The following is a 104,117-nucleotide window of genomic DNA, read 5'->3' as shown; positions in this document are numbered from 1 at the left end:
TCTCCAGCAGACCTCCTTTGACCCCATTACTGTGGACATCAGAGTATTTCATGTGCTTTTTTATCCTGTTAGTTACTCACCGGGCCATCAGGGCGCTCAGTGATGGGCTGCAGTGCTGTGACGTGTCACTGAAAGACATTTAAGGAGAGGACAAACAAATGCCTCTGGCCTTCAAGACATGATTTTCCAAAGGTTGAACTCACATTGACTCATAGCAGTGCAGCAGAGAGATGTGCTGCACACTCCTACTGCAGCCTACCAGAAGTGTTTCCTGCAAGAGAGAATTGTGGAGAGGAGCCAGGAATGAATAAGCAGCTTTATTTTATTGCTGGATTAAAGAAAGCCAATAACCCTCTTCCTATTAGATGGCTGAATAGAACTCATTAAAACTTTGATTAAGACAAAGAGCAAAGTTATGATGGAATAGACAGAGTAAAATTATAATCTACAGCTCCAGGGTAGGAATGAAGCGAGCAATAAAGGAATTTGTCTGTGTGGGAGGTGGCAGGTTTCTCAGGTCTTTTCCTGAAGTATCTTGCCCTGTCACTGTGCTACAGTTGACAAACTAAACTGGAGGGGATTCTGATGAATGCCCTTTCCATTGCCAATTCCATTTCCATTTTCCCTGTGACAACTCCTCCCAAGCTGCATGGGGTTCTTTCTGAGCATCAGTTGCTAACAATACTTCTACCATCACTGCTACCCACAAAACCCAAATTTACACTGCTCCCAGCAATACCTTATGGCCCAAAGACAAAGCACAGCAAGAAGGGTGTGGAGTGGACAGTGGTCTTTTTTTCTCATCTTTTTTTTTTCCTGCATTTCTCTGCAGTGGCCATCAAGGCGAGGAGCAGGAGAGATGCATTATCCTACAGTCAGGCTTAGAGCTTGCTTTTAGAGCCAGATCCTGCAGAGGCTGGGCTAGCAAAAAAGGATGCATTTCACACAAGTACTTCAAGGAGGGAACCAATTTTCTTCCATCTTTTCTCCCAGCCTGCACTTTCCAGCATGATTTTTGGTGTTCTCCATTACATCCTTAGTAGCACTGTCCCAAATCAGTGCCAAGAATGGATCCCCTAGGTTTTATAGAATCATAGAATGGTTTAGGTTGGAGGGCAACTTAAAGATCACCTAGTTCTAATCTTGCTGTCATGGGCAGGGTTGTCAGCTACTGGATCAGGCTGCCCAGAATCCCATCCAACCTGGCCTTGAATGACTCCAGGGATGGGGCATCCACAACCTCTCGGGGCAACATGTTCCAGTGCCTCAGCCCTCCTGAGTAAAGAATTTCCTCCAAACATTTAACCTAAATATCTGCTGTTTTAGTTCAAAGCCACTCCCCCCCATCCTATCTCTCCCTGCCCATGTAAAAAGTTGGTTCTCCTCCTGTTTGTGAGCTCCCCTCCAGTGCTGGTAGGCCGCAGTGAGGTCTCCCCGCAGCCTTCTCTTCCCCAGGCTGAACACCCCCAGCTCCTCAGCCCGTCTCCATAGCAGAGGTGCTGCAGCCCTCGCAGCATCTCCGTGCCCTCCTCTGCCCCGCTCCAGCAGCTCCGCACCCTTCCTGTGCTGGGGGCCCCAGGCCTGGACGCGGCACCGCAGGTGGGGCCTCACGAGGGCAGAGCAGAGGGGACAGTCCCCTCCCTGCCCGCCGCCACCCCTCTGTTGCTGCAGCCCAGGATGCCGTTGGCTTTCCGGGCCCCAGATGGACGCTGCTGCCTCGCGCGTGGCTTCTCATCCACCAGAGCCACCAAGTGCTTCTCCGCAGCGCTGCTCTCAAGGAATTCTTCTCCTGCCTGTGCTCATACCCAGGATTGCCCTGACCTAAGTGTATCACTCTCGCTTGGCCTTGTTTAACCTCATTAGATTCTCATATGCCCACTTTTTGAGCCTGTTCACTCTGGATGGCTTCCCTTCTTTTCATTGTGTCAGCTGCACCACCCAGATCAGTGTCATCAGCAAGCTGCTGAGGGTGCACACAATCCCACCATCTATATCACTGATAAAGATGAGGAAGAGCACTGGTCCCAAGAACCCCTCACCAAGTTCGACTTTATCCCACCTGATGTCCTCTTCCTGATGTCCCAGATGCGTCCACCCAGTAGGCAGCAGACATCTCTAGAGAGCTTATCTGGGTGGCAGATGGGCACCTCGGTGCCTCTCAGCACAGAGCCTCCAGTTACTAAGATCCTTCGCCTTTTTTTAGTGACACTGGTTTTGATTCTGGGTCTCGGTTGCCCCTTTCTGATTCCAAACCACTATCCTTACCTTCACCTTCCATCCCCAGAGTTCTTATCTATTGGCTGGGGGGACCTCGGGGGCAAGGGGGGTCTTCTCCTTCTGCTCCAATCAAAGACAAGGTTCCTATCTCTCTCACCCTGTGCATATTTGCCTCCATCAGGTTGGAAGCCTTCTTATCTTCCTCCCATGGCTAGGACTTAAGAGAGGACTGTCGGTCTGCCTGTGTCACCACACGATACCAGGTATCAATCTCGCTGACTGCTGAATACATCTCAGCCTGGCAACTACCTCTCATAGCCTGGTCAGCTGCTTACCTACTTACTACCATTTAACAAGCAAGAGACATTTCATTCAAGGTGTACAAAGGAGTTGATGGCACATGGGCATCCAAAATTCACTGCAGTTTGAACTTAGGGTGGGGTTGCTTCCTGGACCATAGAACTGAGTATATGGTTATAGCTGTCAACCGCCTTGCTTCTATTTGGGATTTTGCTCACCAGGTTGGGTCCACAGCATCTCTGTGGCTTAAGGTGAGGCCAGAGCCAAGGTAATCCCACCAGTGCTGGTGTGATGGGTGACTGCAGCTGGGAACCCCTGAGAACTCTGTGGGTCTCAGCAGACGTGGCAGGGAATCCAGAGGTTCTACTATGTCAGCAGCACAGGGAAATCATAGAATCATAAAATATCCTGAGATGGAAGGGACCAACAAGAATCACAGAGTCTAAAGATTATCGCAAAGAAGTTGTGTTAGAAATTAAATTTCAGGTTTTCTCTAATGAATGCAGGTGCCAATGAGACTCTTATGAAAGATGTATAGAAAGTGAAAAGATGAGAGTAACTCAGAAGCAGGGAGACTTGGGGGAACAATGTGGTGAATGATGTTATCAATTTAGCATGAATTTCAGTAGACAGGCTGATACTGCTGGGGGAAGTACAAACTCTTCTCTTGAGCTGTCTCTGCTTGTCCTGTGCCACCTTCAGCTGGGACCTTACCAGAAACACATTATGCAGATGCCACAGGTGTTGGAAAAAGAACTGTCCCCTGAAGCCTTCAAATGTCATCAAAGTGATCACCCAAACCAAAGGACAGCCTGTGAGCCCTGTTCATCCATCTCTGCAGCAATGGCCACGGTTGCCATATCATGCTGTGATCAGACTTCTCTGCGTGCATCCCACACTGTGACATTCTCCAGCATGGGAGGATTTGAATGGTCTCACTGAAATGAGGTGTGAAAACCAAAGCTACTGTGTGGATTTGCATTGCCAACATGCAGCAGAAATCCCCATCCACAGTCAGAGGTCTGTCCTCCCAAAGCAGCTGCTCTTGGTTGCCTTCGACTTCCCAGGCACAATCCTCCAGAGATATCAACAAAATAACTTTGACAGAGATAATTACAGCTTTTAGCAACAGGATTTACATCTCGTATCTCTGCTGAACCCCAGGGACGCACCCATTTCTCTGCCCAGACCCTTTGCTGAATGCCGTAGCATCCAACATGCACTGTCCAATTCTCTCCAACCTCTAACTCTGAAAGATACAGTCCTGGCTGTTCTGATGTGCCCCTCTGCTCTCCAGGAACCACCTCATATTCCTCTCAAAGTAGTCTGTTAACACACTTAAAACCATTGCTCGCAAAGTACCGTTCTCCCCCCCCACCAGTTGTATCATGGGAGCTATAGGATAATTTTTTAGGAAAAGATATGAATCCTCATCCAACTGCTCCCTAAAGCAGCCCTTAGGGTATCAGCACAATGTCCATCCCCTGCATCCAGTGGTGCAAAAAACACAGAATGACCTGAAGCATTTGCTGGTGTGGGCAGAGAAGGATATCTCTGCACTGGCCACATTTTTGCTTTTATCTTTTCCTCATCAAAAATGAACTTCCACAAGAGCATACAATGGCAGAAGACTGCAGCCAAACTGATTTCTGTGGCAATTTCTGTTGATTCCTCAAAGGATTTAGGATGGAGGACCCTCTGGAAGTCCCCATGCCAACCTCCTGCTCAAAGCACTGCAAGGTCTGTGACTCCAGCTGTCACAGGAGTACCAGTGCACAGAAACGCATCTATCAGCCCGTGCAGAAGTATGGGTTGGGGAAAACTCATCATTTCCTGATATTTCTGGGGCTAGAAATTATGGTCATTTATCTTGGTGCTCTGCTCTTCTCTGTTATCAGACCCTCAGGTCTCTGCTCCAGCAGAGACGCCTATGACAGCGCAGATCCATTTATCTTCCCCAGGAAGTTTCCCCCAAAAGGAACCCAAGGACCATGCAGGTGAGCACTTGGAAAGATGCAGACACCTCAGATTCCCAGAGATAAAAGCTGCCATTAAAAAGGCATAAACAAAGGGCATCATGAGCATTTTGCCACGTCTCCGAACTGGAGAGGAGGCAGAAATAACCTTTACACAATCCCATTAGCATTTTCAGTGAAAACAACAGCATTATAGGAGGGAGAACAATGTATTTTCTTATCATCCAGAAAGGCCAAAGGTATTTATCTGATTTAATATTTTATAATTGATTAAGCAACAGAAAGGATGCGACAGGCAGGCAGGAGACAGCTGCGGTGACGTGGCAGAAACTGCCCTCTGCTTTTCCAGCAGTGTGTTTCCCAGGTCAAAGCACAGCTGCTCTTCTCTGCAGAAATCCCCTCAGAAAAAAGGATTTCTCTCAAGCCCAGCTGCTGTAGGGACCCACTTCCAAAAGCAGGTTCCTCCGTGTTTACCATGCTGCTACTTAGTGCTGTTACAGTGCCACATCTCTGCAGGAGACAGTGCTCCAACCTCTGCAGTCCAAAGGGAGGAAACACCTTCAGCCTGCCTGTGGTCATCCATCCTCCCATTGGAGGGCAGGTGCTGATGGGCGCCAGCCTAACTTCCATGTCCTCTTCCGTGGTGGGAAGAGGTTTGACGAAATGGAATACTATGGAGAAGAGATGCTGCGGATAGGCATAGATGAGCAAGAAAAGAGGCAGGAAGCTCGAAATTAGGTGGTGACACCCAGTGGGAAACAGGGCAGCCAGCACACGTGTCAACATCCATTGGCACTCTGCTAGCATGGCATAGCACCCAGAGGAGCAGGAAGTCTGGACCAGAACACCTTCTCCTTGCCTATCAACACTCAGTCTCATGGTCGTGGTCAGGTTGGGATTGATGAGACTTGTAGCTGTGCCTGGCAGGACCCCCTTTGCTCCTCAGCTGAGCATTGGCCTTCCAGCAAAAGCACTGCAGGCATACTCATGTATGAGATCTACAACTACTTGCGTAAGTACCTCATGTTTTTTATCTCCATTAAAGAATAGAAATTAGGTCATTCTTTGCTGAAACATTCTGGAAAGTCATCACTGAAATCTCTCACTTGCTTCTTCCATCTGTTTATTTCTACCACTTAATAACACGTCTGTCTCATCAACCATTCCTGACACTGTGGCAAGAAAATCCAACTTGGCGAAGACAGCTTTATCAAAGAGACATTTGCTCATCGTGTGACAACGCATCAGTGCTTCTTGTGTATATGCAGTCTGGTCTGTAATTTCAAAGAGTGCCTTCCATTTCTTTCAGGAGGTGATATGACCAAGACATTTGAAGCTGTTGATTATTATGCAAAAGGTTATCCAAACTGTGAAGATAAGAAGCAACTTCAAGCATTTCAAGGAGGCTCATCTGTTTGGCGATGTGTTCTCTTCAATGTTACATGATGTCATGGGCCCAATTTCAAGTGATTAGTAACAACAGCAAAGCAGTCACTGAAATAATCTTTGATAGAAGAGAGAACTCTGCAACCATATGAAGAGGCTGTGCTATCAGCTTTTTTCTCAGCGTTAACAAAGTCTGAGCCTGCAGGCTTCACCACACCACCACACCTGCTCCTGTCTTTGCTTTCCAAAGAGCTACCCAGGCAGTCTGCAGAAGGGGAACTTGATGGAGTGTAGCTCAAGCCTTTTAATTTGAGCAATTTTATGTTTACTGCCTTCATAATGGATGACCTCACTTACTCTTTTTATTTAAATCCATTCTCCTGGCTTCATTACTGAACAATACGATTCTTGGGGAAGCGTGGAACAATTGAATCTGTACAAAAGAAGTTTAAAACCAGTTGAGTTGAAGCAGTGTCCTTGTTTTCTTTTTCTTTTATGTATTTTATGAGGGTTGCTCCAAAAGTAACGTCTCCTGTTTTGTGATGTTGGTCCATGATGTCAGAGGCGCACGTTGGTGCTACAGCAGTAGAGGCTGAACCTTTGCACCAGTATCCCGTAACACACTGTTGCTGCCGTGTGGCACAGGGCAGCAGAGGGGTGGGCCGTCAGATTGGTGTTTCAAACTGCTATGGTAGGAAAGGCCAGAAAGTAGCATGAGATTGGCAGGTGGCATGGAGAGTTTCAGCTTGTCGGCTTGACAGTTGTAAGTTAGTTAACAACTGAGACCAAATCTTGAAAAATCTACTGCCAATGAAAGTGTGCCAGGTTTAGATATATATGCCAGCCTACATATAGCACAATTCTTAGCTGCACACCGGGCCAGTGATTTTCCAGCCATTAATAAAACAGACACAGTGGCATTTCCCTTAACTTGCACTGCCAGTTTGGGTGAGTTTCCTTGCTTTGTCAGAAACTGCCCAGCAGCAGCCGAAGAGCAGAGCATTAGTCCCAGACACTGCAAAACAAGCTGAGCACATCGGGCTGCTGGGCATGGTCCTTCCTCTCAACGGTTTTCCATTAGCAGAGAGGAAATAAAAAAGTGAAGATTGAACCCCAAAATACCAAACATTTAAATATTACTGTTTTCATCAGATTAATGTTTAAAGTTTCAGTTAACTTGGTGCTTGTCAAAGACAGGGAATTTAACTGGAGCTGAGTTTTTGTAGCCCCACCTTGCCTGCAGCAGTGCAGCTAATGAAGAAGTCCCAGCCTTCAATGGGTTTTGTAGTCCTTCTGGAAGGACCAATCTATTGGGGTGGTTTTCTTAGTAGAAGTAGCAAAAAATAACACGAGCCTACCTGCACTGCCTAGCCATAGGATCTGTCCAGGCTTTGACTCCATGAAGAACTGCAGTGAGGTAACATCAAATTTCCAGGTTTCTAAGCTTGGAGACATCATCCACTACTCTGCCACAGCCACACCACGAGCAGTGTCTGAAATGTGGGTGCATTCATGGAGATGGGTGCTCCTTCCTTCCTCTCCCCTCCTGGGAGAGCCCAAGGACCATTGCTGAAGACCAGACACGCATAGTCATGTGAAGCATGGCTGTATTGGATAAGTTGTCCATTCTGTGCTGGGTGATAGAAACACCAATTCAAGGGGAAATTACCTGCACTTAACATTTATCCCACCACCTAAGTGAGGTAGGGCAATAAAGGCATAAACACCTTTATCCCTTCCTACAATGAATCCAGGCCCAAGCAGGAGTCACCATCAAGCTATCACCTTAGTATCTGGGCAAACAGATGCAGTACCTCTTTGAGGGCAAGTGCAAAGCGCTGCCAGACCTGAAGAAGAAGCCAACAAAATTCAGCTCCCACTGTAGACAAAAATAGGTAGACTGGAAGGATCTTCACATTGCAGAGGCTGACTTCTAGCAGAACTGGTGCCAGGGCAGCAGGCTTTTGCAATTCAGCTTTGCAAATGCTTGCCATCTCAGCAGAAACAGAAGGTCAACTGAGGTACATGGAAATGTGGTGGTAGGGCTGGGTTTGGGTCTCCGGGAAGATGCAGAAATGCTGCTGAGAGGACAGGTCCTATTTGGCGGTTGGGAACAGGAAGGAGACCTCCTAAGCCTGGCCCTGCCACCCCAGGGCCACCCTTTGCAAAGGAGACGGATAGTTCACAACGAATGCTGGCATTATTTTATCTATACATTTCATCAGACATTATTTCAGCCTAATTAACGTCATTTGATCCATCTTCTAAATCCACACTTCAGTATACGGTCTGTTAAAAGAAACAATCCTCAGACATAAAAGCCCAGAAGCTACAGTTCAAAGCATAAAGAGCATTAGAGCAATATTAAATCACACCCTGGCAATTAGGGGAAAAAACATAAACTATTAACTTAGAGCCACATGAAACTATGCATCCAAAAACACCAGTAGTGTTTTATTTAGAAAAAATACAGTCTTGCTATAAATTAGATTACTAATTACAGGAGATGACACTTACTGTAAGAGCCAGGGACATGTTTTGCCCCAGTAGTACAGAAGGATAGGTAAAATCCCTCCCAAATGCCTGCACAACAATTCCCACTGACCTGTCTTAAGTTTCTGCTGGTGTTGATTTAATCTTCGGTTCTCCCTTCAATTAGTTTATTATTTTCTGGTTTGGTTTCTCTATCAGTCCATCTAATTTAAACTACATCCTGTATTATTATTTTTTTGGAGCTTTACTTTTTTCTTTAGGAGACTTTCTCAGCTTCAGACAGATGGGGCCTCTCTTCTTTCTCCTGGCTCTACTCACTCTGAGAATAAAAGCCTCCTCTGTTCTCTTTGGACTGGCTTCCAGCATTTGTAGGATGGTTTATCTGGAAGGAGCATTTCATATTTTTCCATGCTGCAATAGACAGTCCCTGCTGTGGACAGACACACTGCTGAAGAAGAACCAAAACTTACAAAACATTCACTCCATCCCTCTTTTAGAACTCAGGAACTTTCCCCATCCCACCAACCTTGACTTCTCAAGGAGTCTTTGACCTTCAAGATGTAGGATAGAGATCCCACACCTCAATGGGGTCACTGGCCTCCTTTGCACTGTTGGACTGCCCTCCCCTGCAGAGCTCTGCCGAAACCACTACTCGGCAACAATCAGAGGGGCAGGCAGGGAGGGGACCGCAGCTGCTCAGGCTGGCCCTCCTCACCCACGGCTCTCCCAGGACGGCTGGTTCTCTACAGAAGGTAGTGCTTTGAGTTGCCTGCAGTGAATGCACATTGAGGCAGGCACTTTGGAAAAAACAGTTGCACTAATAATGATTTTTTTTTGATGTTTTTCCTCCTTCACCCTAGCCTTTTCCGTCCCCTACATATAGGGGATTCTATGTCAGAGGAACTCAAGACCACACAGGATCTAACTCCACCTTATGCCCTGTGTAACAGACTAGAAGGGGCATGCTTGCTTTTACGAGCAAGCAATTTTCTTACCCCAAGTATAAATACATTCAGTAGAAATACATAAACACATAATTTAAAACCTGCTTTGACACAGGCAGGACTTGCAAGGAGGGAAAACTCCCGTGCAACCCCAGGGGAAAGCTTACACACTGACCCAGTCTGATCTGGGTCCCTTGGTCACTCCTTACGTCCTTTGTACAAGTGGTAACAATCAGTAGTTGCACTGATTTTCAGACGGTGCCTGTGCTGTACTGCAGGACTGTAGTGTTTGTGGGTTTCTCAACACAGTTAATGCCGCAAATCCTGCTTTCAGGCACTTGCCTAGCAAACCCTGATTTACAGAAAGTATCAGCCTGTGCCCTTGATATAAGCACTGGTGGGTGCCACCTGCCAATATTATGACTTGTCGAGAGGCCAGGTCCTCTGCCAGACAACGCCTTGGTGATGTCTGCAGAAATTTCATTTGGACAGGGTGATCGCTAAGCCTGGAAAGCAGCTCAGTTCTGCTGCGTTAACATCTGAAGGCTGTGCATGCCAGCTCAAGGAGTCAGGGGTGCTCCTGCCCTGGGCCAGCCTGCAGCAGGGCTGAGCAGAGCTCGCTCATGCTGCGCTCATCATTCTCCTCCGGCTCACTGCTGGACTTGGAGGGGTTGCTGCTGGGCAAGCTGCGGCCAGTGCCTGTCCTCAGGGCCCCACCGGGGTCTGCCCAGGCTGGAGTGCTGTCATAGCTGGGCCGGGTGTAGTTCCTTTGGGTGAAAAACTGCCCCAGCAGCAATTTTGGGAGGATTTTCTGCAGGCTTTCACAAGTCCTCTGCTTTGTGCTCAGCTGGGTGTAATGCAAATCCAACTGCAGGACCACATCCATCTGGAAGGAAAGAATGAAGGACACAAAGTGAATTGGGCAGAAGAGCTGAAGCAGAGCTTTTTGCTCCATCAGAACACCCGACAGGCTCAGCTGCCATTCTGAAGGCTCACAGCCCCATGCTGTGGTATGCCAGGGCAGTGCTGCTGCCTCAGGAAGTGAGCTGCTATGTACATTTATGGCATCTACAGGCCTGAGCCACAGTTTCTGGATTTCAGGACTTGTCCTGATATCAGGCCACCTCACTGGAGACCTCACTGAATAGGTCACTGAGAGCACCGAGGCCTTGGGGCAGAGGGAATGCCATGACATCCACCCTGGTCATCACGTCCATCCTTGCCAAAGCACAGCACTGCACACACAAGAGGAAGGCATGCAAGGGCACGGATGCGAACCACTTAAAGCACATATGCCTCAGTACAAAAAAAATGACAGTTCCAAACAGCAGCACTCTGCAAGGATCCATTTGCAGTCTATCTTTATAATACATGGTGAAAGATTCGGAAAATAACAGGCTTGTGGTAGCCACCCCCCTGAATATGGAGCCTTAGCATGGGGCTGTGCCCAAGATGCCTGGCTGTACAAAGCAGGGAGATGGCTCATGCAACACAAAGGAGATTTTTCCTACATGCCTGGCAGGCAACAGGGTCCAGCTCTCATATCAGCATTTAAAAGCTTGGGAAGGGTTCAAGGAAAGAACTCCAGAAACAATCAAGTGCTGAAAGAGCTGTCATACGCTGAGGCATGTATCCTACCGGGCTAATGCTGCTTGCTGTAGGCAGATCCACACAGCAGCTTGAGAGCAATGTTCAGGGTGAGCCTGTGTGGAGCCCTGCAGATAAGCATCTGGCAAGACCCACTGTCTGGGTGCTAGAGGAGAAAAAACTAAGGGAGAAACAAGGTGCATGCTGCTATTTGCAGAGAAAGGACTTGCCGGAAGAACCAAGCCAGGGAACCAGTAATAATGCCTCTCACGTGGTCTTTAAATAGTCTTTTGAAAAGTGCCAAGGAGGCAGTCTGGCTCAAACTCAGTAGTACCACTCTGACAGCAGGAAATAATCCCTCCTGCCACTCAAGTTCAAGTCCATCTCTCAGGCAAGCAGAGTGCTTAGTGAGACATCCTTCATCCACAACATTTGGGCTACTCTGACCTCTCTGAGGCTGCCACAGGCAAGGAACAGTCTCTCTGGCCAGGCACTGGAAATGGAGAGCGAAACAAGAGAAAAGCAAGCTTTTGTGCCCACCAACAAGCTCTGCTAACATCAATCTGGGCATGACGCTGACACCCCAGATGCTGGGCATCTTCTGCATGGAGCCAAGAGTTATATGGTCAGAGGGGGACAGCCAGCAGCAGTGGGAAGTACTGCTTCTGTGAGGCTGCAGGAAACTGTACTGTATACTCTACCTGAATTTTCTGTAGTCCACAGAGTTGGAAGATGCAATCCAGTTCCTCCTGCTTGTAAACAGAGGTGAGCAGAGAATCCATTTGGTCTGGGTGGTTCTCTTCCAGATTGGCAACATCATCCACTTCCTAGATCAGGAAAACAAAGGAAATGTTAGGAAATCTCAGCATCTGCCTGGGCATGGAGACACAGCTGCCCATCAAACATGCTGCTTCTCTACACAGCAGTGCCTGGGGCTGGCCTGTGCTCTTGACACTTGGTCTGGTGGCAATGTGGTATACTCTAACTGAAATACTACAGAGCGCAAGCAGCAGGAATACAGATTTTACAAACTTATCTCAAGTAGATCAGTGGCAAAACCTAGCTGAACACCCTCTGAGGGCAGGAAATCTCTATTATGGGATTTCCAGTGATATAGATAGCAGCAAAAGCCAGTATCACAATGACCTGTAGTGTAAGAGGCCTGTGGAGGAGGGAGTAAAGAGCTTCCCAAGGGCACAGATGGAGGGAGATCTGAGTTGTGCTGGGTAATGAGTTAGCCCCTGCCATTTACAGAACTGTCATTTCCTGCCTAATTACTCAAATTTCTCCAGAACAGTTCCCTCTCTCTAAGATCCTCATCAGTAACATTTGTCTCCAGGAACATCCCCTGAACTGCTGCTTGCAGAAGGCCAAAGTAATCTGTTTCTGGCCAGAAGAATATTGGCAGTGGAAGCTAAAATGCTGGATCCTAAATGCTGGGATTTGCAGACATGAGAGTCACCTTTGCCTGCAAGGCTGGAAGAATGGGAGTAAAAGTCGGTTGTCCCACACTGCTGCTGATCCAGCAGGTCCATTGGTGGGAGGCAGGCTGAAGAAAAGCATTTATTACTGTATAAAGCAAAGTCAAATTCCATCTCCACAACTGGCAACTTGTTACTGGTAAGAAAAACTGGAAAGCATCTAGGATAGATCAGGGCAGAAAATGGACCTGGCAAAAAGGGAGGTGGATGTGCCAACAAAGGGCGGACACAGCTCATAGGGGGTGGAGCAGCTGTCCTGCAAAGGGAGCCTTTGGCCAGCCTGAACTGAAATGGGAGACAGACTGCAATGCAGAACACTTTCTGCAAACAAACACTGCCCTCTCCTGTCCTCTCCTTGCTTGACTCATTGCATCAGGTATCTGCTCCAAATCCCAAACGGACACTGCTATGCTGAGCCCAGCAGCTGGGTTAAACTAAACCTGCAGACAAAACAGAAGCACAAAGGATGTAATCCTGGATGCCACTGACGCAAAGCTTCAGCAGGAGGCCTGCAAAAGGGAGCAGAGTGCTCCTACAGCACCCAGCTAGCTCAATCTCACCCGATACTGCTGACCTTGCGCTGCAGTATGCACTTAGGTGAGGACAGGATAAGCATGCAGTCAGCCTCTGCAACAGGAAAATCACCAACTCTTTGAGTTAAAGGTGGTGCTTGTACTTTCAGTAGCATTAGGAAGGCCTGTTGAAGCTGGAGTGGGCTGTGTCCCCTTCTTTCTCCTTGCAGGCACTGATGTGCAGTTGACATTGATGTGTCAGGTGACTTCTAAGTGCCTCCTTTTGCAACTGCATTACCAGCCACTGTGAACCTTCAGAGATTAACATCACAGCTTGGTTCCAGCAGGGCAGGGATGCTCAGATCTGTTCTAGCACACTACACTCTTCTCCTGAGTGTCTGTTTATTGGTTTGCAATTGGACTGTGATGCCCTATTTTCATCCCAAGAAAAATTCAACATTATGGGTGTGACTAACATGAATATAGTAATACTCCATTACAACATAAAACATGGTGCATGGGAAGCCAGACAGCACCAGGAATCTGGATTGGGTTAACCACATAGTGTCCCTGAATGGTACCAATCCAGTCCCAAGAGCTGAATATCCCAAAGAGATGTGCTGCATCTCTCTGGCACAGACATGGGAAGGAAACAGTCCCAAACTCAGTGCTTCAGCCTCAGCAACACTGAGGAGAGCTCACACTCATCTGGGAGCTCTTGTTTGTAACCTCAGCAGAGTTTTCTGCCCTGCTTTGGTTGCACCAGTGGCTGTGGACTGACCACAATGACCCAGCTGTTTCCCCCATTATGCACAGCATAACTATTGCTTACTTCTGTCCATGTCCAGACATTGCATCTGTTAAGTAACAGCCTTGCCATTAGACTGCATCTTTCTAAAATCCAATCCTGTCTTTCAGCACCCTGTACTGCTGTGCCACTTTACAGGACCCTGCAGGCGTTTATGGACATAGATTAGATTCCCCTGAGCCTCCCCTTCTCCAGTCTGAAGTCAGCTCTCTCAGCCTCTCCTTGTAGAAGAGATGCTGCAAGCCCTTCGTTGGCCACTCTCAGGTCTCTCCTGCCCAAGTTCAGGTACCTGTCCTGGCTGCCATGACAGAAAGCAGTCTCACAGTGACATCTGCTGGCTTCTTCAGCACTTGAGGGTGCATCCTGTCAGGTCCCACAGACTTGTGTATGTCTGAGATCAATTAGAAGCTCCCAGAACACTCATGCAGGCCTCCCTCTGTCTTTGCCTGCTTTCCTGTTCACTGGGATATCTGAGCCAAGAGGGGGATCCTTGAAAACCCATCAGTTCTCCTGGACCTTTCATCTCTCCAGGGCTGACACTCACAAAAAAACAAACAAACAAACAAAAAAACAAAAAAAACCACCTCTTGAAATCAGTGACCTTCAAGACAGTTATCTGGGCAAGGACTGACCACATCTCGAGGAATCAATTAAAGTCTTGACACGTGTGATTCAAAGCTCCTTTGTTGACAGCAACTTGTTATCCACATGTATCTGCACAGGGATGTGGTGGAGTCACTGTCCCTAGAGGTGTTCAAGAACTGTGGATATGTGGCACTGAGGGACACAGTTTAGTGGCCATGGTGGGGATGGAGTTGATAGTTGGACTAGATGATCTTAGAGGTCTTTTCCAAACTCAGTGATTCTACAAAATGGAGGAATGTGACTGGGGAGGCCATTAGGTCAAACAGCTCCGGAGCAAGTGATTTGATTTCAGAATATGGAGATCCAACACAGAAAGTAGACATTCAGATAGTACAGATTAAAAAATGGGGATGCCTTAGATCTCCGCATAATTCATTTCAACTTATATAATAAAATAGTATTTCTCTCTGAGAACATTGTCTGTCAAATGAAAATTCAAGATGAGGGATGGGAGAGAACACCAGCACTACAAAATTAAAGAAAATGGACCAATGCTAGAAAACACCATTGTGATTATCTCTGACAAGCCTTACTGCAAGCCCAGGCTCTCCACTTTTGTAGGCAGAACATGGCAAATGCAAAAACTGCCATTTCCTCAACCAAATATTTCCCTGGGCTCATTCCATGGGGCTTAAAACATACAGGAGCCAGGTGCCCTCCTACAGACATCCTTGCATCTCTGGTTTGGTCCCGAAGATGGGTAAGGTAGCCTTGCTGTGGGTGTCTAATGGGGCAGACCAATTGCAACCCAGTCAGGATGTGCTGCCATGTCAGCACACACCACTGGAGGTCAGTGTGGGCTATCACTGCTGAGGAAAAGGAAAAGGACAAGGACGGGGGATCGATCCCACCTGCTCTCCCGGATCCCTTTCTGGTCTGCCCCGACTTTCTCCTGTGCCAGCCCTGGATGGAGAAGCGAGCATAGGGGTGTCCCCTTCCCACAAGCGCTGCTGTGAAGAAGATGTGCACACACATGCACACAATTTTCATGCATGTTAAGGGAGCTCACAAGGAGAAATGATGTTTTGGCTTGGTGGCAGGTAGGATCAGGCTCCAGACCTCTGCTGGACGCACAGTTCCACGCCAGTGACAGTAAGGTATCTGAGGGCAGCATCCCTCCACGAGCAACAAGGGCAAAAAGATCCAGTGACAGTCATGCTGTCCTTCAGCAAAGGGACTACAGAAAACAAGGAAGATTATTAGCAAAAAGGAGTAGCAAAGAGGATTAAATCCTTAGAGACAGTGCAGAGGCCACTAGAGCTCTTACAGGAAAGATTCACAGAAGTTGGTACGGCTCAACACAGAACAAATGCAAAGGATGTACTGTTGCATGGAGTTATTTTATAATAGTGGGTTAAAACAGCATCATTCAAAAAGCCAGATCTGCTTCCAAACACAGAAAACGGACAGGCTTTTCATCTCAATCAGATTAAATGCAATAATTCATCAGGCAGGTCAGAAAGCAGCCTGAGAAATAACTGGTTAAAGGCACTGAAACCAGTACTAAATCCTTTTCATAATGCATTAGAAGCAAGGCAGGCCACTGAGATGTGGAGGGAGCATTTATAAGGCACAGAGCACTTGCAGAAAGGCAGTGATAGCATTAAGAGTGAAGGGGATCCTTTTGCAAGTTCAGCCCTCAGGCTCACTATAATTCCCCTCCCTTTGCTGCTGCAGGGGGAATCGAGGGAACAGGCCCAGCATCCTCCCACAAAGGACTCACAGTGGGCTGGCGGAGCATGAGCTGTGCATCAGTGATGTGCACCGGGAGGTCCTGCAGCTTGGCGCAGACAGACAGCACGTTGGAGAAAAGCCGGTGGAAGCGAAGCTCTGCCTGCACCCCACAGGGGAACGTCACTGTTTCACTTGGGGGCTCTGCAAGGGAAAGCAGAGCAGGGTGAGAGGTCGGCTCCTGTGGGGGTCCCGCTGCCATCTCCCTGCAGGGTGGTGCCTGTGAGGGGCACGGGGTCCCCCTGCTCCCTCCTGCCTTGCCTGGCTGCTCCCCACACAGCTCACCGTGGCTGCATCCCCAGTGCTCTGCGGCTGCTCCCATGGGGCAGATGGGGTCCGTCAGGGAACGGGCTTCCTTCAGAGTGTGCTTGATCTCCATCACTTGCTTCCCAGTGACCACGGGATCCCGGCCAAGGTCTGGAGAAGACATTTCAGTGGCACAAGTGTCACCCCATGTTCCTTATTTACCACTTGCCTTTCAGACCCTACATCAACATACTGGTTCATGCTGCCAGGTCACTAAAACCTTGCATGGGGTACAGTCTGCAACTTCATTTCTGGGGAGGAAGAGTGGGGGTGCTGATCTTCCCTCTCTTCCTTGCTAGGATTTGGTTTCTGCTAATATTTTTTCTCATCCCTGCTAGGGAAATACATATCTAGCTCGGGTACAAACCACTCCTTTACCTTCTAATACATCCTCCAGCATGTGTGTGACTTTCTTCTCCTGCAAAATATGTTTCTTCAAATATTTCATGAAGATTCCAGAGCTGAACTCCCCATCCTGCAACTCATAGGCTTCTGCATCTTCGCTCCTGCAAGGGGAACAACTTGTCTTTACCTTTCTGAGATGGGAGGAAGTCCTGGGGGTGAGTCAGGGCTTGCTGACTTTATTCAGGCTGTGCCAGCTGAGCGTGAATTAGCCTCTTATGCAATGTTGCAAAGTGCTTGATATTAGCTCAGGAGAAGGTGGGAAGTGAATAGGATGGGAAAAAAGTAGAGAAAGGGGTCAGAGGAGGAGAGCATTGCCTCTTCTGCCAGCCTCAGTGGGTGACAGCAGCTGAACGGAATTAGAGTTGGAGCAGTAAGCTCATCCTCATCTCAGGAGGTTCCAGATGTCATGCTTGTGGCACACATACTTTGGGAATCAGGTTCAAGCCTGGGAAAGGAGATCACAGAAGCTGATGTCACCTTCACAAGTACCCTATAACTGATGAACAGCTGCCTCTGGCAATATTAGGAGGAAAAAAAGAAGTGTCTGAACAGGAAATACTAGAGATAAAAGGGTGAGAGATGGAGGAAAAATGGAGGAAACATGAGAAAGGCATTCTCAAGCCTTTAAAAGTCTCCAAGCATGAAGTTGTGCAAATAGCCAGTATTTTTTCCTGTGTCATAGTGTGGACACAGCAAAACACACTTACGTGGCATAGCCATAAACAGTATTTCCCCAAGGCTCCAGCGGCTGTACCTGGGAGAGGGCACACTCTGGGTTGTACCTGTAAAAGGAGATGAAGATACCAGTCAGTACTGAGAGCATTTATCAGAGCATGCCTGGAGTGCAGAGCCAGTGTGCTCCATGAAATTAACCTCCTGTGGATGGCAATAAGAACAGCCTTCATATAAAAAATAAATGCTGGTGTTAGTAGGGCAGCAACAGACTAAAGCTAGGAATCCCAAGAACACAAAACCAGGGAGAAATGAGCAGCTAGGGCCACCTCTGACCTATCTGCACCAGTGATCTGCTCTCTACGCAGCATACGAACCTAGAGCTGTGGGTGCAACCTTGCCTCCCCCTTCCTGAGGCTAATTTTTCACAAATTCAAGGGACTCGGAGGTGCGCACAGAAGCACAGCTTGTGGCTACAGCTTGACTGCCTGTCCCAAAGCTATGGGGTGCCCCACAGCTCTCTTTTAGCCCATGCATATACCTTGTGCTCCAGGAAATCAAAGCTGATACATGGCCACATGGATCACTATATGCAATCTCAGAGCTCAGTATTGGTTTTGACACCCTTGTCTAGATCTAGCTCAGTGAGCACCTAGATGATGACCTGTTATTTCCAAGGTTGGGTATATGAGAAGTGATAGTCCTGGTTTCCACAAAGCAGATATCATGGTAACACTCATGGCAAGCCTTGCCTAGAAGCAAATCTGACTCCAGACAGACTGGAGAACATGTTGGGACTGGTTGCCCCTGAGGTAGGAGACCTATACCAGTAATATGGATATGTTCCTGATCGCAAATAGAAAAGAGCACAGAGGTGGTCAGTGCTATTCAATGCCAGAATAGCTTGCTGGGGCTGATGTTGGCACACTAAGAAGAGCAGAAGGGATCACTGCATTGCCAGCACCCAGAAAGTTACCTACTACTGGTGCAACCATCTGGAGAAGATGTTTAACGGCAGCATTAATTTGGCTTGTGTAAATTTTCTAAAGATCATAAGAAGAGAAAATGTTGGAAAGGAAACATGCATCTAAATATAAATAGTGAACAGAGAGATTTATCTGCCCCTTAGATGTTCCTAAATGAATGTAGAAATCTGGAATTCCAGGTCCAAGAAGAAATAAGAGATCCAATCCCCAAATAAGCTGAGGTACTGTTGTCTGCATGCTGGAGACAGTGATCTGAGGCTGGACAGACAGAGGTTGGTGCAAACCTTTTGTGATGGCACCAGTAAAGCCATCTAGTGCGTGCAGTGGAAGTACTGTCCACAGTCCCCTGCCCTAGAAAAAGTTCAGCAGGGCGTTTCCAGACCATGACCAAAGGCAAGGAGATGTCTGATACCAGAGAGCATGGCAGAGCTCCAGTAAAGGTTCATTCAGACTGCATTCATGCAGTTCAGTTCTCATCTGCATCCCAGACAGAAGATGGTGTCCTTTTCCTGCCCTAAGCAGCACAACCAGAAGCCCTCATAAATCAGGGAATTCCTGGAAGAGGCAATCGCATCCTCCCAAAATCAGCACATGAATGCACTAGGTTATACATGATATAACCATGATATATACATGATACACCATGTCCCTGATTCCTCCTGTGCTGAAGCTGAACATCTGCTACCACTTGGCAAAGGAGCCAGGCCTTTCTCATCTCCTTGGTATTTCTGATGCTAACATATGGGGCGAAGAGATACTTGCTGTGAAATCCTCCTTAGCACACACACTGCTCCTCCTGGTCTATGCACGGCTGGGCAAGCCATGGAAAAGCAACAGCCATCTGCAATTCACAACAGCAATTTAACAAAATTGGCATTGGGAAAAGAGGCCCCAGGAGTCTTGTTTTACTGGGTGTTGTGTGAACACATATGACTATGAAATCCAAAGGCTTTGCTGAGTTGAAGCAGTGACTTCTTGAGAAAAACAAGCCCAAGCGGGGAGCCTCCACAGCTATCTGCTGTGTGCCTAATGATAACACCTACTGCACAAAGTGCTGTGCTTGCTGTGGGAAAGGGGATTGAAAAAGTGTGAGACTGGGGGAGGAAGAGAGAAAAACAGCCACATAACATCAGAGCAGTTCTCACATCACACCCTGCTCCCAAAGTGCAGTAAAATTCACCAAGCACATAAATGGCCAGCAACACCAAGGAAGGAGGATCAGCTCAGAACTATTTCGTAGATTGTCGCTGCTCATGTTAGAATTCCCAGGGCAGCCTCCACATAGCAAAGCTGCCTCTCCATCACATACTGCCCTGCTATTTTCAGGCGCAACATTTGACATCTGGACAAGTTCCTGGGCTAACCTCTGCCACCAGATCTGGTAGGAGCTGTGCTGATGATTCAGCAGCTCCGCTCAGCAAGGGCTCTCAGCAGCCTTGGGACAGGTAAGCAAAGCTCTCTCCTCCAGGCAGCAGCAGTGAGCTGCAGAGGGAGCACAGTGATGCTTCGCTATGAGGCATTTGGGGCAGGTATCAAAGGACAGCAAGCTCCGTCACTGTTTACAGTTCAGAGCTGCAGAAGGCAGGGTAACTCTCAGTGCAACTTAGAATAGCTTGTAAGCTATTCAAAGCTAGTGTTTCCACCTCTGCAGCTAAAAAATGCCAAAGAGTCTTTGATGGGCCTGGCAGCTCTTTCAAGGCAGTGGTATCAAAAGTTGTCCTTCCATTGCTCAGTGCAAAACCACAGAAAGAAGAGGGAGAATTTTCTTCCTTCAGCCTCCAGATTCTTCCTGTCCTGTAAGGAGAATAGGAAGCCCCTCTCAGGAGCCCCAAATAAATGAAACGATAACAACTTCTACTGGATAAGCCTAACTGCCTCTGTTGAAAATGGGCAACTAATAATTTTTTGCAGCTCACAAGCTTGCAGGATGGAAAACTGCAGGTCAAGGGATGATGATGGGCTTTCCACACTGAGAGAGGAAAAGCTGATCCCTACCCTCAACAGCAGCCTTGGTCCCACTTCACAGTGCAACTTCAGAAGCCTTTAGAAAAATAAAACCAAGTAGCATGGCTTGAAATATTTTTCCTGTCGTGTTGCACTCTTCTCACTGAGATGGTAACAAAAACACAGACAACACTCCAGGCGACCTGCTCAAATAGCTTGCATTTTGCAGGATTTTTCATCTCCCTTCTCCCTAGCACATCTCAGCCTGGATCTGATGCTTACAAAGCTGTATCTAACATGTGATCAACTGGGCTTCCCAGGAGATCCTACAAAACCTGACAGCCTTGCTGATTTCATGACACAGACGGATAACCTTTCACAGAGACCTTGCCAGTGCAACAGAGGACGTGCTCTTGAAAATCCATAAGAATGTCTCACATAGTTGTGCAGGAACCCATTGCTGAAGGGAGGATGAAGCTGGCAGCTGTTTCCCCAACCCCTTGAAATGCCATGCTCTGCCTGTCCCAGTGAGGAAGGGGGAAGAGCACCCTACCATTTCCTGCAGGTGTCCAGCAGGATCAGGTTCAAGGCTGTCTGCTGCTGCTGCATCTTCTGAAGTATCCTCTGCACGCTGATGCAGTTCTCAGGGGCGTACACTTGTGGAGCATCAACAGGGACCATGTAGTTCCTCCCCAGATGTTCATACCCATGCCCGGCATAGTAGAATATAGCTGGGAACATGGAGAGGAGAAGATGAGTCATAATGCAAGCCTGCAGGTCTGTAGCCAGCTCTCCACAACCATCTCCCACCTCCTGCCCTTTAGGGGTACTGGCTTGGGACAGTTACACTAGGAGCACTTCCAGGCAGACAACTTGAGCTACCCTGACCTCAAAGATATGGATTTTTTCAAATCCATGCCCTTTAGTGGAGCAGGCAGCAGCCCTGAGAGGCTCTCCTGTATTTGTGGTTTCCAGCAGCTCTTTAGGAGACATCAAAGTCACTGGGCTTATAGGTTTGCTAACCCATAATCATTTGTGCAACAACATCCAGGCTTGGCCAGGCTGAATACCACCTCTGAACAAATATTTGGCAAAAAAAAATGATCTCTTTGCAAGAATGTGACAATAGACAAAGCATTTCACCCTGACCAACAATACTTTAACAACCTTTTAAAGAAGAAGCTTCTCAGCTACCTAGTTCGGGACAGACTCACAGAGGCTCAGATGATGGGAAATATTCTTTGGTTTCCAAAGGTCTGCTAGTATTTATACATCTATGAGACAGTGAAAAATGAGACTGAAAAAAACAGAGAGATATGAGAGATGTGCAGAACATGTGGACTGTGTGCTCCAAAACCTCAAAACAGATACTAGCTCTGTAAGGTAGGAGAAGAGACAGACTCATCCAAATGTCGGTGGCAAGTCCAACATCCCATGTCAATTTTGTTTAGGAGCAGAAGAAACGTAACAGTGGTTTCTACCTTCACAAGAGACAGCAACATGGGAACATCCATGCTGGAAAGATCAGCAGAGATGAGCATGGCATGACCAAAGCTGGTGCTTCTCCAACTCCTACACATGCGTTCAGTGAAGGGCTTTCCTTCTGCACGAGAATCCCTAGGTGGCCAGTAGCTTCCCAAAAACAAGCTGTGTGTTGGTTTCCCAGCATTGATAGAACTGCTTGGGGGATGCTGCTGAAAGACAAGTCGGGGAACTGAAATCTGTTAAAAATAGTTCTGTGAGGTGATGCAAGCAGTTGCACTACCGCAATTGAGGTATAGAAAAGAATGAGAGGTCAGAAACGGGAACAAAAGGCTACAAGGCAGAAGTAGAAGAAATTCTTAAGCCAGATTCACTGCCAAAGCCCATGCTTCATTGAATAATCTCTCCTTTATTTTCTTCCACTCTCCCTGCCCCTGTAGTTTGCAAGAAACTCACTTTGATCTCTGCTGTGAATGGGACAGAAGCTGAAGGACTGAAAGCATGACCTCATCCCATGAAGTGAAACCATGACCTCATAGTAAATGAGGCCTAAAGTCATCTTGAGTTTCCGTTCTCAGGGGACAATGGAAAGTTACTCAAATGGCTGTTTTCACAGGCGCCCACGAGGTTTGGGCTCCTCTTCTTAGTGATCAACAGCCAGAAACAGAGGGCTCACATTTGCACAAGTTTTAAACTTTCATAACTAGCAAATCAAAGCCACAAACGCCTCCTCTGAGAATATAGAAGAGTATAAAATGGGAAGAACTATGGAAAAATCAGATACAGGTCTTTCAAGTTTGGACCTTAAAATAGTCAAGCGCATCTGGCTTTTGTCTCTCTGACCCCATTTCTGTACTTATAACAGAGGTGATGACATCCTATACCTAACAACATCACTGACACTTGGAAAGAACTGAAATATTACAGAAAAACCCACAAAGAATCATTAAATTATCAAATCTCTTAACTTTGGGGGCCTCGTTTTGTACCTCTGAATGCTCCCTGTGCTATTTAAGCCACAGTTCAAACAGAAAGACAGGAACTTCACATGAGCTGAACAACTCTGCTGCAAATCTCTTCTGGACTGAATTGCTCTTCCTGAACAGGATTGTCAACATTTTGCCCAGAGGGGAAAAGGCGTTTCGGTTTTTTTTCCCAAGTTACATTTCAACACTCTGCCCACATCTTGTGAGTCAAAAACTGCTGATCAGAGACAGGCTTCCAAGTACCAAATTAAAAAGGGGAAGCTCCAGGCACTGTTTATAATACAGGAAATGTCAACATGCAGCTTAATTAACGCATGACGGCATGTTCCTAGTATTTCCCTTGTAAGTTTTTGCTTTTGTTGCATTTCCGACATTTTTGACTCAGGACTTTTTAGGATGCCTGGAGTAACAGCTGGGGACATTTCTTGTTTGTCTGAGGACTGTATAATTAGATTATTCAGGGGATGTTTAGGTCCTTCAAAATGCACTGCACCTTTTGTAAGAGGAGAGCTGGAGAAAAAACAGCCAGATGAGCCACTGCAGTGAATCTCAGAAGGCCTTGGATCACCTCAAACATCCAGGCATGCAATACCATTCTGCCTGAAATTAATTCTTTTTTTTGCTCTGAGCTTGAGAAACCTGTGATGAGGTTGAATAACAAAAAGCGTAAAGTCCTGCACTCAGACGGGTTAACACCAGGCAACATTTTGGCTGGGAATGAGCACTGGCTGAACAGTAACGCTAGAGATAAGGAAAAGGAAACACAGCAGCCACCCTGCTAAAGATGAGCCAGCACCTGGGAACAGAGCTACCTTAGGAGACATGGGACTGGCAGAGCAAGGGAAGTTGCCAGCACCACCACTGACCCTAAAGAGACCCCACTTATGTCCTATGTCCAGTTTTAGGGACTGGACTCAGCTCAAGAAGACTCAGCTCAAGAAGCAAAAAAAAGTCCAGTAGAAACTATTCAGTTGTTGGGCTCCAGGGCCTGGAAAAAGGGGCTGGGCTGGTGATGTGGAGGTGAAAGGGGGATCTAATAACAGCCTACAGCTGCTGGAAGGGCAATTAGGCAATTAACGGGACAACAAAGCCCAATTCTCTTCATCAGTAAAGGCCATAAGACATGGAGCAACACGCTACTGTCTCACCACCATCTGTGTGAGCTATGTCAAAACTGACTCTCTCAGTCAGCTTTAGGTGTTTATCCTGGAGCTACTGCCTTGAAAAAAATGGACATACAGTGTTTAGAAGGAGTTGCTGGCTTCCTCTAAGCATGCATTTCTAATAAAAAGATAAGTTAATTTCAAGGATTTGTGCTTCACCTGGCTCTTTCAATCTCATGCAAAGAAAACAGGTGAAAAAATGCTAGAAGATGAATCAGTGAGAGGCAGCATCATTCAGAAGACCTGGGGCAATCAGCAAGCAGACAGACCCAACACTCCACCCTAAGTCTGGATGCCACCCAATTACAGCAAACATCTTCCACTTGATCACAGTGCTGGGACTGGCCCATGCCAAGGTTCACTGCCTCCAAATAACAGACTGCTCAGCTTAGAAAGCTGTAAAGAAAATCACTATTTAAGGCAGGCTATGCCAAGCAAACACTTGAGGCTTATCAGGGTTCAGTAGCTCAGCTGTTTATGTTTTCCTTGCCAGTGCACAAAATCAATTTTGCCAGGAAGGATCAATGGCCACAAAAGCAGAAAAGCACTGGAAGTTTAAATAAGGCATGACAGCATGAATGGTTTGCCATTTCCCAATCTTTTTTCTCTCCACTGCTTATGAAAACAGGGAAATTACCATGGGAAAAAAAACAACACCATTTGGTCTTCAGGCACTACACATACAAGGCAGGAACGGCAGCGCCTTACACAGACATGTAAAAAGCACAGCAGCTCCCCAGGGAATACTCTGGCTCAGGAGAGGAGACAAAACCTGAGATGCAAGGGGGTTTCAGAGAGCAACCAGAAAAGGAATCTGAAAGTGAAGTCACAGGAATATGCTGTTGTCAGATGACACAGGGCTGGAGCAGCAACCACTGCCTGCTGCCTTTCCCTGCCAACTCAGCCTCCCTGGGTGAGTCAGTGCCTCTGGGAATGAGGGAGCTTTGCAGTGTTTCACTCAGGGCCTCATCTCTATTCATTGCACAATTCCTAACCTCACAGCAAGCACTGAAATTGGCCCTGTGTTGACTTTTGCTGCCTCAATCCCTTGGTACACCACTCAGCTGAGAGGATGGTGAAGATAAGCACTGCTCAAAGCAGGCTGTGCCTCATGCTGATGTTTCAAAGCACAAAAAAAAACTACCAAAACTCAGCAAACATCTGCCAAGTGTTTTTGGAGTATCCATCATGCTGGAAGAATCTCAGAAATCTCAAGGAAGCTACTTTCACCACGAAAATCTGAACACCTGCTTTAAGACCCACAAGATCAGCTCTTTGGTTTTTTGTTTATGGAACACTTCCCCAAGAAGTTAAACCACAAAAGCCACCTGTCTGCAGCTGGGAATATGTGCTTCTGCAAAAAGCCTGTCAGAGGCTCAAATATCAGGAATGAGAAATAAGCAAATTCTGGCCAGCTGTAGCCAATCAGAGATCAAAAGGAGCTCCTGTCTGACAAAGGAGTGCATGGGGCAATCCACAACCAACCTCCTAAATTTTGTCATCTAAGGAAAAACGTAAACACCCTCTCCCATTCACTATCAGACGCACTGGCTTCCCAAAGCGCAAGCACAAAGCCATGCTAATCGAGTCAGGTTAGCCACATGATGGAGAAAAACCTATTTTGCCTGCATGTAACCTGGCCCAAATTGAATGGTGTTTACCTGGGATTTCTGCCAAGCCTGGCACCACTGCAGACTGTGCTGCAGGGATACCCTAACCCACATAAAGAAAAGTAGGTTAGCAGAGCTCCTAATTTATTTATTATATTTATTTTAATACAATAGCTGTTAGGGAAATTGCCAAATCTCCGCTCCTCCCTTTCTCTGACTGCTGCCACCTGTACATAAACTGCTGCCTTACCATAGACTCCTTTCTCCAGGAGCTGTAGGAACCGACTGACTGCTGCCACCATCTCAGCCTTGTTCAGGTCCAGGAGAGAGACAACTTGGAAGCCCAGCTGCTTCAGAAGAAGACTCAGCTCAAACACATCTGTGACGGGAGCCATCAGGTTTGGATGATGCTGGTAATGGTTGTTGCCCACTAAAAGTGCTAGCTTGCCTGTAGCTAACAAAAACAAGTGACAAAGTTGTAAATGCTCAGCAGGTAGCAAGGTCTAACTTCCTTTGGTTGGCATGAGGACAGGGGAATTCCTTTCTCACTTTTAGGAAGGAAGGTTAGACCTGTCACAAGCCTGCAGCACCCTCCAGAAAGCCCTCAGCTTTTTCAACACTTGAATAAAATACACAAAGCATCATTTTGAAAGAAAGATCTGAAAAGTTTCCACTTGGAAAGCAAAACTCCAGGAGCAGCGGACAATCAGCGCTACTGACAATTTCTGGCACAAGTCCTGTCATGTTTATCTCACGTACTGGTGGTGCCTGGTAGGGGAAAGCTCCGAGCTATCTTCAGAAGTACCTTTCCCCAAGGGAGAAAGGAAAGAAACTCCATCTCCTGCTTTCATTTTAACCGCCAGCTACCTGTGTGGGAAAATCAGATTTCATGGGTTTCAGCAGCTTTGGGGGCAAGGAGCTCTGCTCTGGTCCAAGAAGGTATTTCAAAGAAGGAAAAGGTGTTGTGCAAAGCAGACTTCATTGTCATTTGGCAGGCGTGGAGGCTGAGGCTGGGTTACTCATTAGGAATAATCTTACTCCACACGGTGAGACAGATGAGGTCTTGGCAGGGTACAAGACTCATCCTGTGCCTTACAGATCTGCTCCAGAAAGCAAAGAGCCTGTGGCAGCATTATCATAAAAGCTTGAAATGGCCTGGGCAGGAAAAACGCATCAATGCCCTCCCCTCCTATCTATTATGGAGCTTGACTTTTAATTAAGGGAATAATTTCTCAAGAAAAGACAGTACTCACCAAAAAACTTCTCAGAGCAACAGGTGCCTGGAAAAGAACGAGGGGAATGATAAGTCTGTGCCCAGCATGCAGCATCCCTGTGCCAGCTCCCATGGCAGGTCTGGAACCTGGTCCCATGGCCCCTGGCAATGCAAAGCTGGATCACACAGTGCATCTGCATCCCTTCTGCAACTGCAAAAGTAAAACAGGCTGTTCCTCAAGCATGTTTTTTGCCGCTTCCTTGTTAACCCTACAGTCTGCTCATTTGAGGAGCCTACCTGCGTGGGCCTTTGGGATTTATCTGAAATCCCATTTTGGCAGCTAAGGGGGACAGCAAGTGGTTGGGGATGAAGGCCAGGGCATGCTGGAGAGAAGAGTGACTATGTGCAAGAGGCTAAGAAACAGAGCTGGGAGAAAGGGCAGGCAGGGGAAACAGAATGATTCCACAAAGAAACTCAGTCAACATAAGCTTCAAAATAGAGAGCTACTCCCTATGAGCAGGAAGGAAACCTACTGTTTGTTCTTGGTGGTGATAATATTCCTAGCACCTTCAACACCCTAGTTTGCCTTCTCCTGAATTTCAGCTGTTCCAGCTCAGAAAGGCCACTCCAAACATGGAGTTCACATCTGTGAACTCCATTAGTTGCCCTGCTGAAGAGCAGCAGGGCATCCATGCAGGAATCCCACCTCTGAGCGTTCCCAGCATGAAGCCTCTGAAAATCATAATTACCATGATAGATACAGATTTTCCTATTATAAAAATAACTCCAGCTCAGTGAAAAGCCTGAAACTTATATAAAAAAAAAAAGTAAGGGCATATTTTAATTGTGTAAATCTTACAGGTCGGAAGACCTTTAGTATCTGAATACACAGTAATGACTGTACTGCTAATTGAAGAATCACAGAATCTTTAAGGTTGGAAAAGACCTCTGAGATCATCTAGTCTAACTGTGGAGCCATTTCCACCATGGCCACTAAACCAAGTCCCTCAGTGCCACATGTCCACAGTTCCTGAAAACCTCCAGGGATGGTGACTCCACCACTTCCCTGGGCAGCATGTTCAGAGAAGAAATTTTTCTTAATATCTAACATGAGCCTTCCCTGGTGTCATTTAAGGCTATTACCTCTCATCCTATCACTGTTACCCAGGAAAAGAGGCTGATCTCCACCTTGCCACAAGCTTCTCTCAGGGTGTTGTAGGGAGTGATAAGGTCTCCCCTGAGCTTCCTCCCCTCCAGACACCTCACTGCTCCATTGCCCTTCTCTGGACATGCTTCAGGACCTCAATGTCTTTCTGGCAGTGAAGTGCCCAAATACAAACACTGGAGATGCAGCCTCACCGGTGCCAAACAGAGGGACAATCACCTCCCTGTTCCTGCTGGCTGTGCTATTTCTGATACAAGCCAAGATGCCATTTGCCTTCTTGCCCAGCTGGGCACTCCACTTGCACATGTTCACATGGCTCTTGACTAACACCTCCAGATCCTTTTTCTCTGCACAGCTTGCCAGCCTGTACCGATGCATGGGCTTGTGACCAAAGTGCAGGATCTGGTATGTAGTTTTGTTCAAATTCATCCCATTGGCCTCAGCCCCTTGATGCAGTTTGTCCATTTCCCTCTGTAGGGCCTTCCTGCCCTCACACCCATCAACACTCTCCCAACTTGGATTACCACACTTGCATTCAGTCCCGCACATGCTGAGTGATCACATTCAATATGATCTGCTCCATGACCTTCCCCATACTGAGGTCAGACTGACAGATCTGCAATTTCCCAAATCTTCTTTCCAACCCATCTAGTAGATGGGAGTCACACTGGCAGTCTCCTGTGTCCTGGAAGCTCCCCCGTTGACCAGGATTGCTGATAGACATTCCAAAGCAGCTTTATGAGCACTTCCAATAGCTCCCTCAGCACCCTCAAGTGGATCCCATCTGGCCCCATGGGTTTGTGACAGTCTAGGTGCTGCAGTTCCAGGAATGCCTGGAAAGCCACCAGAACAAACCTGTTTGTCTTTTTTCTATCTCTGAAAGAGCTGCTTGTCTCATTTTAAAGCTATCCAATCATAACATCTGGAAACCAACCCAACCTGTTCATGCTGTCTGTTACTCCTGGGCACTGCTTTGCAAGTTGCAAAGAGGCAAGGAGAGTACATAGGGCTCTCAGATTATAGAGAACCAATTTGCACTCTGGAGAGATTTTAATGCCAGTGAAAAACATTAGATGAAAAGCTTATGACATAGAAAATTCTCTAGGTGGAGTAAAGAGCCCACAAAGCTACACTCGTCTCATAGCACCGCAAAGGCACACAGCCAAAGTAGCTGTCACATCGGAGGCAGAGCATGCCCAAGGCTCCCGGGATCCATCTTCTCCCCAGGATCCATCAGGTTGCACAGCACACGCAGTATCAGCCCTGGGCTGCCAGCCCAATGGACCTGAACTTTCCCAAAATAAACACCATCCTCTCCAGCACGATGCAACTGAGCACATCACTTCAACTCAGTGAGGCTGTAAATTCACCTTAATGAAGGACCCTGCTACACCTTGTTGGGGAATCTATTAAATCAGTAACTTGACATGGCAAGAAAAGCTGCAATGAGCATCTGAGAGCACAGCCTCTCAGCTGCACTGCAGTCTGGTGGACAGACTGCTGGGGTTTTTTTTCTTTTGCACATGCTGCTTCCCTCACTATTTCTGAACTCTGTTATCAAGGAATCACATTTATCATGGTGCTGACTGATGCCTGTGTCCCCAACTCAGGGGTACACGTGCAGCTCTGCTGAGATCATCCAGTATATCCAGGGTGTGAATTTGTGCTCTGAAAGCTGCTCCCATGACAGCTGCTGCAGGACTGCCAGGACACTCCTGCATCTCTGAGAGCCCCACTCCACTCTCACATTTGCCTCCCTGCAAAAGCGGTCTTTAAAACCAGTGGTTTTCTTTTTTTCTTGTTACTAAGTCTGTTCAAGCTGGGGAGGGCAATGTGTTCTAGCTCTTCTAATCCCACAACCCTGAGCCCAGTTTCCCCTGCACAAACTGAGCCCTAGGATAACATCTCAGCACTTCATCTACCAGCTTGGTATCTCCATGCAAGTTCACTAAAATTGTCTAATTCTCTTTCACTCCAAAAGATGATTTGCTGCAAAGCAGACATGGTTTAGCTCTGCTCACCTATGCGAATGTCCACTGCGTTGGTCCAGTGCTCTCCATGGCTGTTGGAGGCACAGCAGAGATACGTGCCAGAGTCACTGACTTTGGTGTGGGTGATCTAGACAGATCAAAAGTTAAATTACATTATTTATGGTGACAGTTTTCTTCTAAAGAGCAAAAGTGCTCTGCCCAAATGCTCTCCTTTCTTTATCCACCAGCCCTGAAACTGTGTCACAGCCATATTCTGCCCCTGCAGACACAAGCAGGACAGCATGTGGCCAACACCAGAAGGTTCCCAATTTTCCTCCTGGGTGACATTTTCTAGATTTCTATCATGTAGTATGTTTCCCATCTGTATCCAACCCTCCTGAAGGAGCTCAAGAACCCCAGCAGTGCTGGCCTGCAAAGACTTCCGTGCTTCTCCAGCCCAGCCTTCTACTCAGAGAGGAACTAAAGCCACAGCTGTGTTAAGCGAGCTGCAGCTTTGTCAAGACAGGTCTTGAAAATCTCTGATGACAGAGATCTCACTGCCTTTCTGGGTACATACTCCACTGCTGCACCATCCACCCCCAAAGGAAGAATCTTTTCCTAGTCATCAGGCTGAGCTTCCCTGGGAAAAGTGCTGTTTGAGACCATGGTCCCTCATAACACCATCTGAGAAGAGCTTGGCTCTCTTGCCTTTATTGCCCTTCAAGTAACATCCCAGAAAGAAAACTGCCTTTCTTGCAACAAGAAGACAGTGCTGACTTGCACTCAGCCAATGAACCACCATAAAATCAGACCTTTTGCTAACTCCATGACTCTCTCCTGCTGTGAATAACTGTTTTTCCTTCTAGCTTTCCTGCAGGCGCACACCATTCGCAGCTTCATCACTTCACACCCACACCACCTTGCATATGCATACAATAGCTCTTGTGCTGCTACAAGAAGGTATGAGAGGCCTGCTGAGAGCCCTTAATGCTGGCACATCTGTGAATCTCTTATTTCCTAGAGAAACATCCACAGCTTTTAAAGCAGCCCATAAAATGTATTCCCTCTTCAACCCCAGTCCTTCAGTCAGGGCTATCAAAGCAACAGGGGGGATCTATGCAGTGCAGGGAAATGGCTGAGCACAAGGCTCTTTCTCCAGGGCTGAAGAGAGCAGGAAGACAGACAAGGAGAGACAGCTTTCTGCTGGCATTCACCTGATCACGCAGATCAAAGCATTCCTGAGCCTCTGCACACAGATAAGAGCTAGACTGAAGGACTGTGTCATCCTAATATTGAGGACAACAACAGCATAAAATTTTCAGCAGTCTCTCCAAGGCTTCTGAAGCTCTCTCATGCACACCATCCCATTGGGCTTCTCCCATCACCCACCTCAGTAGCCAAAGTTTCTGAACCATCCCGAGGTAATGTTACCCAGAGTTTTTTTTTCTTCTGGTGTTCCAGCAGGTTCCCGTTTCGGTACCACTGGTAGCTGGGGGCTGGGACCCCAACGGCAGCACACTGCAGCTGTAGTGGTTTTCCAGCTTCCACCTTCTGCTCAGTGGGGTTGAGAATGATGACTGGTTCTCCTTGCCAGAGCTGAGGGAGCAGTCCTGTGAAGCAGAGGCAAGGAATTAGCACTCCCTTCATGAGGACAGAAAACAATAATTCTTTTTTTCTGTGCAGGTTCATGTGCTTTGACTGAGAAGTAAACTTTTTCCACCCACACAGGAGATGCCATTCCAAAGGATGGCTGTGCTCACAGTGTAACCAATATACCTTTCTGCCTCAGGAGCAGGGAATCCTTGAGAGCAATATATGACAGTATATGACACAACAAAGCACTGCCTCTTGCTTCCCAGTCCTAAAGGTGCCTTGACTTTTGTCGATGCTAACTCTTTCTTGCTAAGGGTGCAGCCAACATGCCGAGGTCAGGCACACCCTAAGTTACTTTGCCCAGCTTTGAAATAGCCGGACTGCCTCATCCAGTCTCTCTGCCCTATGAAAACACCTAGCAGCAAACACCCAGTATAACTTCCCTCTGGTAAACCCACGGTGAGTGGTCAATAGGGCAAGAGGGTAAATACAAGCTGGGGTCACCAGGATCATGACAGGGACCTGAAATACCTGGAGCACAGACACAGTGGTTTTGCTTAGATCCACATCACTGGAGCAGTTCTCCCATATAATGACTTGAGCTTGGAGGACACAATGCCCCAGAAACCACAAAGGACCACTGGTGTGATATCCAGCAATGTCTGTGCAAAGCAGAGAACAGAGCAAAACTAGAAGACATGTTTGTACCTCTGGCAATGCATGGATGAACCTCCACCTTCACCCAGTCAGAGAAGATCACATTTCTGTAGAGGTCATTAATTCTGCAAGTGTAGAGTTGGGTCTGCTGTGCAGTGATGGGCAAGTCTTGCTTGGTGGCACCAGGAATCTGGTAGCGGACAGACTACAGGGAAAACACAGGTGGTAGGCAGCAAGTCCCCCCATCACTGCTGGTAGCAGAAGGCACCAGCAAGCTCCTTTAAAGGCAGGAAAAGCTGGTTGTGTCACATCCTCACAACGATATGGGGAGAAGGAACCAGTGGAAACCCTTGGCAAGCACATCTGTACTACCACATCTCCTCTATTCTCTTCCAGCCTCCCACTGCCCACCTGCACTGCTCACTGAGGGCCAGCTCATCTCACTGTAGGGCATAGAGCTGGCCCAATGCAATGAGGAAAGTCACCCCTGCTCACAACATTACCTGGCACTGACAAAACCACTGGTACTGCAGTGAGGTGTGGGCCTCAGCTCTGCAGTGCAGAGTGAAGGAGTATCCAACAGGAACGGAGACAGAGACCGGCTGCTCGGTGATCACAATGGCTGTTGGGAAACAGGTGTGGGTTTGCAACACAAGCAAGAGATGGACACCGCTCGGGTGGCACTGAACAGGTCACAAAATCATAGAATCATTAAGGTTTGGAAAGACCTCGAAGATCATCTGGTCCAACCATCCACCTACCATCAATATCTCCCACTAAACCACATCTCTAAGTACTACATCTCCACAGTTCCTGAACCTCCAGGGATGGTGACTCCACCACCTCCCTGGGCGGCCTGTTCCAACGCACCACTGCTCTTTCAGAGAATACATTTTTCCTAATATCCAACCTGAACTCCCCCTGGTGCAACCTATGGCCATCACCTCTCATCCTCTCACTTGGGAGCAGAGGCCAACCCCCATCTCTCCGAAACCTCCCTTCAGGGAGTTACAGAGAGCGATGAGGTCTCCCGTGAGCCTCCTCCACACTGACCCATCCCAGCTCCCCATAACACTTGTGCTCCAGACCCCTCACAGCTTCGTTGCTCTTCTCTGGACGCTCTGCAGGCCCTCGATGTCCTTCTGGCAGTGAGGTGAGCAACACTGATCACAGCACGGGAGATACGGCCTCACCAGCGCCGAGTACGCCGGGACGAGCACGTACGTCCCCAGTCGGGTCGGGTCGCTCTTGCTCCTTCCGCGCACCGCCGCTGCCGACACGCCAGGCTCGCCCTCCCGCACGGCTCACCGAGAGCCGCCGAGCAGCGAGAGCCGGACGAGCACCACGAGAACCAATAGCCCGCCCCGGCTCACCTGTCTGCATCGCTCTACCGGCGCTCCGGCCGCCGTGCCTCGCTCGCCCCGGCCGCCCTCAGCCGGCGGCTCCCGGCCCCGCCGAGCACCTGCGGAGGAGAAAGCGGCGGCCGGGAATCGTGAGGAGCCCCCGGCCCGCCCGGGCCCCGGGCAGCGTGGCGGAGCCCGAGCGGCCCGCTCTCCCCGCTCCCTCGGCGGCCGCCCCGGGCCGGGCCGCGCCGCGGGGCTCTCACCTGGCGGCGGCGGAGGCGGCTGCGGGCCGCCATGGTCGCCTGCGGGGAGCCGCCGTCCTCGGGGGGCAGCGCCGGGCTCCGGCTCCCCGGGAGCCCGCGGCCCCTGCGGAGAGGCGGAGGCGCTCACCGGGGCTCGCCCGGCCGCGGGCCCCGAGCTCTTCCGGCTCGTCCCCGGGGCCGCTCGGACGTCTCCCCCTCGGGCCCGGGGACGGCGCCCGGACTCACCTGCCGTCGGCCCTGCCGCCCGGGGAAGGCCCCGCGGGCGCTCAGCACCGCACTTCCGTGCCGCCGGGCCCGCCCCGTCGCCCCGCTCCGAAAGCGAAACGGCGCGGCGCCTCCGCCCGGGGCCGGGGCCGCCCGTGCGGCCGAGCAGGGCCTGCTCCGCGGAGCGCCGGCGTGCCCGCCCCTGCCGCTGCCCTGAGCGTCCTCGGCCCCGTGCCTGCGGGTGTCCGTAACGCGGCCCGATGGCAGCCTCGCCCCTGTAGCCCCGCGGCTGTTCCGGGCGCTGTCCCAATGCTGTCCCTACCTCATTCCCTCAAGGGTCATCGCTCCGTCCCCACAGCTGTCCTCACGGTCGCCTCTGTGGCTGTCCTCACCTCATCCCCACGGCCGTCCTCACCCCCATGCTCATAAGCATCCTCACCGCTATCCCTGTGGGTGTCCTCATTCTCATACCCACAGGAGTCCTGACCGGTGTCCCTGTGGGTGCCCCCACCCATCCCCATGACTACCTTTGCTCCCATGCCCATCCCCACAGCCACCTTCCTCCCCATCCCTTCCCTTCATCCCTCACCTTCAGCCTTATCGCTCACCTCTGTCCGTGGGGCTGAAGCTCCAAGGCTCATGGTGGAGCCCCAGCTGTGTTGTCCCCTTTCCCTTAGCTGGGAGAAGTGAGGTGAGCCCCAGGCCGAGGTGGTGACAACCTGTCAGGCTGCTTCCGCAGAGAAATCCCCTGCCAGCTGGGCTGGGCATCACGAGGGCTGCAGGGGAAGTGGCTCAGGGCCAGCCCGCCCCAAGGTTGCACAAGCCCCTTTGGGATGGCAGAAGGGTGACAGCTGGGGACAGCCTGCTCAGGCAGCCCAGCTGCTGGAGCAGCACCATAAGCTCTGGAGCAGGCCTTAACTGCATGCTCCGAGTCATTTGATTTTCTACTCAAAGCCCAAACTTAACCTTTGTGGTATGAAGGAGAAGTGTGAAATCACTCCCCTGGTTCCTGAAATCTCCCTCACCGGATGCGGAAATGGGTCTGAGGATTCATTAGTAAGGCAGCCAACTGATTTAGGAGTTAATTTCAGAGAGGTCTTCTGGGAGCAGAACACTTGTGCTGTCAGATTTCTATCACAAACAGTCCTTTATGCCAGGATGAGAGATCCTTTGAGCCCTTCTGGAGCTACAGCTTAATGAAATGAATTACGCTCACGCGCAGGGTGTGATTTTAGAAACAACACAGCAGCGAATGTAAGGATTCATTATCACTGCTCTGTGACTTCCATCTGCAGAGCACAAAAGGCAAAGTATCCTCTGCCACCAGCATCTCAAATGAGGCCGTAAGTGTGTCTGGAGCAATGAAATGATAAGAGTTCTCCAGCATTACATTTAATTTTGCTATGTGGCTCTATGGCACATCCACATCAGGGCTAGCTGCCCTTTCTTGTAGAAGGAAGGATGGTGTTGGAGTAGGTACGCAATGGACGAGGAAGATGATGTGAGATCTGCAGTGGCCTATATAAGAACAGACTCACTGAACCCATACTTATGACCTTTCAAAAGACCAGGCCAAGCGGAAAGGAGCCAGAGGTCACAGCTGGTGGTCCACATAGTTGGGAATGGAGAGAGCACAAGATGAAGAAGGAGTGTGGTTGGAGACCTGTAACCAGCGGTGTTCCCCAGGGGTCGGTGCTGGGACCGGTCCTGTTCAACATCTTCATCAATGACCTTGATGAGGGGGTAGTGGCCACCCTCAGCAAGTTTGCTGATGATACGAAGTTGAGAGGATTGGCTGACACGCCTGAAGGCTGTGCTGCCATTCAGCGAGACCTGGACAAGCTGGAGAGCTGGGCAGTAAGGAACCAGATGAGGTTTAACAAAAGCAAGTGTAGAGTCTTGCACCTAGGGAGGAATAATTGCATGCACCGGTACAGGTTGGGGGATGACCTGCTGGAGAGGAGCTCTGCGGAGAGGGACCTGGGTGTCCTGGTGGACGACAGGTTGGCCATGAGCCAGCAGTGTGCCCTTGTGGCCAAAAAGGCCAATGGCATTCTGGGGTGCATTAAAAGGAGCGTGGCCAGCAGGTTGAGGGAGGTGATCCTCCCCCTCTACTCTGCCCTGGTAAGGCCTCATCTGGAGTACTGTGTCCAGTTCTGGGCTCCCCAGTACAAAAAAGACAGGGATCTCTTGGAAAGAGTCCAGCGGAGAGCCACAAAGATGGTGAAGGGCCTGGAGCATCTCCCCTATGAAGAAAGGCTGAGTGAGCTGGGTCTGTTTAGCCTTGAGAAGACTGAGAGGGGACCTGATCCAGGTCTATAAATATCTAAGGTGTGGGGGGCAAAGTGGCGAGGCCAGACTCTTCTCAGCAGTGTGCGGAGACAGGACAAGGGGAAATGGCCAGAAGCTGGAGCATAGGAAGTTCCGCACCAATGTGTGCAAGAACTTCTTTACGGTGAGGGTGACGGAGCACTGGAACAGGCTGCCCAGGGAGGTTGTGGAGTCTCCTTCTCTGGAGATATTCAAGACCCGCCTGGACGCCTACCTGTGCGACCTGGTGTAGGGATCCTGCTTTGGCAGGGGGGTTGGACTCGATGATCTCTGGAGGTCCCTTCCAACCCCTACGATTCTGTGATTCTGTGATTCTGTGAGTGACCGAAATTCCCAAAGGACCTTACATTACTCTCTGATGTGAGCAGGCAGGGAATGTGACACAAAACTGATGGGGCTGAAGTAAGTCTGGGCTTAGGACCAGTGGGGACAAATTTCCACTACTGTCTCTCCCTCCACACATATGGCAATTACCTTCAGCATTGGCATGGAAGGATGTAGACACCTCCAGATGGCAGAGAGAAGCAGTTACAGCTGAGAGAAAAGGAATGGACAGGAGGTATGCAATGGTGCAAGGGGAACCACCTCCACATGCTTCCCCAGGCAAGGGACACTGCTGAGTCATGCCACAGGGCTGGCAGAACTCAGCAGTGCTTAGTCCCCCACTCCCCAGTGCTTTTCTCTTAAAAGTGATGAGGGTGCAGACTGTAGAAAAAGCAGAAACCAGCACAGTTGATGGAGGATGGAGGAAGGATCATTTGCTCTGTGCAGAATGGGATAGTCATGGTCTGCTCCTGCAAGGATGGCAATCTTTCACATGGCATTTGTGAGCAGAGGGGATTTGGGAAGAGGATGCTCAGCACAGTCACAGGTGCTTTGCTTCTGCTCACCTCCCCAGCTGTCTCTAACAACACACAGACCTAGCACAGAATTCAGAGAGGGTCCAGCCAAGCATTTTGAAATATACTCCTACATCCATAAATAAACATATTAATAGATTGCAAATGAAGGTTCTGTCTGAATGTTTTCCAGTAGTTCTGTCACATCTCTGATGTTGAGTAGATATAAATGCAGTGCGGGCAGCTAATAATAATGATCATTAAATTAACCCCAACACTTTCCAGCAGCTAAAGATGACACTTCCGCATGATGCAGCATCTTTTCAATCAGCTAGAGTCTGCTGCATTTCCATTATGTACCTTGTCAAAGTGCACCGTGTTTGTCCTTAAATCAATACAAGCCATTCTACATGAACGTGTGGCCAAGAGTATGTTTTGTTTTGTTTTCTCCAGTGGTGCCAGTGGTGTTTACTTGTTGACATTGCATTGGAGAGCAGGCAGAAGCTTGTTATTTAGAAAGGGAGGGACTTGCATGTATGTGTGCAGGATGGGAAAAGGAAGGGTTGTGTGAGAGGAGTGAGAAAACATCTGTCACTTGCTGTGAATCAGTGCTGGATTTGCAGGCAGAGGACGAAAGCTTTGCTAACAAGGATTGAAGCCTCATGGCTGACTGGCTTAGACTTCAAAAACGAAATGGTGAGAGAGCAAGTTTCCAAATGGAGACAGAAGCAGAAGTCACTGTCACTCTGCAAACAGACATGCTGTAAAAGAAAGCTCTGTCTCAGCAGGATAACTAGGCACAAGAACCAACTAAGAGCCTGAAAGGTCAGAAAAAAAGACATTCACCATGTGTCTGAGGGAAGGCTCAAACACTACATCAGGATTCACCCAATTACGCTCAAGCTGGTAGGTGCTACGCTTGCTCTTGCCATCCAGTTTTCCCTACAGTAGTGGGAAGAGGAGCAGAACCACAGTGTGAATGGGGTGCGAAAGGAACCTCTGGAAATCTCTAATCCAGACATCAGTCCAGGCAGGATCCAAACCACTTGATCAGCTGCTTGTCCCATCCACATGTAACCATCTCCACAGACAGAGATTGCCTACCTCCTGGTCCCTGTTGCGCTGTTTGATCCCCCTGACAGGACATTTTTTTCTCTTCTGACATCTGATCTGAATTTTCCTCACTGCAGCTTGTCTTTGTTGCCTGTTACTCTGTGTTTCTGGGACATGGCTGGCTCTGTCTTGCTTGCACCCAGTGAGGTATTGAACACAGCAAGAAGGTCTCTATTTAGTACTGTTATAAAGATTAAAGGTAGTTCTCCCAGTGTCTCCTTTTATGTCAGGTATGCCACAATGGGTCCTCCCAGCATCCTGCCTCTCACATAGGGCAATAGCACAAGGCGTGAGATTGGAGCATGCACACAGTGGGTATCCTTTTGTAGCTTGGAGGCTTCTTAAAGCAAAGCTAATATATTTGTCCTGAGGAAGCCTCGACAAATTTTTCTTCCACTGATTTCTCCTGTTTTTTTTTTTTTTTTTTTCCAACTTCTGCTGACATACAATGAGTGGAAGCAGCTTAATGCCAAGAGGCATGAGCAAGCACCTCTGTTTTACTGATTGTACCATCTTCTAACTTCACTCAAGGACCCTGGTATTATTTTGAAAGACACTCTTTCCCTGTCCCTCAAAACTGTGTATACCTCTGTTCCTTCCAGGCTGACGAGTCCCAGTTATTCTTCATGTGGCAGCTGTCCTGGCCTCTGATCATTCTTGCTGCTCTCCTGTGACTCTGCTGCTGTATATGGAAAAGGAGTGTTGTTGTTTCCCCTATTGTCATTTGGGATCTTCAGTCTCCGAGACGGTCCTCCCCATATTTCCTAGTAGCAAATCCAGAGGCTCTATGAGTTCCATCTCTGCATTTGCCAAGACCAAGTATCCTCTCTGATGTCACAGTTTCAATTATTTGTATGCTTGACAGTACAATCATCTGTGATAGTGATCTGCAAAAAGCAAATAAACTCCAATACCTACATGTGAAATGATGTAGGACCCCTTCCAAAACACTGTTCTGAGATCGGAGCTAAGATAAGCATTTCACTGGGACTTGAGTGGAAGAGCAGCAGGTCTGATCAGGACACTGTTAAGCAACTGGATACATCCAAAGCTGGATTGCTTTGGACTAGTATAACTTCTGCAGGCATGAAAACCTAAGTTGTCAATCTGTTATACACTGACTCTGACAGGCCAGCAGGATACAAGAAGCTTTATATGAAAGTAGAACATACTTGGGGTCCTGGCTTTCAATTTAGTGCTGTCTACAAAGCCCCACTCTGTTGGACTGCATTCTGGATTCCCCACAGCCACTGTGTCTCTTTGCAACCTTCTCCCCAGCCCCATGCTCCACAGATCTCACTGACTTCCCCTCTACATGGGCTTGGGAATTGCTCAGTTTGACAGCTTTCTTGGTGGCTATCAGGTTCTCCTCACAGAAATCTTCCCTTCCACTTGGTTTCCAAGGTTTGGTATACCAGTGACAACAAGTAGCTGAGGTCAGGGCCGAGTTGCATCAGTTTGTATCTGCACGTCTGTGTTGTGGCCTTGTGCCCTGGTGTCTCCCAGCACTTTTGTTGTTTTCTAGGTCCTTTCTGGGGCTCATGGCTGATTTAGGCCTGTTTACTTCTCTCTTTCACATGCCACGCATACCAGTATTGTGTTTCTATCACAGACCTCTGGAGCAGTAAGTCATCCACGGCATTCCAGCACAGGGCTACAGAGCAGGATCTTTTCAGCCCCAATCAACCAGTCAGGAGCCCCTGACCTGGGGCTGTCACAGGGCAGCCACCTATATCATGGACTGGAGGTGGCAGCAAGTAAGCAGAGAGGTAGGAGACTCCTTATGGGATGCAAGGGAGAAATATATGGGCTCTGTGCAAAACTTTGTATGGGATGCCTAAGTGAGGAACCAAAGGCTGGGGAAGGGAGATATCAGGATGGTCCGAAAAGGGACAAGTGTAGGAAAACACAGGGTAGTAAGAGGATTAAAGGGGGTGGCTGCACCTACACCAGTGTGGTCATGCCACAGCGGTGCAGTGTAGCCTAGGTTGTAGTTAAACACCATTTCTAACCATGTGGTTTGGTAAGAAGCCCTCTGTTCTGTGTGGATGTGTGCAGCCACACCTGCCTTGCTGCATGCTGTCACAGTCATTCTCTCTTCTCCTCAGGCAAGGATCAGCACAAAGCCCCGTTGTTTGCCCGCTTGGGAGCTCTCTAGCACAGTCTCATCTCTTTTGCAGTAACACCTGCTGTTGTTTTCTTCTTGCAGACTGCAGGCATACAGCCGTGGGCAGGCAACCAATCCAGTGAGGCTGCTCAATCCATCAGTCCTGCGCGGAGCAATGCGGTGTCTCTGGCAATGTGCCTGCAGCATGCGATACAACAGCTTGACAGCAAGATGAAGGTGGAACATGAGGAAATTCGATTCTATTATGGGTTATGTTTTCATCTGGTATTAAATCACTCTCAGTAATCTTTTGTGACGTGTGCCCACCTCTCACAGCCCTGTTCTGTGCTGTTCTCTTCAGGGAGAATGAGTAACTGCCAGCACAGGGCTTTTCCTTGGGAATCCCAGAGAAAAACAGCTGCCAAGGGGGGAAACTGTTTGGGCTGTTCAGCCTGGAGAAGGCTCTAAGGAAACCCGAGAGCAGCCTGTTGCTAAAGTATCTAAAGGGGCTGCAAGAAAGGAGGAGACAGACTGTTTATCAGGGTATACCGTGATAGAATGAGTGCCCAGAGAGGCGGTGGTGCCCCGTCCGTGCAGACACCCAGAGCAATGCTGGGGGCTCTGAGCTCCTGATGTGCTGCGGGTGCCCGTGCGCACTGCAGGGAGTTGGACCAGGTCCCTTCCAACTCAAACGATCCCGTGGTCCTGAGAAATGCTCCTGGGGCCGACACTGGGACGTGCCTGCTGCAATGGCACTGACAATGCTGCAGGCAAAGCACTGGACTCTGTGGCAGCAGCGAATGTTACAGCCCATCTCGAGAGAACTTCAAGGAGCCCCGAATCCCCGACGTGCCCCCGGAGGACATCACGAAGCAAACCTGCTTCGGCGTCGTTACGTTCTGACAGCCGCCGAGCGGGCAGGGCCGGGCCGGGCCGGGCCGGGCCGGGCCGACCCCACCTCCCCGCTGCCCCCGGGGCTCCGTGCCGTGGGGAGGAGGCCCCGAGGCCCGGGCCGCGTCACGGCCCCGCCGAGTGACAGCGGCATGTGCGGGGCGGCTATAAATGCCGGCGGTGATTGACAGGGCCGGCAGCGGCGCGGCGGGCAGGGGCAGCCGCAGCCCGGCCGCCGCCATGGGCTCGCCGCGCCGGGCCCTCAGCGACTCGTACGCGGGCAACGGGCGGACGTCGCCGCCCCAGCGGCGGGGCAGCGTGGAGGGGGCGGAGGAGGCGGAAAGCGCGGCCTGGGCCTCGCGGCCCGACCGGCGCAGCTATCTGCTCAGCATCCGGCCCCGGAACAGGTGAGGCGGGGCGGCGGGCCGGGGGGTGGCGGTACGAGCCGGCGGCGACGAGGACGGGGCGGGCGTCGGAGGGCGGTGGGGAATCCCGAGTGGGGCGCGGCGGCCGCCCAGCCGTCTGGCGGCGGGGCTCCGTCCTTGCCGAAGGCTAGGTAGCGGTGACGCGTCCGCTGGCCGTCAGGCGCCTTTCCGGGCCCTAAAGGCGAGCCGGATCGGGGGGACGTGCTCGGGCTCTCGAGGCAGCCCGGCGCTCGGCAGGAGGGCCGGCTCCTTCTTCCCTGAGGAAGGACGGTATTTCTGTGGCTGTTGCCGGGGCAGAGGCTGTCAGCGTCGTTCATCTTTTTATAAAAGGGCTAAGCTGACTGTCTTGCTGTGAAATCCTGACAGACACGAGCTTCTGTCTTTTTTTCTTTTTTTTTTTTTTTATCCTCGGTATCCTCGAGTTAAACTTGCCTGCAGGATACTGCCCTGCCCTTTCTGCCCTTTCCCTACAATGAAGCCGCCTGTGTTATCTACACCATACTCTGAGCAAGGGGCCCGCTGTGCGAGTGCCTTATCTTATTGCCAAAAAGGTATTTCTACAATGTAGATATGGGCTGAGCAGTGATGAGAACTACATTCCTGGGTTAGAAATGGCCTGAGGCAGGAGGTCTGGGGTAGGATTGAGGCTTTGTTCTCTGGGGAAGGTATGATAAACATGCTGTCAACTCAGAGTGGTTGAGGTTAGTGAACACAAGGCAACATGCCAGGGAAGGCAAAGGTGTTGGTTATAGCGTTAGTTGTTCAAAAGAAAGCTTTTAAATTACTTTGAATTCTCTAGGAGTGCTCTTCAACCTGTAAGCCCTTGAAAGGAGCGTGCCTCTTTCCTTATTGATGAGTTATAAATAATCCATTTCCAGCATGTCAAGGGTTGAGGCCTGAAAGAAGCTGAGATCTGTGAAAATAAGTACGGCACCAAAAAAGAGAGAAATGTGCTGCCTGGTGGTCAGATGTTAAAGCTGTGTAGTGCCAAAGTTAAGTTGCCTTGGTTCAGTTGCTTTGTGCTTCTATCGTAGTGTGTGATCTAACTGTAGTCTGGCCGCATACCATAGCATCATCAGTACCAAGAATGCAGATACAGCACTCACAGCCAATCTATGACCTCAGACTGTGCTTAGTGGTGCAAAGGAAAACTGTAATTGAGTCCAATACTTCTGTTCTAGAGATCACAGATAGAGAATCCTTAATAAATAAGATGCTGAGGCTTTTTGGTTGCCTAGAGCTTGACTTCCTATTTCCCCCACTCCCAAATACGTTCAGATCACAGCTGTAATCTGTTTAACCACGAAAGGGGCTCCATCAGTCCTCAAGTAGTGCTTCCAGTGTTCTCAGCTGACCTTCCCACGTTGCGGAAGTTTTACTCGAGGCCATTGCAAAAGATGCACAGTGATGTGATGCAGTGAGCCTGGCATTCTCTGGATAAGTGACTTCTGCATCTCAAGCACAGTGACTCCAGTCCACGTCTGCTAAGCTCCAAGCTCTATACACCTTGAACTTGCCACACTAGCACTGTGTGTTGTCTGCACTCCTGTTTCATATGTAGGAGTCTTACGCCTTTGCAGACAAAGTGATGCTGTACTGAAACGCTTAAATTGGCGGTGAATTCATTTTCCACAAATCCTACAACGCCCTTTTCAACCCATTCGAATGCTTAGTTATCAGCGTATGACAAGGTGATTTCATCCTGCTGTTTAACTTCAGTGGCTGACCCTTCTGTTGTAAGAGAGATTTGCTAAATAGCGAAACTCCCCTTTCCCTGTATTCAGGGCATCTTTCAGGTTCTCTAAGGAATAAGTGAGATAAAAATCCTGTTCCCTGCACTGCCTTGAGTGCAGATTTGAGAGAAGATATGTGGAAACGAACAGTTGCATTGCTGTCTGTGATGCAGGGCAATGGTTTGAATGAAGTGGGGCTTTTTGTTCTGTAATTAAATAATGTATCATAACACTTCTGGAAAGTGGATGAGTGGAATGGTGTAGCAAGGAGACTTTTAGAAAGCAATTAAGAGTTTAATTAAATCCAGAAACATCTGGAGAGCTTGCCTGGGAGAACTGGAAAAGCGAGATGAGTGATGTGTGTACAGGCAGATAACATTCAGCAGTTTTCTTTAATACAGAGGTACTTGAATTCAGTGGCTTTGAAGCTGGCAAGTATGGGGCAGGTGTTACAGACACAGAACTGCAGAGGGAGGCTGTTGTGGTGGTTGAAAAACAAAAATGGATCTTCTAATCCATAGAAAATGTGGTGGTTTTTTCTCAGGTTTATCTGTTGCAGTGTTTCTGTATGTATTTGTAGCGTGTTTAGCTGATTACTTGCCTGCTCTCTTCTCTTTCTCAAGGGAAAGGACTAGAAGGAGTAGTGACATGACAAATATCTTCATGAGGGGATATCCTCATGGAAAGAATCTGAGGTTAGGAACACTTCTGGTACAACTCATGGAGGAATTTCAACTGTATGCATGCATTAATGAACGGTGCAGAGAACATGGATGGTCTTTCTTGATTTTCCTGAGCCTACAGCAGGAAAGGGATGTTGTGCAAACTGAAGGATACTAATTTGGTAACTGGGATGTGCTTTTTCCATTTCTTACATTAGAGAAATTGTTGAGGGTAGTGCTACAAAGGCCAGAAGATCAGGAATATTGAAAATGGCTGTATATTCATAAAGTCATAGAATATCCTGAGTTGGAAAGGACCCGCAAGGAGCGTCAGCTCCACTTCCTGTCTCCACACAGCACCACCCAAACCCTATGGCTGAAAGCAGTGTTCCAAGGCTCCCTGAGCTCAGCAGTTTGGGGCAGAGCCTTTCTCTACCCCCACCTGATTGTCCTGCTACTCCTTGTGTGTTTTGCTCTCTAGAGCCTTCACCATCTTTGTAGCTTTGGATCCTCTCTAATAGCTTTATGTTGTTATACTGCAATGCCCAAAAGAGCACGCAGTTCTGGAGGTGAGGCCAAACCAGAGCAGAGCGGGCCAAAACCTTCTACTGACCTCATGCACAACAGGGTAAAGAACATCATCTCTTTATCAGACAGAGTATTTGGGATATTTACTTTCTATGAACTTGGGAACTGTTCTTTAGGAAGAGGCTTTCCCTTTCTGTAAGACCAAGCTGACTTTGGAGAATGTCTTATACCTTAGGATACAATTTTTTGTAAAAACAAATGGAAGGTGTTTCATCTGAGTTTGAGGCCTTCTCTTCTGTTGGAAGCGATCAGTACCTCTCATCTAATGTGGATGTCTGCATCTAGGTCTTGTTAATGCATTGCCTCCTTGCTTAAATATCTCTCCACTGTCATAGCTTCTTCATATGCAGATATTTATAGCGCATCTTTTCTTGGACGGCTTTTTCTGGTTGTGGTGGCAGCTGAGCTCAGGAGAGTGCCTTGCCATGATTTTTCTGTGCATCTGGCTTTTCTGGCTGGGAACAGTTCCCAGTCTTGTATCACTTGCTTTGCACTTTATATCAAATGAAGGTGAAAAGGTCTGTTGCTGTAGTAATGAGCTGTAAACTCAGGGATGCTTAGTTCCCGAAAAGCATAGCTAGTTTTCTTATTTCAGAGGAGTTCTCTCCTCAGCACTTGAGCAGCTGTAACTTCTTGTAGCACCTTGCTTTTGGCAGTAACCAGTGTAAATCCCCAGTGAGATACCAGCTGTGGCATCTGAGGGAATTCAGTGCATCTATCTTGTCTGACAGATTTTGAAAGGAGGCACATCCAGTGCTTACTTTAAAGACAAAAGCAAAGGCATTGATGGGCTGATCTCTGGTCTGTAGGCTCTCTAGGGTAAAGGTGTTTTTTTTTTTTGGTTTGTTTTTCCTGTAGGTATACCTATATGAGCAACAGTGCCCTGTTTGAGTAGGTCTCCTAGTCAGTAGTACACTATGAATAATAATCTCAAGCTGCATTTTTTTCAACCCTTTCTACAGTGTCCAGTTGATATCTGCTAAAGCAACCAATGGCCCAGGAGTGGAAGATCAGGACAAACAGTGCCCTTCAAGAGCAATGTTAAATATCATGTTTCATTGTGTAATGGGGAATAGTGTGGTTTCCTTGAGAACAGAGGCAGTTTCCAGGAGTTAGAATTAAGATGTGCTCCATCCTCCTCCTGCCTCAGCTAGGCAAGGAGGCTCTTGAATGAATAAGCTGTTCTCTCCCACTGACTATGCCTCACATCCAATAGCATCAGCTGGTCCCAAAGAGGGAAGTTAGAAGAGCAGTTACAAAAAACCTCTACTTTCATGTTGCTTCTTTTCCAACCCACAGTCACAGAAATCTACAGACAGTGAGTTATCAGAGAGATGTCTGCTTAGCTTGGTGTCTCGTTGTCCAATACTCGTTGTCCAATACTCGTTCTACTCTTTGTCCTTCCACATTCCTCATTGTCTTTCAACTAGTGACTAGTTAATGTGGACGATAGAGGGAATTATATTTGGGAGTTAAAGTGCAAGATCTGAATCATTCTCTGAGTGTTACTGTGGTTGATGGAGGAGCACGCAACATAGTTTGTTTTTCACTTTCTGTTGTGTTGGCATCTAGCTCTGAATTGTGGCATGCAAGTTCTTCTTCATTTAAGCTCGGCATGAATTACCTTCAGAAAAATACCATACTTCTTTAGCCTAGCAGCAATTTACTCTGTGACCTTGACAAGTAGAAACTCAATAGATCTATTTTCCAGTCAGTAAAATAACAATGTGTCTTGTGCAGCTCCATAGCACTCACAGCTACTTTATCGCCAGGTTGCTGATAATTACTGCTGCAGTACATGAAACACAAACTGTTTCCGTTTGTGCACGAAATGTTTGATAAGAAGCGGGACATGTGGCAGGAAAGAGACTTTAAGCATAACCACATGGACATGAAGGCTTCATTGCTGGCTTTGAAAAATGTGAAATGAGTGGCTACCAACAGCTAAGGAAGTGCTCTGAGTGGCTTGTGTTTTTCTCAGGCAGTATTAACCTTAGAGGCAGAGAAGTTCAGATGGAATGTAACACTTAGAAGCCTGCATGTGCAAAACAAGCCCGATAATAGCATGGGGCAGAGTGGCAGCAGAAGGGAGTGTCTGCACGGGACTGTTGGAGCAGTCCTTCTGTCCTGGGGATGTTGTGCTCTCTCTTCTTGGGTTCTTCTGGGGAGTTTTTCTGTGCTGCTATTTCCATCACGGCATAACTTGGAGGTCTCAGACTTGGTGTCATTAATGCATTTCTCTGTTTACTTGCTGCACTGGACAGCTAGTGCAGCTCAATTTTCGTGCTGTGGAAAAGCACTGAAATATATTAATGACTGTTGCAGCTCAAGTTGATCAAGTCCATGCACTCAGACATGTGAGGAAGAAGCCAATGCAAAGCATATTTCATCTTCTAAGCTCCTGTCAACTTCCATGTGGAGCCCTGAGCTGGAAGGAGAATGATTTCTCTATCTGGGAGTGAAGGAATAAAGGAGAATTTCGAGCAGAGACTGCATGAAAGCGATTAGAAATGCAGGACTTAAAATCTATGTTTTTAAAGCAATTAACTTCTCAGTCCCGGTGGGGTGATGTACCAGCCTAGGCCATCAGCTTGAGTGATATTTTTAGTGATTAAGAAGTGAATGGTGTTGACAGTTCTGCTCCTGCCCTTGCAGCAATACTGAAATTTAGCAAGTGCATGAAAAATGGGGAAGACCGTCTTCATTTCCAATGGAAATTACAAGTAGTTGAAGGGCTAAAACCTTTAAGAGGATGAAAAATGTTGAAAGCATCTGATGAAATGGAATTTAAAGAAGAGCTGAGGCAGGTAGAAGCCACATGGAAGAACAATAGAGGGGTGTAATTCTCATGGGCCAGTGCAACAGTGGTTAATAACCAGACCTGTATTTTCAGGGCTAGCTTTCAACAAGCTGTCCCTCACTTTGTAGATGAGCTGCCTGTGGAGGATTTCCTCCCACTGGGGTTGGATGCGTGTGGAGCAGACCTCTCCAACCTAAGCATGCAGAATCCCCTTTCTCCTGTACATTTAGCCCTTGATTTGCCTGCTTTAGATGTGCAAGGATAAAGTAAGCTGCTGCCTACATCCATCAGCCCCTGAGCTTGCTCAGAGGATACACATCCGCTGTAGATGCTGCATTTAATTAGCAGAATCCCATACTGTGTACACTAACAAGTCTCTGGAGAGCTGAGGATATGGACGGTCCAATCCCAAGGCGTATCAGACTAGGCGTGCTGGGGCATCTGTCGTGCCTTGTGCAGGAGTTCCACATTTCCAAGCTAATAGGTTTGGTTTAGAGACTGATGTAGTTATGCTGGTGCAGCTCTGTGTGGGTATGCTGTAAACTTAATTAAAATGAAGTGAAATGCCAGCTGCCTGCAGGCAGGGCTGTTGTAGCTGCGGCTTTCAGAATTTGATCTTACTCTCTCTGGGCTTAAATCTCTAGTTTGTTTAAAAAAAAAAAAACTTCCTTAGCATATTGAGGTTAAACTTTAGTTAATACATGCTTTTTTTCTTTTGATATTACAAAGGCTCCTCAAGAGATCAGCAGTCCAATGTTCAGCGAAATGTTTTGAGACATGCAGTGAATAAAGCCTGGGCTGCATGCTCAGCACTGGGAATTAAAAGTGCTAACTGTGTTCACCACTTGATCATATATATGAGCACAGGGGGTTGGGGCGCAGATACCCTTCATTCTGGCTCTAGTCTTTTGTGTGATTAAGAGACAAGACATGTCTCCATTTGTCTCAGGCAAATAAAGCATGTTTAAAACATTGTTCTGCCTATGCTCACACTCTCCAGTGGGCATTTTAGGATCTTCCCTTCTGGCTCCTCAAGTGATGCCTGTGTCCTTTATATTCGTGGAGGTCACAAGGAGACGGTTTCCCTTGTAATGAGATGAAACACTCTCTTTTATTGTTGAAGAAGATGGGAAGTGAGCCTATGTATGCCCATGAATTGGAGACAGTGTGGGGTTGTGGTGTGAGGTGACCTGGGACTGGTAGGATGGCTGTGGGTGGTAGGATGCTTGATCCCTCTGGCAGCAAGCAGCTCAAGTGGAATTGCAGCTCCCCTAAGCTGTCGGGATGTCTGGGGGCAATGAGGGTGTGCTGGTCAGTAAAGCAGGTAATATAAGGGCAGGTCTGGCTTGGGGCTTAAAGGAATATCTCAGATGCTGGGGTTCAACTGGAAAGCCAAAAGTGCTGTTCCTTGGACTTCCCCCATGGACCAGCTCGGTGCTTGCAAAATGGATTGGGTAGCTGACCGTCAGCCTTTTTTGGTTGCTATGTGATCCTTTTCCGGCTGGGTAGCTCCCGATCCGCTGCGCGAGCAGCAGTGTTGGCACTGGGGAGAGATCAAAATCATGCGGCTGGGGGTGGAGAGAGTGAAGCTGCTGCCAAAAGAGTAAGTGCCACCCCATGTTTTTGGGCAGCTGTCTCAGACTGCTACCTAATCTGCCTTTGCCAAACTACTTCTTCAGTTCTTATCTCTGTGGGTGCGGAGGAGAAGTGCTACAGGGCTGGCAGCAGCAGTTTTCAGAGACCCTCTATAGTCACTTGTAGGATGAGATTCTGTGTCATGCTGACGTCTGTGTGACTGGGACTTGCACAGAGCCAGGAGGAGGTCATTTGGGTAGAAGACCTGAAGACTTATGCCTTTCTCTCCTCCTGCAGCAGCATCATAAAGCACTGAAATTTGATTGTTCAGTAGTGGTCCTCAGGCTGAGAAGGTTTGATCCATCTGCACTTACCAGTATTGAAGTGTGACTTCTTACATCCCAAAGGACGACTTGCCTGTGCTGCAGTCACCTCTGAGGCTGTATGGTGAGGTTGCAGTGTACATAACAATCCTATTGGGTCACACTGAGCTTGTGTGCTGCTGGCTAGCTGGTAGCTACTTAGTTGGACTTCTGATTCCCATGTTGATGAGTTCAGGGCAGGCTGATGAACCCCTCCTGACTGCTAAGGGTCCTACAGCCCCCAGGAGCTGCTGTCACAAAATGGCAGTGTGGGTCCCTGAAGATGCTTCTCTGGGGCTCCTGCTGGTAAGTAGCTCATCCAGGTTTCTCATGTGGGATTTGTATTTGATTTTTATTCCCTGAAATGGTTAATGCTACATCAGAGCATTTCTGCAGAGAAAATAAACTGTAGATGCCTGCAAGTTCCAGGGTTTTTGTTTGTTTGTTTGTTTTTTTTTTGCCTAATCCCAGTGATTTGGCTGGCAAACTGTAAAGCAGCATATAATAGCATATACCATAGCATTTTCAGTTTCTCAAAAAAGCTGGTATCTTTGTCCTGAGGAAAAAAAGAGGTGACAAACTGGGGCCGCCTCCTTGCCAGCGGAGACGTGGGCATGCAGCGAGCTGTACTCTCAAGTACCATTTAACCGAGTAGCTTCCCAGTGGAGTTGTCTGCTTTTAGCACAACGCTGTGGACGGTGCATGGAAGGCTCAAGTGCTGCTTCTTGGAAACCTACTTGTATAAATGTCCTTACACTTATTCTCTGTAGTTAACGACTGTTTCATTTTTACAGCCTTTGACTTCAATTTACAATGTAACTTGCTCATCCTGGCAGTCAGCCTGAGTAAGGCAGCTGTACCTTCTTTTAATAGGACCTATGACCTGCGCAAAACAACTCACATTAATATCTCTCTATAACAATTTATTTCAGCTCCTTTTCATGCTTCTTTATCTAATGTCTTTTATGCTGTTTTTTGCTTAGCTTATCAAGCAGCAGATTCTCTCTCTCCAGTTTAGGAAGGTAAAACTACATTGCATTAAACTTCTCTGACCAAACACTTTGCTGAATCTGACTGCATCTGATTAATCTGTAATGCTTAGGTACTAATTAAAGAGAGCCCTGGGGTGATCTAACAAACTTATTCTGCATGGTTGCATTCCTAACACTTGCCTGCACTGTAGGCAGTAAAGTGAATGTTCATTGTAATTCCTGTGTTAAGGTGCAAGAAATATTCACCTTTTGTGGCCAAAGGACGGGTGTACAGTTTGTTCAGCTACTAAGTGATATTAAAGTGAGACTTCCATACAGAGACATTAAAAATTAGATGTGCCTGCCCTGACACTTTCAAAGAAGGAATTTTCTCCTTTCCCATCCTTTGCTTTACCATAAGGATCCTCCTTCATTTGGACTCTGCCACAAAGTGCACTTGTATGGTTGGACCTTGCCTTCAGCAAAAGAGCACATCCTGAAGTCAGTGGGCATTAGTGGTTTGCTGCAGAAGCATGTAGAGAATTGGTGGTGGAAGGAGAAGCCTCTCCTGAACACTTCGGTTGCTGTGGGATTGTTAACCAAAATGTCAGGAAAAGCAAATCACGATGAAGAAAAAGCAAATCACTTCTCAAATCTCCTTTTCCTGCACACTGCTTTTGTATGGAAATCCCTCTTTAATTTTAAAAGGCTACTGAATTGCTGGTGTCCTCTTCCTGGTCTGTAGGGCTTTTTGTGCAACAAAGATGCACCTTCAGGAAGGCCCAGAGGAAGAGCGGCTGCTGCCTTGCATCAGATTTCTTGAATGCTCTGAATTACTGGTTTAGAAACCAATTTGAATTGGACAAGTCTCATTGCAGCTGGAATGAGTCAGCTGGGAGCCCCACAGTGCTGCAGTCTCTAAAACCTGCCTGTGACTAATACAATGGTTTCTTTGAAAGATTAAAGAGACTTTCCAGGGCTTACTGCCAAGTGTGCATTGAGCAAGTCCCGTCATATTCATCTGCCGTGCCTGTGGAGTCCTCAGCTTCTGGTGCCGCTGCTTTCCTGGAGCATTCAGTAGCCTTTGTGGTATTTCTCCTGGCTCTGGGATTTGCACTGAAAGGACCAGGCTTACTCCCAGCACTGCAGTGACGTGGTGCTGGGAGTCACATTAAACTTGGTCCTGAGTGTCACTGTGTGTGTGCACATCACTTTTTATTTTTGAAGATGCTGAACTTGTTGCTGTCTTGCTGGGTTATGAATGGTCATTGATGCTTGGAGAGTTGTGATTTCACTGTGTGGATCTGTAAGGCATTTACTGGTCTAGGACGGGGAAACCTTAACGAAAGGTCCATCAGAACCTCACCAGCAACTGCCTCAGCACTGGATTTTCTGCCTTGCTCTTTGGAAATGGGAGTTTTTTTTGTCTCCTGGGTTTGGCGTATGGAAAGGTTTCTCTGCTTTGGCAGCTATTGGTATCCACAGCCGTGTGGCTGGGGGGAGGAGTGCTTTGCCAGGACCAGTCTCCTGGGAACAGAAAGGAGCCCAAGCCATGCCATCTACTTTTTACCTTCTGTCCCTCAGCTGCTTGGCTATAGCTCATAACCCTTGTTCAATAGATAAGTCGAGTTTGCAACAGCCCCATCTTCCATCCTCTTCCCTTCTCTGATGCCAAGTGCCCAGGAGCTGGGTGAGGCTCACGCTGTCCCCCAGCTCTTTGTCACTCAGGGATCCATCTCCCTGCATCTCTCATAAGCTGAGGCTGATGGGAAGCTGGAGTGAAAACTGTAGCACTGCAACCCCCAGGTAAGTTTTTTTTGGATGGATGAAACAAGCAGTTGCTGTGGCTGGAGCTCTTCTGGTGCCTTCAGCCATGTGTGCAGTTCAGTCCTTGCTGCAGTGCCTAACTTTGCTGGGTTCATGCTGAGTGCGTGGATTTTGGTATTTCCTGAACTGGAGTGCTTCCTCAGCAGGTAGAGCATGAGTAGCAGCAGTGCCAGCATCCTGCCTGTGAGCCGGGGGCTGCTTGTGAGGCTGGCGTCGTCCTCACAGCCATCACCACACGCTGAGAGCCCTTCTGCTCGTAGTTGCACTATCTCAGGAGTGGTCTGGGGATTTGCTCCACCTCTTGCATGTCTAAGGAATGTGTCTTCCACTGTTGAAAGTGTTTTAAGCAGAGCTGCTAGCTACCAGTTCCAATGCAATACCTGCTGTTTCTCCTAAAGTACTAAGGCACTTGAGACCTTGGGATCCTCTCTCCCATTGTAAACATGTAGTGTTTTAATTGCAGAGGAGAAAATGAAAGAAGAAATTCTTCCCTTTCAAGAGCGCCAGAGCACTATCCAAATGAAGACTGAAGTTGGAATTAAAGACTTTCCCTTTTTCTTTTTTCTTAAAAAAAAAAACAAAAACAAAAACAAAAACAAAACAAAACAAAACCTGATCTACCTGATCTTCTGGGGCCTGTTTTGGTGATATTCCAACAGGGTTGGCAGTACTGTGCTGATTTAGTGCTATCCTCAAATAGTATCTACCTGGAGACTCTAAGATCAGTTTTTGAGATTCATAAGTGGCACTGGCTATTTGGATGGTCCTGGCTGTTTGGATCTTGCAGCCTGAACTTGGGGGTCAGTGCATGGACACATGGAGTGTGTACTGTGAGTGCCTACTCGCAGCAGTGAGAGGTAAAGCAGTCATCATGTAATTCCTGAGCACAGAAAGGACCAAGTCAGGCTCAAGGGCCAAATGCTTACGAGCCGTATCCGATTCACACTTGGCCTGGAACTGCAATGTGAAATATTCACAAATAAAATAAAATCTCAGCGAAGAGAATAACTGATGGTACAGCACCAGGAGAGTGAAGCTACTTTGTTAGTGTCATGGTTTGAGCCTGCTGGCTGATCAAAGACATGTTCGGATGTGATACAGAACTAAAATTATTCTTGACATTCGTTACCCTAATAGCTTCATAGACAAAGGAGATGTGTCCCAAATGACACTTCAAATTGACAGAATCATCTCAGGAATGAAAAAATAGTCAAATACCATGACTCTTGACTTGTGAAAAACCTGTTGTAGGGATGATGGGTGGTAAGGAGGGCATGTCTAACAAGAACACAGCACGGACAGGCATCTGAGATGAGATAGGAAGGGAACCCTTTGATTTCTTTCTAGTGCTTTGATCTCTAAGAAATGCTTCTTGAATCTTCCAGGAGCACCTTCTGCGCAATCATTTCCCAGCTGACGGAGGAAACCCAGCCACTATTTGAAACCACTATCAAATCTCGTTCTGTGTCCGAAGACTCTGATGCTAAATTCACGTGCATAGTGACAGGTAACAGTGTCTTCAGTGAATAACCTGGTCCGGTCTCACTTGCTAGACTTGTGCTAGTTAGAGTCTAGAGTAAGCAATAACAAGGCATCACGTAAGTCCAGTGTTGTCATACTGACAAGTAAAGATTCAGCAATTGCATGACAATTTCAGCTTTAATTTGATGGGAGAATCAGGGGAAAACATTTGACGCTGTAAAGAAGCAAAGGCTTACCCAAACATCTCAAGCAGAGCAGATTAAAGACCAAGAAATGGACTATGCTGATTACTGCTTGGGCAAGTGATACTTTATTGTCCTAGTCTGTGCTTTGCTAATCCTGGATTCCACACTTCAGGAATGTGTAGTTTTGAAGACTGTTACACTGGAACCAATTTTAGCTCTCATTGCTGGCTATACATTTGCATTAGTGATAAACATGTGTATCTGTCAGTATCTGAAATAAAGACCAGTTTTTACCCAGTGAGCTAAAATCTAACCCTGAGCAGGAAGGCTTTAGGTCAAGGGATTTAGAGGGAGATGGAGGAGGCTGAAAGATAGAGTTAGTGCTGAGGTGTTGTGGTGAAGGGGAATGGCAAAGCATTGATATAAAGGCAAGCAGCTGATGAGCTTTTGCTTCTTAAATGTCAGGGTGCTAAGACTTTGCTCTCTTCTTTTTCTTTCTTTTTTTTTTTTTTCATAGTAGTCATCTGTTTACAGATAACTGCTGATCCTTCTTGGTATTGTGTACGTTTCTTATACTGACAAGTTACTCAGTGAGACTAACTGAAAAACCTTGTTACCTCTCTAATGAGGAGAGTACCTCCAATAAGCCTCATAATCTCAAGTACCAAGACTTTCCTAAGATTGAGGGAATCCAGTTTGCTGTTATAAAGATGCTGTAAATAAGCTGTATGCAAAGAAGAACATACTGAACCTCTTTTCTGAAATCCTCCTACTTTGAATTCATGGCTCTTCTCATATGATTCACTTGTTTTACAGATCTGGTTTTCTGAACTTGCAAGGCTACAGGTGTACATTGGCTTCATTGATGCTTAACTTTAGCAGGTGACTTCCTGCTCCTGTGGTAAAACTGGTCTGCTAGAGTTGCCTCCAAGCCATGCCCTTCATTAGGGCCTTCCTGATTGAATTTATTAAAAAGGAAAAGCTTTACATATTGTGCAGTGGCATGTAACTCATCATTTTGCAAGCCAAGAGTGTCAGAGGTCAAAAAATGAGTGATGTTTGAATATGTTATGAGATCTTGAGTTACAGCAGATGCCCTTCTCTCCTCCTCACCTGAAAGTGTCATGGTGGTGAGAGCCCAGAGCGTGAATACTTTGTGTGGAGGCATACAAAAGCACTGCTTTCTTTCAAAATTTCTTTTACAGTGCCTAGTTCTGGCTTAAGTCTTCCCCAGATGCACCTTGGGGTGATAATTCCTTTGAAAAGACCTCTTCTCTTCCAAAGTCCAGATGATACCATCAGCTCTACATAAGAGGGCCAAGATACTTCAGTCAGCCTTATAAAGGCCACATCCATGTCCTTTCCAGCATCTCTCCTGGAAAAAAATGAGAAACTATTCACTGTCCAGGAGACATGCTGCCAAGGAATGCCTCTGCTACATATCAAAGTATATCTAAAGACAGATATGGATAGATGTTCTCTATCCAGTTTGTAGCCATTCCTGGCTGTAGGCAGAAGGCTGCCTTCCAGCTTTGGATGACTTGTTGGTGCTGGGTAGCACGACGTGATATCTCATACCAAGTTGGAAAACTGATGCTGGTGTCATTTCTGATAAAGTGAAAGAAAACATCAAATGATCATCTTCAGCAAGCAGCCATTTTCACACTTAATGAGCTAGACTGGAGGATATCTCTATGCACTTAAATCAATAGACTTGTCCCAAAATTAGGAATCTTCATAGAAAAGACCTTAAACAACCCAGACCTCCTGTGCCACGTAGTCAGTCTGAATGCCTTGTATGTGATCCTGTGGCCTGCTCTAGCAGCTGAGGATTTCTTTGGGACACGGGTCACGAAGTGCAGAGAAAAGTCCACTTGTAAAGTCTAATCTGGTGTTCAGATATCTTCCCCCTTGTTATGATGTTCATATTCAAGAGGGAGATAGTGCAGGGAGAAGGGAAGTGACAGTTGCATCCCTGGCCAGTGGCTGGTGTGGTACCAGCTTTGTCCTGCTGCTGTGATTGGAGTCCAGGGACACTTTGGATCATAGCCTTACAGGAGGCAAAGGGCTGACTGTCAGTTACTTCTGCTGTTGCTCTCAAGCCCCATATGCGTTTACATGACCTACAATGACATTTTCTTGCTGCTTCTTAACTGATAATGAATTCCAGTGCAGACCCTTATCTGTGAATACCAGAGACTTACTGGTCTTGTCCTAGAAAGGCAGCAGAATGCAAATATTTAAAGAGCCAGCCTCTGAAATGTTCTGGGAGCAGCAGGAAAGAAAGTAAGTCTAAGTCAGGCTTCCTGATGCTCTTGAGTGGCTGCACAATCCCTGCTTTTCTCCTGTTTTCTGGTTCTCCGGCTGCCTAGCACATCTTATTTGATTGTTTTGGGTCAAATTGTGCATCAGTGATGACATGTTTTCATTTTTAGGCAAAACTAGTTCAGCCTTTATTCTCTGAGAATGAAGAAAACAGTGAGATGTGATTTTGTTGTGTGATTTCTCAGAGGAGAGGAGCACACTCAGCTTCTTTGCACCAAGTTGTTTCCTTGGTGGGTCTGACTGGATTTCAAGACCTCAGGGGTCTCATCCTTCAGAGCCTCTCCTGTGAGGAGTTATAGGGATCTTTATAGAGAGTATCCCTTATTGAAGGTGCTATAAGGATTTCACAACTTTTCAGCGGTCTCTGTATAGTGTTGGCTGGGGAGGGAAGATGCAGGCCGATGAATCACAGGGGCTTGGATGAGGGGGCATGGGTCTATGATTGCTTGCTATGATTTTCAAGGAGTGAGGCCTGTTCTGGTGACTTTATCTAGCTGGGACTACTACATCAGTACCAGGTATTACCAGTTTACAGGCAGTTTTGTTCAGCACTATTTTCACCCTCTTTAGGAAGGGACCAACAAGGATCACTGAGTGACTCCTGACTCCACACAGGACCACCAGCAATTCAAACAATATCTCTGAGAATACTTGAATCGAGAGAGTGAGTTGCTTGGATGGAGAATGTATGGGGAGACACAGAGGCTGTGGTTTTGGGGATGGGGCAGGTGATGAGCAGGGACGTAGAAGATGGCAAGGTTTGGGGCAGCCAGGGAGAGACGAATGAGGAGTGAGTGCCACTTTCAGGCTGGTGGCATGGAGAGATGCTGCCTTGGTGAGTGTCTGGCCCTTCTGTCAGCATTACTGAGTCCATGGGCAGATGGGATCAGATGTTGCTGTGACTTTTCCTCCCAAAATTGCCTAAAGCCCCAAGACAGCTTGTGTAAAGGAGAAATAGAAAATCAAAGAGATTATATAAAGATGTTTCCAAACTCTTCTCACCTTACCAAGCTTCAGAAGCTCAACTTCCCCATTTTCTGCCCCAAATTAGCTGAAATTGCTATAATTTGCTATATGTTGGGTGATTTTGAGCACCTAATGCAAATGTTTTTGAATGAGTTCACAAAAGCTTCTTAGGCTTTAATAGCTTCAGGAACAACAACAACAAAAAGAGTATTTGATCTAAACTCAGCAATTTTTCTATGAAAAACCTGGGCTTAGAAAGTCTCCTGCACCGTACAGTGCTTGGCTGTCATGGTAGAACAATGCTGCTGGAAGATGTACTTCCCAAAAGCTTTTGCTGATCCTGCAGATGCTTGGCAGGAGCCTCTCCTCCTCCACAGGAATGTGTGTCTGTAAAAGTGAGGTGCTCGCTGGTTAAATACAGGAGACCAGCTGCCAGCAAATCCCTCTCTGCACCAGCTGCAAGGGGGCTGCAGGAGGAACAGGCTTAGGAAAGGTGAGTGCTTGGTTTTATGAACGGCTGCTCTGTTCTGAAATGCGCTATTTGCAGCCACCACCACTTGTCTGATGGGGAGCAGGTATATAAATGCAACAAGCCAGAGAGATTTCAGGCTTAATAAGAAAAAAAGCCTTTTGTCAAGGCACTGAGCAGCTGTAGGAATTACAGCTCTTTCCAGCAGATGTCAGCTGGGCATTGGCATCAGATGCAGAGGCCACGGGGGGACATTGCAGGGTTTCTTGGAAATGGTATGCATGCATTTCCCAGAATGAAGTACTATGATGGCTCACAGAATGTTCACAGAATATTAGGAAAATCTACCTGCCAGCTAGCTGTACTAATAGCTGTGGGCGCTTTGAAGATCTCGTGTACAGACAGCCCTGAGGAAGGGTAGGACTGCTCTGAATGAAGTGTGAGCTGTACTTGAAAACTATTTTGTTCCTTGTCCCTGGAGCAGTAGAAAATCATTGCGTGCTCATTTGGTTCAGGGTCCTGCTGCCAAGTGTAGTAAGTAGCTGATATGTATGGAAAATACAAGCAGCAGGGTCACTCTGTGGTGATCCCCTTGCTGGAGTGCTCTTTTATCTCCCTTTTGTTAGGGAGGAGGTTCAGCATGTGCTGCTTTAGCTCTTTCTGGTCAAAGGCATTACATATCAGCCAACACCAGGGATGATTCCTATTGATGAGTCTTTACTCCTGCTGTTTTACTCCTACTGTGGGATCTTCTTTACAGAGACAGATGTATGCTGCCTTGGGCATTACTGTAGGCTCCTGGCACTTCAGACTGATGCAAGCAGGTGGCTCCTGGAGATTTTTGATTAAAAATGTTGATTGCCAGCCCTGGAATCAGTGGGCTAGCAACTGGGAAGTATCTTGGGTAGGCTGTTGGTGTCCTGTCCCTGCCCACACCATACATCGTAGCCATTGGGGCTGGGCATTTTGGGTGCTCCTGCATAGCCTGGGTCCTGGCCAGTGCTGTTTGTGGGAAGAGATTGATGTGCAGACCACATTTGGAGATGCTGGTGGAGATGAGCGTACTGGCCTCTTTTGCAACAGTAGCGCAGGGCTGTTGGCAGGGGATAAGCTTTAGATACCCATCCTGAGGCTTGGAGCAACTGCTGAATGCACTTACTTAAGCTGGGGCATGACATGATCATCAAAACTTTTATCCCATGCCCTTAGGGTCAGCTGGGCTGTGCCAAGAGGCCATGTGTAAAGCAGAGAGATGAATGGTGACCACTTTCTTAGGCAGTTTTCCCCTGAAAAATGGGCTGCTCTTATTCTGAGCTGGAACTGCTGTGGGTGAGAGATGAGGGCTCTGATCCCTGTATGCCCCTCCTGCTGATCCACCACCAAGTGTGGTGGGCAGCATGTGGCCACGTGCCCAGCTCGCTGGCCAGCCAGTCACACGTATCATGATGTCATTCTGCTGAAAAGGCAGGTGACATCTGTTGTCAAGTGACATTTGTAGGACATCAAGCTGGCTGTGATGCAATCCAGACCGCTTCTGTTCACTGGAAACTTTGGGATCAGTTTACAGGCTGTGACACTTAGCAAAATGTTGTGAACTCCATGGAGGGACGAATGCCTGTTTTCTAACCTAAGCCTTAATCTCAGCAAAACATGACTCTTCACGTAGAAGTGACAGTGTGCTCACCTTCCTCTCCCAGCCAGCGTTACAGGAGATGGCCATGTGATTTACTCTCCTCTGTTCAGGAATGAAGTGCTGGGATTTTTTTCTCAAGAATAGCTTTCTTCCTAGGAGCAATAAAAACTTTGGATAAGTCCCTCTGGTTTCCACTCACAGTACTTTCTCTGCTGTATGATGTAAAGAATGTGATGAGCCCAGAATAACATGTATTCTGCCAGAGTGTTTTGTTTTGCTGCTGATTCCTTGTCCCTTGCTGTTCTCCTTGGTCTAGCATTCCTCATGCTGCTGTCTGTCCTTCTCCCCAGGTTACCCGCAGCCGGAGGTGACGTGGTATAAGGATAATGAGGAGATGGACCGCTACTGTGGCTTACCCAAGTACCAGATTTTCCATCATGGAAATCGTCACACCCTGCAGCTGTACAAGTGAGTAGGGAAGCTGGAGAGTAGTTGGATTTGTTGTTGGGAGTGCATTTTATTACTTGGAGAAACTGACTGTCAGTAGTGATCCCCCCAGTGCCAGTGTTTCCTGGTGCAGTGTTCCTGACTGTCTCTTCCTGCTAGCTTTTCTCTCCAGATCACATAAGGATGAGACTTGCACACAGGGATAGCAGTCATGCTGGAGGCAAGAGGAAGGTCAGGAGAAATTCCTCTCCCTGGAGTCTTCCAGTGCTGTAACAGTGTGTGCTATCACAGTGAAAGTCTCGAGCAGAGCGATAAGACTGACTGAAAGTGAGCAAAGGGAAAGCACTGGCTGCATTCAGGATGATGGTTCAGGAATCAGGCAGGATAAGGACAGAAGCAGTCTATAGGAATGTCCTGAGCGAGGACAAAAGAGGGGAAAAGACCGCAGCCTTTCCTCTTTCATAGCTTCCACTGTGAGGTTAGGGAAGGGAAGGGATGCCCAGTCTGCCAGTTTCCTTTTTCTTTAAATGAGGGTTGTGTTTCTGGAGAGTCAGGCACACCTTGTCCCCAGTGAGCAGAGACCTGCTGCATCTTGTGTCTTGGATTTGGGATGTCAGACAGACACCAGTGTTGCTTGCAGTCCTGTGATCCTTGTGATTCCAGTGAGGACTTTTCTGCTGCTCCAGGTTTTCATGGGGGATTGACAGCTCTTGCAGGGAGCTCTGTGGGCTGGGAGTCCAGGGGTGAAAGCAGAAATGGGGTCCATGTGTTTTGTGCCTTTGAAGCGAGATGGAGAGGCTTTGGTAAGGCAGTAGGGTGGAGGTAGAATAGGAATGTAAGAAGCAAAGTTAGGCTATGACAAACTGAGAGGAGAAGATCCCATGAAGGAATGTGGTTGAGAACAGTCAGAAAGCCTAGTGCTGTCTGTAACTCATTCATCATAATGCTACAGTCCAGAGGGAACCAGGCACTGATTTACATGTGAATTGCTTATCTGGTAGTGCAGAGAGCAGGCAGAGCCCAGGGATGGAGGCCAGCATCTTTGTCTTCTGGCCCGTCAGAGCAAGAAGTGGGAAAGGGCATGTGTATGTAGAGAGCTACAGGGGCTGGGGAGGATGTGCAGGTCTCATGCAGAGCTTTTGGTTTCCAGGTGCCGGGAAGAAGATGCAGGCATTTACCAGGCGTCTGCTAGAAATACCAAAGGCATCGTGTCCTGCTCTGGCGTGCTGGAAGTAGGAACCATGACAGAGTTCAAAATTCATCAGAAATGGTTTGCCAAAATTAAGAGAAAGGCTGAAGAAAAACTGCGAGAGATAGAACAGAGCAAGAAGCGAGGGAAAGAGAACGTGGAGGTGGAGAGTTTGCAGAGAATGAGCCCAGATCGGCTCCAGAGAAAGCGGAGGCTGGCCAGGGATCTGAATCTCCGGCCAGGAGCCTCTCTGTGGGAGAAAGAGGATGCAGCGAAAGTCCATGTCACTGATTCTAAATCCAGATTACGAGAGGATGTGGCTGACTCAAGGGAACAGTCAGTAAACACGATGACAGGCTTACCAAGCAAACTGATAACACCTTTGAAAGCAGAGGTGACCACCAATGGAGATGCCTCTTTGGAGAGCGTAGAAGAGAATGGGAATGGCTTTCTTGCCTACATCTATGAGACAGTAGAGGATCTAGTGTCTAAGCCATTGGCCAAAGACTCTGCAGCTAAAAAGAAAAAGAAAGTGGTGGATGCTCCAGCAGCAAAGCAGGAAGTTTTGAAGCGAGAAGAAAGTGGACGAGACAGGGTGAAGCCCTCAACAAATCCAAGGTTTGCCCCCCCTGTCCCCTTACGCAGGAGCGCGCATCTGAGGCTGGCAAGCGATCAAGAAGAGGAAAATATTCCAAAGACGAAAGAGCCTGTGAAAGCTGTGAATCAGGACACTAAAGTTAATGGTGACATGCACTTCTCTTTGAAAGAATTGTATTTTGATAATCAAGTGAAAGAGACGGCGGGGAAAGGTGAGGTGGGAACCAAGGAAGAGGCTGTGAGTGAGGCTGCCCCACGGCCTGTGGGTGTCAGCAGGCAGGCAGAGGATGCTTCATCATCCTCAAATGCAGCACCTGCACCGTCCAAAGGACAGAAAGACCAGCGCACAGCAAAGAAGTCTGAGGGGCACAACGTCATTGGTGCAGAGGTAATTAGAACAGATCACAGCATTGCATCACTGTGTGTACCGCAAGGAAGCTGCTGCTGTGGCTTCTCAGGTCTCCTCCAGCAAAAGCACCTGGAAAACAGCCTGCCTGGGCTTGGTCTGCCCAAAGAGCTGAGCTTCCATCTCTGAATAAATGTCAGATGAGGTGGTGAGGAGAGATGTACGTCAGGCCGTGCAGCCGGACAGCTGGGCCGTGAGTGGCCCGAGGTGTGCTATGAGCCCTCTGGTTTAATCGGCAGGCTGACCTCATACAGAATGTTTCCAAATCAGTTCAGCAGGGAGCAGTGAATGGTTATTTGTAGCTGGGGGTGGATGCCTTGTGTGTACACGAGACTGATGACATCTGTCCAGTTTAGCAATTGAGCCTGGGCTTCAGCTGGCATTTAATGAGCCCTCCCCATGTAAATGAGCGCAGCGTGCCAGGTACTCCACGTGAGCCGCACTGGGCAGGGCACTGAATTTTGTTTACAGTGCAACGTGTATACAGTAGACCTGGGCTATTTTTTGGCTCTCCCCTCTTGGAAAAACTCTTACAAGTCTCTGCAGTGGCAGCGCAAAGCCAAAGTGCTGCACCTGCTCCTGACCCTCACTGCATCTTTTAGTCAACTTCTATTTTTGTCACTTAACCTGAGGCATTTTTCCATGAAAATATTAGACTGGAAGCTACCAGTATTTTTTTTTTTCTTCCCTTTAATGACACCTTCTCAGACAAAAGGTTCTCTGAGTTCAATTTGCTGTTGCCATCAGGATCTATTGTTTGAGCAAGGGTAGTTGTCATACTGTCAGTATGAGAGGAGGCACCTGTGCATTTGGCAATAGCCACGATACGGAAAGTGGGACTGCTGGCTGCTCCAGGGGAGGAATATCTTTTCTTCCTCTTCTAGGTTGCATTAGCCATAGCTAGGAACACCCTTCACTGGTAAGAAACCTGCTGTGTTACACAGTCTGAGACATGGGCTCAAAGCAGTGCAGCCCACCGAACCCATCTTTAACACATCACATCAACAGCACATACAGGAGCGTAAATTATCACTGTGATGCACACCCATGGAAAAGCCATTCTTTTTGTCTCTCTCCTGTGTTATTCTGCCCCTTGCTCTGAACGAGGGTGGAATTTGTTGGTGTGTGGCATCCCTGAGCTTTTCACATATATCAAGATATTTTCCTTTTCAAAAATCTGCTCACAGAGAAAAACCTGTAGCTTGTCAGCTAGTGTGCTTTTTGAGTAGTCAAAAGGGAATGCTTCTGATTTGAATTTGAATGCTTCAGTTGGTGGTGCTGGGGAAGTAGTCAGACTTTTGTATGACCAAATAAGCCATATAAAAACTCTTTGAAGCTGACTCCAAGTGTGTTATTTATACTCCCCAGGACAACGATTATTTTTTTCCTCTAATCTTTCTTGTAAACCAGACAGGGTCTTAGCATGTTTTTTTCCTCTTCTTGGGACGTGGCTGGGCCTTGTGGTTAGGACTTCTGCTTGAGTTCTGTAGCAGGACTTTTCAAGATGCCAGCCAGTAACATGCTTTGAAACTGCACATGCACAAGGGTAGCAGTGAAAGTGGATTTGAATGAAGATTACCCTTGGAGTAGTTCTTGCATAATGTTGAAAATGGTGTTTTTATCACATTTCTTTTACATACCTTCAGTTTGGGTGTGTTTTTGTTTTTTCCCCTAAGTCCAAAATGTGGCATCGTAACAGCCTTTGTGAACAAAATTAACTGCATCCCAGCTGAAACCAGGGCAGGCTGCTTCACTGTTGCTTTAGGAAAGGTGTTTTTCCAAAAAGCTCTGCTAAATAAGCTTTAGTTCTTGCACCCCAAAACCCCAACTCCTCTTCAGCCAAACAGATGTCCCTGCTGGCCAGCAGCATGGCATAGAGCTCACTCCTTGTGTCCATCTGTGATCCAGTAGAGACCTCTGGGGAAAAAAAAAACTTGAGCAGCAGGTCCTCTTGAGATCTCCTACCTATAGAACCTCTTGCTTAAGGCAAGTGGAGACTGTGCATGACCTTTTCCTATATGCATGTCCTGATGGTGAGCTGAGCATTGGTCAGGCAGAGCATGCATCAGTGTTATCACCAGCTCCTGTGAGCCTTATCCTACAAAAATAGACAGTGCCCCTTGTCTGGAAGATTTCACCAGTTTTCCTCAGGATAAAGCTCAGCTGTTGCAGCGGGCAGCTTGCTGAAATGTCTGCTGATGTGCAGCTGCAGTCGGAAACATTTGAGCTTCCTGAATGTCAAAGAAACAGGATGGTCAAATAGCACAGATAACGTTAGGGTATACAATTTCGCTGCAAATCATTTGGGCAGCCTCATCCAGATACTGTGTGACATGCCAGTCACCCCATCTCAGAGTAGATATAGTGGCGGGAGGGTACTGACTCTTGAAAAGGAGCATGATGAGTTTCACATAAGACTTCAGCCATGGCTGGTGAAAATAATAAGGTCCTCGGAAAGTCACCATGTCAGAGGAGGTTGTATTTAAAGCCACTGAATGTCCTGCCTCTTAGCTGTGCACAAGCAAGGCACTGAAAGACATTAGATTTAGAGGGTGAAATGGAATGGAAAACCATTTTGTGCGGTGTGACAGGGTGCTGTGGGATGATGGCAAAGCCACGAAGCCCTGGATGAATCATAGAATCACAGAATGGCCAGGGTTGGAAGGGACCTCAAGGATCATGAATCTCCAACCCCCCTGCCACACGCAGGGCCGCCAGCCTTCTCATTTAATGCTAGACCAGGCTGCCCAGGGCCCCATCCAATCTGGCCTTGAACACTTCCAGGGATGGGGCATCCACAGCCTCTCTGGGCAGCTGTTCCAGCACCTCACCACTCTCTCTGTAAAGAACTTCCCCCTGACATCCAACCTAAATCTTCCCTCCCTCAACTTCAAACCATTTCCCCTCATCCTGCATCCTTTCAAAGAGTTGATTCCCCTCCTGTTTGTAGGCTCCCTTCAGGTACTGAAAGGCTGCAATGAGGTCACCCTACAGCCTTCTTTTCTCCAGGCTGAACAAGCCCAGCTCCTTCAGCCTGTTCTCATAGGGGAGGTGCTCCAGTCCCCTGATCATCTTCGTGGCCCTCCTCCGGACACTCTCCAACAGCTCCCTGTCTTTTTTGTACTGGGGGCTCCGCACTTGGATGGGGCCTCACAAGAGCAGAGGGGAACAATCACCTCCCTGTCCCGGCTGGCCAGCCCTCTTTTGATGGAGCCTGGGATACCATTTGCCTTCTGAGCCACAAGGGCACACTGCTGGCTCATATTAGGTTTTTCATCTATTAAGTGGTGAGTGAGTATCAGTGATATTGGATTTGAATAGCTAAGACTCGTAATTCCAGCAGAAGCTGGGCAGTGCTGCTAAACAGACACAGGTAGTAAAATGGTATTTCACTTCCTGTTTTCTTTTTTGACTAGGTTGTGACAACAGCAGAACCATCTGCAAATGACATAAAACATCCAGTGTCTGGCCCAGCGATAGACAGCAGTCAACAAGCCGACAAGCTAGAGGAGCTCAGGAAAGAGAAACCTGTCTCCCAGGAGACCAGGGGAACTGGGAAAAGAACAAACCCTAGGCTAAGGTTTCAGGAGACACCAAAACCACCAGTTCCATCTGCAGACCATGCTCAGACCGGCGGGGAGCAGCCTGTCTCCAGGGCACAGGCAGAAGGACATTCCCATACTCTTGAGGGCAGAGAGACACAGCAAGGACTGTCAAACCAAGAGGTCAAGAGCCAAGGTACTGAAGAGCCATTGCCAAAGAAATTGAGCCCTCCAGAGCCTGGAGAAGATACTCCTCATGAGAGAAGCACAAATCAGACAGCAGTAAATAATGAGAAGAGCAAAGAGAAAGGTGTAGAGCCATCTGGGAGCAAGCCCTGTACAGAGGCAGGAGGAAGCAGTGTAGCAGCGTTGTCTCCTGAGATGGTAGAGACACCTTTGGGACTTCAGGAGACTGAAACACCAGCTCCTCCTTCAGTTTGTCTGACTGAGGAAAAGCTGATTCCCACTACTGCAGCAGGGACGTTGGTGGTGCAGGAGACACCACCTGCAGCTTGCAGCAGCCAAGGGATGGAGACTTCAGCAGAGGAGGCTCCATCTGGGATCCAGCTGCTGCCTCCTGTGAGCAAAGTCACGGAAACCAAAAAGGCAGATGGAGCTGCCCTGCAGGAGATGTTTCCAACCAGCACTTCAGGGGAGGCAGATGCCACACCGGTGTCTGTGGTACCTCAGAGGGAGGAAGGAGGAATGCAGATGGCCACAACTCCAAGCCAGCAGCCAGCAGTGCCTTTGGGTATGTTTGAAAGCGGTGCTGAGGTTCAGCCACAAGTACCACTCGTCCTGCCTAGCCCTGAGAGACCTCAAGAGATGACTTTGGAGGAGAAAATGCAGCACAAAACCCTTGTTTCCTCGTTGAAGAACTATCTACTGCTGCTTTTACATTTGTCAGATAGCAGTAAGGATGCCACAAAAGAAGATGCTGAGCCCAAGAGTGAGGAACAGTCCGCTACAGAGGAAGCCCCGCTCCCAGCAATAGGCATCGCAGGCCTGAGCCCCCACACCTCAAGGAGGGTTTTGGAAAAGGTACAAAACAATCAGCTCTTCCAGACAGCTGAGAACTTGCCTCTGACCCCCAGGACATCCAGACGGATCACAGGCATGATTAACGAGGAATTCATTACCAGCAGGGAGATGCTGGCTTGCAGGCCTGTGCCACCAAAGAGACGCACCAAGATGGCTCCTGAGGCAGAGGGGCCACTTCAGCTCTCTGTGCCCTCCATCGTGGTGGGCAGTGTGCCAGCAGCAGCGGTGGGGCAGTCTTCTCATAGTGTACCCAATTTGCCTCCTGTGATCTCTGAGAAGGAAGGCCCTGCTGACTCTCTGGCAGTGCTCCCTTGTGCCACACCAGAGGAACTTGCTTCTGGGGCCCGGCGCAAAATATACTTGCCGAAAACCAAGCAAGTTGGGGAGGAAGAGGAAGTAAGCCCGGAGAGCCAGGGGCATGCAAGAAGCCCTTCTGTTTCACCACGGCAATCCAGAAAGAGCGCAGCCCTGTTGCAGACACCTGCCCTAGCTCCATCCCCTCCTACAGAGAAGCGCTCACCAACCCTCACAAAGAAGATGGCTACGCTGGAGGTTCCTAAGTTGTATGAGGAGCCCACAGGTGACAGCAGCAGAGACCACGAAGTCCCTGAAGATGCTAAGCCAGAAGAGCAACCAGCAGAGTCCAATAAAACAAGTAACCCATTCAAGGGTAAGGAAAGATGTAATCCCCTTGATGCTTACTAAAAGTCCCTGATCCATGGCCAATAAGAGCCAGTTGTGATGATATGAGTTTGTAAATTTGCAAGGTTTTCAGCATCACCCTTTAGCAACATGAAAATCAAAAGTCTATCCCAAGCATGTGCTGGGTAAGTTGAGCCAGATGCTCATCTGTCTGAGTGCAGGAGGTGCACAAACACATATCCTGTAACAAAACCAATAGGCCTCCCATTACTAATTTGAGCTGTGGTGACAGTGAGTTAGAAGGGACTTCATCCTGGTGTTGAGGTGCTTACTGGAGCCAGTCACACAGAAATTCAGCACTCACGCAAAAGTAAACATCATATTGCTAAATCTCTACTTTAGTAGATCTGTATTTTCTGCTACATTGCCTAGTGTTGTTCTGCGTTGCTTCTGGCTGAACCCCTCTAAGCAGTGCAGTGCTGTGCCATTGAGAAAGTTTGTACCACTTACATCCTATCATATTTAGAGTTTTGAGACCTTCCCTGGAAAGGTGATGTTGTACCAGGTGACATTGTGCTGATGTACTCATGATACTTAACACCAAAGTCCTAAGCAGCAGCACTGGGGAAGGTTGGCCTGTCCCCAGAGCTGCAGCCAGCATCATGTCTTTCACCATCTATCTCTTTGCACCCTGTTCTTAGCTCCACAGGTGATTCGTAAGATCAGGGCCGAACAATTTTCTGATGCATCAGGAAACCTGAAACTTTGGTGCCAGTTCTTCAATATTTTGAGTGATTCTAAGCTGATGTGGTACAAGGATGAGATCCCTGTAGCAGAAGCACAAAGGAGGTAATCTTCCAGCTCCGCTTAGTTGTAGTTCTTGTGCATAGCTCTGAGTTTGTGCTCTGGCTCTTGTGTTTACTGGGAAGATGCCTCTTATGGCTGCACGAGAAGCTCATTGCACAGCATGATCTGCTGTGAACCATATTTTCTTAGTGCTGGGAGTTGGGAGGGTTGCCCACATAGGCACCTGCTGCCCCACTGATACTTTGTATGGAGTCTGGCTCAAGAGCTGATGCTTTTTACTAGCAGAGACCTGGGGAGGGCAGGAGTTGTTCTGAACCTTGTGTAGGGCAGGGAAGGTGCTGTGCCCATTTTAGAGCTTGAGAGCTGGGAGCAAACTACAGAATTGGGACTCTAGTTGCTTCCTTGCAACCCAGATGGCAAAAAAAAAAAAAAAATCGGCTGATTCCACCCTGTCTGCCACCTTTACTATAGGAACTGCCAGCCCAGAGCTGCAGGCTGGAGAAGCCTGGCATTCTGCTGATGCAGACGTTGTGCTTTACTCGTTCCTTGGAGAGAGAGTTGTGTCTGTCCTCACTCCTGAATGCCTGGAAGCATGGCAGGAAGCAGGACACTCTGTGACTCTTTGGCCTCCAGCCATCCCACCCAAACAAGGGTTTATTAGTGCAGCAACAGCCCTGACTCAACTGCCCTTAGAGACAACTACCTTTATCAGCATGTAGCCCAACCCCAGCATGAGTTTGCAGGACTGGAGATCTTGCACTGCTAAGAATGTGAACAGTAGAGCTGCTGCAAGGTGCCAGGAGAGCAGCTGGTGTGCTCCTGCTTTCCTGCATGCCCATGGGCTGGTTTTGTTTTCATGCCCACACTCCAAAAGCTCCAGGACCCCAGGTGCCTCTGCACGCTGCACAGGGCTGACCCCCATACTCTGATTTCTTCCAGTGCTGGCGATGAGGGCCAGGCAGCCTTGGCCATTGTGCAGGCATCCCAGAAGGACTGTGGAGTCTACCGGTGTGTGATCAGCAATGAGTATGGCACGGACTCCACTGATTTCCTGCTCAGCCCAGAAGGTGAGGTGCCCTCAGCAGCCTGGTGGCTCTTACAGCTGTTTGATCGGCCCTGAGGCAGGGTGAGATCCTGGCAGAACTCTGACTCTTCTCCTGCTTTGTGTCTCCTCCAGTGTTGTCAGGATTTATCTTGCGGGAAGAGATTGAAGGTAAGGATGATGTGCTGATGAGTTGCTGCCCTGGCCACCCGGCCTTGCTGTGGGATGGGCAGGATGTGCCTGTGTTGTCCCTCCTCACCAGCTCTTCCCTCCACCAGTTGGAGAGGAGATCGAGATGACACCCATGGTGTTTGCAAAGGGCTTGGCTGATGCGGGCTACTGGGGAGATAAATTCTTCGGGCGTGTGATGAGCGAGGACATGGAATTGGGTGCTGGCTTCCTGCGCAAAGCCTGCCGTGCCAGAGCCATCTATGGCCTGGAGCCTGTCTTTGAGTCTGGCTGCACCTGCATCATCAAAGTGCACAATTTCATTGTCTTTGGGACCAAGAACGAGAACAGCCTCATCGAGAAGAACTATGATATCACCATCCAGGTGGGCACTGTGAGCTATAGCCCTTTTGGGTCTCCCCTGGTTTTGCCATCTGTCTGTATCGTAGTACCCAGCTTTCTTAATTTCTTTCCACTTCTGAATGCTCTGATTGAGTCAGGCCATGTCCCTGGCAATATCCATGTTCTTCAGCCCTTCTCTCTGTGCAATGCAGAGCTACTCAGATCTTTCACTTGTCCTTTGACTGCTGGGACAGGGGAACAACTGGCAGTGATCCCAAGGGTTGCATTCTCTAGTAGAGGGGTCTCACAGCTTTGGTGTGGGCTTGTTGACAGAAGGCAGGGAAGGGCCCTGACTCTCCTGCTTGAATCTCCAGGAATGTAAAATCCAAAACTCCAGTCGTGAGTACTGCAAGATCTTTGCTGCTGAGGCCCGTGCTGTCCCTGGTTTTGGAGCAGTGCCCGAGTAAGTACGGTGCTGCAACTCTGCTACCTTGACAGTGGAGCAAAGTATCTAGGGAGATGGTGGGAGGGTCCCCTGTTGGGCACTGGGGACATCCCAAAGGGCAGCACCCTCTTCTCCCACTCTCATGTGGGAAGGATATGGGGAGGAAGGCAAAAAATAGATGCAGATCTCTGCTGAGGTGGAAAAGTTCTGCAACTGGTGCTGACCCCTGCTGTGTGCTGCCACACAGGATAGTTCCTCTGTACCTGATTTACCGACCGGCCAACAACATCCCTTACGCCACGATGGAGGAGGACCTGGGTGGGCCCTGTGAGCAGTACTGTGTCACTGAGAGAGATGGCAGCTTGGTGGCTCGAGGCACCTCGGAGATTGTGCTCAAATGCTGCACCTTCCAGCACTGGGTCTACCAGTGGACAAATGGAAACATCCTTGTGACTGACATGGAAGGTAAAGGGATATTCCAGTGATTCTATAATTCCCACCTGATACCTGTGGCTCTTCACCACTCTTGCAAAAGGAGGAGAAATAGCTCCAGCCTTGCCCTCCTGCCTGTTTCCGTATGTGCCTTGGAGCCCTGCTCAAAGAGTGGTTGTGGTGCCCATCCTTGCCCGGGCAGGAACTGGTTGTTCCTTTCTTTGCAGGAGTGGGCTGGAAGATGACCAATGTGCGGATAGCTACCAATCTCAAAGGGTGAGTAACTCTTTAACTGCTAGTGTAGGTTGTCCCCATGTTGACCCCAGCTCTGCCGCTTGTGTGATGGTCCTCGCCAGCTGGTGGGACATCTCCTTGCATGAAGGGGAGCTGAGTGTTGCTGTGTTGCAGGTACCAGGGGCTGAAGGAAAGCTGCTTCCCCTCTCTGTTGGAGCAGTTTGCTGCGACTCACCAGTGCAACCATTACTGTGACATCCTGGGCCTGAAGACTTTGGAACCGGTCAAGCCCAAAGGCTCCAAGAGCCCCTCCATGGGCAGGAAATCTGCCCAGTCCAGCCCCCAGCTTCAGAAGAAGGGGACGGCAAGTCCCCAGGGCACCCGCAAGACTACCGTGAGCCCCAGGAGTGCCCGCAGAATGGCAGAAGCAGCGGAGGCCCAGACAGCCTCCAAACCTGGGCCTGCCGAGGCTGGCGGGCCTACATGCCCACAGTAGCCGTAGCTATATTGGTGGGGACCCTTGCTGTGCCAGAGCAGGCCGGAGGCACTCCTGCCTTTGGCTCTTGCCCCAGCTCGTGACATTTGTGTTGTGTGATGTGTGCTAGTGCGAGCCACCTGGCTGCCTTTGCAGCAGAGCCAGCACAGCCATGGGCATTGTGGTGCCTTCTTTCACAGGTTTCTCTACAGAAGCTGCTGCCAGCTGTGGAGACTGTGGGGCTGTGCACACCCCTGAACTGGGGCTTTTTTTCTTTTCCCACCTCTTCCCCTTTTTGCTTGAGCATTTGAAGCCATCAGACTGGCTCCCTGGGCTTTGACATTGCCATGCCCCTTTCCTAGCAGTGTCCCAGTACTTCCCTGAGCATGGGGCTCTCCTTCCTCACAGCTTTTTCTATGCTGTCCTGACACATGCTGCTACTCCTGTCCCTCTTCATGTCCTCTGTAAAGCCCAGCCAGTGCTTGGTCTCCAGGATGTGAACCAAAGCAGAGTCCCACAGGTCCCTTGCATGCTGATTGCAAACATTTCACTCCAGTGAGGCTCAACGGAGAGCTGCAGCACTTGTGCTTGCCTGCTGCTATTGCTTGGGCTTCTGGGGTGTGGGTCAGCCCCATGGCAGAGTGTTGGTGGCTGCATGGGGTGGGGGCTCGCACACCTCTCCTCCCAGCCTCCCCTGCCCGGGTGGATGCTGAGGGCTGCGGTGCTGCTATGGGTAAGGATGCTCTACCTCACACAGGGTGCACAGAAGTGGGGCACTGCTGTCACACGAGTGTAAACCCCCTACTTAACACGTACCCCAGTGGCAGCATCCCTGGTGCAGGATGGAGGCCGGTTCTGGAGTCAGCAATGGACAGGCAGTGGTGCTCACACTGCAAAGTAAAGCTCCCTGCATTGGGTCTAGCCTCTTTTGTCTCGCCGCAGAGCATGGCTAACACCATTGCCACACTAAATATGGCAGTGGTGGTGGAATCTGAAACTGGCTTGCTGCAGCCTGGCAAAGGAGGGAAGGGAGCGTGGTGTGCTCTGGGGCCCTGGTGCTTTGTTGTTGGGCCGCTGTAAAATGATGGGGTACATACGTGTCCACCTTGGTGACTGGGGGTGCTCAAGTGCAATAAAGCAAGAAGGACTGGCCTGTTCCCCCTGTGCTTCCTGCAGAAGAGATGCATCCAAGCAAGGCAGAATGGGACAGCTTGTGTTTGGGAAAGGAAATGGCTTCAAGTGACATCTCTACCCCATTCATACCTGCCACAGGGGGAAGAGGATAGCGTACCTTAAGGAGACACCTGATGAAGGCTTGGCTTGCAGGGTTGCTAGCAAACAGCAGCTCTGGGGAGCTCCGCAGTGGGGTGCAGCCCCAGCAAGACATCCCACACCCTGTGTCTATAGAACAGCTGAAGTCAGGACCAGAGAGGAAGCAGAGCACAAGCATGGGGATTTCTGTAGTTTATTTGGGATCAGTTTCCCTCTGTCCATGGGGCCAGCATCTAGCTGGTTGCAAGGTGCATGGTGCTTTCTGTCAATCTGTTGGGGATTTTTCTGCCTCTGAGGCCAGACCACAGACCGCAGTGCTCCTTGGGGCCGGTATCTCTGGGTTCATGCCATGCAGGATGTGTGGTTGTAGTGCCCGCAGCACTGTGTCAGGCATGGCAGGCTCTCTGCCACGCTGGCCCAGGCTCCAGTAAAGGAGAGCGTCCCATTCTCGAGCACCGTGCTGCAAAGAGAGAGGCACAGTCAGGGTAAGAGCTGTCCTGCCAACCCCACACCAAAAGTGATGGTTCAGATGCTCATGCACCTCAGTCCCCAGGCAGGATGGCACAGCTCCAGACCCTTCCTGTCTCCCTGCTACACACCCACCTCGCAAACAGCTGCTTGCAGCACGTGTATATGGCATAGTTGGTAGAGGTGAAGTTGGCGGTGCTAAGGATGGTCACGCAGTTGCCCATCTCTGTTGGCACATAGAGGAGGCCTAGGAGACAAGGCCTCCTGGTTGGGGCTCTGAGGGACTGGGCACTTCAATCCCATACCCGGACAGTGCCGTCCCTGCACTGTGCTTGCAGGTCCCACATATCACATCCCTCCCACCAGTTGCAGCAGTGATGCCAGGGAGCTCCTCCCAAAGCTTTAACAGCCACCCTCAAAATGTCCCAGCTGCAGCCCAGATGAGGGTAAGGAGCCCCAGCAGAGCTATGGGATCTGGGGGACCCTAGTGGAGAGCAGAGCGTTTGAAGGCCCTAACAGAGCCATGGGGGCAGCCAGCCTTCCCCATCCCTGCAGCGGCACTTTCAGCTGTGTTCAGCTCTTTGCCCAGCCCTGTCTCCTCCCAGTGGCAATGGGCAGGGACCTACCTGCCAGGCAGGAGTTGAGCATGGAGACACAGATGCCTGTGAGCAAGGCTCGCAGCACAATGGAGGCCAGCTCGCTCTTGCGGTGAGGAACCATGGAGGCTGCAGGGGCAAAGCAGAGGCTGGGGCAAGACAGATCTTTGCTTTGGCTCTGCCTGGGATTTGGGACAGATTAGACAAGTCCCAAGTCCCCAGGTGGCCCTGCCATCTACTGCTCTGTCATTAGAGCCCTCTGGGGCCTCTATTCTATGCCCCATGGCTCAGTTGGTGAATGTGTGGGATGTACAGGTGACCTACACCATGGATGTGGAACAAAATCACCTTGTGCAAGCCCCGTTTCTTACCTGCATGCTAGTAAGAGACTGAACACCAAGGCCTGAAGGCAGCTCCCATTCCTTAGGTCCCACTGCCCCATACCCAGGTACCCAGAATGTGGGTCACACTCACTCAGGCCTCCCAGCATGATCCCAATGGAGCTTAGGTTGGCGAATCCACAGAGTGCAAAGGTGGTGATGCTCTCAGCACGCTCCTGGAGGGCACAGAGGCAGAGGATGGTCACCTTAGTCCCACAGCAGCCTCACAGCACGATGTTATAGTTCCCAACCCAGCCAGCTGAGATGGAGACAAGCCCCATCCCAATTCTTTCTCCTTTAGCTTTTATAGAAGCAAGGGACAGGTGAGGGGCAGCTTGCCAATGGGAGAAGATGGACTGGCAGCAGGCAGAGGTCCTAGAGCATCACAGTCTGGCCCTCTGGAGGGCAGGACCAGTGGGACATGGTTTCACTGTCATCTTCAGAATGACCCCACACCTAGCAGTGATGTCCAAATCTAAATGGCCACAGGTGCCCCCCCACATCCCCAGAATAATGATGCCCCTCCTTGCTGCTTAGCGCCCAATCTGGCCAGGTTCCGTGCTTCATTTCAGTTCCATCCCTGCCCTATACACAGCAAGGTGGTGGTTGCCCTCACAGATATCCACTGCTTCCTGCCCCCGCTCCACTCCTCCAGGCCTGACAGCCGGTTCTTCTTGTACGTGGCTAGCTGCTGGTACGCCACAAACTCATTCAGGAAGATCTTGATCCCCAGCAGCTCTGCCACCAGCGGTGAGTCTGCCCAGTCTGCCCCCATGAGAAAGGCCACAGGCATGAGGATGTAGGAGCAGATCATCTAGGAAGAACATCCCGGGAGGGAACAGCTGAACCTTTGTAGAGCCCCTGGCTTGGACACCTACTGCCAGGGATCTAATCAGGCATTGGGTAGAGGTGGAGATGGGTGGGAAACTTGAGGGTACCTGGAAGGAGAGGTCTTTGATTTCCACCATCTCCCCAAACCAGCGCAAAGCAGCGTTGATGAACTCCAGCACAGCCAAGAAAGCGATGAGGTTGGCTGCAATGTTGGCCACGAGTCCTATGGAGGCAGCAGCCCCATTGCTGGCAGCTTCCAGGATGTTCCGCTCTTCCCTGGAAGGAAAGAAATCCTGCCAGGATCACGTTGCCAGTCTCACTCTGCAGACCTCACTACAGGGTCTCCAAAATTTGTGCCACCTGCAGTGCCCAAACTGCACCCACAGCTGCCCCATGCCATCCCTCTGCTCCCACTTACCCACTGGTGATGCGAACGCTTTCTTTGCCCTTGAACTTGGACTCTTCCACTTCAGGGTAGACCAGTTTGGACATGGCAAGGGCACAGGGTGCAGCCATCACAGACGCTGCAATCAGCGATGCTGCATCTATCTGCAACAGGCAGACTGTGGGCTCAGACCCTGTATGAGGCTGCCCAAGCACGTGGCCAGCAATGCTTGGAGCAACCCAGGGCGCTCTGCTCAGTCAGAGTGGGAAGGTGTGCCTGTTTTTCCCATCTTAGCCACTGAGGATGCAGAGGGTAGCTCATCTGGATGGAGACATTGCTAGAGCCACAGTAGTCGTAACATTCAGAGATGTTAATCTCTCTCTTGTTTGACTTCACCTTGATGATCCTTGCCCCCTCCTTACCCCTTTTATCAGTATCAGAGCAAGAACATTGCTGACTTCTACCTAGTGACGAGCAGCTGAGCTCCCAGTGGGAGCAGTGTATCACAGCCACAGCCTTGTTACCCCGCCCCTGCCCTCTGCACTGCAGTTTCTCATTTTTCTGTCCTTTCACCCTTGGCTCCCTGTTTAAGGAGACTAATTAATGTTTAAATAGCAGGAGCTCAGCCAGCAGGTTGAGGCCACATCCGGATATCACAGTTCTGAGACAGTGAGGAAACTGGTGAGAGCATCACTGGGGACTCAGGCAAGGAGGTGGACCAGAGACCCCACCCAAAAGGGCCCTTCCAGGGTACATTATTCCATGGTGCAGTGACATTTGCCCTGATTGCTGCGGAAGGATTCTGGGGTTTTGACAAGGCCAGCATGAGGGCATCTCATTTATGGAGGGAGACCCACAGTGGGGTTTCTTACCCCACATGCCCAGGGCAGTTCTGGCACGCCATGACCCTTGAGCAGGGAAAATGAGGCATATAGCTGCTTGTGTTCTCACCCCAAAGGATATGTAGGCTCCCATCACACTGCCTGCAATGGTGGAGAAGCCACCAGCCATCACGGCGTGGATCTCAGAATGGGTCATGTCTGCAAGGTATGGGCGGATGAGCAGCGGGGCTTCAGTCTGTGAGAAAGAAAAGCCTCTGCTGACACCACACAGGGCTGTGGGTCTCCTAGGAAGGGAGGAGAATACCCTTTTTCTGCCATCAGGAGCTGTTTAGGAGTTGGATCGCCTGCCACAAGCCTTACCTGTCCCACAAAGATGTTCCCTGCCACGCTCAGCGTCTCAGTAGGCGTGGTGCCCAGTGAGACCTGGAGGAGCCAGGAGATCTGGGGGAACACAAAGCCACTGTGTTCACAAAGACACCCACCCCATGAGGCCAGCAACTCCAGCCTGCCCTTGCCAAGCTGCACAGGGATGATGTCCAGGAGTGCCCACAAACCAGGGAGTATCATCAGCCTCAGGTTTGGGTAAGAAAGAGGAGGTTGTTTCTATCACTTCAGCAAGACAGATCAGCCCAAATTAGTACCACCCCAATTTTCTTGGGACATCCTTTAGCTTTTCACAAGAACTGCAGTAACCGGCAGGTCCTTCTCCTTTCCACCACCATCAAAAAGCTAGGCCCTACCTTGAGGATGAGCCACTGCATGACACCCAGGTAATAGAGGATGGACATCACGCAGCTGAAGAAAACGATGATGGGCAGACTCTGTAGACAAGGCACCGGGGTGTGAGATTAAACAGGTGTTGAGCAGCGCATTTCAAGTACATCTGGGCATGGTGTGATGTTGCACAGCCACCCCACATAACACTGTAGAGGAACAGGGACCAGTGCGAATACCCCATGGCATGCAAGAGGCCCATGGGTGCACACAAAGCATTCTTGAGCTGGTCGAACTCTGGCTAAGGCCAGAAGAAAAACCAGACTCTCTCTCTCCTTCCCTGTACCCCATTCCACAAACTGACCTGAAATGCAAAGACATCTTCAATGAGTGTATTCCCAAAAACGAAGCCAGAGCCAGCTTTGGTATAGCCCAGGAAGATCTGCAAATGGTGATGTTACATGGTAGGAGTGAGATGTCCATGAGCTCTTCTCCCAGTATCTCTTTTACCTAGCAGTGGACTGCCCCTTCACCCCACAGCTCCCTCGCCCCAGCAGACAAACCTAAGCTGGGAATACTTAGTATGGTGTCTTTGAGTAATGGGGCACTGCTGCAGCTCCTGCAAGGGATACCACACCAAGGGGCCTGGGCTGTGCTAGAAAACCAGAAAAGAGGTGGCTTTTCTCTAGTGTCATACAAGGGGACGGCTGCTCCTCCAGCCTGTACTGCCCTCAGCTCTTCTTACTGGTCTCAGGACCTACATGGAGGACTGAAGCATGGGATGGGGTGAGCCGGAACAGTACCTGGATCTGGTCACCCAGCCACTGGAAAGCTTGGATGCCAGGGGTTGTTCGAAGGATGAAGAGTCCAATTAAAAACTCCAAGCCAAGACCCCAGAAAACAACTCTCCAGGACACCTGGGGACCAATAGCAGAATGGTGACTGAGGTGTTAGCAAAGCCTTCAGACTTACCTCTCTGGATTCCTGCCCATTCAGTGACTCTTGGGTGATGGTCATGCTAATAAAGTGTCACAGAAACCCACAAACTTGGGTTGGCAATAGGGGAGGAAGACAAGTTGGTGAGAATCAGGAAATGGTTGGTGCAATGGAGGAGAAGAGCACAAAGACCTTCAGGTCGTTTGACTGGTAGTACAGATCCCTTACTGTGCGCTCACCAACGCTTTGGAGGAAAGGGCTGGAGAGGTTGTCCAAAACATTGGAAAAGGTTGGACTGAAAGCCATTGGGACTTCAGTCACTTCTGCCCAACCCACCAGGATGTTCCTTGGCCCACAGGCACCTGAAGCACAGATTTGGGTATGGGTATGAGAGCTGTGGTAGAAAATAGGACAGAGGTAACATGGGGAGCCCCAGGTTGAGCAGTGGGAAGGAGAGCAGCAGGGTGGCGTTGGGGCTGCAGCACCCAGCTCTGCTCCCCAAGCTGTGTCCAGATCTGCCCTGGGAGCTTCTACTTCCTGCAGAGAGCCCATGAATTTCTCCTGTGCCACCTCTTGTGAGGGGAGCAATGGTCAAGCCACACCTGAAAAACGTACTGCGCTGTGGTGCTTGGAGAAGGCAAACAGGAAGAGCACCAAAATGCAGAAGCCAGCTAAGGAGATGAGCTGCTCTGGATTCTTGGCCGTGTCCAAAGCCAGCCACGTCACCAGGCCTCCCAGGAGGAGCACATACAGCAGCCTGCAAAGAAACTCCCAAACTGTCACAGAGAGGCAGTCCCCACGGGGAGCAGCTCAGAGAGAGCAGGAGTTGACTGTGTGGGAGATGTCCTGCCTCCTCCCTGCTCACCACTTCAGCCATGGCCAGGACTTCTGCAAGCATTTCCAAAGGGGGCTGAGGAATGTCAACACCTTCTTCCCACAGTACTTCTTGAAGAGGCTCCAGCACACGAAGAAGATGACCACAGCAGTGATAACAACCAAGGTGAGGGCTCGCTGGAAGTTGAGCCAACATGCCACAATGAAGTAGCACAGGTAGACTGGGGAAGGCATGCAGGGGTCAGAAACATCAGGATCATGAGATCACGGATTCACAACACTAACTGGGGACAACAATGAGGTATGCTTCCTCCAAACATCCTTCCCTGGCCACCCTAGAGGCTCTCCTTTGTGTATGGGATGAGGAGGAAGCCGACTGTGGGGCTGATGATATGCAGCCTCCACGTGGGCGGCAGTGCCTAGATGCTTGCATGGGCAGCCAAAGGGGTGTGAAGGTGGTGGGAAGTCCTCACCTGCTCCAAGGAGCCCCCAGAAGACCCTTCGCAATGCCTTGGCATGAGCCTTGCAGAAGCTCTTTGCCTTGGAGGCTGGCTGCAGGGCCTTCCTGAGAGAGTGGACAGAAGAGGTGGAGGTAGATCTTGCAGATCAGCCCAATTTTGAGCTTGCTGTGACCACTGGAGATATTTCTGTGCACGCATCTCCAGGGATTACCCTACCTGCAGTATGAAGCAACTCTCCCATTCTCTTCTCCTCTCTTCTTCTCATTCCCACAATGTGGACTTTCACGTTCCTCACAGAGCTCCTCCACACTCTGGAAAACATTGTTAGCCAGAGCGCCCCAAGCAGCTCCTGTGCCCCAACAGGGAGTGAATGGGGAGGTTTACCAGGGAGCTGAAAGCAGGGTTGTCTGTGCCCTTCTCAAGGTTGTCCAGGCTTATCTGGCTTCCTTCCATCTCTAGACATTCCATCTCTAGACGTTCCATTGCTTCACTGTGCTAGAGACACAGCATGGTGAGTGACTCACTGGCTGGGGAGACAAAGCCTTGGTCAGTGCCAGAGGGACAAATGTCTGCCCCCAGTTTTTGGTCTGGGGTCTCTGGGGAGAACAGCCTTTGCAGGAAGGATTAAGAGCAGCTCCTGTGCCAGCAAATTGAGTGGCCATCCTGTAGGGCCCTCCAGCTGCAGGGCTGGGTGTGCTGGCCCACTGTTTCCCTGCCATCTGGGAGGGTCTTTGCTCTCCCCTGCTTCCCAAGGACTACAGGAAAGTGTTAGACCTCAGAGATGCAGTGAGGAAGGCCAGCACCCCTCCTCCAGGGCAGAGCCCTTTACAAAAATGGGAGATTTTGTACAAACTAAAATTGGCCGCCTCCCTCACCAAGAGCTCCCAGTGAAAGCAAGTGCCCTCCAGTCAAGAATAAGGAAGAAAGTCTCTTCACGCTGGTGACAGGAACAGGGCAGGAGGAACATGTAGGAATAAATAGAGAGTTGCACGGGGACAGTTTTAAAGGAGGATTGTGCTGGGAGAACTGGTTCAGCAAAGCAAGAAAAAACAGTGTTAGCGAAGCACAGAACTCCTGGAGCATCCCGTTGGGACGTCTGTGCCTGGAGAAGGATGGGAGAAAATCAGAGCAGCCACAGGGAAAGCAATGGGTGACCGCGGGAGGACAGGGGGAGCATGAAGGGTCCTCACGTGGGGACAGCGAACGAGGGAGAGAGGGCAGGGCCACCCTCGCTTTGTTGCAGTGAGGGTGCACTGTGGGCAGCAGAGCCCCTCGAGCACTCCCAGGGCTCGGGACCCCAGAGCAACATCCACTACCCAGAAGCCCCCTAGGCAGCCCCAGCGCCCCACCACCAACCTGGTGACGCTCCCGCAGCCCCCGAGCGCGGCCACTCGCTGCCCCCTCGGCTCTCACGTCTCGTCCCCGCGCTCGCACTCCGTCCCGCAGCGCCCGGTCCCGGCCCCGGCCCCGCAGTTATCCATTAACCGCTCGGTCCAAAGAGCTGCGCCCGGCGCCCGGCCCTGGAGCGCCCGCAGCAGCACCGCAGGGATCCTCCCGCCCCGCTAAAATAAAAAACAGCAAAACAAAACAAAAAACACTGCAAGAAGAAATAAAGCTGGGGAAACGCCGCAGCCGTGCAAAACCGTACAATGCAAAGGGACGTGGTGGTGCAAAGCTGCACCGCGCAGATGGATGCGGGACGGACGCGTGCGAAGTCGGGCACCATTTGTTCAGCCGGAGCGCAACGAGCAGCGCTGTGCCGGTGCCCGCGGGTCTCGCACCACGCTGCCGCAGCACGGCGGGGTTCGGCCACGCGCTTCCAGGCGCGCGGAGCCGTGAGGGCCGTTCACCCGCAGAGCAGGCCGGGGGCACCGCGCAGTCCGCCCGTCCTGAGCGCCGCGCCCGCCCGCATCCCTTAAGAGCGCCGCCGGCGCCGAGTGTGCCCAGAGCCCCGGTAGCGCGCCGTGATCGTATAGTGGTTAGTACTCTGCGTTGTGGCCGCAGCAACCTCGGTTCGAATCCGAGTCACGGCATCGCCTCCGCACGGCGGTACCACGGCACACGGGCTTACGTTTTCTTTTTCGCCGTATATCTCGCGCTCGCTATCTCTCTTTTTTAAGTCATTTTCTCCTTTCTCGCAGCGGGTCCTGCATTCCCACCCGCTGCGGCTCTCAGCATTCGCCATTCGGAGGAAATAGATAAGAAACAGAAGAAAAAAAAATTAGGAACTAGATAAGGAAAAGAGAAAAAAAGAGGAGAAAATAAGAGGAAAAAGACGCGAGCCCGTGTGCCGTGGTACCGCCGTGCGGAGGCGATGCCGTGACTCGGATTCGAACCGAGGTTGCTGCGGCCACAACGCAGAGTACTAACCACTATACGATCACGGCGCGCTACCGGGGCTCTCTACCTCGCTGTCGTCTGCACAGCTCTTACGGCTGAGCCAGGCTGATCTCACCGTGACGTCATTGCCCCGCCCCGCCGTGCTTTGACAGGGGAGGGTCGTGCGCTGTCTCCATGACGATGCAGGGTGAATGGCAGCTCCATCCGCCAATCGGCTGCGGGCCCCTGCGCGGGCTCTGCCGCGGGACCCGGCCTGACCCTGCCCGGCCGTCAGCTCTTTGTATCCTGCTGCCGCTTCTGCTCCGCGCCTCGCCTGCGCCCAGCCCCAAGAGTTCGGAGGTGCGGAGGTGCGGAGGAAGGTGCGGTGGGCATTTCCTGATCTCCCTTCGCCTGCATCCATCTCTTCCTTCCCTCGGCTCCTTGGTGTCTGTGCTCCGGGAGATGCTCTGGAGGACGCCGACCCGGCAGCGCTGGGTCTGACGGATGAAGCGCCCTTTGGGGTATCCCAGAATAGGGCCCCCAGCACAGGAAGGGTGCAGAGCTGCTGGAGCGGGGCAGAGGAGGGCACGGAGATGCTGCGAGGGCTGCAGCATCTCTGCTATGGAGACGGGCTGAGGAGCTGGGGGTGTTCAGCCCAGGGAAGAGAAGGCTGCGGGGAGACCTCACTGCGGCCTGCCAGCACTGGAGGGGAGCTCACAAACAGGAGAACCAACTTTTTACATGGGCAGAGAGAGATAGGACAGGGGGGAGTGGCTTTAGGCTAAAAGGGGGAAATTTAGGTGAGATGTTAAGAAGAAATTTTTTACTCAGATGGTGGGGAGGCATCATAACAGGTTGCCTGAAGAGCTGTGGTTGGCCCATGGAGCCCTGGGCAGCCTGATCTGAAGAGTGGCAATCCCGTTCAGGGCAGATGGGGTTGGAACTGGGTGAATTTAAGGTCCCTTCTAACCTAAGCTGTTTTACGCTTCTGTGATTCTCAGGCTGAGCTCAGTGCCTGCCATAGCCTTGATCCCGGTTCTTAGCCCAGCATGGTATTCACCTGACTGTGTGCCAGGCGCTGCGCTCTGAGTGCACGTGGAGCTGGTTTCTCTTTAGGTAGGCCTGATGGGGCTCATGCTTTGCATGCTTAGCCATCAGAATAGCGGTGACCTCAGCTGCTGGAATAGGAACCGTGGAGATAAACATTGTGGTGATAGAGGAGGAACTGGCCTAACATGGAAGAGAGCAGAGAGGTGGCAAGTGGATGCAGAGATAAAAGTTCTGAGGGCCTGGCTGGTGTGTAAAGAGGAGGCTTGGAGCTGCTGTCATCCGTCACCGGCATTGCTGGCCCTGTCCCACCAGTGCTTCCTACCAATGGACTGCTTTTCCCCAAAGGAATTTGGATGTGATTTTTACGAATTGAAATCACACCCGGTTTTCAGGACCCCAGCAGCTTTTTCCTGCATGCTTTGCCCACAAAGGTGGGCAAAAGGTGTTTCTGATAGTTTAGACCTGCAATGATGTGTGGGGGAGAAGGGATGCATATTATCAGTATCTGTCCATCTTCTGGGTGGTCTGATCCCTTTGGGCTCTGCTCAGCACCTGGGCAGGATGCTGAGCTCCTCTGCTCTTCCCACTCTCTGTTTCCCCTGGTGGCTTTCCTCCTAGCCTGTGGGTTGTTCAGTGGGGTTGTTGAAGTGCCTGCTGTGGCAGCAAGGCAGAGAGTGCAGCCACTTCATGGCACATACATAAATCTTGCGGCTGGCACAGGGACAGGAGCAATTCATCACTGTGCTGCTGTCTTAGCTGTTCAGCCCCTTGATCAGCCTCTCCAGCTGTTCCCTCAATGGGGCACCCCCAGCCTCACTTCTCCACTTCAGGGAGGCAGAGCCAGCCCCACTGCTGCCTCTTTTGGTCCTGGTGCTGTCTTGGGTTCCTAAAACATCCCTGGGAAAGGTGCTGGTATCTACGAGGGCAGGATGGATGCTCACAGCTGCAAGCAAGCACTCTGGATTTTACTGGTGATACAAAACTGCACTCATACAGGGCAGCACTGTCATACTTGGAGGCCATAAATACAGCTTGAAATTTGCTCTGCTGCTGCCAGCCCACCTTCTTTCCTGAGGAAATCAGAGTATCTCCACTGACTTCTAGCACGCCTAGCCCTATATCCCATGTACCTATGGGCACTGCTGGGCAGGATGCAGGAGCAAGGAGAAAGCTCTGGCTTGATTTAAAAAAAAAACGTTAAGGTGGGAACTGGGGCAAAGGAAAGCACATCTGAGCTGTGTGGGATGGTACAAACAACCTGACTGGGCTCTGGCCCTTCCATCCTTCTCCCCATCCTCTTCTACCTCATGATGTCGAGGCTTTTGTTCCTAGAGTTGATAATATCTGCACGTTAGATCTGATTGCTCTCAGAAATCCTTGTTTATATCATTTAGATTTGTTTCAGGCAAAGGTTACATGTTTGACATAATCAGGACTCTTTTTCTGGCTATTAAAATCCATCTGGGCATGGACCTGAGCAGTGCTCTAGGAGTCCTGCTTGTGCAGGGGGTTGGACCTGGTGGAACCCAGAGGTCTCTTCCAACCTCAACTGTTCTGTGATGTATGCCAACGACTGAAGGATAAGCACTCAAGGTTTTCTTGACATGAATTTTCAGCTGTGACGCTCTCAAGAGGCTTTATGAACCCACAGCAGGGCATAAGATGTTCTCCTGCTTCTTTTCCCCATCTGCCAGCACTGCTTTGGGCAAACATACAGGTTATAACAGGTGGATTTTGTGCTTTTTTTTGTGTTCTGGGATCTCCTTGCCTGGCTCCGACTTCCAGAGATAAAGGAAAATGGTGCCCAAAACACATTGAGCAGAGATTCTCTAAAGCTGTCGCTTCTGACCTGCAGGGAACACAAAGCACACTGAGCCCTTTCCTGGTAGGTCCAACAACCAGCTGCAGATGGGATGCGATGCAAGCACCCCAGGGGAGAGTGAGCTGTGCCCCAGCATTACATAGATGCTGCCACATGTCTGTCTGCTTGGCTCCCACTGCCAGCCCGAGCTCTCACTCTGCCTTTATCTGCATTGCAAGTGGGAGCCTCCTCCTGCAGCAGAGATGTAGAGCCTGCACACAGCTACCTCTTCAGTCCTCTTTGTGGTGCTGAGAGGGCAAAAAACAGGCAGGCACCTGCTGCCTGGCAGCCTGCCCTGCACTCACCTCCCTGCCACTTGCATTCCCCTCAGAGTTCACCTTCATTTTCTGCCTTTTGGAAACACGGGACTGGACTGGCGGCAAAATCACCTGCATGGGGGGAATGGTCCCTGTTTTGCCCTTGTGCACCATGCCCATCCCTAATGGCTGATGACAGCTCTTCGAAGAGATACAAGGAGGATGCCAGAGGTAGTTCACAGCCCCTATGCAATATAAACCCAGGGAGCATCTGTGTGTGGATGGACTCAGCTCTATGAGTGTGGCCATGCAGCTGGATTAATCAACCCCCCATTAATACTTTCTGGGGTGCTCGGGTCCCCTGGCAGCTCCCGAGCACTGTCCTCTATCCAGCATATCATGCTGATTGAGCTGCAAATGCTCTGCCTCCTTAGTTTGCCCTGCCTCCGATCAATGAGTGCGGGCAGCTCCAATCAATTCCACTTTACCGCTTGCTATCAGTTCAGATCCACTCTCTCCCAGCTGGTCCCAGCTTTCTTTGTTCGTTCAGGACAGGAATTTGGGCAGCCCATTCCACTTGAGGACTGCTGTGTCTTTGCAGAGCTAGTTCTGCAGATGCAGCTGTTCCTCCTTGCCCTCCCTGCAAGGACCACCCTCAGGACCCAGTGCTGAAGAGCCCAAATTTGTGCCAGGACTCAGAGCACTGAAGTGTCAGACTGGCTGGCAGTGTGAGAGTAGGTGGCTGTGAGATCTGCATGGTGGTTGTTGCCACTGGGGCTGCCAAGAGGTTTTCCTGTCACAAGCCTGGTTTTGCTGGGGAAATACCAAAGACAGCTGCAAATGCTCCCATGGCTTGGCTTCCCAACCCCACTGGCATTAAATTCAGCGGCAGCTTTCAGGGGCTTCAGCCCCTACATGATGATTTTACAGGAAAACAATAATGTCAAAGAGTTTATATAGACGATGTTCAGAAATTTCCCTCAGACCCACACATGGCAACGAGAGAAGTGTTTTGCACACTGTCCATTGCTCCTGATGCCATCTTTCTCTTGCCTTTCTTTCTCACTTAGCTCTCTTGCTGGCCAGTTTCCAGGGTGCAGCAGCCGGATTTGCAGAAATGAAATTTCCCCATGGCTCTCCATACCTCGTCCAGTGTTAATGAAATAACGGGGCACACCAGTGCACAGCTGTGGAGCTCAGAGCCGTGGATGTGCTGGGGGCTGTTGACACTGCGAGCGGAGGCGGTGAAGGTGCGTGGTGGGGTGAGAGCAATGTGCCTCTCTGGCAGATGTCTGTCAATGAGTTGTCAACACTTCTTTTGGTCAATTAGCATATTTTCAATGATATTATCAACTGCTTAATTATTTATTTTGACAGGAAGGTTGGGGAGCTTCAAGAAACGTCTGCACAGATTTGCTCCACTTTCTAAACGTGCGTGCTTTGGGCATATCCTGCGTGCCTGGACAGACAGCATCTGAGTGGCCTGAATACACTTAGAAAACCCAAGTCTTCATTGCTTGTGTGAGCATAGGTGCAGAGATGTCTGCTTTGGAGGAGCATCTGATCAGATATGGGATGTGGTGTGGGCCCATGTTGTCTGCTGCCCTCCCCCAGCAAATATCTTGGTCTAAATACAAAGACTTGCAGGATTGAAAGCTTTCTTTCAGTAGATTTTTCTTATTTTGTTCCTAAACCGTGCAGGATCTGCAGCAGCCCATGGAAGGAGGGCAGCTGAGCACAGACTTATCTCCTCATGCTTACCTCTCATCTTCCACTCTCTCCCCACTCCCCTGAGCTGTGCAGGTCTCTGCCCGGTGTCCCCATTTTTCTCTTTTCTATGCCAAAGAGCCTCAATCCATCACACACCCCACGTGCAGAACCTTGGATCATCCTGTTGCCCTTCTCTGCACATTTTCCTGTTATGCTGTACTCTTGGAAGGGGAGGACCAGGACCACAGACCAGGAGCTGGGTCTGACCCAGAGAACAGTGATGTCTCTGATGCATTCTCTACCTTTTCCTAACCCTTCCCAAATCAGTTTTGGCTGAGAAGTTTTGCAGTTTTGGCCTCCACTGATTGCTGAGGGGACATTTTCATGGCTGTCAGAGCTCCTGGCCTCAGAGCCCATCACTTTAGACACTGAGGTCAGGCTTTGTTTCCCCACGTGTGTCACTTCACTGACACTGGCTTTCATCTTGCTTTATTGCCAAGCTGCTCAAGCTCTCAGAAGTCCTCCTGCCATTCTTAGCACTCATCTGCAGTACCCAGAATAATTCAGTATTATTAGCAGATTGCGTCACTTCTCCACTGATCTATCTCAGAGGATCAGCTTGTGGAAATGCAGGTGACCTCTCAGTTGGATCTCTCTCAGGCACCTGCTGCTTTTTCCTTGAAAGCCACTAGCTTTGGAAGAAAGAAACCTCCTTTAAAAGAGCTGTGCTGACTCTTCCCCAGTATGTCATATTTACCCATCTGTCCCCTAACGATGCCAGTTTTCTGCTCCTTATGCCAGTTTTTGTTCATTTGCAGAGAACAGATGTGTCATTTATCAGTCTGTGGCTCCCTGGCTGCCTCCTTGGAAGCAGTTCTGGTGTTGCAGCTTCCCCCTCCCAGTCCCTCTGTCCCCTGCTGTACCCAGAGCTCAGGGGAAGCTCTGCATGGTCAGCAAATATATGGTCATCTCTGCTTGTGTAGGTGGCTCCAAGAACAGAAGGAGCTGGAGGTACTACAGACATTCATGGGCTTTTATTCAAAACTGTGGAAGAAGCACCTGAAGGTTCACAGGATCACATGCTCCCTGCAATCCAGGGAGGTGCTGGTCTCAGTGCCTGACTCAAGTGATGATGGTGGCAAGTGTCAAATGCTAAATCCAGGCCCCACATCACCTGTGGGTGAATCCTCTTTTTGTGCCTCCTCCAGAGCATGCAGGGGCAGAGATGTTCCCCTTTGAGCCACCAAAATCCCACAGCCATAAATTGGGCACCAAACCCAGGCCTCTGCTGCCTGTGGAACCTTCAGAATGCTGGGCTGCAGCCACTTAAACTGGGCACCAAGGGCACCAAGGGCACCAAGGGAGCCACGGGGACCATGCAACCTGGGCCCTTCCAGACCCAGACAAGGTCCCATGTCCTGTTTTTGGCCTAGGAAGCAGAACAGGGCTCCCATCCCCAGCTGCAGATGAGCCTAAGGAGCGCTCAGACCTGCTGAAGCAGCTCCTCCCATCAGCCAGGAGGGCAGATAAGGGCTGAGGGCATGCACAGGGCTGGCGGGGGCCCAGAAGGCTTTACCTGGCTTTCTCTTCCTGGTGCATGCTTCAACCTGCTTGGGAAGCATTTACACAGGAAATGGTGAGAGAAAGGACCGTGCTGCCAGCCCTGGCCCAAAGGCAACAGGGAAGAGCTCCTGGATCCTCTTGAGATGGAGGCAGATGGCAGGAGATGGGAGCAGAGCTCCTACCAAGGCCTCACTAAGATGACCTTCCATCTCACCTCTTTTAGAACCCTGTGAGCCAAACATCCCTTCTGCGCGGCCATGAAGTGCTCACCTCCCAGTCAAAGGCTGCAAATGGTGGCTCCACTGCCATCTTCCCTGGGGCCCAAGGCAGCATCCTGCCAGGAGCTCCTTGCCGTGGCTGCGTGAGGGAGCAGACAAAATGTTGAGTCTGGCACACACGCATGCTCCTGGTCCTCTCCCATCTGTCAGCTCTGTGCCCCTTGCCAAGTCCTGCACGAGCAACGCTTCATGACAGCCATCTGTCACAGGGCCTGGCCATGTGGCCTTGCAGATGGAGTGGCATCGAGGCCACGGATGTGGCACCAGGGCTGATCGCTGTGGTGCAGGCATCAACCCTCTGTCCCAATGTGCATCAGAGATGATGGATATAAACACTTTGGGCACTGGAGCAAAATCAGCCACAGCGAGACGCAGATGGAGTTCAGCTTTGGCAGTGTGAATGCAGAAATCTGTAGCTGCTTCTTAGAGCCTGAAACACGCCACCAAGAATGGAGAGATGTCGCCTGTGTCCTGTCACGACTGCAGAAAAAAAAAGCAGCCTGTGCCTGTGCTGAGCCATGTGGGGTGCAGAGCTCAGAGCACCCTTCAGATCTCTCCCAGCACAAAGGCGTCTCCTGAGGGGCTCCCACCCGGCTCTGCCCTCCTCACCGCACACACCGTGCTGCTGTCGACCTGCTCTGGGCTCCTCCCTTAAAAAGGAAAAGCCAACACTGCTCGAAACTGAAGGCTCAGGTGGGTCCCGAGATGCTCCTTTGCGATGCCCCTGCAGCTGCCTCACCAAGGGGAGATGCAATGGGGTGGGATGGAAAGGAACAGGCACTACCATTCCTCCAGCATGGCAGTATTTTTAAAAAAGCTGCCGCCACAAGCTGGTCCCTCCTTGGCCACCTCCCAGAGGATGCAGAGTGCGTGCTTTGCCAGCCTGAGGACTGAACCAGAGCCACTGGTAGCAGATGTGGCTGAACATCCTCCTTGGCTGCTACAGGCACTGGAAGTGCTGTCATTCATGTGCCATCAGCCCTGCATCCTGCTTCCTTCCCACCGCTGGACAGACAGATTGAGAACCTGTCGTTTCTGTATTTTAATAACTATTTCATCATCTCCATCTGCCAGGATTTAGCGTGTGCCCGACCTCAAATGCTGCCTTGCGCTCAACCTGTGCGTGGCAGGCAGCTTTTCTCCTGAAGTCTTTTGTATCCCATATTCTCTGAATACAGATACACTCTGAATTTCCTAATCTTGACTGCTGGGTGCTGCCTGGTTGGGAATCTGGAAGGGTTTCGCGGGTAGAAGCAAGCAGTGTGAGCTACAGCTTTCCAAACAGCCTCCCCAGAGAACGGGCACCACTCAGCGCAGCCTTCCCATACATTCAAGTTGCCCCCACCTCTCCCTCGCCGCCACCCCGGCGGCTCTTCCACCCGTGCCGAGGAGAGCGGGGGCAAATGGGGGAAGCAGCCAGCCCCGGGAGCAGCCCGCGGCGCCAAGGCAGGCCGGGTGGCGGCGGGGCGGGCCCCGCGGAGGGCGGGCCAGGCGGCGGGGGTGCGGGGCGGACCCGGGGGAAGCGGGCGGGGCGCGGTGGGAGCCGGGCTCGGGGAGCGGAGGGGGGGGAGCCGGGAGCGGAGCTCGGAGCCCCGCTCGGAGCAGTGAGCGCCGCGGCTCCGGCAGGTGGCACTGGCCGCCTCCCTCGTCCGCCTCCCCCGTTTCCCCCCCCCCGGCCCGGTCTCCGCCGCCGCGCTCAGTCCGCCGGCGCCGATGCTGCTGAGCGGAGCGGCGGCAGGCTCGGAGCGCGGCGGCGGGGCCGGGGCCGGGGCCGGGGCCGGGGCCGGGGCGGGCGGCGGAGCCCCGCAGTGCGTGGGCACCATGGCCCGCTGGCTCCGCGAGCACCTCGGCTTCCGCAGCGCCAAGCCCGCGCCGCCCGCGCCGCCCAAACCCGACTACCGCGCCGGGCCGCCGCAGCCGCCCCCGCCGCCGGGAGGCGCCGCCGAGCCGCTGGCCTCGGCCCAGCCCGACATCGTGGCCGCGTACCGCCTGCAGAAGGAGCGCGACTTCGAGGACCCGTACAGCGGGGTGCCGCCTCCCGCCGCCCCCGACGGGCCCCGCTACGTCTCGCCCAAGCACCGGCTCATCAAGGTGGAGGCGGCCGAGAAGCCGCCCGCCGGCCCCGCGCCGTCCCCCGCCGCCCCCGGCTCGCCCCCCGCCGGCCCCGAGCCGCCCGACGAGCCGCCGCAGGAGGTGAGTGCCGCGGCGGGACCCGCGGGCTGCCGGCGCGTCTCCGACGGCTTCCCCGCGTCTCCCGGCGCTGGGGTCTCCGCGGAGGCGACCCGCGGAGCTCGGGACGTCTCCCCGGGGCCGGGCCGCCCTCCGCGGGCCTCCTTCCCCGCAGCGCGGTGAGCCTGCCGGGGCCTGCCCGCCCCGTGCCAGCTGCTTTGTCGGGAAGCGGCCGTGCCTCTTTGTCTGCCGCCTCCGAGCTGGGGATGGAGAGGAGGCGAGAGCGGTCCCCGGGCCGGTGGCACACAGACGGTGCCAGGGACAAACCCGCGGCACGGGTGAGAGTCCGACGGGGGACCGTGCGAATTAAGGCAGGAGGGCTCGCGGCGCCCGGCGGTGCTGCAAGATGGGGCCTGCCGGGCGAACTCCTCGCGGATCGGCCTGCTGAAGGAAAGGAGGGAGTTGTTGATACAACAGTCGCAGGCTCGGGCTTGGCGTCGCCTGACACGCCGGGGAAAAGCGCGCTGAGCGAAACCTGGTGGGGGAATGCTGGATGCAGGCAAACAAGTTGCCGCCGGTGGATCCCGGCAAATTGCTCTTAGTGCATAATTGCTGTTGGAACGTTTGCGGCGGGGCCCGTTCAGCTGTGATCCCACGAGCTGCCCACAGCAGAGCAGGAGTTCGGTTTGTTGGGGCCTCCGCAGGGTTCTTGCTCCTGATGGCAGAGGAACGTGTGGTGCTGCAGCCCAGGGACTGGGCTGTATCCATTGGAGTGCAGCGAGAAGCTGGAAAGTGCAACGAAGAGCCAAGGAGGCGGCTGGGGAAGCCCAGGTAGCAGCGTGGGTCCAAAGGAGGCCCTTCATCATCACCCAGGCAGGCAGTGGTGAGGCTATCTCCAGATCCTTCCCCTTGATGAGGAGGAGGTTTATCATTTTTTAGGGTTCTTGTGATGGACGGAGGCAGTGCTCGAAGGGCTAGGTGAGCTGGAGATAAGCTTGTTAAAGCTAAAGCCATTTCTCTGGAGGAGCAGTGGAGCATCCACCACAGGGAAACCACCTGCTGGGCTCAGGCACCTTTTCCAGCTCCCGTCTGCTGCACTGGGTAGTGGGAGGGTTCCCTGCCCGCAGCATGGCTGGGTTGCTCGCTGTATCCTTTGTGGAAGTGGCCCAGGAGGACAGAGGGTGGTCGCTGGAAGCTTGCTCATGCTTGTGATGGCTGTGTGAGGGTGTCCTGAAGCACATGGCACCAGATGGATCGTCATAGCTTTGTGCAGTCCGTGGGATGGGCAGCATCCTGTGATGATGTGCTTAGGGCACATTCTGCAGAAGCTCATGTTGCGTTATCAAATGTTCTGGGGGTGGTGGGGAGCGGCACAGGTCCTCCCCCCTCTGCTTGGTCCCTGTGCTCCATGCCCCACAGCTTGAGCAGGGGACAGACTCTTGAGATGTGTGTTCTGCCACGCGAGGAACAGCAATTGCCAGGATTTCCATCGATGCAAGTGAGACAGATACAGCCTGTCCTTAGTGAGGGACCCGCTCATGGCACCACTGTGCCTGAGCCCAGGTGACACCTTTTTTGTCTGCTGTGGGATCTCCTCTTTGGGCCGTCCCAATGGGGGCAAGAGACCACCACAAGGGCATGTGTGGCTACAGATTTGCCAACGTGCTTAGGATCAGCCCTGAGATGTGATGCTCCTGATGCAAAGCTTTTGCTGGGAGCACAGGGTCAGCACCGCAGTGTGTGGGAATGGTTGGCCAGGAAACTCCTGGGCGTGTGTCTTTCCTGCCAGAGCCTCTCAACTGAGTCATCCTGTGAGATGCTGTGCTGTCCGCCCCGGGCTCCCCTCACCTCCTGTGCCCTGGGTGCAACCGTGTCCGGCTCCCAGGGCAGGGAACCAGGCCCTTCTCCTATGGCCAATATTTGTTTTGCTTTTGGGTTTGGCTTTGCTGCCTGCCAAAACCTGAGCTGTGGGGTGATCCCCCTGGGGAAAAGGTCCCAGAGGTAAAATTAGGGAAATGTTGTACCCAAAGGAGAGGATGAAGTGGGTGAAGTTATAACTCAGAGTGGCTCCAGTGTAAGGTGCTTGCATGTGGAAGAGCATCTGAGCTGCTGTGCTGGTGTCCTGTCTTGTCTGAGTCTGCACTGCATTGATGGGGTGCGAAGAGAGGCTCCGGGAGCAGTGCCAGCAGCAAGCCAGGTGTCAGGCTATCTAGTAAAACACATCTAGGAAATGGGGCTTGTGGCAAGCTATAATGCAGGCGGGTTTGGCAGAGGAACAAGCAGGCAACCCCTTCCTGACCCTGCTGCCGCTGCGGAGACAGAGACCTCATTGCAGGGGGTGAGGGAGTGCTGGGCATAATGCCTCTGATGGCACAGAACCTCCCAGGGACTGCGGGCAGCCGAGCAGCTGCACGTTCCCTGATGACTGCTGGGGTTTGCTCTGGGGGTGATGCTGTGCTGGTTGTGGGAGAGCTGCCCCTGGGTGAGCAGGAGCTGCCCTTGGAGTCCTGGAGAGAGATGGGTGATGGACAGGGTGCTGAGGAGCTGTGGGGTGTTTACAACTCCAGTTCCTGTCCCCTTTTCCTGCTGCGTTTTGTTGCTCCAGGCTATTGTCACTTTTCACAGGAAGAAGGAAAGAGGTGTTTTGTTTTAAACCCATTAATCGGAGAGCAGCCTGGCTCTGCCACTGGCTGTGGTGGGGTGGCAGATTGCACCTGTGAGGACAAACCTTGAGCTTGTGGTGTTTTCCTTGTGAAATCATACCCAAGGCTCCTGGTCCTATTTCCTGCTGACTCTTGGTTGCTTGAGGGTCCCCTCCTGCGTCACTTGGGATACATGGGGACGCTGTAGGGGCCTGAGATGGAAGAAAGGAAGCTATAGGCTGCTCATAGTCCTTTTGCTAAGAGATGCCTAGATGCCTACAGATGTGCCTGCAGGAGCCCTGACAAATAACCAGTGAGCTTCCAGTTTCACCAGTGCCTGCCAGTTTCCCTGAACTGGGTCTCAGGCTGCCTCAGAAAACATGGCCAAGCTGAGAGCCCCGCTTTTGGAAACAACCTTGCTGGCGCATCTGTGTGGGCGCTAGTGGCCTTGCTGGTGCCAGGCCAATGCTAACGGAGGAGGCCGGGCTGCATTCTGCTCTGCTTGGCTCCGACCCAACTTCTGGGACAAAGGCTGGAGTGTTACCACTGCTAAGAGCCTCGTGCGGGTGCCTGGAAAGCCGTGGGCTGCCAGCATCTGCTCTGCAGGATTGCAGATCCCGCTTGGAGCCTTCCTCCGAAAGGATATACAAAAGGGACAGGTGGAGTGGCAGTAGCCCAGGGCTCCTGCTGCCAGAACTTGGAGACTCATCTGTCCCCATGGAGCCTGAGGTCCGGGCTGCTGCTCTGCGTGCTCCTCATGGTGAGGTGGTGATATTTGAAGGTGTTTCAGCTGGTCCCTTGGAAAGGCAGGGAATGGCCTAACCTTTCTCCTGTTCTTCCCTTTTCCAGCTGGCTGTCCTGGAGGACTATGCAGACCCCTTTGATGCTGCGCAGGTGGCTGGTAGCCAGGCAGGGGTGGAGAAGGTGACAGAGAACGATGGGTATATGGAACCGTACGAAGCCCAGAAAATGATGGCTGGTAAGGTGGAAAGCTCTGTGTAAGGACCACTGTACACTCTTCCATTTCCTGCTGCTCTGTGAATTTGGTGGCCACTGCTCTGTTCTTGCAGCCTGTGCTGGCACAAGTCTCCTAGGAGTGGCTAACAAGCCCGGGTGAATGGCTGCACAGGAGCCATCCTGGCTGCTTTGCAGCCAGATTTTCACAGATTTACATGTGTGAAAGACATGTGAATGCCACATGCCACAGACAGAGCACTTGCAAAGGCTGCATGAGTATTAAAGGCCCCTCAATACTTCTGCTTGCAGTGCTGCTCGTGAGGCTGAGCCAGGAGAGACATGACATTCAATGGGTCTGGCATAGAGCAAGATGGATGTGGAAGCTATTTAATTTGGTTATGGCTGGTGCAGAGCATGCTGCTGTCTGCTGCAGCAGCAGGGTCCCCCATGGTTTTGTTTATGGCTTGAAAGCAGGCGAGGTGAGAGCACGTGCTCCCAGAGGCACTGCTCTGACTGCTGCAGTGCACGCAGGGCTGCATGCTCCAGGCTGTGGCTCTGCTTTCATGTCCTGTGGTTTTTCTGGAGCAAATGGTTTCTGTAAAGCTCATGTAGCTTTTGGAGGACATTGCTGCTTTCTTGGAAAAATCGGCATCAACAAGGAGTCTTCTTGTGTCTGTGGAGAGATTTTTGTTCTGCTCAAGAGTTGAGCATTTAGTTAAACACTGCACTGTGGGGAGAGCAGGTATCCTGATGCTGGGAATTGTTCAAGGCCCTGCTGTCCGGCAGCTGAACTTCTTGTGACGGGCACTTGCTGGAGGTTTGGGGCCTTCTCCATCACTCATGCTTCCCACCCTACATCACCCTCAGGTGAAACCAAGCTCTTTGTTCTGGTTTTGGAGACTGTGGCCAAGTGAGAAGCTCACATTTTGTTCCATTTTCTGCTAGAGATCCGCCAGAAGGGCTTACGGGAGACTCCAACCCGGCCACTTCACCTCTATGACACTCCCTATGAGCCCATCTCTGGAGGGCTGGATGTGGACACTGACCGCCATGCTTGCCCCAGGCCTAGGGAATCTCGGTTGCCTGAGGATGATGAGCGGCCGCCAGAGGAGTATGACCAGCCCTGGGAGTGGAAGAAGGAGAGGATCTCCAAAGCCTTTGCAGGTGAGCTGGGATGGAGGCAGCTGGAGTTTTGAAAAGTGCCTACTGATGCTGTGTAGTATTTTGCAGTGGGGAAGCTGGGATGGTAATATCAGCTTCTGCATTTCTGTGTCTCAGGGAGTGATGTTTCACTTGCACAGTGGCTGTTTCTCTTCAGCAAGGCTTGTGGCAGACAGGCTGTGTGGGCTGGCGATGGAGCTGCCTTGGCAGCCTGTCAGTGCCATCTCCGACTGCCTGACTGATCAGCATCTCTGGTGCCAGCTGACTCCTGTCTCCCACCCCAAGTTACAGGGCTAGAGCTCCATCTCCAGCCCAGGAAGAACTCTCCTTCCCTGAGACCACCTTTTGCAGGAACGAGGGCTGAGCTGTCCCTGGCAGGCTTTGGCCAGAAGAATGTCCATCCCCCTGGCCTGTTTATCCATGCTGCGGGATCGATTGTGTTTGTGTTTGTTAATGAGGAAATCCATGCTGTGCATTAGCACTGGCTCCACTGCCAGCACTGGCTAATTGCCATGCTCTTATCCAGGATGCATTTGAATTGCAGCAGTGTGTGTCTGTGCTGCTGCTGGTGCGCACAAAGCATGAACTGTTGATGGTGTGGAGAAGCATGGAGACTGGGGCTTGGGAGTGATTCACCTTTTGGGTGAATGTGACATTGGTGTCTGATTGTCCATGTGGGTGACTGGGATTTGGGTCCTGGTACAGCTGGTGTCTACAGACAAGTGTCTACAGCATCCTGAGCCGAGGATTGATTCAATTGGGCTGGGTTTGTGCTGAGGTGTCTGTATAGAGGATTTGCCTGTTGCCCCTGGGTGGAGGAGGTGCATTCATACATCTGGCTCATGCATGGATGCTGCCCAGGATGCTCCAGGTTGGCTCTGAGTCTGGAGGGAATTCATGCATGGCAAAGCCAGTTGTCGTGCCTTGGCATGTGTATAGGATCTCAGGACCATCCTGTGATGCTGGAATCTCCCTGCTGGTCCCCCCGTTGAGACGCAGTGGTACCAGCACTGGGCTAATCCACTGTGAACTGCATCTGCACTCCCTTCCCTGCTGCTGCAGACTGCCTGCAGCCACCTCGTCATAGACTGCTTGTCCTATGGGAACCTGGCTGTCAGCTGGAGCTTTGCTGGTTCTGGATGCCTGTCTGGGGAGCCAGCACCCTTTCCCCTTCCACCCCTCTTCCTCCTGTCATCTCCCTTAGTCCCATCTCTGCTGGTGGTGGCTGTGGGTCCCCTTGGCCAGCACAGGGCTCCTGGGAATTCAGTCTTTACCCTTACAGCTGCTGTTCTTCTCACGAGGTCTGGTGTTGCTGATGTTTTTTTCTAAGCCTTCTCTTTCTCTCTTTCTCTTTCTCTCTCTTCCTACCCCTCCCTCACCCCCTCCTCGTATCCAGTTGAAATCAAGGTCATTAAAGACCTGCCGTGGCCGCCACCGGTGGGACAGCTCGACAGCGGTGAAACCCCCCTGGACAGTGAGGCCAGTGCCTCTGTCCCCCCGCAGCACGGCCTGCAGAGCTACGAAGATGCCAACGGTGGGTGTCGCATGACAGCTGGGGTCCGTGGGGGCTGCAGCCAATGCCTGCTGGGACTCTACCAGCACTGTGCCATGCACTGCAGGTCCCTTCCCTCCCCACACTCCTCCTCCTCTTCCTCCTCTTCCCCCTTGGCTTGCCTGTCCCAGGCAGGACGCAGATGTTTGTCCTTGCCTCTTCCACATCTCTGGTTACACATTACCTTTGTGTCTGCAGTGGTTGAGTTGCACCAGGGGATTTTTCAGTGGCAGAGTTATTATTGGCTATTTTGTTCCCTCCTCTTTACCTCCAAATTCCCAGCATTTGATGGCTGCTTTTTACCTTTTCTTTTTGAGCATTTAGTTGATGTTTTCCTGTGGCTCTTAATATGCAGTTCCCTTATGGGCACGGTACCAGCTAATTCAGATCCCACCACTGAAATTTGGGGTTATTTTTTCCCCAGGTGCATCACTTTGTCATTTCGCAGCACTTTGTTTCATCTGCTGTTTCCCTGCCTTGCTGTTCAGTGGCAGGAGATCCCTCTGGATTCCCAGCTCTTGCTTTCACTATCCTGAAGAGCTCCATCTCCCAGGCAGGTTTTGTCATCTCAGGATTGCCTTGCTGCAGAGCCCTTTTTGTGCTTGCTGGGAGGCAGAGCCCCTGCTAAATTCTCCTTGAGCTCTGCTGACCATTTCCCTTACGGCAGCCAATGACTGCGGCTTCACTTTTGACCCATTATTAATTTTTTAAGGACCTTGCTCTGTAGTACGGTTTTTTACAAGAGCATCGTCTAAAGGGCTTCTGTCAGAACCCACCCAGGCTGTCCAAACTGGGCTGGCCTTGCTCACATGAAACTGATCTGTGAGACGTGACTGTGCAGCGTGCTGTGCCCACCCGTGCATCACTAAGGCTGTTCTTGATGGATGCTGCGATATGCCAGCTGCGGACATCTGATTTTCTTATCTGCAATTACCCAGATCCCTGCAGAGCTTCGTACAGACCCCGGTGGCTCCCCACGAGGTTATGTGTGACGGCCGATGTTGCTTCGCAGGGACACCCTGCAGCAGTGCGGCTGCCCCACGTGCCCTCCTGGTGAGGCCACAAGGTGAGCTCATCCCAGAAAGAGAAGGGCCTAATGGAAAACTTCCTGCTTCTCTTTGTACGACAAATGCAGATGTCACACAGAACTAATTTGTTTGCTGCACAGCCGCCTCCTTCCTCTGTCATTTGTTATCCCTGCGGTCGCTTTGAAGACATCAGTTTGTCATTTTTCCTGGCTTAAGCAACACAAGCGCTCATTTTCATTTTGACTCACTTTGTTGTGTTAAGTTTATCTTGACGGAGTTCTGTATTATTTTCTACTGTCCCTGTCTGGGGGTGACTTGAACTTCTTGAAGGATGTCTTCTTCCATCCTGGGGACTTGTTTTTAATATCCTGTTTAATCATGTGCATGCCTCTGCTGCTCTCTGACAGATGCTATGTATTTCTTCTGAGCCTCTAATATGATGACTTTGTGCTGCTAGCAAATGCTTCAGCCTTCTGATTGTCTGACTTTTTAATGATTGTCCCAATTTTTTAAAGTGATGAGTTGAAATTGAAGCCTCTATAACTGGCTGCTACAGGCAAGGGCAAGCCCATGTAAAAGCTGAACTTCTGCAGAGGCATGGCTTGAGCACCTCGTCCCCCAGCTCCTCCTGGGGAAATTTGAGCTGTGATGTTTGCAGAGGACTGAAAAAGCTGTCTTGGTGAACAGAGAAGCTTATCCTGAGGGCCAGGTCTGGCACACCCACCCTTGGGGCAGTTGTGCTCTGCAGCAGCAGCCGCCAGCAGCTCTGCAGATCAATAAGTAATTTGTGCAAGGGGGCTCGCTTGGCAGGGGAGCAATAATGAACTCTCTGGAGGAGGGAGAAACAATATTATTAATACTGAAATCATCTTGCACGGAAATAACATTCAGTGGGAGGCTGGGTCCCCAGGGCACATCTTGGTTAATCCCTCTCCTGCTTCTCCCTTCAGCTCCATCTTCCTCACTCCTCTTTTCTTCTTTTCAAGAGTGGAGAGCCTCTCAGTACTAATTCTCTTGATGGAGATGCCTAATTGTATGCTGCAACCACCGAATCTCGTTACATTAGCAACACACGTAAGCTCTCTGAGCTTAGGAAATCTGCCTGGAAAATATTCCCAGAGACTGGGACACAGTGAGAACCCCAGTCTGCACTGAGTCCTGGGGTAAATGCTGCATGGAGCTGCCCTGTGCTGTCCTCGCTTAGAGCGTGGGGATGGGGCAGTGAGAGGGGACCCAGTGCGATTTGGCATGGCTCTGGCTGTTTCTGCAGCCTTCCTCTGAATGGGGGAGAGCTGGGTTTGTTTGTAGTCTGTCAGCCTGTCCCTGCCACCGCTGTGATATCCATCTGTCTTGCAGGGCCATCAGAGGGGTTGGGCTATGGCCGCACCTCACCCTGCAGGGAGGAGAAGGCCAGGGCTGCCCTCAGACATGGTACCAGCAGCCTCAAGAGCACCAAGACATTGATCACAGAGCCTGGTCCCTTCCTTGGGGAGAGGATTGACCCTGCACTGCCCCTGGAGAGCCAGTGGTGAGTTCCATCTGCTCCAGGTGGCTCTTTTGTATCCCCATCGCTATCTTCCCCTCACTTTCTTCCCCAGCACTGTGTTTCTGCCACCTGCTACTTGTCCCTGCTGCCCTCCTTAGGCTACCCCTGTCCCCTGGCACCGTCTGCCACCCACATCCCTTACCCCTAGCATGGGGACTGGCATTGCTGCTGCCGCGAGGCTCTGTGCTGCTTAAAGCATGCGTGTAGCCAAGTCCCTCTCCCCCCTGCAGCTGGTATCACGGGGCCATCAGCCGGACGGACGCAGAGACGCTGCTGAGGCTCTGCAAGGAGGCCAGCTACTTGGTGCGCAACAGCGAGACCAGCAAGAACGACTTCTCCCTCTCCTTGAAGTGAGTGAGCCTGTGCAACCTGGGGGGCTGCAGCTGAGGCCATGCTGCGCTGTCTTTGCAGCGGAGGTGAATCTGTGCATGTATCCCCAGTGCTTTGGGGGCTTGGAACAGCACACTCCAGAGGGCTGCTCAGGGACAACAGCAGGGCTTTGGAATATAAGATCTGCCTTTCTTTGTGGGGTGGCACAGGCTTTTGACGTTTGGTTTGGTGTCTGGCAGAAGTGTCTCTTGGGAAGACTTCCAGAGCTAGAGGCATGCTGCTTTCCCCTTGGCAGTGCTCATAATTCCTCAGACGGATAAAATGATGTGCCCTATTACTCATTTGAATGTGTGTGATTACAGCTTCCAGCTCTGGCTTATTGCTGCCCCTTTTTGTAGCTGAATTTCATGAGAAAATAAAGTCTGTACAATCCCATTATTTATAGAAATGCACCCATACCTTCTTCCCCAGCCCTCTTAAACATTGAAGCTGTTCCTCAGCTGCATGGTAGAGAGGGCACTGCGCTGCTTTGATTTCTCAGCAGGGAAGCCTTGCTCCCACAGCATGGCTGGGTTTCTGCTTGGGTCTGGAGGGGAATCTTTGCACCTTCCCCAAATTTTCCACCTTCTCTGAGGGCCAAAGCTGCATGAAGCATTGAGGTACACGCGCAGAGCTCCATGCCTAGCTCCTTGGGGAGTCTCGGGGCAGTCTGAGCCCGCAAAAACAAAGCTGCTTCTGTCCTGAAGATGATGATAGATTAACAAATACTTCCTTGTCCTTCTGCAGGACTAGTACATTAGCTCTCTTCCTGGCACACAGGAAAAAAATATTGAGCACTTCAGTCATCCCTGCCTGACAACAGCCCAGGTGTCCCTACCCTTTTCTCAATACACCCAATATTTTCCCAGTGGTCTCTGTACCTGCATTTCTCCCTGGCAGATTCAGCCTTCCCCGTTTATTTCCCAGTGCCACAGTTGTGAATTAGATTCCTCCATCTCTCCTTTTTTTTTTTTTTTTTCTTTTTATTGCTGCCTTCAGCACCAAAGTGGGGCAGATTTTTAGCTGGAAAAAAAAAAATCTCTGCTTCCTTCTGTGCTTTTAGATCAGACAGCAAACCTCTTGCAAAAGCTCATTGCTTTCATTTCTTTGTCAGAATTTTTACTGATGCTTGATGCTTTTCTCAGTAATATTTCCTTGCCTTGTGGTGAGCTCTTCTGAAGCAACAGCTTCTGCTGATCAGTGAGTCATGTTGGAGGCCATGAGATGTCCTCTCAGCCACCAGTGAGCCATTACATGCTCTGAGAGTGGCATCGGGGTTGGTGGGACGCCCTCCCTCTCCAGCATGGCTACCCCCCAGGTCAGCTGAAAAGCTCTGATACTGCATATTTCCCCGTTTTCATTGCTTCCCTACAATTCAGTTATCTGTTTGGATATTTTTTCCCTGAGCCTCGTGGCAAGAATGGCCTTCTCAAATAGCACACGTGGGTGGGACGTAGCCTTGCAGCTTTGTGCTTCTGCCCACAGGAGGCTGCATCCCATCCAAGAGCTGCTCAGGCAGTGTCCAAAGTCTTCATTTGCAGAGACCACACGGTCTCAGGAATGTGATTTTTACTCTGTTGCCTTTCTCTATAGAGCCTTTTCAAGGAAGATCCCTTGGGATGCTTTTTATATAGCTCTAAGCTGCTCGCATGCATCTATCTCTCTTTCTCTTTTTTTTTTTTTTTTTTTTTGAACTCTTTTTCTGGAGGAAGGAGGAGTGACTGAAGAGATGGTCTGAAAATGGAGCTCTGGTGCTGATCCCCAGTCATTCTGTGCTGCCTTAAAAGAAAATGTGCACAAAAGAGAGCAGCAGGAGCCTGCCAGGTAGCTGGGAGGTTTAACTGTGCTGTGACCACTCTGGCTGTGCTGCCCCCCAGAGTGCTGTGGGCAGGATTATGCTGAATTAACTGCTCAGAGGATGAGTCGCCGGTGGCTCATTCCTTCCTGGGGGCAGCTGAGGCTGTGGTGTGGAGGCTGGAGGTTCTAGGTGCCCATTGCATGGTGCAGAGGTTGCAGCAGCTGCTGGCTGTGAGTCTGCTGGCTTTTCAGTGTGCTCCCTTGAACATTTCTAGTCTCAGTCACATCCCTGAGCTTGCAACATAAACCCAGGGAGCAATTGGGGCAAAACCCACCTCGCTATGGACCTTGTGTGGCAGCTCTCCTCCAGCACTAATCCTACACTGAGCCCTGTGTGTGCTCCCAGACAGCCCTTTCCCAGTGGGGTTGGCTCCCTGCTTCTCAGCTCCTAAATGGATTGCAAGCCCATTCTGCTAATGCAGCTGCTCTGTCCATTATGGGCACCGTCTCCAGCCAGGGGGATGGGACTGGCCTGCACAGCACTGGATACGGCTCAGCATTGCTGATGAGGTCCTGTCTGCTTTTAAGCCATCAATATTTTGCTGTAATGTGCATTCCAGACGCTGCAGACAGGCTGTGGCTCTCCTCAGAGACACAAATTAATAGCAACAGGGCCATTAGCCCGTCACTTGGAATCAGTGCTTGTGGCAGTATCTGCCTGCGCAGCCGCTTGTGGCTCAGTGCCTGTGCTGTGCTGGGAAATGGCCTCGCTATGCTGAGCGGGTTTAATGGGACCTGCAGTAGTGGTGCAAGGAGGGGGGCACGAGCCCCCGTGTGGCTGGTCCCAGCCTGAAGGAGGAAATCCTGCTTTGCTGCAGCAAGGCTGGGGATGCACCAGCCTGACTCCTTCTGTTGTGGCTGCTGCGTGAGCTGGGGTGGCTGTAAGAAGGGCTTCATCCCCACTGGGCTGAGAGCTGCAGGACTGGAGGGAGATATGAGAAGGGCCATGGCTGCAAGGGTGGGGATCTGGGGACTGCCGTCTCCTCTAACCCTGCCTCTGTCTTTCCTCACAGGAGCAGCCAGGGCTTCATGCACATGAAACTATCCCGGACCCAGGAGAACAAGTACGTGCTGGGTCAGCACAGCCCGCCCTTTGACAGCGTGCCAGAGATCATTCATCACTACGCCAGCCGCAAGCTGCCCATCAAGGGGGCTGAGCACATGTCCTTGCTTTACCCGGTGGCTATCCGCACCCTATAGCTGTCACCACGCACGAGCTGAGCTCGAAGCTGTGTGGACCTGAAGGTGGCCTGTCTGCAGGGCCAAACGCTGGTGTAGTGGACGGGCACCAGATCAGCGAGACGGTGTTATTGGGGACTTTGGCAGCTAGACCCCTCATCATGCTCTCACCTGGGGTTCCTGTGTGCCAGTGTGCCTGCTGGGATGGCGACAGGGAGAAGGAGCTTAGTGGGAGCATCCATTTGCTGCCCTCACCCCCTTGGGAAGCAAGGACTGGAACTGGGGCCCTGGAGAGGACATGAGGGGAGCAAGGTGCAGGAAAGGGGGGAGGAAGTATCCTGAGATGTCTGCTGAGGGCACATGGCTCTGCTCACGTCCTGCACGACAGAGAGGACACCCCTGTGCCTGCTGGCAAGGAGGCTGTCACAGTGAGGCACAGAGGGGTAGGCTACTGGGGCTCCCACCCATGTGCGTGCTTGGTGCTCCTTGCCTTCATTTGCCAAATGTACATAGTAACTGGTCAGAGCCGCGCATGCAGCACCACTGCCTAATAAAGCGATGGATGCACGGTCACCTGCTCTGCAGGGACTCTGTACCCTCAACCCAAAAGCTGGGTGGGGAGCTGGCACGACAAAACTCTGCTCAACAGCAGGGAGGGGATTTTATTAAGGAAAATTACTTCATTTTTCACTCTCACGTACAGAGACCCGAGTAGTTCAGCACAGTCATCAGTGACACAGGATAAAAGACAGCTTTCATGTCCTGAGTGTCTTGAGATCCTTTGTAGACAGCAGTAAGCTGGGTTTGTTGGTTATGCCAGGCTGAGGGGGATGCTCTTGAGGCTCTTTGGCTTGTTTTGCTTCACCTCTTGTAAACTTTAGGCAAAATCCCTGAATTTCACAGGTTTGTCCTCTTCCCCTAGATATGTAGTGGCTCTAGTCCTGTTTGTCTTCTGGACCTCTTGTCTTTGGGGCAGGTTGTTTCTCCTCTTCCTATGTCTGAAGTTACACACTCCCAGGACAAAGCTAGGATGGTGGAGATGGTCCATGGGGCCATGAGGACTTTGTACGGGCTCTGAGATTTTCTACACTTAGTCCATAGCTGAGGAATTGCTGCCTCAGTGGCCTATCATGGCTTTGGGCTGCTGTGGGGGCACAGGCTGCATGAAGCCTGCAGAAGCCATAGTACTTTGTTCCCCGATGTTCAGCCTCCACCACTCCTTAAAAGGCTGTGATTTGAACTTGTCTCAGGCATTTAGTGTCTCCTTACAGCAGTGTTTGGCTGCTGGCAGCCCTGGCTGCCTTTCCGCAGCCCAAGAAGGCACCTTGTCTAGTGGGGATGAGCGACTCTGGCTGGAGCATTTTTCTCCTGGTACTGCTTCTGTGAGTACCACAGCATGCAAAGAGGGTTGGAGGTGCTGGAATGCATCTGCAGAGATGCTGCTCTTACATGCTCTTGCTGCATTAAAAAGGCTTTAACAGGCTCTTGCTTTATCTTGCTACTGCCTTTCTAGTGACTGGCAAGAAAAGCAGAGGCCACTTGAATCCATGCAGCCAGGGAAGAAAAGCACAGGAGAGCCTCACCATGTGTTCTGGGTTGTTTTTCTCCCTTGAGAAATGGTGGCAAAGTGGCTGGCAATTGCCTGCACCAGCGAGCTTGTATCCTTACAGTGAAATTCCACCTATGCAGCCTGGCTGCATATTAGGTGTCCCTGCCAAACAGAGAGCAGCTGGATCTGGTTTAAAAATCGGGACAAGGTGTGACT

The 104,117-nt window shown here is 50.4% G+C and overlaps 4 protein-coding genes and 2 non-coding genes across 15 annotated transcripts; 3 read left to right on the top strand and 3 right to left on the bottom strand.

Annotated features, from left to right (window-relative positions):
• Window positions 1-8,312: 8,312 nt before the first annotated feature.
• On the bottom strand, window positions 8,313-35,576 carry LOC116244485 (mucosa-associated lymphoid tissue lymphoma translocation protein 1-like). Of its 2 annotated transcripts, none has more exons than XM_031616167.2 (15): window positions 34,651-35,576; window positions 33,606-33,694; window positions 32,736-32,854; window positions 32,284-32,437; window positions 31,372-31,592; window positions 30,034-30,130; window positions 26,888-26,914; window positions 25,885-26,088; window positions 20,947-21,124; window positions 17,499-17,573; window positions 16,765-16,892; window positions 16,366-16,497; window positions 16,073-16,224; window positions 11,605-11,730; window positions 8,313-10,202 (listed from the first exon to the last, which is right to left on the bottom strand). In XM_031616167.2, exons 2-15 carry the CDS (start codon window positions 33,613-33,615, stop codon window positions 9,885-9,887), a joined length of 1,941 nt encoding a protein of 646 aa, XP_031472027.2. In that variant the 5' UTR covers window positions 33,616-33,694; window positions 34,651-35,576; the 3' UTR covers window positions 8,313-9,884. The 2 variants fall into 2 exon arrangements, with proteins under 2 accessions (XP_031472027.2, XP_031472028.2); XM_031616168.2 differs by having other exon boundaries at window positions 31,414-31,592; window positions 34,651-35,575.
• Window positions 35,577-41,479: 5,903 nt separating this feature from the next.
• Window positions 41,480-72,292, top strand: ALPK3 (alpha kinase 3). Of its 3 annotated transcripts, XM_090148564.1 has the most exons (14): window positions 41,480-41,730; window positions 50,452-50,490; window positions 53,652-53,773; window positions 59,677-59,794; window positions 60,924-61,947; window positions 65,382-67,218; window positions 67,892-68,039; window positions 68,937-69,064; window positions 69,175-69,210; window positions 69,318-69,592; window positions 69,924-70,012; window positions 70,242-70,459; window positions 70,654-70,702; window positions 70,835-72,292. In XM_090148564.1, the coding sequence occupies exons 1-14, from the start codon at window positions 41,495-41,497 to the stop codon at window positions 71,154-71,156; spliced, it is 4,641 nt and encodes a 1,546-aa protein (XP_090004690.1). In that variant the 5' UTR covers window positions 41,480-41,494; the 3' UTR covers window positions 71,157-72,292. The 3 variants fall into 3 exon arrangements, with proteins under 3 accessions (XP_090004690.1, XP_031472024.2, XP_090004692.1); XM_031616164.2 differs by lacking the exon at window positions 50,452-50,490; XM_090148566.1 differs by lacking the exons at window positions 41,480-41,730; window positions 50,452-50,490 and adding an exon at window positions 51,842-52,245.
• Window positions 72,293-72,584: 292 nt separating this feature from the next.
• Window positions 72,585-81,276, bottom strand: LOC116244484 (sodium/nucleoside cotransporter 1-like). Of its 4 annotated transcripts, none has more exons than XM_090148567.1 (19): window positions 80,926-81,274; window positions 80,211-80,416; window positions 79,239-79,381; window positions 79,071-79,165; window positions 78,867-78,958; window positions 78,425-78,614; window positions 78,175-78,316; window positions 77,427-77,540; window positions 76,988-77,065; window positions 76,650-76,730; window positions 76,270-76,350; window positions 76,019-76,144; window positions 75,101-75,231; window positions 74,790-74,958; window positions 74,468-74,665; window positions 73,946-74,027; window positions 73,502-73,600; window positions 73,011-73,122; window positions 72,585-72,867 (listed from the first exon to the last, which is right to left on the bottom strand). In XM_090148567.1, exons 3-19 carry the CDS (start codon window positions 79,335-79,337, stop codon window positions 72,750-72,752), a joined length of 2,007 nt encoding a protein of 668 aa, XP_090004693.1. In that variant the 5' UTR covers window positions 79,338-79,381; window positions 80,211-80,416; window positions 80,926-81,274; the 3' UTR covers window positions 72,585-72,749. The 4 variants fall into 4 exon arrangements, with proteins under 4 accessions (XP_090004693.1, XP_031472026.1, XP_090004695.1 ...); XM_031616166.2 differs by having other exon boundaries at window positions 79,239-79,377; XM_090148569.1 differs by having other exon boundaries at window positions 78,425-78,570; window positions 80,926-81,273.
• TRNAH-GUG (transfer RNA histidin (anticodon GUG)) lies at window positions 80,816-80,887 on the top strand. The gene has a single exon. It is a non-coding gene; the product is annotated as a tRNA-His (tRNA).
• On the bottom strand, window positions 81,170-81,241 carry TRNAH-GUG (transfer RNA histidin (anticodon GUG)). The gene has a single exon. It is a non-coding gene; the product is annotated as a tRNA-His (tRNA).
• An 8,329-nt stretch (window positions 81,277-89,605) lies between the features above and the next one.
• Window positions 89,606-102,696, top strand: SHF (Src homology 2 domain containing F). Of its 4 annotated transcripts, XM_031616163.2 has the most exons (7): window positions 89,606-90,085; window positions 93,553-93,682; window positions 94,606-94,824; window positions 96,218-96,355; window positions 98,758-98,929; window positions 99,178-99,297; window positions 102,187-102,696. In XM_031616163.2, the coding sequence occupies exons 1-7, from the start codon at window positions 89,606-89,608 to the stop codon at window positions 102,371-102,373; spliced, it is 1,446 nt and encodes a 481-aa protein (XP_031472023.2). In that variant the 3' UTR covers window positions 102,374-102,696. The 4 variants fall into 4 exon arrangements, with proteins under 4 accessions (XP_031472023.2, XP_090004687.1, XP_090004686.1 ...); XM_090148561.1 differs by lacking the exon at window positions 96,218-96,355; XM_090148560.1 differs by lacking the exon at window positions 99,178-99,297.
• Window positions 102,697-104,117: the final 1,421 nt, after the last annotated feature.

This window comes from Phasianus colchicus, chromosome 12 (assembly GCF_987193195.1).
Source record: "Phasianus colchicus chromosome 12, bPhaCol1.hap1.1, whole genome shotgun sequence".
In the NCBI taxonomy this organism is placed as follows: Eukaryota; Metazoa; Chordata; class Aves; order Galliformes; family Phasianidae; genus Phasianus; species Phasianus colchicus.
This window is presented reverse-complemented; position numbering and strand designations above follow the sequence as displayed.

Coding starts and splice junctions, on each gene's coding strand:
- ALPK3 (XM_090148564.1), top strand. CDS start 41,495: ATGCCGGCGGTGATTGACAGGGCCGGCAGCGGCGCGGCGGGCAGGGGC. Junction 70,013..70,241: donor GGTTTTGGAGCAGTGCCCGA/GTAAGTACGGTG, acceptor GCTGCCACACAG/GATAGTTCCTCTGTACCTGA. Junction 70,460..70,653: donor CCTTGTGACTGACATGGAAG/GTAAAGGGATAT, acceptor CTTTCTTTGCAG/GAGTGGGCTGGAAGATGACC.
- LOC116244484 (XM_090148567.1), bottom strand. CDS start 79,337: ATGGAACGTCTAGAGATGGAATGTCTAGAGATGGAAGGAAGCCAGATA. Junction 77,541..78,174: donor TCTCCAAGCACCACAGCGCA/GTACGTTTTTCA, acceptor ATTGGTCCCCAG/GTGTCCTGGAGAGTTGTTTT. Junction 74,028..74,467: donor GCAGGAAGCAGTGGATATCT/GTGAGGGCAACC, acceptor TGTGCCCTCCAG/GAGCGTGCTGAGAGCATCAC.
- SHF (XM_031616163.2), top strand. CDS start 89,606: ATGCTGCTGAGCGGAGCGGCGGCAGGCTCGGAGCGCGGCGGCGGGGCC. Junction 90,086..93,552: donor CCGACGAGCCGCCGCAGGAG/GTGAGTGCCGCG, acceptor TCCCTTTTCCAG/CTGGCTGTCCTGGAGGACTA. Junction 93,683..94,605: donor AGCCCAGAAAATGATGGCTG/GTAAGGTGGAAA, acceptor ATTTTCTGCTAG/AGATCCGCCAGAAGGGCTTA.
- LOC116244485 (XM_031616167.2), bottom strand. Junction 31,593..32,283: donor TCATCCATGCATTGCCAGAG/GTACAAACATGT, acceptor TCTGCTTCACAG/GACTGCTCCCTCAGCTCTGG. Junction 16,893..17,498: donor ACTGTTTATGGCTATGCCAC/GTAAGTGTGTTT, acceptor TTCCCCTTGCAG/GAGCGAAGATGCAGAAGCCT.